This window comes from Manacus vitellinus, unplaced genomic scaffold (genome assembly GCF_001715985.3).
Source record: "Manacus vitellinus isolate BGI_N305 unplaced genomic scaffold, ASM171598v3 scaffold_40_pilon, whole genome shotgun sequence".
Taxonomy (NCBI): Eukaryota; Metazoa; Chordata; class Aves; order Passeriformes; family Pipridae; genus Manacus; species Manacus vitellinus.
The window spans coordinates 5709532-5853059 of record NW_021940541.1 but is presented as its reverse complement, the minus strand read 5'-3'; the positions used below and the strand labels follow the sequence as shown (position 1 = coordinate 5853059).

The following is a 143528-nucleotide window of genomic DNA, read 5'->3' as shown; positions in this document are numbered from 1 at the left end:
TTTTCAAGAACTGATGTGTATGAGATATTTGAGCATTTCATTCCTTTGTTATATTTCAATAGAGGAGATATTTCTTCTTCCACATTCCCAGTTTAATCAGAAGGCTGAATATAGGTATTTGGGGATTCCACTATTATTTATTTTTCCCTATTAGGAAGTGAGTCACGAGTTAGTGACAATACTGTCTCCAGTCAGAGGGAGTCAGAGCTTATGGATGCCAAGGACTCATCTGCTAATGATGACTTTTAAGTGCAGCCATTCTCTGAACCTTACCCTGTTGCTTTTGGCTTTTATTATTTTTCTCCCCAGCAAACTGAAAAGGGCATTTCACTCTTTGTCAGCGAGCACACATCCTGAGAGGTCCTGAGAGCTTTTTCATCCCAGTAAATGGAGGGGGTGTCGCAGACGGTCAGCATTGCTCAGCTCTCCCTCCATCAGATACATCACAGAAGCATCTGTTGGCAGAAGCACTCACGAAATTACCCATCAATATCTCTGCATTTCAGCTGTCACACACTCACTGCACTGATAGAAAGTCACGTGTGTGGGCCAGGCTGGGATGGCTTTACTGGAAAGATGGCTAAAAAGTCATTTCTCTTCCCTGGGAGACAGGGAGTGCTTAGAATATTCTGCTTCATGCCAATGCCACAGAGCCAGATCTTTAAGTCCTGTTCAGTTTTAACATCCCTCTCAAGATGTATACCAAGTGCTGCCTTAAGATCCTACTTATTAGAATTGAATGTAAAAAAATCAACTCCTAGGTTTTATTTGTTGCTCAGGAGCTTTACTTCAGTGCTATAGTCCTTTTTGTTATGGCATTGCTCTGATATGAAGTCATTTATTCTCTCTTCAGTTCTACAAATTAATTATTTTTTAAGAGCAGAATGAACTTTATGCTAAAAGATGTTTGCCTTCTGCATTAAAAGGTGTAACTGACACTAATACTAGGGGAAAATTATGTTGGTTTTCCCTTAATAACTGTATGCAAAGCCAGATGAGATTGGCTGGATTTTTAGGAAAATGTATCTTAATCCCTTGATCTGACAGTGGCCTGGCAGTCAGATCAGGAAAAGAAAGTCACTGGGCTCTTTTTCCCATCTCTGTGAGGTGGGAAATACACATCCTACTGCAGGGGTGGAAAATGAACAAATAAGTCTGCTGGGCAGCGTGACAATCACACACACATTCTTTTCCTGAGAAATGGCACACGGTCAGGATATTCTTGGTTTCTGGTGATAGGAGTATCCCAGGCTCTGCCTGAGTCTCCCCTGGATCTCACACGTGTGTTTACAGGAGTGCTGTGTTACTGGATTGTGGAGGGGTTCATTTTGTGCAGTGTGTTCATCAGAGCTGCCACTCCGAGCCCTAAACAAAACTGGAGCCTTGCCATCCTGCTGCTGTGGAAAAAACAGGAATAAAATGTTTATGAGCAAATAGTTTGAAGTCTGAGGCAATGAGAAAATAACCAGTGGAGGAGAGGGGTAGAATCTGTCCAAGCATCTATAGGTCTGTGCTTTATGGGTATATGGGCATGCTTTGTTTGCACAGAGGAGGAGCAGATGCATTGTAAATATCATCTCTTTCCTATTTTTTATTTATTTTTTAATGTTCTTATAATTCAGTGGCTTGAAACCATGGCAGAGCAAGGTGTACATTGTCCTCTCTTCTTTTCAAATCTCAGGGCACTCCTTACCATTCTTGTTTTGGACCAGAGTTTCTTCCTCACCCTCCCTGGCCCCCAAACAGGGAATGGAATTGCATTTCCCCAGTTATAGGCTACAGGCACTTCCAGATCCTGGAGAGCTTCCCCAGAATTAACAAATCCATGTGTGTCTTGGGGCTACAGAGCTAATTGCCACTTTCTAAAGCTTCACTTCCCCTTGTAAAGAGCGAGGCTGTGGTCAGGCTGTAAAATAGCAGCTTGAACAAACATGTTTGAAGCTTCTGATGTGCACAAGAGTTACCTGTAGAAACACACTTGAGGAAGACACAGGTTTACAAAAATCAGGGTCATTTATTTGGGATCCTTTCTCAACTCTAAACCAGCAAGGTTGGCACTGGCGACCCCTCAGCCCTGAACAGCTTCCCCATGGTCAGTTCAAAAAAGGCAGACCTGGAGATGGACAAAACTGGTTTTATGAGTAACAAAGACATGGCATCTAGCACACATGAAAGCCATCATATATAGTAAATGCAGATATAATGTGGAGCTACAGACCAGTGAAGAAAGAGTGAAGGTATAAAAGCACGTCAGCAAACATATAAAAATGACCCCAAGTGCTTCCTAGCATGAGGAAGAAAACATCAATGTGAACATTGCCTTTCTTTGGAGGGGGGGGACTCTGGGTGATGGGGATTCACTGAAACATCCCCAAATGCCAGAATGAAACCTCTGACCGTGGGACACAGACTGAGAAAGGGAGAGTATAGCACCAGGAAACAGAGTGGAAACGAAGTGTGTATTTAGCAGTTCTCACCATGCTAATGTTAATTCCTTTCCTGTGAGTAAAATAAAAAAAAAATAGATCCTGACTAATACTGATTAGAGTCTTAAGGCTTCAGTTATTCTAACAACAAATACTTGGCCTTTTGTATATATATACACATACATTTATATATATGGTGTGCTTCCTCCTTACTGATAAAACAAGATCTTCAGTGTAAAAAAAAAAAATCATTAATTGTGTAATCATCACCTTTCAAATTAAGGCTTGGGCTGTAGCCTTGCAGCCTAGAGATGACAAAGGTTCACAGTTTAGTGTCACACACATCCCACCTAAATGATTCACATGCCCTTGAGCCTGGCCTTGGCTGCCCTCAGCCCCCTGGCTGTGAATGCACACGTTGGATCTCAGTGTGTGTGCAGTGGGGGAAGTGTGGAAACAAAAGACCCTTGAGTGGCTTCCAAGGAGGCCCTGGGACCACGCTAGGGAAGTCTTTGTGCTAAGGCAGACTAAGGGGCCTTTTCCCCCAGTGACATCTAGATGATGTGTTGAAGTTTCTCGTCTTGTGGCGATCAGAATAAAAACCAGTGTGTTCTGCTGGTAGGTGTGAGCTGGGCAATCTGCTTGTGCTCTCACACCAGATGGGTTAAGTGTTCCCCACCCTAAGGGCTGGTTTTCACAAGGTCAGGTGGCACAGGAGGAGAGGGAAGCGTGGCAGCCACGGAAAACACGTGTGTTGTGAAATGGAGATCTGTCCACACTTGCTGTCCATGGCTCTGCTGTGCCTCAGGTTCTGGCTGTTCTCACTTTCTCACCAAGTCTCCTGCAGCTAAATAGAAAGTGGCTCAGGCTGGGAGTCAAGAAGTGGTTCTCCTTCAGCAGCATCAGGTTTCCATGCTGCAGGCAGGTGAGGATTGCCAAGGCAGCTCTCTTTGGAACACCTATGAATTGGTCATGTTTTTGTAACTCCTTCTCTGATGAATCTTGTGTCAGTAGTGGAGATGATTGCAGTTGTGGGTGAGAGAGGTGGAGATGGCATCTCACACATTTGGTCCTGAGGAGACTATGTGCATCCTCTTAGGCAGCAGAATAGGACATGTGGAACTTGACCACAGTGGTGGGGTTTTCTGGGAGAGCAGGTCAGATAAGAACCAACCCCCTTCCAAAGCAGTTGAAGGGTTCCCTTTGGCTTCAACACACATTCATCTCACCTCTTCAGAGCAGGCCTCCTCTCTGAGGGCAGCCTGGTGCTCATCTTCAGGACAATCTGAAGTGCCTTAGCAAAGTGGATATTCCCTGTTACAGGTTTCTCCCATTCCTCCAGCTGAACAGAAGAGGGAAACTCCCACTGTAGTCTGTGCAGGGACAACACCAGTGCAGCTTCTTAAAGTTCTCTGAGGTCTTTACTTGGCTCAGGTCTTGTCCTGGATGGCCATAAAATTGTGATGTTTGGTTTTGGGACTTTTGCTACATCCTGCACTGCCAGACGTTGAGGCCCACAGTGACTTGTCTTCACTTACAATGTTGAATGTTAAAAGGAAATAACAACTCCTGTACTTCAGGCTTTAAAACAGCCTTTAATGCAGGAGGAGAACCTCGGGTACGTTTAATGCATTTCATCTACAAGAAGTGCTTTTAAATGATGACTACATTAAAAATGTCTCCTAAAAATAAGGTAGAGAGCACTGGATACTTATCAACAAATAAAACTGCAAATGAAAGAGGTGGCTGGTTTGAGGTTTATCTCTGAAAATTACTGAAGTGTTTACAGAAAGGTTTTGTCAGGTAATTTGCATATTCATGAGTAATTTCACCAGTCGCTGTATTTAGGTGATAATGCCTTTTCTAATACTGTAATTAAAAATTTTTGATCTAGGTTATACTTCAGTTGTTTGCTCAGGTGCACCAAAACAATTGGTGTTTTGTTTACTCGTTGTTTTAAATACAGCTATTACGTGTAAAACATTTCCATGCCTGACGAATTTCTGGAAGGATCCCCTAGTTAGTTAGACTCTTGACACTGTCCTTTGAGAACCCCACAGCTAAAGAGATGCTTAGCCCAGACCAGTGCATGCACTCACAAAACTTAGTGGAGAAAACAGAGACATTAAAGATTGGGCAGTATTGAGGCAAATGGGATTCCAATTTAGAACAAGTATAGAAAGCTGTGAAATTTCCCATGTGCAATTTCTTTTTAGAAAAGGTTTCTCCTTTCTCACATATTAGTTATTATTTCAGTGAAATATTTTACTGAGACTCAGATATTTAGCTTTCCACCTGTATCAGCTGGTGTCAAGTTATATGACTTTATGATAATGTAGAAATCTAAATGATGAAGCCAAGATGATGCATTTTGACCTTATCACATTGCAGTATTCCAGACCAGTCAAGTCTGAATTACCATTTTTAGTGAAAATGTTGACAAATTGTGTACCTTCTCATGGAACACTTGAGTTTAATGGAAGCATCATTTCCCAGTGGGAAAATATGCCATCAAACAAAATGTCAACAGCTGCTGGGCTGGAGAACATGCTAGTGGACAATGGGAGGAGAGGGGAAAAAAAAGACACGTGTCATTGACACAAACATCCACAGTTGATGAAACCAATTTCAATTTAGTCAAGTTGCTCTAGCATCACTTTGAATTACATATGCCAAGGAGAAAGCTGCAGCATCCAGCTGTGGGAATCAACAAGACAATTGCACGGCAGTCGTGAAAAGAACAGTCAGCAGAGGAATGATTTGCATTTGCTTTTCTTGACAGCTGATATTTTCCTGATAAATTGCTGCCCTTTGTTGTTCTAGTTGCTTTGAAGAATCAACCCACTCAAGGGGGTGGTAGCTGTGCCTGCATTCCTGGCTTTCCATCAGCTGGCACAGGTTGGGAAGGAAAACAGGAGACTGAGAGAGGAGGAGAAGGTTGGAGACCATGTAGTAGAGATGAAGTTGGCACAGTTATTAAAGATGTCCTGTGGACAGGGTGCTGCTCCAATGATGGTGCTGTCTAGAGCTGTGAGTGCTTAGGATCATTCCTGATCAGTGGATTCAGGGCAGATTGATGGTAGGAAAGACACTTCCATGGCTTGACATAAGGTGGTGACCATGAAAACAAGCTCAGCAGGCTGCTGAGGGAGACAGAGGGACCATGAAGATGGATATCATCTGCCTGTGGAGGGTGGGCTTGTGCCAGGGAGAAAGGAGGACGAGAGACTGTCCAGGCAATTCCCATTTAAACTCTAAACAGCATCTGCAGCTCTGCCGTGGGATTTCTGTCCTTAGCGAGCCCCAGGAAGGAGGAGGTAGAGGGAAACTTTGGCAGCAAGAGATGCAAAAGGTGCCCGTATCAAACATGCAAAATTGTTCCCCCGGGGTTTCCCTTCAGTGGGGTCATATTGTTGTTAAATGGATTGTTAAATAGGATTTAAATAGCTTATTAAATGAGGTCCCCAGCTGGGTGGCTCTTAGTGGGCAGACTGTTCCAATTATTCTGGGTTTGCCCTCTTCCTGCAGCAGCCCTGCCCTTTCTAATGCCAATAATTCAGCAAAATTCATTTTTGCGAGAATGTTATTCCAGCCTAGGATCTGGGCCAGGCCTTTATTTCTGTTAATTACAGATCAGTCATTCTTTTTCTTTCCTAAATGTTGAAAAAATGTGTTTTATGTGCAAGAATGGCTGATAAGTGATACACCCACAGGAACATTATATTTTTCTAACATCCGCCTCTGTGCTCCTTCTCTAATTTGCCTGCCACTGTCTTTGTAGAGGATCCGTCTCCTTCCCCTAACACTGTTCCCTGCCTTTTAGATATTTCCTTTTTCTTCGACTGCCCTTAATTCCTATCACTACCACATCACAGTTTATTGCTTTTTAGTGATTTATCAGTTCGTGAGTGTGAGTTTTCTCTTTATTTCAGGCATTCTTTGTAAATCTTCACTAGATCCTTAATGGTAAGACCTCCACCCCCCTTTCTACTTCATGAGTGGGCTCCTGGAGAGTAGTGGTGGTCCTGGTGGGACCGGGGCAGTGCCAACAGTGACAGACCAGGAGCACCAACAGTACCATCCAGCCCCTTTCAAGAGGTGATCCTGTTCTTAAAGCCTGGTTAGGGTGCTTTTTGTGTAGCATCTTCAGGATGTCTCCTGTTTATTTCAAAATAACGTCTTTGGTCATTGAATGAGGCTTTTATGAAAGCTGATTTTCCCCTCAGGAATGGAAGCAGGTCTGGAGGGAGCTGGGGCACTGGGTGCAGCTTGTCACACCTGAACTTTACATGTGGGAGCACCACTTTTCTCCTCAGGCTTACCAGACCAGCAGAAGTGATGTTCCTTGCCCAAGATGACTGTTTAGGAACACTGTAATAACTTGTTCTCTCCAGTCTTGTGCCTGGAACCTTTGTATGCCAACAACATTTCCCTTCAGAACAACCCCTGTAACCTCATGGTGGTAATCTCCTCATTGTCCTGCCTGAGGGGCCAAATTCCTTGGTTTTGGCAGGTTGAGCTGGTCCATCTTTGCTCTGTGTGCTCCACTTCTCCATAATCAGCCCAAAAGCTCCCCAGAGAAGGTCCACCTGCATTCACCCTGCCTGCCATTTCAGACCTGAGGCTTCGTTGGTTTTCCTGAGTCCCCTATTTGAAAACCCCCTGTTGCCTGGGAGGTCTGAAGACCTTTCCATGGGATGATGTGTTTACTGCACACGTGTGGGAGAAGGGACATCGCTGTGCTCTGCCATGAACAAGAGCAGTCACATCCACCCTGGCATGCCTGGCCAGGGAAGGGCCTGGAGCCAGCTCCTGAGCGGGCACCTCGCTGTTCTTGACAGCAGACCTCAGCACAGGCTGCCAGAAAACCACTGAGGAGTGTGAATTCTGTTTTCTGGGGAAAGAGCTCACACCTGGGGCTCGAAACACAGCTCTCCTTCCCATTCTCTTGGAGCTGTGGCCCATCACATGTCTGCCTGAACTTGCTGCTGTCCAGCAGTGCCTGTGCCAGTCACTTCTTCTCTCTCCTGGTTTATCTGTGCCGCCGAGGGGAACTGTCACAAATTCTCCACGAGGCTCTTTGAGCCTGCTGTGGGAAGTCTCCCTTGTGTCTGGTGGCAGTGAGTGTGGTGTGGAGATCAACAGAGTGTGGGAAACTACTGAGAGCTTCTCAGGGTGTCCTGGCAAGGTGGGTTAAGAGAATCCTTGGGAGTACTCAACACCAGCATATTTGATTCTGTACACAGGTACATCTTGAAGTGCTATAACTCCCTTTTCCTGAGGCAGTTATTTCTTGGCTGCACAGTGCTACACTTCACTGTTTGATTTACAGCACCAGGAGAGAATGAATCTGAATGAGTCTGAATTTCAACATCTGTCTTTTGGAGGCCTGAGAAACCCGTGTGATTCACAGAGAGGGAGGATTTTCACGATCAATACCTGCTAATCCCTGACCAGGGTCGAGGGGTCAGCTTTGCATTTTGAAACTTTATCTTCTCTGTAGTGGCTGTTCAAACGTGGCCTTCACTCTGCAGTGGGCACGTTTCATGGCACTGGCCAACGTGTCAGGAGAGAAGCTGGGGGAGCCCTGTGAGGAACCTGCTGCTCTGCCAGGAGTTGCAGTGCTTGCAATGCAAAGACAAGAGAACTGGAGTACAAAGAGTGTAACTAATCAAGTTAATTATGGGAATTATTTAAATCAACGAGGAACCCATTTTACACACCGTCCCTCCAGCTGTCACTGTCTGCAACTGTCATGTCCTTGGGAAACAGGACCTCACCTATGGCTGAGGGGTCTTTAAAGCAGAAAGAAAATGTGGAGATGGTTACAAGGGTGATGATGCTGCTCTGCTGTGAAGGCTCTGTGTCCTCCTGAGGTCTCCATAGGTGAATCTCTATAGGTGAGGTAGATTTTTCCACTACAAGGCAAGCCAGCTTTTGGGCAGCTTCTTCCCATGCAGTGGTGCACACACTGCCCTCCTTCAGGGGCTGGGCTGGCCCTGGGTTTTTAAACGTTGAAAACATTCGTCTTTTATTTCTGTTGCTGTTCAATATTATGGGAAAAGATGTTATCACAGCTAATCCGTGCGGTGTCTGTGGAATTTCTTGGCATGGGAAGGTTTATATTGCATTCATGTATTCCATGAATTGGGCACAGGTTTTGCTTCCGACAGCAGGAGTTTTTTTCAAGGGCATCCCAATAAGATGAAAGTGTGGTCGCTGACAGAAACCACAGTGTCAGACTACGGTCTTGAGGATGTTTTGAATGGCTCTGTATTTTAATTCTTGATTTCCCCTGGCATTTAGACAACCAGCAATTTATTTGAAATCCTAAGGGGAGGGAAAAAAAGTAGGAGAACTGGAGGAAATGCCTTAATTTAATTGATCGGAATATTTTGGAAATTCACATGTGGCCTATTTTTTTAAAAAAGAGGTAACTAGAGAATAGAAAAAATACTATGTAAAGTCATACTGAAGCCTTAGCATAATATTTTTCCTTGTTGTTTTGGGCCTTCTAATTATATTCCAATATGCAGAAAAGAACAAAATGATTGAAAAAAATAGTGCATAAGGGCAGTCAACCTGGGGAACTCACTGCTGCAGCTTTTGGACAGGGAGTCACATTTCTCATAGGAAGACTTTGGAAATCCTTGGTACTATCACTATTTATAAAGTTTGTGGGTTTGTGTAGGAAGAGTAAGAAAGTGAAGACGAGATCTTGTGCATGAGGATATGATCTATCCTTTGTCTCTTCCCCAGCTTCATATTAAACACTTCAGTAGGCATTTTCAAAGGTGGCTGGATGAAGTTTCAAGCAGAAACAATGACTGAATGTGATGATCGAGGCTGAGAAACCTTAACCAGCAACTTGCAGCTGCGTATGGGAGTTATCTGCAAACTGCATCAGCATTGTCTTATGTATATCAAAGCTGATCATTTCCTATATTGTTCTAACACACCTGCCCCGGTCTGTTGAGGCTGGAGGAAAACAGGAAAGGAGGAGACTCTTGGCTGTAAATGAGTATCTTGTTCCTTCCTGTGCGATGCCAAAACATTTATGAATGAGCTTTGACCCTGAGGTAGGCTGAGCTGGTGAGGAACTTCATAAGTTTCTGTCCATTCATGTTTCATTCATGTTGTTTACCTTTTGTTTAAGCAAGGGATTTTTTTTTCTTCTTTGTGGAGTATGATCTGCCTGTGACCACCAGCCCTTCTCCATGGTCCTTCCAGCCTTTGACAGCACATGAGAGGTGGACTGTGCTGGTGTCTAACGCAGAAGGTCTGAGAGGTCACGCTGAAGATTCACTCAGGCTTAAAGTGTACAGTCACTAATATTTCTAAATTCTGTAATGTGACACACCATCTGCACAGATGGGCATCACCTTCTTCAGAGGTCCCACCTAGACCTCGTGTACAGAAGCTCCAAGTACAATGTTCCACCAGGTATAACAGTCCAGCCATGATAATCACTGGCTGCATTGCTCACATACTGACAGCATTCCTTTCCCTCCAGATTTGGCATTTAGCTGTTTTAAATGCATCTCTTCAAACCTACATGATCTCTTGCTTGGGACCAGAACTTGCTGTTGATGTGCAGCCATCATTACTTTACAGCTACAACAGGGCAAAGGTGGCACATGATAAATGAAGGTAAAGCATACTGTACCAATCCACTGCAAAAAAAGCATAAAAATAAGAGTTAAGCAGCATTGTGCATGAGAGTAGGGGAAAGCTTGCACACAAATGTGAGTTCAGATAATCCTGGTTAAATGTACCCCGTGGTGTAATCAGATCGTGCTGCTGGTGTGTGTTGCTGTAATGGTATTTGCAATAAGCAGCTTTTCTCCAAAGCCTGGTGTCTCTGTGCAGAGTGCTGCACTCCCTGGCTGTGTTTCTGAGGGTGCTGGGGCGTGTCTAAACCAGGCAACTCAAGGTTGCTTCTCAGTTCTTGTGTCCCAGAGGACCCAGCAAAGCGAGGTGGGGACGCTTTGCTGCAGAGGCAGAGCCGGTGGCAGGCGAGGCTGTCGGCCCTTTGCTGACCCTGGGAATGCCTTCACATGGAGCAGAGCAAGATCCAGAGATCCCTGACCCTGGGCAGTCCAGGTTTGCTGCAGACATGCAAACAGCAGTGCCACGTCAGGGTGGCATTGTGCCCAGGCTAACTAGCAGGGGCTCTCAGCTAACCCTGCTCCTGGGGAGCCTTCCCAGGGAGCCAGCTCTGCCCCACACTACCCTACCTGCTTTGGCCACTGGCTCAAAGAGAGCTCTGCTGTGGCACTATGCTGAGCCCGATGGATATCCCCAGTTTTTCTCTCAGGAAAGGAGTGCATAAAACTGAGTATAAACCGCCCTAATTTAACCCACGGGTCCGTATTGCTTAAAATCTGCACCACAAGCAGGATGCAGGTTTTCTGAGCGCTCCTCAGAGCTCACAGGTGTGAGATGCCATACAGAGAGCTGTCTGTGACCCCCCTTTGGCACAACCCTTTCTACGTCTGACCTGCTTTTTGCAGATAACGGTGGGTTTTGTCTTGCATGAGCAGTCAGGGTGAGTTAACAGCAGAGAGCCCTGCCTGCGACAGATTTCCAATAGCCAGGACTCGGCAGCTGAATTTTTGAAATAATCCCACCGGCTTTAATCGAGAGAGGAGACTGTGAGAGGCTTGTAAATTCCTCCAGCAAAATTCCCGTTCCCGAGGCAGATCCTGCCTCCAGTACGCTTATCTCCCTCCCTCTGTGTGCAGAGCCCTTGACGTCAATGGAAGATTCGCTCTCTCGGGGAGAGCAGCAGGCTGAGGTCACGCTCCGCCCTGCAGACAGCACAGTGATGGCCCTGGCGCTGAGGAGAGAAGGCTCCATGCTTTTGCACAAAAGCAGAAAGACTCGAAACAATGGCATGCCTAGAAATATGAAAAGGTAGACTGAAGGCAGGGGAGATGTTTGGAGCTGTACCAGCAGGCTGTAGGAGGATGCGGCTCTCGGTTGCGTTTAAGGATGTGCTGCTTGGCAGCCATGAATGGCGTGGAGGCTTTTCATTCATCCATCCCCTTTCCAGGCCTGGGAAGGGACATCTGTCAGCGCTGAACCCGAGCAGCAGCACGCTGTGCTCGTAGCCCAGCACATTTAAATCAGCAGCTTAGAGGTTAAACTCCACGGCTCGGGCACCCGTGGCCTCAGTGATATTTATAGATTGCATTACACTTACTGCAGCTTTTATGAGCAAAAGGTACTCTGCCTGGTTAAATTATCAGAGGTTAAGTGTGACCAGTTGTAATTAACCTGATGATGGATGTTGCTATTTTGATTTTTTTTTTCCCTCGTATTTGAGAGGTCTGATTAAATGGGTTTAAGGACCTCTGAAGAAAATATTACATTTATTGTTATTATAAAATTCCATTTATAAAGCTGCTTTTGTTGAGGAAGTGCTTTGCAGAAATTAACATTTTACCTAGCTTAAACTTTGGAATAGCATCCAGCTCATAAATTAAATGCTGCCATTTCCCTCAAAGAACTGTTTATTTCTCCTCTGCAATAAGGGAAGTGAGTTCCTAACTCTGCGGGAAACTTATCGCTCTGCAGATGAGGTCTGGAGTTGCACAGAAATGCAGCGTAGTTCACCAAGGCCAAAAGCCAACCGAGGTGACCAAGGCCAGGAGAGGTGTCCCTGGGTGCTCCCCGTGGTGCTGTGGGGGAGGATGTCTCCTGCAGGACAGTTCCTCCTGGGGCTGGAAGTCAATCAACACGTGGCTCACGCCGTGAAGCCGGGAGCGTAAACGGGGAGTTTGTGTTGCTTTCATCCCGTCTCATGTTGCTGCCAAGGCTGTTATTATTCACCATTTACCTTCTCAAAATATTGAGCCAATTAGAAAAGCAAATCTCTCTTTTGGTGAATGCCCAAGGGTGAAGCTGTAACGACGTGTGCTCTCCGCAAGCCCTAATTGCGGGTGTCGCAGCTGCGCCCGGGACTGCCGGGCTGAGCGAAACCAAATTCCTCTCTGATATATTTTACACCTCGGCCAAGCCACACTGAGTGGCTGCTTTTGTCCAGCTTCAGAAACCGGGTGGCTGAGGCTGGTCAGCACTGGGATGGGAAAAGCAGCAACAGGGAAGGAAGGGATGGGGCTTGGAGAACATCACCCCGAGCGGATGGCAAGTGAAGGTCCTGGGTGTTGGGTCAGGCTCTGTTGCTTTACAGACTGTAAACTGCTAGTGCATTTATTGAAATGGTGGCTGTAATCCTGAGTGTGAGATGCAGAGAGAGGTTTCTGGTGTTTTTTCCTTGTTAATTATCAGACAGGTGGGTTTTGAGCATTATTAAGAATAGTTAAGACAGGACTGTATGCCATCAGTTAGATTAGATATGAATCTGAGGTTCTGGTGTTGAAATCCCATGCTTTTATTGCTTATGTTTTCTTTATTTGTGGTGAATTAAGTAACATACTCTCAAGGTTTGCATGCATGAAGGTATATATGCTGATTGTGAGATTTGAAGCATATGAAGGTTTTAGTATCAGAAGTCCAAAAAGCTGCTATACTTCCATTTACATGCCAGGATTTTTGACCCCCTGCATAATGAGAGCACAGTGCTAACTTAGTGAAGCCCTTTATTAAACTCATCTGATGGCTCAGGCTGCCTGCCATTAGTACTGTTTCATACATGGTAAGTGGTATTGCTAAGCCCTCTAAAATGAGTATAACAATCTAACCGGTGCCCAATGGGATATCCATCTTGTGTCTGACTACAAGGAATAAATTGTGCTCTCACACTGATAATTGCTTGTGCCTGGGTTCGAGGATTACAGTCCTGTGATGCTGATGATTAGAACTGGTCTCTGTCTCTGTGCACAGACGCTCCCTGTGATCCACTTCAGCGTCTGCCTCAGCTTCTCCAAATTGATTGCTCTTTGCAAAAGGAGGAAGAAACAATTCTGCAAAAGCCTTGCAGGCAGCTAGGACCTGATTTAAATTCTGTACGAGATGGGCACTGGAGAATATAACTTCTGGTGTCTTCTAGATAGTTTAAAAAGGTATTCTTGGGCATTTTTGTGGTTCTGAAAACTGGGTGGGTCATAGAAAAACAGCATTCAGAAAGAAATAGTTTCAGAAAATTCAGAGGTATTTAAAAAGAACTGTAAAAGTTCACATAAAATTAAGTCTATTCTGACTGGAAGAGACAGAGATAACGACGAATTTTTTTCTCCTTAAAATAATTTCCTTGAGCTCCTTCACAAGAATGGTGACAAAGCAACGCACGAAGTTGTGCTCTACGCTTCACTGCCTATCTTCTCACCCTCAGCTTAAAAATAACAGCTCTGTAGCACCTTCTGTTTTCTCGTGACGTCTACACACACTTCATGAATAATCTGTAGGGGGAACGCTGTGCTTGATCTCTGATTGGGATTTTCCCGTCTTACCCGGTGTTGACTTAACCCTGCTTCCAAGGAGTCAGGAGTAAAACGCCCATTGATTTGGGTGCGAGCAGATTTTGACTTTTCAGAAATGCTCAGCCATATGTGTTCTCCTTTTGGAAGTATCATGTGGTTGCATTTGGCCCATGTCGTGTTTTAGTCACTCAGAAAGAACACGCAGAGTTCCAGCCTGTCCTCACCTGCCCTCAGCACTGCAAGAGCTCAGGGCCTTAGGGAGGCTTCGAGGGCCAAAGGTTCTGCTCTTGTCCTGTTTTGGGGTTTTGCTTGTTTGTTTGTTTTTTCTTCCCAAATTTCAAGAAAACATATTTCTGTTCTAAGACAAAGGGAATACAAACATTTCTAATGTGCTGTGAAAACGAAATCTGAGGAAAAAAAATGCTTGAACTCAGCCTATATGTTTCATTTGGGAATAAATTATTTTATTCCTTGTGAAATAATGCAGTATTTTAAAAGGGGTAAAAATAGTTCGGAATCAAAAGTTGAAACACTGTTTTAACCTTATTGAAGACCTTCTGAATTTCCTTCATTTAAAAATAAAATGTCAGAAGTGACACATCTGTGAAACATTTACTTTTGGCTGATTGGTATTTTCTGAGGGGAAAAAAGTTTCACTGAAAATTTCTGTCTGGCTTTAAGGTTTCTCAGTCTTCAATGTATTTACACCCAGCAGTATCAAAGGGAAGCTTAGGAAATACTCTTGGTTCATGTTCTGTGCTAGGAGCTGATGGAGGGCAAGATGAAGGGCTTGCCTTGAGGTGGTGTGTAGCTGTAGTGAGGATGTGGACCTGCAGGCATGGTTTAGAGCCTGATGTGACATGTGAGTCTCAGCAGCTGTGAATTAGGAGCACAGCCCATTAAATCTGATGTTCTCCAAGGGTAATAGTCCCTGGCAGAGGGACTGGGTGAACAAGCCCATATCTGCTTCAGCCATCTCACCCAAGTCTGTCTGTGATCATGAGAGTTTCACAAGGTATTTACACAGCCTAACTCTTTGCCTAAAATAATGTCAGAAATCTGTGCCAGATGAAGGACTTAAAAACTAATCCTCCCTGGGTCCAAGGTTAACGTCCTTTCCTCTGGATTGTCTTTACTAGTAGCACGTCTGCTTAGTCATCTCTAAGGTGAGCTGAGCATGCTGGGGAGAGCCCTTCTCCAGCCAGGGGTATAAGCAAATTAAAAAGACACAAATGCAGTTCATCTGTGCTTTCTCCCACATTCCTTGTGTCGTGTCCTACTGTCCCGGTGTGTTCTCCACTGTAGTCAATGAGGGATTTGCACTGGACATGGCACAGCCTTTAAGCACGATTCCTGATCTGGATCTGCTGCTTAAAGGATTTTCTGTCCCCCTCGTAACCGCACGTGCCATCAAGGTTTTCCATGACTTTGTGAAAAATTAAATGCTGCCTTCATGTCAAAAGGTTGTCCTGCTTTAAAAACACTGGTTTGAGCAATATGAGTTGGAAGGGGAGTCAGCTTGAGACTTTGGAAATGTTTAAATCACCCACAAGAAATTTGTCTCAGACGTTTTTATGGTATTTCAGCTGAAGTTCCGTGAAAAGTACAAAAAATAACACTTTGACTAAAAACAAAGTCCCAAAACAAACAATGCCATAATAAATAAATGCTTGCCAAGACTCATAAAAACCTTAAACTGTGATTTAATATCCTGTCTTTCTTTTGTCTTAGTGGAAAAGGTCATATAGATGAAAGACATCTGCTGTTATATCTTGGATTTCAGGACAAGACCAAAGTCCTATTCTTGGCTTTTTTTTGTGTGACCAAATTGCCATGAATTCCTTCTATTCTGTTTTTTTAATATGTCAGCTTTTGAAGAGGATGAATAGGCCTGTGGCCAGTGATTTCAGGTGCCAGGGTGCATCCCCTGTATTTTATTCTTCAGAGGGATGCGTGGCTCCATCAGTGCTGGGTGAAGGACATCCAGGTATGACTGGGTTCATCGGTGTCACATGGAGGTTCTGGCCAGAGCCAAGGCCTGGTGGCAGCTGGTGGTGAAACTTTGGCCATGATCAAGTCAGCCAACATAGGATTTCTTCTGTATATCACAGAGGACATGTCCTAGTGAGCTAAGTAGAGCCAGAGCAGGAGGGTTGAGCGCTGGCACACAGCTCACACACAGCTTATTGTTTGGACAGTTTTTGGCCCAGTTTTGGCCTACACCAGGTCTGAAGAGGACTTAGGCACAACTTGGTGCAGGGACTTCTTGATACAGGCCAGGAACTGTTTCCAAACCCCCCTTACTCATGTATCCTAATTGATGGCCCCACGCAGCACACATGGGAGATGCCTCTACCCCCAATGGGATGCCTGCATGTCCTAGACATGATGTCTGGTTAGTCTGGTGGTGCTGGTAATGAGGGTTTCCAGCTTGCTGAAGGTGTGCAAGTATGCAGAAGAGAATTTAGAGCTCATGGAGCGGAGAGACAGAGAGCAAGTGAGAGGGAACAGGACACTGCAGTCTACCCTAGGAATAGACTGAAATGAGGGAAGAGAAGAGCAAGAGGCTCCAAGCCTCTGTTCCTAGGGTTGCTTTCAAGAGTCAGAGGGATGTGGAGGTGCAGCAGTGCAGTTTGCAACAGGTCAGAGACAGAAGGTGGCATTGAAGGCTCATGAATGCTGATAGGCAACAGGAGGTGAAAAGAGGAGAAACCTGGAACACAGAAATAAGTGGTCAATGCTTGAAATGATAGAGATGGACAGAACTGGGGAAGACAGAAAGACAAGAGATGTCAGGGAGAAAGTGGAGGAAAACACCTGGTCTGACTTGTTCTTCATTGTTCTTTCCATCTTTATGTTTTTATTGAATCTGTTTGAAACATAGTCAGTTCTGGACAACAGTGCATTTACAATCCTTGATTGTTCCTGGCAACTTTTAATGTTTTTTCAGTAATACCACCCCTTTTTGAAATATGGGCCTTCCTCAGAAAGCAATTGTGTTGATGAGTGGGAAAACTGTGACCCTCTGAAGCCTCAGGGGATGAAATCCTAACCCTTGCTGAAGGCAAAGGCAGCATCCCCAGTGACAACAACGGGATCAGGATGTCGAGGGGAGTGATTTTGGCTGCGGTACTGTGAGCTGGAAACTCTTCAGGGATGGGATCTCTGTTCATGCATTGCCTTGTACAAAGAGGTCCTGAATTTTTTGGCCTCCAGGCACTGCAGAAAAGCAAATGCTAATTGTCCTGTGAGCAGTGGAAGCAGTGAAATGTTGGTGCCATTGGGTTCTCTGGTGTCTGGTGAAGGGGGGGTGTCGGCCTTTTCTCAGCCACTCTTTTTGCTCTCTCCAGCTGCTTGTTCCCTCAACAACAGGAAGGTGATGTGCAGCCCCCTGAGCTGCCATTTGGAGTTGGTGGAGGGGATCCACACCACACCTGTATGTACATGGTGCACCCAGCAACACCCTGTGCTCCCTCTCTCCGGAGCTGGGCTGCTTAAAACACGCAGAGTAAAGAGAAATTGCAGAATGCTTTTCCCTCCAGCATCTAGCAACCCTAATTTTCTTAGGTCCTCTGGCAATATCAACTGGAAAAATTACCAAGAAGAATGGGTCTGGTTTTATTTATTTTTTTTTGTTGTTGTTTTGGGTTTGTTTTTTTTAATTAAAGCCGTGCATTTAAGCTGCATGTGATAACTTCTTTTCCCAGTTGCACATGTGGAGTGTCTCAACAGGACTGTAAAAGTCATGCTATTTTATGTGAGGGCAAAATTCATCTTTGAGCTGGAAAAGCTTTTGCTATTTTTGTTTGCAAAAGTGCTTTTAGGTCTTTAAGTAGAGGGCACTGCTGAAAAGCTAAGGGATGTGTTGGTTTTATTATTTTTATTAATATACTTTAAAAGCAACGCTGAAATATTTTGATATCTGAAGCCAAGGCAGCAAAGTGCAAACCACTTTGTCATCTACTAACGTGGAAAATGTGAAACAAAGTAGATGTACCTTCTACTGTTTTTCTTTCCCCTATCTTTGTTTCTCTACTTCTGGGAGATAAACATTTCTTTTTTTAATAATTGAGAACACTGCCTTTTTTGGCATAAAATACAAATATTTTATATTTATTTTTGCTATCACTGTAAGCACTCTTCCACATCTCCCATGTTATTCTCCCATGAAAAACTTCCTTACCAGGAAGGCTTGGAAAACAGTGCTTCTCCAGAAACACCCTGCATTTATAATTTTGTGCAGAGGGGACTCTTCAGTTAGGGTCCTTTTCTCCCCCTCTCTCAAGGGCCTTGCTGAAGGGCTTGCTGGCATGTGTGGTTCCCAAAGAAATCAGCTGAAATTGTAGGTGCTTGACATAGCTGGGCTCGAGGCTGTTGTGGTTGAGAACTAGTTCTGCTCTTGAGACACTGGTCAGGCTGTAGGGCAATCATTGCCTGCATTTCAAGAGGATTAAATATAGAAAAGCATGGAAAATAACTGAAATTCCTGCTATGGTAAGACTGACCAGTGACAGGAGCTGAGGGAATAACTTGAAGTTGTGTCAGGGGTGTTTAGGTTGGATATTGGAAAAAGGTTCTTCCCCCAGAGGCTGGTTGGGCACTGCCCAGGCTCCCCAGGGCAGTGGGCACAGCCCCAAGGCTGCCAGAGCTCCAGGAGGGTTTGGATGATGCTCTCAGGGACATGGTGTGACTCCTGGGGATGGGCCTGTGCAGGGCCAGGAGCTGGACTCTGTGATCCTTGTGGGTCCCTTCCAGCTTGATATATTCTGTGACACTAGGATTCTGTGAAAGGTGAACCTTCAGCTTGGAAAAAAACCCGTGTCTTCGTGCATATGGGCCACTTGTATGTTTGCTGGAGGTTGTTAACTCAAATCATTCCACTGAGGGTGGAAAGCACCACCAGGACAATCCAGCTTCCCCCTGCTGGCACCCCGTGCTCCCTGTTGCTGTGGGAGAGGCTGAACAAGGCTCTGTGCTGGGCAAGGTCCATGCATGCCCACGGGCAGCTGGCGAGCCTGTGCCCAGAAGCGGAGGGCAGCCGGAGCTCTGGGCTTCCTCCTCCTCTTGTTCCTCCATATCTCTCCCATGAGCACTGTTTTCAGCTGGGGTCCTGTTTGTGTTGTCGTCTTAAAACATCATTTGGAATGTTACCTTCAGCCAGCTGAAATTATTTCCTTTTTTGCCCCCTTACAGAGAGGGTTTATAAATATTGAGTTACGCAGGAAGCAAATTCTCCCGTTATCAGATTGTTCTGCAGTCACTTTTCTTTTCCTCAAAAGCATAATGGTGACCTTTATCAGTGCTCAGTCATTTGTTTCCTATTAAACACAAGTGATTAAGATACTGTTTGGCTTACTGGGAAGAGTTGCTGACCTGTTTTGTCTGTAAATGTATCTTTAAATTAGGAGACACCTGAAACTGGTAGGAAGTGGGCATTAACTGGCTTCAAGTTCCATAAGCACAGCTTGCAGTTTCCCAGTGGGATGTGGTAAATAGCCATCACCAAGATAATATTAATTACATTATCTCCCAGAGTGGTCCCCAGAGGTGCTAAAATAGTACATGTGCCACCTGGGCTTAGATGCTTAGACATGAAGATCAGCGTTTGCTGCGTCATGGGGGGAGCTGGATGAGATAAGGAGGCTTGGATTTTCTGGGTAGTTGCTTGGGGTTTTGCTCTCGTGAGTTTAAAAATCAGAATACCATCTAAAGCAATGGCTGGATTTCTTTTTTCTTCCCTGACACCTTAAAAGGAATGATAGTAACAACCCAAAATATGGATTTCATAAAACACCTGGACAGAAATGGTTTCTTCCAGCAGAGACTGTGTCTGCCTTGTAGATTTGTTCAGCTCTTGTCTGTCTGGTGGATGCCAGGTGGGCACATGCCCACATGCAGATCAGACCATGCTCACATTTTTTAGCCCCACAGACCCAGCAGCCTTTGTCCCCTGGGCATTGATGAGTGGTAGAAGCGAGAAGCAAACAAATATCCTGTTCAGTGGTGGCTTGTCCCTAACTTCTCCTTTGTTAATGAAGCTCAGCAGGCTGGATCCATGTGGGATGGAAGTGCATTGGCCTCGGAGGTGGAATTGACTCTGACCTGATAACCAGACTTTTCCGTCTGGGCTGGAAAAACATGAACCTGGTGGTTTGTTAGGGACATGCTGGCAGACACTTAAAGACAGCAATGCTCAAGGCACCATTATAATTAGCTCAGTCAGAGACTGAGCACATAGATTTGCTTGAAAACCAGCGTGTCTGTTCCCTGGTCATCATGACCTCTGTGGAAAACACTGCTGAAAGAATACTTACACTTTAGTCTCCTAATGCAATGTTACACGTCCTTGTTGTCAGAGTTATATATTACCACTATTAATTAAAGGTATCAGCATGTCCCATAAGGAGGGGAGTGACTTATGACATAAGAAGTGACTTTATGGTTCTCAGAAACTGACTGGTAGGTTGATACTGTATTTTTTAGTATTCAAAAAGTACTTTTTCCTTGTTTACAAAACTTAAATTAGACACCAGAGGGGTTCACATATATTTGGATGAATGGGAAAGATGTACCCTTCAGTCTCTTTCACAACAGCTCAAAACTAACATAAACACCTTAAAACAAAGGGAAGCTTTCATCCTTGTTCCTACAGCTACACATGAAAATCTGAATTGAAGTGAGATTGAGCAACAAGCAGAAAGTAAATAAGCAGACCTGATTCTTGACTGTGGAAGGAGTTGTTTCAGTAGAAAAGAATTAGCCAGCGTCACAAAATGTCACTAACTGGATGAAAGTGGTCCCCTTGTATTTCCTGGTTTCGTTACTCTTCCCATTGTGGCACCTTCCACTCAGAGATGCGTTGCTGAACCGGGGTTGTACAGGACAATAACAGAGGGATGCTTTCTGGGGAGGGGAAATGTAAAGAAAAATTTTGCTTCTGTAATATGTTCTGGTTTGGGGGTGTTTTTGTTTGGCTGGGCTTTTGTTTGTTTGGGGAGTTTTTGTTTTGGTTTTGGTGTTTGTTTTTTTTTTCCTATTGCATTCAGGTTTTCTTCCAAATGGGAGGAAACAAGCTCAGGTTGATTTTTATGGTGCAATTCACACTCTTCCAATTTTATTTTATTTTTTTATGCTTGTATATTCAAAGATCTGGATCTGAGGGTTTTTTTTTTTAAATATAAACCAACAATCTTTGTTTCCAAAGCGAGAATAATCTGTGGCTGCTTGGCCAGGCCCAGAGGGTTCTGGTTTGTGCTGGAGTCAGCAGCAGTTTGCTACGGTGACTTCGTTTGACCTGACAGGCTGGGACTGGCAACAGTCTCAGCTCCAGCCATCAAAACATTCCTTTGTAGCCAAGTGTCCTTCTGCTTTCTCTGAAATATCTGGTGTCAGTTGTAACAAGAGGGGAAACAGACGTTCGTCACCATTAATTCGCTGGACAATTAAGCCGCTGATCTCTGACCTCCTGCCATTGTTGGCTTTCAGGGCCAGGGTAAAGACCCCGCAGATATCTGTTCTCTGTCATTCCCTGCGAGCTGTCCTAGTATTTTATTTACTCAAAGGCTTAGCTTTTGCCCACCACCAGCCAAATGTATATGCTTTGTAATAAAAATGGCTAATAAGCCGTCCCAGGCAGTGACATTAATCTCTGAGTGACGATAACAGCAAGCAAAGGGAACAACTGGCTGTCAGGGGAGCATGGGAGCAGGAATTATACATTTATTTAGATTTATGTACATATTAGAAGTGTCTGTCCCTGGCTGCAGCTGCTTTTGGTGCTTTGGGCTACACTGGGCATCCAGGCCAGAGGCAGGGGCTTTCCAATGCGAGGTGGGGGATTGGCTCATGGTGCTGTTTTCTTTCTTCATCTTCCAAGCTATGACAGTACCCAGCTTTTGCTCTCTCCTGGAGACCCTGGTGGCAGGATCACTGTTCTTGCTGGCCTGTTTCCACACTGCTCCCAGGGGGCTGATGGCCCAAATCAATACCTTGTTTTAATTCTGGCCCTAGGGCTGCGGCGAGAGCCAGTGGAAGTGCAGGACTTTGTGAGCAATGAGGAAATAGTTAATCCATCCCTGGCACAGAGCTCTGTTTTGTGTTTATTAAGAGGTGCCAGCTCTGGGGTCGTGGTGGGTGGGTGGGAGGCGAGGCAGAGCGGGCCAGCTGCTTGCATGATCTGACGCTTACGCCATGCGGCCTTCGAGCCTCATTTTTCAGTCGCTGCTTTTGAAGCACTTCATTAGCTAACCAGAGGAACCCTCTGCCTTTGCTTTACAACAAGTTTCCTTGTTTTTTGTCTTCTACCTCCTGATTTTTTTTTTTTTTTTTTTTACTTCTTTTTGTGTTGAGTCCTTCAACTGGTAGCTATAGTAACACCCGTGAATGAGTGACTGTAGTGCACCGTCACAGCCCACTCCCCTCAGCAGAGCTCTGCCAGGCTGTCACACACCTGCAGTGGCTTGGCACCCTCTCTTATAGGGCTTTCTCTGAACAACAGACACAGTCTTAGTTAGCTTGGGAGCCAGCTCCATCCTCCTCACTATTTGCAGCTGCAGCCCACAATATATTGTGGCAGAAGGAGTGAGTCACTGGCAGAGCAATCTGTTGCAACAGATAATCACAGATTACCTCCATTAACCTGAATCCCTTCTGTAACCTTTTACAGTGATGATCCCAAATGCTGACGCATACAATACTGTTACCATCATGTCTTGGGCTGTCAGTAGTTTTTGAGGATGGTGTTTTCTATGATTTCAAGAGTGATTTATCAGGGCGTGCCAGCAACATCTACAGAAAGCAACTGTTGGTACCTTGTTGCTGGACAAGACGATGGGGCCAAAGACAGGCTTTGTAGCTAAGTAAGGGGGAAGTCCCCCCTAAAACTGACCATGTGCTTTCACATCAGTCCTGTGCAGCCTTTACACCCTTTCCCTGGCATCCATGTAGAATCTCTTCCCTCCCAGTCAAAGTCTGCACCAGCACCTTTTCCCCTCTGCCAACCTCTCACTGCAACTGGCAAATTCTTGCTGTAACCAGGCATTTCAGGGGAGCTTCATATCCCTCTCCAGGTTTCCTCTACAGCATATTTGAAGGACTTGTCATATATGTAGGGTTTAATTTATGCTTTATGTGTATGTCTCAGAATCTGATGAGTTATTGACCGTGGAGAGCAGGGAAGATGGGCCGGGTCATTATCTGCTTTTGTGGTAAAGAAAGATGTGTCTGATCCTGATCCCAGGCAGAAAGTGACCCATTCTGACAGACATTATGATACTGTACTTTTCTTCCTTGCTGACTCTGGAAGCAAAAGGGCTGAAGTGTCACAGAAGAGAAGTTCCTCTAAAACAGTGTAGCCCATACACATCTACTGAGGAGGTTCCAGCCTAGTTTTCACAATTTTTAGCTTTTTTGTATCAGCTGTCTGAGATGATATGTTGAGATCTGTTGTTGGTGTGTTGAGAAGGGAGGTTAAATCCAGCCAGGCATGATTGAAGGACACTTCTTATGGCTGTTGGGCTATCTCCCTGCTCTGTGAGACTGACTGAATGCTCCTCCAGACCACTGCAAAAATACAAGAACACCACAAGATCAAAACATACTGGGGACCTGATGACATTTCCTCAGTGCCCTTCTTCTCAAGTGCCCACATCAGCACCTTTGCAGGGCTTGTTTCACTGATGGGATTAAATGTGGGAGGAGAGACTGTGGTAATGCAGCGATTTGGTAGAATATTTGCACGTGTAGGCAGCACAAAGGGGCTGCAGAATTACTTTGTATCAGGCTCTAGAGCTGAGACCTGTGTGTTGCATTCCTAAACATCTGGAGTCTGCCAGTCTGCCTGCCAGAGAACAGGGCTGAGTACTCAGGGGCTTGAGGGATCTGCTCTTCTGCCTCCCTCACCGAGACTCTACACTATTTCTTTCTTACTTTCCTGGTGGCTGTTTTCCCAGCTCAGACATAAGCCATCAAAACTGAAAGAGTGTGCTGTGATTTATGTATGGAAAGCAAACCACATCTGTATTTCTGGGTTCTTGTCAGAGCACCTCAAAGCTTTACTGATTCTACCAGTTGGTGGAACCAACAAATCAGTCAGGCCTAATAAAACAGCCTGTCTCAAGTAATTAATTTGTCATGGCCTTTACTAGAAGTCTTTCCTTTAGCCTTGTTGGTAAGTTCATTTGTGTGGGGGCAAAAAACCAGAATAGAACATAATTCTCAGAGCTTGGCTACAGACTGATGATGGGAACACTCAAATTCTCACCTCCCATCCAACTGGATCTCCTCCCCACAGCTCAGAAGTACTCCTTATAAAACTCAAATGTCAGGAACACAGAGGCTAAGTTCTTATTTTAGAGACTGCAGAACTATTTGTGGGAGAAAAAGCCCACACAGCTCTTTGACAGGGACAGTCAGAACCCGCATCGTTCCCTGCTCTGGAGTTTTTGCATGTTTTTCCTCTGGAACTGGCACCATAGTTTTCAGGAGAGCTGAGCCCCATATATTTGCCTGTAGCAGGGCAGGTTTCCTGGTGTGTTCCTTCTGCCTGTCTCATGCTGCCCGTTGTGCACTTGTGTTGGTAAAGGTCAGAATTGCACAACATGGAGCAGCAGATCAGCAGAGCCTCCTGAGACTTGTAGCAATTTATCTCAGTGTCCAACTCGGACCCACACATCCCTACAAGGTATTTTGGGTTTAGGGACCAGCCTTAAGTATATTTGGGTTGTTTGAGGAACACCCAGGGCACCACACACACTCCTGGGCAGCCTGCACGGGCTGCAAGTGGGTGATGAGTTCATGGAATCATGGAATATGCTGGCTTGGAAGGGACCCACAAGGATCATCAATTCCAACTGCTGACCCTGCACAGGAGCACCCCAAGTTGCATTTGCAGGTTTGGGTTTGGGGGGCATCAGTTGGCAGCTTGCAAACATGTTACTAAACAGGGTAATAAATACATGGAACAGGTCATAAATTTAAAAAGGCACTGCTTAAAGAGGAGTTCCTTCCTGCAAAGATGTTATCGAGCCCTATTCAAGCAGAATTTCTGGAGCACAGGTTTGCATTCTTCCTTTGGAAGAATGGGAAGCAGGTCTCCTACAGTCAGTGTAATTCACAGCTGTGCAAATTAATTCGAGGGAACTGGTAAGGAATGTGAGAATTTAAACATTCAGATATGGGGAGGCCACGTTCTTCCTTTAATTCTCATGTACTTCGAAGCGTGTGACAGTTGGGAACATTTCTGACAAAAGAATCTTCCTTTCGGAGAATGAAGTTTTGTCAAAAATTAAAGGGTTTGCAAGAAAGTGTCTTCCTAAAAGAAGAAAAAAAAAAGATTTAATTTTTCTAACTTCTTATTGACACTATAGAAACATCACTTTAATGAAGTAAAGAGTGTCAATTTACCATACCTGCTCTGTTCCAGCGATACAATATCTTAATACTCTATTTGATGTGTTCCATGATAATGTTTTGACGTTAAAGAACTGAGATGACTCAAATGTTATCGCAAAGAAATGGTTTAATTTCTTTAAATCAGAGTTTTTGTAGAACTTTGAGATACTGACTCTCAGCTCCAGTTTGGAGGAAGGTTCCACTGAGAGCTGCAGTGTTTTCAGAAGGGTGATAACCTTGATTCTCCACAGCTCTGTTCAAAAGGTTGGTCTCCCATAGTAATCATTGATGCTGAAGTGTTGCAGTCAATTTTTTTCTGTCAGCTACACCACTGATGGACAAAATCAATGCTTCCCAGATTCAGACATCATAGCCTCTGCATGTTCCTCCAAGAGAGCTTAGAGATCCAGAAACAGCTTCCAAGGGAGCACAGTGGCTCCACATTCACTTGCTGCATGGTCTCTTCAATTCTTGTTGCCAACTACAACGTCAAATATTATCCAGGCACCTTTCAGTTTGAAGCCTCAGTTCTTCTGAACAGCCTGTTGGAATACCCAAGACATGGGAATGCATTCTAAACACACCAAAACTGCCTGGATTTGTGCCAGGAGCGTAGTTTACTTTGAGGTCAAGAATAAGAAGTTAAAATTTTGGGCTGCACTTAATTGTACTGTTTTAGATAATAGCTGGTTTTATAAGATTTACTGTTTGTTTTTTTTAATAGATTGTAAATCTTCAGTATACTTTGTATCTCCTGGATTATTTTTGTTTGTGATGTAAAAGCCAGCACTCTCTACTTGCTCACTCATCAGCTGCAGATAAACACAATACAGTTAAATACAAAGCATAAAAGAGAGAGACACCATAATAGACAAACTAGAGGTGCAGGGGAAAACTAAGTTGCACTGAGGGAAATTACATCACCAAACAAACTGCAGCAGTGAATTGTACACCCAGTATATGTGAACTGGCCCAAAAAACCCAAAGACAACTTGTTGGAGTAATCTCAAATATGCATTAAGAATCCCAGGGGAGGATGAAGGCAGAGTTGTATGGAGAATGCCACAGACTGGGATGCCTACTGGAGACTAACAGAAAAAATTAAAGGCCTGTTTTTTCAGTTTGGTTAAGATCCTTTGAATGTGCTCTGACTAGACATAAAGGTAGCTTATGTAAAGGCTTCTTTTATATTCCTAGAGTGGTACCAAAATGGCCTTGACATATGATAGTTAAGCCCTGAGGATCAATCTTCAAAGACTAATCCCTTAGTTTCCTCTGTCCCTTCAGGGCAGTGGATGTTATTAAAGCATACTATTAACAGTATTATTAACATATAAAATGTGTAGTTAAAGTTATGTTTCAGCCATTTATCGGTATTTACAGCACTACTTGATCTCTTATTTAAATCATAGGTAGACATCCCTGCAATTAAGTGTTTGTTTATGAACAGTGACTTCTGTAAGCCAATGTTAATAGGACTTTAGATGCCAGCTGTATACAAAATATTTTGCCCTCTGGTCCTCTCTCTGGTAGCCAGATTGCAAAGCCAGCCTGACTCTGCTGGGGAGAAGCTTGCATTTTTGCTTATGAAATTCCCCTCTCTGTGGTTCTGAAGGCTTAAACATGAAATACATCTGCTGTTCATTTCCAAAAAGCAATGGGATGTTTTACACAGCGGTTGTCAGGCTGAGGTATCTGTAGGAACATGCAGATGATTTATGAGCAAACACGCTGTGACAGCAGGGGAGATGGGCACAAAACTCTTATCGTGGTCTGGGACTATTTGGAGCCGTGTTCAAAAAAAGGCTGTGGGAGATAAAGGCAGATTGGCATCGATAAGAGGAGCTGTGTAACATGATTCTCTTTTGAGGGCATGTTATGGACTTTTTGTTGTGTCTTATAAAAGAGAGCCTCTCAGAGGCATTGCATCCCAGTGGATGGTGCACACCCACCTGCTTTTGAAAATCCAGCCCTCGTACTCTTCTCATTTGCCTTGGGCTGACATAGAAGGGGATCCATAAAGAGGTTCCTGAGGGTCTTGTAAGTGCTTGTTTTAAGCACAGGTTGGTCAGGAGTGTCATCTAAGATCTTGTAAGAATAAAACAGGGTTCATGGTTTGGGGTTTTTTTCTGCTTTGCCAGAGGAGGAGGGCAGGATGGAGGGAAGAGAGCAAGCATTGATTTTAATTCTTTGAAAACAAGCTGGTATTATTTGCTAGTGCAGCTGAGTGTAGGTGGCACTAATATGAAAGAAGAGTAGTGAACCTGGGAGAACTTCCATGTGAAACAGGTCTAATAAGGGTGAAACTGTTTGCCTTGGGGGCTAAATGTGTTAGACATGAAAAATGCCTAGGGGAAAACAATGGGCTGACAAGTTTTATTCATGCTGGCTCATTAGGAAGAGGCGCTGTAAGAAAATAAGCAGATTAAAATTGGTATTCTTTTCCTTCATAAATACATGGTGAAACTCTGGGACTCCCACCCACATGAGGCATGCAGGTACCCAACAGTTCAGGGCATTTACCAGGATCATGAGAACAGCCTGAATTTAAGTAACACAGATTCTTAAAAAGAAGAAGAAATTGTTTGGAAGCAATACACCTTCATGTTTTGTTAACCATATATAATTAGGTTAGGATGGGGAGGAACATTCCTGCTTTTCAAATACTTTAGAAGCAGCTTTCCAAGATCTTCCTCTGAAACTGCCTTTGGTCTGTCCTGTACTGGACAGACCTTAATGTAATATGGCAATTCCATATATACCCTATATATATATATATATATAAACACCTTGATGGGAGAGAGTGAGTAAAAGAAGCATGGTGAGGGGAAGAGAAGAAGAAACACAGATATCTTTTGAGTGGAAATGGGATGCTAACCATGATTTTTTGACTTTTAATATTTTTTGGAGTTTGTTTCACTGCTTTCACGTGCTGTGCAATCAAGGCCTTGCATTCCAAGCATACAGAGCTCCCTACTCTTGTTGGGAAGGCCTTGGATGACAGCCTGGCTACTGTTGCCAAACAGAAGACACAAGCTGTAGTCATCCTCCAGTGATTTGTGGGTAGTTTACCTAAACTGGGTTAACTAGACTGCAGTTAGTACAGTTGGAGGCATTGAAATTTTAGGCTACCTTGGGTCAGCCAGGCCTGGCAGTGTGGGATGTGATGCTGGCTTATCAACTTGAGCAAGAACAGAGCAACAGCAGGAAGCCAGCTCAGCCATGCTTAAAAGCCACCTTGCATGGTGGTGTGAGGCACAAATGCAATATGCTACAGGCATGATGCTGGAATGAATTCACCCAACAATATGTTTTATTGTGTGCTGTGAAATATCTTCAATCAGCAGAGCAGGAGCATGGCTTGGTGCTGTCCTTAGCAGGATTAAAGGGCTCAGCACCTTGGCTGCTTCAGCTTCTTCTTCAACTCCTTCCTCTTTCTCTGATTTTTCATGTAATTTTGGACAAGCCACTTAATATCTCACAGGCTCAATAATGTGCAGGTATTTTCCTGTCTCCTCTCACTGTTAGGAGAGTAAGTATATCATGAATAATGGAGGGGGAAAAAAAGTAGGCACTTTAGGCTACGGGTAGCTCCTGCTTGCAAATGTTTTACATTTGTGCCTCTGGTTATGTCTCTCTCCTTGCAGGCAGAGATCAGAGCTAGATTTGCCATGTGGCATCACAAGATGATATGAAAAAAGCCATGTATTTTTCAGTAGGTAAGATGTAGAGCAAATGCTTTTGTTTCCTGCAGGACTGGTTGACATGCTGAAGAATTAGCTTCAACCCTCAGTTTGCAAATGCTGAGTTGTTAAGTGCCTGCCAGGGAGCAGAGCTGAGATTTCCTGCTTTTGCTGGCAGCTCACCTTTCATCATCAGCAACAAACCAAGATTTTAAAGCAGTCAGACCCTCCAACCCCACATGATGGAACTCACATCTAATACATGGCCCAGCTGTCAAGTCTTACCCTGAGAAGCTGCCTTGAAGATTGCAAATCCAGGGCAGAATAGATGGTGCGAAGGCAGCAATCAAGACAACGTGTGAAAAGCTTCCCTCTGCAACCTGCACAATGACTGACCTATTCAGAGAAACCTCCCCTTTTAGCTTTTAGCTCTGCTAGACAATTTACTCTGTCTCAGCTGTCTCACTTCATTATGTCCTTCAAACCCCCCAGAATGAACGTTTGGAGCCAGCAAACCCTGCTGGCTCCGTGAGAGAAGGCGGGAGCGGAAAGGTCAGGTCGATTAAAGCACTTGATCAGAATCTTTAACATAGAGACGTCACAGGCAAAGCAGCAACGCTACTTCACGCTCAGCTAAGAGCAAATGATTCATCAGGCAGGGCTGCTTATTTTTGGAGGATGGCCACAAAAGAGGAGAGAACACGCTGGCTGTATCGATCACGGTTGTAACAGGGGACCGCAGAGCCCTTCTCGGGTTTTGATGGAAATTTAATGTCGGAAATACATCATCCGATGTAAATATATCAATATATGTTTTACGTCGAGTGGATTTTAAAAGTGTTCTGGCCCGGCTTAGCGGGATCGTTTCACCCCTGCACAGATCTCAGAGCTGTCACTTGGAGCCAAGGGCTGTTTTGCAATGGCCTGCACTGCTTGATGCTGTGCTAAGATGCAACCATTTTGTGAGGACTTCTGTGAGGGTGGCTGGAGGAGCAGGTGTGCTCTGAAATCTCCAGTGCTCGGGCCTGGAAGGTTCCACCTTCAGTGGGTGAAGATGTACCACTGTTGAGCAGAGGGACCCTAAAGGATACTTTCATCTGGCTTACTCCCACTGCCTCCTGTGTCCAGAAATGTTTGGAATTACTGTTGGAGCAGGCACTGCTGCCCAAGCAGCTGCACAGCCCCAGAGCAGAGAGCTCCTGGCTGTCCTGCTGCAGCACCCCTGTCTGTCAGATCCTTGGGAAGAGCAGAGCAGGTCCCTGCAGTGGCAGAGGCAGCAGCCAGGAATGAGGGGCACATGTTTGTACATGGAGGTGGGATGATCTACTCTAGAAGTTGACAGCCTGAGGAAGGGATACAGAAATCCAGATTCAAACCCTGTAACTGTCAAAGGGGGATCATTCATCTAACACCAGTCCAGCAGTTTCCCTCCTTGCTTTCCCCTTCCTTCCCATCCCTCCCCCAGTGCTAGATAATATGTACTTAATTCATTTGATTCCTGTGGAGCTTTGACATCAATGCACAGAACTCAGAGTTTACAAGAGTTCTTGGCAGGCTGGAGGGCCAACCGTGTCCTGGGGTGCCTCAGGCACAGCACTGCCAGAAGAGAGGGAGAAGAGGGACAAGCAGAGGTGGCAGCCTGGCACGCAGGAGCTGCTGGGCAGAGTTGCAAGAGTGGGCTTTTGGGAGATGAAAGTCAGTGAGGACCCTTTGGGTTGCTGAATCCAAGCCCTGTGGTCACTGGCAGCCAGAGCAGAGCCATGTGCCTCAGGAAGTGGTGAACAGATGATCACAGTGCTCACCCCAGCCCACAAAATGCTTCTCAGCACCTTGTGTACCTGAGACCCTCAGCGTGCAAGAGCAGGGGAGCAGGACAGCCTCTCTGATGCTGTGGCTAGAGGGATGGGAAAGGAAATTACTTTAGCAGCAGTGTTTGGGATGCACTGAAGAGGTGAGGTGGGAGCAGAATTCATTACAGACCCAGAGGGTACATCTGTGTTGCATAATACTATGTAGTGTGGAGGCAGTCACAGCTCTCTGTGCTTTGCTGGAGTCTGATTCCTGGAAAGGGTCTCAGACTTCTGATTGTCTAAACAAGCTACTTCCTTTATGGCTGGTGCAGGTATCTCTGCTCTACACTGCATACTGTAGAAATGCAATCAGTTTCTGTGATTAAGAAGTTTTAAAATAACTCAAGGCAGACTCTGTGATGGGAAAACCATTGGCCACCAAAAGCAAAGGGATAAAACTGACATGCAAAAGAAGCACTCCTATGCCAAAGGTTCTGTGTGATCAGGAACGCCCCACAAAGTGCAATACTTGGCATTTTTTTCTGAGGGTCATGTTTCCTCTGTGGTGGTCTGCTGCCTTTTGAGTCAATGCTCTCCTAATTTAGCCTGCAATGTCATGTGGGACCTAACACATCCTCAGTCTGCAACTGTGACTCTGCCAGCCCCTCTACAAAATTAACTCAGCTCTGAATTAGTCATTCGATGTGCCAGTGCATGTAAAATAGACTCAAGTGAATCAGATTTTGTGTGCAGGGACTGAACTGCAGCACAGACAGAGACTTGGAGAATCCCAGCCTGCCTCTGGGCTGTCTCATCCAGGGGGATAGTCCCAGCAAGGAGCAAAGTGAGGTTTACTGGAAGCACTACCTTTGCTGGTCAGAGCCCCCTGGGCAGCTCAGATGTGGCGCCCAGAGATGCCAGGGGTGCCTGCAGTGAGGTGTTTATGGAGAGACATGGATGAGGGAGATTCATCAGCATGGAAAGGCTGAGGGTCTCGTTCAGCCAGAGCTGGAGGAAGCCAGCTGGGTCATGCACCTTGAGAACAGTTCAGTTCAGGAGATCTGGAGGAGTGAGAAGGAGGGAAAAGAATCAATAAGAGATGTTTTCCTCATGAGACCATTATGTTAATTTTCTCCCACTGTTCTGTGGAAGCAGCAGTGGCCAGAGTGTGTAACACTAGCAGTAATTCCATGTTGGCAGTACCTGTAATGGGAGGCAGGGGGGATGGTGATAATTGAATTTTGGTCTTCAGTCTCCAGCACTTCTTTTGCCATGGAGTCAGGGCTTATCCCAAAACCAGAAGGGGAATATCCAGATTGAAAAGGTGTGGGCTGTAATTTTACAAGATTATTTGACTTGTGTGAAATGGCTGTTGGTTGGGGCAGAGGTGATGTTGGAGATGCTTGGTTCAGCACTGTCATCTGAACTGGACCTGGTGGGCCACAAACCTGGACTCCCAACTTCTAGCAATCTCATCTTCTGCCAGATGCCACCTCCTTGGTCTGGTTAAGGCCAAACAAGCTCAGATTTATCTGTATCATAGAATCATAGAATGACTGGGGTTGGAAGGGACCGTAAAGCTCATCATGTTCCAACTCCCCTGCCATGAGCAGGGACATCTTCCACTATCCCAGGTTGTTCCAAGCCCCATCCAACCTGGCCTTGGACACTTCCAGGGATCTACCTGTGTCTCATCTTTAATTATTACTGGTATCCATAAGAACTGTGACTGGGCTGGTGAACTCTGGGTGTGACTATGCCCCCTAAAGCAATCTAATCCTGACGTTTCTTTCTCTGCAGGGGGTGGAGGGAAACGCAAAGGCAAAAGCAAAAAGTGGAAGGAAATCTTGAAATTCCCTCACATTAGCCAGTGTGAAGATCTCCGAAGAACCATAGGTAAGAGCCTTTCCCTTCTTTGGAAGTATTGCATAAATAAAACTCAGTACCTACCTACCAGGACCGTTGTGGCTGTAAAAAGACATTCAGAAATGGGTCCCCCCATCACATCCTGCATTCCCTTCTAATAAGGAGCTCTTTATCAGGGAGGAAATGAGACTTGATGATTGTAGTTGAAGGTCAGTATTAATTATAGTCTGGATATGATGTTTGAAGCAACAGGCACTACCTCTACCAGGCTCAGCAGCACCATCCTCTATTCAAACCACAACCATGACACTGCTTTATGTAGGTTTTTATACGACATATACAAATTTTTTTTACTTAATTTGTTTTATCTGTGTGGGCCAAACACTGCAGATTTGGAAGAGAGCTTACAATGGCCATTTTTGTAGCACTGCCCTTCTCCTGCTCATACCTGCCAAATTTTAGCATTTTTTTGGCTACTGCCTTGGCAAACAGGGCTAGCAGCTATCTCCTTCTGCATTCTCCTCTGGAAAGCCCAGCATTACTGGTCTCACCACAAAAGGTTAACTTCAGCATTTGAGGCTTCTTTTCTCCCCTACACATCAAATCCAGCCACTGGCAAGGAATGAATGAAAGGCAAGAATCTGTAACAACTGAGATAACAGGCAGCATAATTTGTCTAACTTGGGTGAACTCCTGGGGTCTGAGTGACAGTGCCCTGGCACTATTTACCTTAGAAATTCACAGCGTGTTTATGCAGAGAAAATATGTGGAATGTTTTGAAAGTCTTTTCATGGTCTCCTTCAGTAAAATTTTCTCCTCTCATCTTCTGCTGCAGAGCTAAAAGGAGGTAAAGAAAAGAGGGGAGGCAGTGGAAGAGGGTGTAGGTTTTCCCCAGTTTATGGTCACTTGACAAACACACAAACCCTGACCAATTTCTGAAGGTACAGAACCTGCTGAAAGCAAATCTGACTTAATATATTGTAATCTGCAAAAGGAATTCTCCCTGTTGTTCTACCAGCCTTGGTTTCTGCAGGGGGAAAATGGCTCCAGATAAAATGCTGCTCTTTACGAAGGTGTAGTATCCTAAAAAGAGTGGTCTCAAAAAAGTTAAGTCTGCCAATTATTTCAGTTTCTGAAATGCTATTTCTGGCTTTTTTTTTTCTCTTTTGTGTGTGTGTGTGTGTGTGTGTGTGTGTGTGCTTTGTCCTAAATGCAATTTGGTTTGAATTTTTTGCATGAATGATTTGGTGAAGTAACCGACCCTTGTGTGATCTCTGGATGGATTTGGCTTCGTGACAATGATTACCTGTTGACTGGGAATTTTAGCAGCTGACTTTTCCACAGTGGGAAATAAGGTCCAAATCCTTGTTCTGTGACTCTGATTTTTATTGAGTGGCTTTCCTGCTGAGCTGGATGTGATTACACAGGGAATGAGGCACTGCTAAGCCTCAGTGAGGTCATCTGCCCTTGCTGGCTCTACCATTTTCAGCTGATCCAGCTGAGGTTGAAACATCCCAGACAAACAGTTGTCTGAACTTCTCCTTGCTCACACAGGGTACCTGACACACCTTGGATGGGTCTATAGCATTAAGTGGTTTGCATGTGTGTGGTTGGTCTGAGGTGCTCAGGATGGATCTGTTCATGTGCAGATCCCTCGCTCTGGGCACCCAGGAACAATTTCTGGTGGTTGCAGTCTAGCCTTAAACTGCTTCTTTTACTGCCTCTGCTAAGGAAGAACCATTTCCCTGTCTTTAACCCTTCATTTTCTGCAAGTCATTTAAAAGGATCTCAGGGTTTCAGATCTCAGGTGTTTCCAGAGGTGATTTTATCAGGGAATGTACTGAAAAATCTTTCTTGGACCATCAGCTGAACTGCTCTGTGACTTGCAGGGAATTCAGCTTTTTGGTGTGTCTGCCCATCAGACCCTCCCCTAACAATTTCTTAACCCACTAGTCAGTGCTAATAATGAAACAGAGACCCCCAAAAGGCTTTTTCCTCCAAGGCCAGGTTGGATGGGGCTTTTAGAGGAAGGTCCCTGCCCACAGCAGGGGGATTGGAACTAGGTGATCTTTCCAACCTTCCAATCCAAACCATGATTCTATGATTCTAAACTTTGTACAAGGAAAAGGCTGCAGCCTAATTCAGTTTGTTTAGAGACCAAGACAAATATGGGCAGGTTCTGCTCCTCACAGACCTCTTTGCTGCCTGTTCACCTCCCAGCACTTTTGGTCAGACAGAGTCTTGCCACTTTGGTTAAAAAGAAAATCACACCGAGTCTTGGAGTGTTGCATGAGCTGGAGCTCCAGGCTGTTGAGGTTTTGTTGTACTCCTCTTTTTTGGATGCTTCCCAAGAGCCTGCAGGGAAAGGCTTGAGGCAGGGGTGGGATGGACTTTTTGGTTCAGGCTGAGCATGGGCTGCACAGTGTAGTTTAATGCAACCCTAAGCAATGGGTGGAAAATGCTGCTGTTGTGATTGTGGCAGTGCAGCCTGCATGTGTGTGTAGCTGCCCACATCTGGGTGTAAAAACGTGTGTGCGTTTGCACCCCGCTAAGGTGTACTGAAAAGAGTCTGTGTCTTAAAAAAAATAGTGTAGTGTGAAAAGAAATCTGGGAAAAACAGGAAGGCTGAAATAAACCAAGGGTCTGCGACCTGTGTTGACACAATTATGAGTCAGTTCATACCTTTTGGTTACCTCTGTGTTTACAGGAGACTCTGTGTTTGACTATCCATCATCTGGTGTCTTACTGAAAGACTTGCTTAGTAAAGCCCTTTTTTCCCCTCCTTCTTGTGAACAGAAATAAAAATCAAAACACCTGAGAGAAACACTGCTTTTTGATAAATAAACAAACACTGGAAACATCTTTATTAAAAGTGCCATTTAGCCAAGGAGCTATTTTTTTGGATTACACTTAAAAGCAACCTCTTTTCTCCTTTCTTTTTTGTCCAAAGTATGCAACACCTTTTGCAGGGAAGTTCAGTGGCCTTCATTGTGTGCTAATTAAACAGGCATGGGGAGCAGGGATGCTACACTGATACCTTTACTGGGCTGAGTGAGGCTTGTATACCATGAATGGCTGATATATGTTTCCATTTGCAGCCCTCTTCCTGGCTGTATTTAATTGTATTAAAACAGTCAGCCCTTTCCAGGTGGGAAAATTTCCATATTGGCATTAGAAGCCTTTTCAAGCAGCGAAAACTGATGTTTGAGACACTACTTACCATGACTCATGGTGGGGTTCTGCTGCCTTTAAAGCTCATAGCTGATAGCTCAGCAAAAGAGGGATGTTTCAGGGGAAGAGAAAAAATATCAAGGAGCAGCTTTAAAAACTCCTACATTTGACTCTGCACGAAGAGGTGCCTCAGGTTTGAGATACTCACTAGTTTAAAGGCCATCAGTAAGCAAAAGTGTAAGAAAAGGTTGCAATTTTAAAGGCCAGAGTGTCATTTTGATGATAAAAGATGCTGGATGTCTGTAAATACTTCTGAATGACGCAAAAGGTTCTCTTGGTTAAAAGTGTGGAATTTTTATTTATTTTGCTCAGGCCCATTCTGTGCTTTTTTCTTCTGTAAAAAAACCTGCTTGGGTGAAAGAGTTGATTATTCTGATCTTTGGCAAATCTGCTTTCACAACTGTCCAAATGCTATATAATAAATCAAGATTTTTTTTTTCCCCCCAAACTGCCACAGAATGTGTCTGTGTTTGTTGCATAGAGTGATTTGTTGCATTATTGCAGAAAACTTTTTTAACTCCTTCGGTAAATCCGTTTCTGGTTGTGTGTTGTGCTCAGATAGAAGAGAAACTCTGAGGATTTCTCGTGTTAAATATTTATATTTAGTGAAATTTCACAGTCAGAAAGTTCAGCCCCATTAATACTAATTTGTCCATTCTTGGTTTAAAAAGAGCAAATAAATCCTTCCTATGCCATTTAACCTCTTACATGGCATTAGCTTGAGCTTCCAATTCTGGCAGGTTCTTTTCAGTGTTGTTAAAAATACACATCTGTGTGAGAAACACTTTGTAGAGATGGTGAACAGAGTAAGTGGGACAAAATCAAAGCCACAGAGTTCACATGCTCTTTCTTCACATGCAACTTTTTACAAAAACCGGCTCTTTTTTTCCCCCCTCACTTTTCTCTGGGGTATTGTACTTTCTTCAGACGTGATCAAGACCTTCCCCTACAGGATTTTTTTTGGTCACTGTGGAGTTTATCTACCCAGAGGCACACTGATGGTGCAGGCTCTGCAGTGGGACTCAGACCTACGTAAAGGAGGTTTTCTGAGCTGCCAGATGGGTGCTGATGGCAACAACCAAGGAGCTGCAGTGTGGACATCAACGACAGAGAGTATTTATCAGGCTTCCTAGGAATGCTTTGCAGCCTGCACTGAGCTCCATCCTGTGGCAGAAAGGCTGCTGCTATCCCCGGGTTATCTCATTTAAAGGCAGCTTGGGCCGCCCTGCTCTGCTCCACGGTGCTGGGATATCTTTCAGGAATTCCCATCAGCAGTTTTTGGGCTCCTTGGCTTCAGGGGTTTGCCAGCACTGCAGGGATAAACACACGGGTGAGGGGTTTTGGTAAAGCCAAGTGTGATTTTCCAGGCTTGCTGGTGAGGGAATGTTGATTGAGGGATCATGTGCCTCTGTGGGACCCTGCCCCGCTCCGTCTGGGAACAGGGACAGACCCAGGGCTGTGTCTGCTGGGACAGGGAATGGGGATAGGATTGGGAATGGAGATGTGGCGGCAAAATACAGCTCCACATGCAGATCCCAGAGCCTGAGACTATGTGGTGGTGTCACATATAAGGTTCAGGCACTGAAAGTGGGAAAGAGAAGTCATCAAAGACCAGGCTGATCAAAACCACGAAGCAGTAGCCCATTTTCTCTCCACTGACTCCTTCCCTCCTGATGTTTACAGTGATTAAAAAGCAAGGTTGGGAAATGTAATCCTGAAGCCAACAAATAGATCAAAGGAAGGAATTGCAGCTTGCCTTCCACTGTAAATAACCAAGCTCAGGTGGTTAAAACTTCTGTGATTGTTTTGTAGTATTGGTCTGAATACTACACCAAAGGCTGGTCTCAAGTTTTTGGCTAAAACTAGAGTTTAATTTTTGAGAATTTTTTTTTTTTTGTGGAAAGCATCATCTTTCCTTGGAAAAAAAACCCCACATTTTTATTGGAAATAGTTTTTCAACAAGTAGTCAGGATTCCATGGCATGACATAACAGCAGGGGGAATTGTGTCCTGTTTTCTTTCCAAATATACATACTGTATAATTGTTACACTGTTAATTGAGATATGTCTGTAGGGAAATTCATATCATTTAAGGCCCAAGCTGATAAATGGGCTCACGAAGAATTATCCATCTACACAGGGTGTCCCTTTAATCTGCATCAGCCCCAGGGTCACCAGGACCCACGGGCTGGTTGTGGCAGGGCAGTGTGGATAATCCCATAGATGGTGGAGCAGTTCCTAAAGAAAACCTCCCTGGATGAGTTATCCTCTGTGGTGGTTGTCTGCAGGGCGAGCACAGAAAGAGCAGAGAGAGAGGAACCCAAGAAGGACTGAAAACAAAGTTGGAAGGACTGCTGAGAGCTGTGGAGAGGATTTATTGCTCTGGAAAAAGTTATGCAGATTTTTTTTGGATAAAGTTAATGCAGAAAAAACCCTCGAACTGATTCATTTCTAAAGAAGAGAGAAAGTCCTTCCCCTTGACAGTGCCCATTCCATACACTTCTTTTCTCCTCGCTTTATCTTTCCCTTCCTGCTGCAGCAGGCAGAACTTTCCCCTCTCTTCCTTGAGCCAGAAGGTCTCTGTTGCTCCTTGGAAGCACAGTTTATGTAATCTTTCCAGCATAGACCTTGCCTTCAGGGTTGCCCTGCAGTTTCTTGGATGTGACGTCCTGTCCCATATCATGAATACATCTAAATTAAATTAGATACTCTTCAGGGGCAGGAACTGGCCACATGATAGAAACTGGTCCAGCACATGAAATGATATGGCTGACGTCAAAACCATACTGTTTGTTTACAAACCCACAGTTGGTTCAGCTCCTTTCTTTAAAATCTTTCAGATTCAACTGTAATTCCATCATAAACATAGGTTTCCAGTGCTCTAATGTGGACAAACAGAGCAATGTTTGGTGCCCTTGCAAGATTGGCTGCATCCAGTTTATAGCGATGGGTGGAATTGAGAAGGGTTGGGGTTTTTTTCCTGCCTTTTTTTTTTTTTTAATGCCATCACAGAAAATATGTGAAAAACAAGCTGTTTTATGCATCTAGTGAGACTCAAGACTAACACTGGGAGAACAGGCTTCTTGCAGGCTGCTTGTGCTTGACAGCTTCCAGGCCGGGAAGGGGACGCAGGGGAAATGAGTTGAAATGATCTCAGTCCACGTTCTATTTACAGAATTTATTTCACAAGACTTAATCCATTAAGTATTACCTTGGCAGGGTCAACCCAGAAAGAAACCAAGAAAGATGTTGCTATTCTCCCATAAAGAACGGGCAGCAAATCCACATCTCCCTACCCAACAGCTAGCCCGCCCTCGTCACCGTTCAATAGAAAGCCTCCTAAGGAACAAATATTGTCACTAAACCTCTATATTTGTGTTTTGTGGCAGAGACAAACTAGCCTTTGCAAATTGAGAAGGAAAAAAAAAAAATGCCACGACACACTTGGAATTACTTTCCGTACAGTGATACGCAGGAAAGGAATTAGAGGAGAATGTATCCTTTAAAAGGATCCATTTCATCTCTCGTTGAAAATAGAAGTAGATATTGTGAGCTGCAGGGTTTTTCATTATCTTATTAGGTAACATGAGTCATTAAGCCTAATTAATACTTATGCAGTGATTTGGAATTGTAAAATGCTATAGAATTGCTCACGGGTCCTGTTAAATGGTAGAACTTGGTTGTTAGGGAAATTTATTTTGAAAGCAATTTAACATTTGCTGGATGTGGGGAATGAGAGGTAGGGCTGCATTTATGGTGAAAACTTGCTCTTCTCTCTGCTGGACTCACTTGTAACTTTGCTCCTGGTAGTGATGGGGAGGTGGTGGCTCTGCTCAGCTCTGCTGGAGTCAGTGAGAAAGTTTCCCTTAAATTAAGTTGCACAGGAGCCCTCTTATACTGGAAAGAGGGAACTGCAGGGAGGGAAAAGGGAGAGAAAAGATCTTTCAGACCTACATTATAGGGATGCTGTGAAGTGAACAGCCTGAAATCCTCACCTTTGGGGATGCACTCAGGCTTTTAGGGAGGGATGGGATTAACCTCAGCTAATGCTTCTTGAGGAAAAGAACTCATTTGGTAGTTGGGAGAGGAAGCATTATTCTGACTTGGCTTCTGCTGGTTATTACAGAGGCCTCCAGGATTGTGGCTGGGCTTTGCTTTGGGCTTTGCTGGGAACAGTCATGCTGCAAGTATGGCAGGCTGAAAATGCTGCAGGTCAGGCTACAGGAACATAAGAGACTGAGCCCTTGATGGAGACATTTTGTAACAAAACAGCTTTTTTTGTAAAGAAGTGGAGCTGTTATTCTGGTTAAAACTGGAAACCTAATTTTTGTCTCTTTTATTTCCTCCTTCCTTTTTTTTTCATGGAAGAGGGGCAGGAGAAAAAGAAGCATCCTATTCTTTACTTAAAACCAGAAAATAAGTGGTAATCTTAATTTATATGGAAGTCACCCAAAGACCATAAAATATTTGGAGTGAAGCAAAATTCACATTTTTTGTCTGTCTGTCTGTCTATCTATCTATCTATCTATCTCTGTTCTGAATATCTGCAAAATATAAAAGTAATCTTATACCTCTTTTTTCAACTTTGTCTTGGTAGCACTGCTTTTACTGAAGCACTCTTTGCCACAAAGTGTAATTCTTTAGCATGAGGTGCAGTTTTTGCTTTAGTTATGAAGGTCCTTGATCAGTGCACTTCAGTTCTACTGGTTTGTTATCTTTTCTTGACAGTACAAACATAAATAAATGAGTATAAATTCAATATTTCACTTTTAAGTATAACTTAGGGCACTGCAAATTATTTTATGGGTCAGCAGGGTTGGGATTCTTACTCCTTGTAAATCTGTGTCTGAGGTGAGACCCCAGATAAAGTGTCTTAGTGGGACTAAGGCCCATTGTTGTCCTTGTGCTGGTGATTTCTGGCTTTCAAGGGGAAGAGAGGTTGTGTGCTTTTAGGATGATCCCACACCTAACTTTTAGTTCTGGTTTTAAGGCAAAGTGTGAGGGAACTCACCTGGGAATGTGATTTTTTGGTGCTTTGGCTGAATCCTTGAAGTCATTGAGAAATTCCATTTATTTTTCAGGAAATCACTATATGCTGCTTTGAAAACACTTTGGAGGTGATAATCGGAATTATTTCTGTGTTCTGTAGATCAGAAATCAGGGCATGGCCATGAATTCTGTTAAATATTGCTATTAAAATAGAACCCCCACTCGACAGGATCAAAGCAGGAGCTATGAGGCCACTTCTGAATAGAGCTCCTGGTTATGCCAGTACTATTATTTACTTACTAATCACATTTTTTACCATGCTAAACTAGTGCCAGGGAATTCTAAGACAAGTAAAATAAAATATTCTGTACCTTAAACTGCTGTCTTTTAGCAGAATAATGGAAGGGATGAGTGAAAGCACAGTGTAGGGAAGGGAAAGAAAATCATAGAGCAGGATGGTATAATCTAAACTATGAAAAGTCTCCCAAGTTTGGCAGGGATTTTGTTGAAGAACTCACTGGTAAATCTCAGTGCAAAAATGGTTCAACAAATAGTCTGAACTCTTATAATCCTTAAAAAAATACGTTATGGACCAAGACATTGAAGTCACAATTAAATTTGCACATTAAGAAAAACAAGAAGGTTTTACCATTCCAGAAGAATTCCTGATTAATTTCAGAAGATGGGAACTCTCTATGGTATTCAATGACCCACAAAAAAAATAAAAGCTCAGCAGGTAGCTAGGAAATACTTTGTACCTGCCAGATTTCCCCATCCTCCAGCCCTGCACCAGCATCACATTTGTACAGTGGCACATTGAAGGTCTCTTGACGTCACACTGATTTTCTGAGCTCTCGCTTGGACAAGTTAGGCCAGTGTTGACAGATTGGTGGGGGCTGTTCTCAAGAGCAACAGGACCTGGCTCCACTACATACAAGTATTTGCAATGTTGAAACAGCCCTCTATAAGTAAGTGCTTTCAGGCTTTCATAACTCCTGCTTCAAAATATTTTTGGCATTTGTAAACACGGCTTATGGAGAAACACGGTTTTGAGCACAGGAAGAATTTGGTGTAAGTCACTTCGGGGCTATTCTGATCAGTCCAAACAAACAACATTCAGCACTCGAGTACCATGTCCATCACATCTGACCTTTTGGTGTAGGTAGGGTTTGTCCCATGAGCAGTGACTTCAGCACGCTGAGCTTCGAGAGGGGTCTAAGAAGTAAGTAGGGACATCCTGCAGAGGTACAATCCTGACTTTAAAATGCCAAAGAGATAAATGTATGGTGAGGAACTTACCAAATAGCATAAAATATTTATGATTCAATGTGGCAGAGTACGTTTGTGCTGATCAGCTCTCCAGCAGCTAAAGCCAACTGGCAGCCACGCCACTTCAAGCGAGATCCTTTCCAGATCTCTTTGGCTGAACCTGCTAAGCCTGAGCACGAGTAATGAGGTGGGATATTTCTGGGAAGGACCTCTGTGCTGGTGACAGGTTGGGGTCCATGTGGGAGGGAACTAACCTGTCCCTGGGGAGGGAACAGGCCAGCACTGTTGGCTCCTGGAGGCCTCTGTGTGCCCCAGGTCTGTGCCCAAGGAGGATGGAGAATGGAAGACGGGAGAGTGGGTGAGCTGGGGGGAGCAACTGTAGGTAAATAAAAACACATCCCCTTTGCATGGTCAGTGGGAGCATTCCTGAGGCTTGTTCTGCCTGTGAGAGGAGAAAAGACCCAGCATGAAAAGAGCAGCTGTTAAGCAGCCCAAGTGGTGGGAGTGGACCTCATGACTGTCCTTAGCTCCACGGAGGCTTTCTTCCTCCAAGGTAGGGACTCACCCCTTCAGAGGCTGCTTTCATCCCTGCCCAGGAGACTGTGGGTGTCTGTGGGGCGCCATAACCTCATTATCTTCTATGGGGAAAAAAAAACAACTTCTAAAAATATTGTCTATGCCAGTATTGTCTATGCCAGTGTGACTATGAATCAGTGGTCAGAGCTGCAAGGGAGAATTACAGCCTTTTCTCCCTGTTCCTTGCCATGGACAACCCCTGGTCCTGTGACTAGGACTGATGTCTTTTTTAGAATCTACTTCAAAGCCCCCTCGGGGGCCAGAGCCTTTCTTATGAGTTAAAAATCAACTTGTTTAGGTAAGATCTTAAGGAGTGGAAGGAGGCAATGCAAAGTTTCAAGCTCGGCAGAGGAGCTGCCAACGCAGAGGTCACACAAGGTTGTGGTTACTCCCACTGTGCTCTGCCATGGGCTCTGTGCATTAGCACAGACTGGGATTACAGCAGAGCCAGCACAGAGAGAGGGAAGACATGGATCCACCCTCTAGCCATGTGGTTTTCACAAGTTTTCTGGCACTGGCTTCTGTTCCAAATCCTAAAGGAGCTCTGATGGAGACCTGCCGTCCTGGTTCAAAAAGGGGGATAGGATTTTATTCTCAACAACACCACTGAACTACGTGGCAAGTAACCATCACCCACAACCAATTACCAGTAAAGCACCTATAGACTGCTTGAAATTTGTAAAGAGCTCCATAAGTGCTCACTGTAATTCACAGCATGGGTAGGATAATCCTTTCCTTTCTCTTTGTTCATATCATATGAAATCAATTGCAAACTTGTCCTTCTTCATCCCCAAGGAGAGATTATGGTTTTTTTTTCCTAAGCCCCAGTGTTTTTCCCTTGTTCATTGCAGGGGGGTTGGACTAGATGACCTTTAAAGGTCCCTTCCAACCCAAACTACTCTGTGATTCTATGATTTTAGCCTTCTGTCTCACTCATTGCTGGAGTGTGATGATGCTAAATCACATCTCCCCAAAAGCCTTTATCTTTTGTGTAAATTAGCTGATAGCTTCCTTCTACTGATGCAAGCCAAAACAATGCTCAAGTTGGCAGAATTATGTGGAATTCTGCCTCATCTGTTTTTTGCCTCCCATCAACAAACTAGTATTTCCCTAACAAGTCCTCAGATCTGGCAGTTTTCCAGGGTTTCCCTTTTTGGTAGACAGCAATAAGGAAGGGAATCTCATCTTGCTGCCAACTCACCCACTTCCAGCATGTATTGGGGAGGGATCAGAAGCCCTTTCCTTTGACTGCCACAGAGAGAGAAAGCACTGGGAGTTCAGCTGGAGGCTCTGCCTGTGAGATGTGGGTCATCAAGTCTTGAATTAGAGAGCAAATAAAACACTCCTTTGCTTTTCTTCCTCACTTTTTTACCCTCCATTTAAGCAAATTTAAGTCCTGGTGACAGTTAATGCACAGATAACCCTTGAAAGGGAGATGATGTGTCTCCCAGGCAGGTGCAGTCTGACTTGCCTCTCTCTGCTCTGGTCCCTCCCAGGGTGGAGGCACAATGGCAAGAGAGAGACTATTTCAGTGCCCATGATCTCTTGCTCTTGGCTGGCTCTGCCAGCCTGGGTGCCAGTTGTGGTGGTGGGTTTTGCATAGCTGTGGGTTTGATACCAGTTTAGCTGCCAGCTGGCAGTGTGAGCTGTGTAACTTTCAACTCCACAAATGCCATGCCAGCATCTGTTTCTCATCCTACAGCGTTTTAAATAATGCAGATTTCCAGCTGTCTTCCCCTTCCTTCCCAGTTTCAGGGCACAGTTTGCTGGTTTCATGTGCTGCTCTGAGGTGCATTTCCAGGCTATGCAGTTTGTGTGCAAGGCAAAGCTGCTCTGGGGGCTGCAAGATGTGATGTGAACTGTCCATACCCTCATCCTCCAGCACAGTCCTGCATCGAAGCAGAAGAAATCCTCAGCTGTGAGGAGTCCTACAGCTCGTGGAATGTGTTAATTAAACAAGCATCTCTGGAAGAGGTAAAGTGGTGGAGGTCCTCTGCAGATAACTTGGCAGCTTCCTAATACAGTATTCACTGCTTCAAGTCTCTCAGGGGAAAAAAACCCCAGCTTGAAAGAGGGGTTTTTAAAGCCCTACTTTCCAGTAGGAATGTAATTGAAGAATGCAGTGAGGACTGTGGAAGCACGCTCCTCACAAACAGAGCAAAGATTAAATTCCAGTGCTTTGTTTGGGGCAAATTGCTGGCCTTTGTCTTCAGCATTAAAGCCATCTGAAGAAAATCATTCCTAGCATACAGCAAGACAGTTGCTTTTGCTGGATTCTTTCCTGCATACAACGTAATAGTTTAATGTGAATGCAGTGGGGAACAAGGAAAATGGAAAGCATGATTCATTTTGAGTGGCATGATGTAAGAGGTGATTTCTTTTAAGGAGATAGAAGGCAGAGGGATCAGCATTAAATATTTTAAGTGGGCTCTTGGAGCAATCCCATAATGGAATTCCCCACATCCCCCTCCTATTATGACCATAAGTTCTGTTTCCTGCTAGTTCTCTTTTTGTATTTATAGGCTTTAAACCTAAATCAGAACAATTTTACGAACCAAGTTATAAAAATCCTTTATCCTGTGTCCCACAAAGTCATAAGTGTTTGTTTCTTCAGCTCAGTAATAGTTCCCCATTCTGCTTTCTGGGCAGATTTACTCAATATCACTGCAATTTCTACCCACAGTCAATGTCTCAAGGCACCAACTCTTCCTGCCGGGTTACAACTAAGCATTTCCTACAGTATCCTTATAATTTCTCAAATTTCTCCTCCCCCTTTGGTGCCTGGGAAAGTAGATGGACCCTACAGCATGACCTGGGGGGTCATGAAATCCAGGCTGTTAGAGCTGAAGTGGGGAAGCACATTCCAGAGGAGACAGCCCTTGCACCAGGAGTGTTTGCAGCTCAGGCTGCTCTCCAGCCCACACAACACCCAGCTGATCCTGAGCTCTTCAAGTGATTGCAAGTGGCACAGCCTGGGGCAGGGAGGCAGCAGATGTCTGGGATTTAGGGTGTTGTGGCTCAGTGTTTTCCACTGGAGCTGGGACTCAGCTGCTGGCTGATGACAGTCCTGGGCACCCTGAGCAGTGCAGTGTAGGGCTGGGCACCCAGGAAGACAAATCCATTGAAAAGTGTCCTGCTGCTCTCAGTCGTTTGAAAGGGGAGTGGGGAGCTGGCAGAGGCACGAACCACTGCAGAGAGGTCCATATTCAAATGTCAAGCCCGCAGTTTCTCCATCAGTCATAAGGAGAAAACCACTTGGCAAATCCAACCCGTCCCTGAACCTGAGTGACAGAACAGCCTCCTTCAGTTTGGCTTCTCATAAATGCTGACTTTTTCATTGTGTTGAAGTAAATCAGTTTTACTCCTCACCCCAGGCTTATAAGCTCAGTTATGTCCCTGCATCCTATTGGATTGGCATGTCACTGAGCTGCCCTAGAGTGTACCCAGTGCTGTCCAGAGCTGATGTCCTGTCAAAGCTCTGCGTGTGAGATAGAGCTGGGAATGGTGTGGATCTCCCATGGAAGTCCTTGGGGTCAGAGAATGGGTGCTTGGCATTGCTCTGCAGCTTCTGTTGCTGAAGAAGGGGAAGGCCATGTGGTCAATGTGCTGTAATAAATATAGCTGACCTATCTGAGAGAACTGCTGTGGGCTAATAGTTGTCTGTGGCCTGGAGGAGGTTATCAGTCAACACAAGGAATGTAGACTCTGGGTCGTATTCAGCCCTGTAATCAAACAGATCAGGCTTAAAGAGTCTGAGAACAACAGAGCTATGATCATGGTAAAAGATCATGCTCTAATTCAAGGCAAGGAAAAGTAAATGCAGAAACTAATCTGTCTGGCAGCACGAGGCTGGGATGAACATTAATGCCACCGTGAAACACGTGGCAAAACAAAAGGCAAAACCAAAGCACAAAACCAGCACCAGAGCAGGCTCTCTGGCTTTGTCCTGCTGGAAGTTCTCCTGATCTCTTGGCTGGGTCATCAGAAGCTGCCTGCCCAGGGCCCTTGCCAAGCAGCCCGTGACCTCCAGGTGTGATTGCAGGTGGTTTAATGCAGCGGGCAGGGGAACAGCCTGAGAAGAGTGGCAGCACAGGTTCATTAGGAAGTAGCAAGAGCAAATAATGTTTCTGAAGGGCTTCACCCAAACTAGATGAATGTGCTGTGGTGTCTCACGTTGTTGCCCATTGCAGCTGGGATAGCCTTGTAGGCCTTTGTTATTTCAAACTGTACGTGCACTGTCATTTCATGGTGCTGATCTCTGCTACTTTAAAACAGAATGCTTAGAAAATAGCTCTTGCTTGGACCTCCTGGTCTCTAATTTGCAGCAAGTGAAATTTGTGCCCCCATTAATTTTAGAGAAAGGTTGTTTTAAGGCATTGTTTCAGGCATTTTTTTATTATTGATGACCTACTGTAGCTCTTTGAAACTACTGCTACTATCCAGAACTCAACTGCCAACTACTCATGGACACAGATTTGTGGGACCCAGAAATTAAGCCAATTCCTTCAGTACAGCTGGACTGATGCAGAGCTGTGAGAGATGATGTGATACCAGACACAAGAAGTAAAAAGTGGTCTCTGTCTTATGTGTGGGCAGTAACAGAGTTTGTTAATCACTGAGTCCTCACCTTCCCCATTTTTCCCCCTTTTTTTTTTTTCTGAGGAACCCAGATGTATTCCAACTGAACTGTGGATACCTACATGGAAATTTTAAAGCCCTAGCCTTGCTTACTGAGCTTTTCAAAGTCGCTGGGCCTCTCTGAGGACATGCTGAAAGACATAGTCTGTGTCAGGTGATTTCAGTTATTTAATCAGAAAGTTATGTGAAGGTTGGAGTGAAAAATACAGGAAAATCTGATAAGAAAGCAGGGAAGATAACAAGTTAAAATGTCTCACGAGAATGCTGAATTGTGACAAAAAAAAGAAGCAAACCTTTTCAATTAGATGAATTCTCTGATTTGGAGAACTCCACAGTATCACAGTTCCCATTGAAATCTATGGACTCTGTATGAGTTCCTTGCAACATCTGTAAAACTTTTCACAGTGATGGATGAAGAGGGGAATTATCTGACTAATGTATTACAGTACCTGCAGTGAGGCTGTGCCAAGGGCAGGACCAGGACAGAATGGATGAAATGCCAGTGATCAACACAAATAGCTGAGGAAAAGGGAGGTTCTGGGTCTGTTCAGTGCAAATATCATTTGTGAGAGACACAGGCAGAATATTCCACACAAGAGCCAGGTCTGGCCACTTTTACTGATCTAATCAGTTTTGATTGATGAGAGTAACCAAAACTTGTTTTCTTAATTGTGCTGGAAATTTTATGTCTTCCTTCTGTCATGTCTTTGATGACTTCCTGCCAGTATTTGCACAAGCTACTGTCACTGAACAGTGTGGAGTGATTCTGGGGAAAGTAAGGCAGGTCAGACATGTTGACTGCCTGCTTCAAAAGTGGTTTGGCCACTCCTAAAAAAAAAGAAGAAAAAAATTCTCCTGGTCTTTGGCAGAGGGTAAGGTGACAACCTTCCAAACACCCAAATTTCCTTTTGTTTAAAGTCTGATATCCCAAAAATGGGGAGGCTGTGGTCACATTATGAGCGAGTTCATCTGAGAGCACGATGATACACTGAGGGGGAGCTGGCCAACAGGACAGGGTGGAAGAGAGACTTCTTGCAGACACTTGGTTTTGTTTTTCCTGGGACATTTACCTGGGACACTCCAAGGCAAAAGATGTTTGCTGTCATCCACAACAGATGTTCTCCAAGTGCTCTACCTCATTTGGCACTTACAGCAAGGGTTGACTCAACACTTGATGTTGCCCAGGACTGTAAATTCTGGTCTATGTAGTTTGTTGTGAGGAGGATTATCAGATGAGATCTTTTGCTTTAGCTTGTGTCTGCTCTGCTTGGACACTGCAGCTTGTATGGCATTTCTTATTTAGAGTAGGATGTTAAATGTAGTGTCCTGGCTAAACTCCAGCCTGGGTGTTTATATTCTTCTCAATTAAATGGCACTCTTGATCATTACATGAGAGGAAATGGTGGTGCTTGTCCTTTGCTAGTAATGTATATACCCTTCAGACCTGCTTTATGGAGAGGCACATCTGCTCTCCTCTGAGGACCACGGAGTCATGATTCTCATTAATAATTATAACATACACTAGACCAGACCTTGTGGATTCTTTTTCTTCTTTTTTTTTTCTTTGTAATCTCAAGGTTTATTTTCTTACTCTTGCAGTATTGTTGCTTTTTTCTACACTGTTAGTGTCCCTGAATTATCACGTGATGTATCTCCAGCACGTTGCTGCGCCGCAGCTCCACGCAATGGGTGAAGGATAAAAAAACCCCAGACCTTTTGAATCAGGGTAGTTTCTCAAATGCATATTTCTTCAAGAGGCTTGTTTAGTCTGTTCCTGTTTTGCCAGAATGTGTGTTTTTAGGAGTCTCCTCCTTCACCCGTTTAAGTCATGACTCTCTTTTGCTGCATCAATGGTAGCGGTTGAACCTGAGCAGACTTGGAAGGTGTCTCTGACTGGTGTCCAAAAGCAATGAATATTTATTCGTATTCTCTAAACCTTTCCACTCCCTGGGTAGGACTGCCTTGTTTTTCTGTGTTTATTCAGTGCCTAGCACCATGTTCCCCTCCATATGTTCTTGGTCCTGTGCCATGATTAGGCATTAGCGCAGTAAAATAATCTTTATTAGTAATTATGCTACAAATTAATAACAGGAAGAGTGAATGAGGAGATATGACTTTGCTTTCTCTGTGTTGCTTCTCTGGGAGAAGGTATCTATTCCAGCAAGGCAATTCTGCAGGGGTGGAGCAGAGATGCACTCCTGTCTTCTCTTTAAGACTTGTATCAGAGGCACAGCCAGAGGTTTCCCCTCTTTGCAAGCCGAAACCAGGTATTTATTTAGTTTTTAAAAGTATTGGTTAAAATATCTTATCTTCTGGGTGCAAAGAGTGGTAGAAATTACTGAGCTGTAGGGCTATGTCAGGTGTACTGACCTATTGAAAAGGAGCAAGATTCCAGGTTTTGCCTAAAAAAGATGTGTGCCATAGAGTGGAGAAGCAGTTATAGATCTCATTAAGGCCAAGTACATTTATTTTATTTTTACCTGAAGCATAATTAATTCAAGAAGCTTGTTCCACACATTATACTTTTAGATAGTCCTGGGCCCAGGTGAGAAAGAGAAAAACTGGTCATTTCCTCGTTGTTGCAGCCAACAGAACAAGAACAATGGTTTCCAGGGGGTAACTGGTGGCTCCAGCCTTCTTACATAATGCAGCTGGAGGCTGGAGTTCACACATGAAGAACATGTCTTTGTGTGTGTTCTGAAAATAGCACAACAGAAATGCTGTGTTGTAACTTGCATAACTTGTAGCTCTGTTCCCCAGCAGTCCAGTGCACACTGTCACCAGTAGGATCCAAGACCACAGTTGTGACAGCAAATTCACATGTGAACTGGACATGCCCAACCAACCTCAAGCTGCCTTCAGATCCCTTGTCTGGGAACAGTGGAACTGTCTTTTCACACGGGGTTGGTCCCATCCAGAGGGTCAAAGCTGTGCTAGGGATGATGCTGCTCATGCACAGGCAGTAAAATGATCTTGCCATGCAAGTGCTGCTTCCTGAGTTCTCTTCTTGACTTCATCTCCACAGATGAGATCAGTGGAAAGGAAGATGGGGAGGGAATAGCATGGAGATTGCAAAACATGCTGGGAGAAATGTACTTTTCCATGCATGTCTTGCTTGCTGGGCTGCACATTCCTCTTTCCCTGATGACAGTATTATGTGCTGGGTTTTGCTGGTAGCTAGGCAGCTACCCAAAGCAACAAATCCAGGTGCCAATGAAACTTTCCATTGACTGAAGTGGGTTCAAGGGCAGCAGTAACAACTCACAATTCAGTCTCTTCTGAGGCCACAACACAAGGTCCCATACAATATTTTTAACTGCAAATTATTCCAAAATCTCTCTCAAAATATAATCTGTGCTTCATGCTGCGTATCTGTACCGAGGATTTAGAAGAAAAATGGGTTATTAGTACCTAATTTACATTTTATGTTTTATGCTTCCTGGCAAGTTAAGCCTGTGGTCAATGGTTCGGCCCCAAATGGCCTTTCATTACTCAGGCTGTCCAGACATTCATAACCTTATGAGTCCTTACCAAAGAGGCTCATGTTGGTGCCAGAAATATTGAGAGAGGAGAGCGCTCATGTGGAATATGTATAATGTAAGAACCAAATGGAATTCAAGGCAAGTAAGGTAATATTAATCCCTGATAAGCCGACAGAGATGCTTGATTATTAAAAATCATAAAGTTGAACAAAACATTGCGTGAAGCTTATGCAGTCTCTCTTCTTTATCCTCATCTTCTGCTGGTTTATGTTTATCTATTTAGGCTGAAAAAAAGCCTCTGGAAAAGAAAGTTGCTTGTGTTTTGATTCCCATATAACCCTCAAAGATAGCATCCTCTGAGTTTTCCAGTCAAGCCTTCAGCATTCAGTGAGACTACTCGCAGGTCAAGGCCCTAAAACATCAGCAGACAGGGCAGAACTGGCCCTGTAACACATAATAAATAACAACGGCGCGTCTGCGGAGCCAAACCTTCTGAGTAAGGGTTGCTGTTACCAGTGGGCTGGGTAGCACCATCCATGACTAAAGTTGCCTAATATTGCACATTATAAGATTAAGATTTTGCCAGAGTTATGTAGACTGAAATTTTCCATGCTGGATGTTTTCTGTGCTACGTTTTTTCTTTTCCTTTTAATTCGTTTTTTTTTTTTAATTAAAAATAACAGGCTGAAGGTGGGAGCCAGGATTGATCAGAAAGGCAAAGAAGCAGCATCATTCCACTGAAGGAATGAGCACTGGTGAATTAACACCACCATAGCTATTCCTTAAATATCCAGGCTAAGTGTGAGACAGTTTATTCCCCTTTCAGAGGTCGGTTGCATTGCACATGGCTGAGGGAGTTCACAAAGGCTGACAGGATTTTGCTGCAACCCCTGTACCTGTCCATCCTCTCAGTCACAAGTGAAAGAGGCCATTTGGGAGCGTTTCAGGGAGGGATCCCACCTTGAGGACCTCTCAGTGCTTTTCCTTCCAGTGAAGGAAACAAGCCCCTTCAGGCTGAGATGCAAAGTCTTTGCAGGTGTCTCCCAAAGGTTGTCCACTTGGAGAGCTCTTGCAGAGCTGCTGGTGTGCAGTAAATCCCTATCCCACTTGTACTGCTGCATATCCCACCTTTCCTGTGCAGGACAAGTCCTGGGATCAGATGGATGGGGGATTTGGGACCCATTATCTGGAAAGATTGAGATTTACTGTAGAAGTGGAGGGGACTTGCTGGTCTTAGGGGAACTAGAATGGAGCAGCAGTACTGCTGGGAAAGAGGGCAAAAAGTTAGGGAGGAAGGTGAAAGAAAAAACCTGGGGAGTCACAGTCCACAGAGACCCTGGAACTGAGGAGGATCAGCTAACACAATTCACAGCTCCTCTCCCAGCAGCACGAATGGATACCCTGACATCCCTGCTTCAGCTCTGCCAGTACAGGCATCAGTATGAGAGTCATCATGATGGAGTTTCTGTTTCAAAGAAAACTTAGGAAAAAGCTCAGGAAAAGCTGTGATGAAAGGACATTTTTCAAGTTCAGTATTCCCAGCCTGTTGTGCAAGCTCTTCCTAATGAACAAAACCTTTTCTTGATCCACAGCAATTTTTTTTTCTTCAGTTTTCCAGTTCCTTAAAAGCTTAGGAAATTAAACATGCAAAAATATGTGTTAAAACAACGAGCACCTAAAATAAATTTTGAATTAAGGCTGCCTGTGCAGCTTAAATTCATGTTTCTGTAAATATCAAATGTTTAATATTCTTCCCCAGGAGCCCTAATGCAGTCAGTTCAAAAGCCTGTGTTAGCCTGGGATTGGAACTGGGTTTTCTAATAAAGGAGGATAGAATGACTGACTCATTTATTGCATGAGGTAAAAGGTGTGTGATAAATTTAAATGGGGATTTGCAGCATCAAAGAAAATGGTCTCGTAGCCAAAGTGATTGAATAACACACTAGGGAACTGGACAGGGATAGATCTTATGAGATGACAGACAAGTCACTTGAAATTAGTTTTTCACAGTTGGCCTCTAGTTGTGCTTTTTTTCATTTTTCTTGAGTAGTTGTAGTTGCCTTGAGATTTTTGGGTCCTGGTTACAAACATCTGCAACTGAAACAAACAGAAGGTTGGCCTTGGGCAGAGAGAATGGCACGTAGTTAAATGCACAGCAAATCAAGCCACCCCAATTGGTGGATACTTTTTACCTCTATCTTTATATGTTAAAGTCCCCAGCCTGTAAAACTGGACTCTGTGTGCCAGAGGTGGGGTGCAAATAGATCCATGTGAAGTATTCAGAGGCTACAGTGGAGAATGTCACAGCAAGGTCCACGGGGAAATGAATCCCTGTGTTCAGAGCAGGCCTGCCTGGGGGAAGAAAATACAGTGCAGGGCCACACATTGAAGCAGAGCAGAGAATGAAGTCCTGAATAGCTGCTCATTAAGTAAGCACTGTCCGTCCTGGGCTTTGAATGAGGGGAGGGTCCAGGGGGAAAAGCAGTTTGCAGTGATGTAATTAAGGACTGCACCAGAACGCACACGCAGTCAGGACTGGCATTCAGGCTGCACCAGCCTGCAACTTTAATTTAGGTTTTTCCTGGGTTTTGAGGCTTAACTTTGCAACCTCAATCACGTTCCTTCAATAATTTAGGGTGCGTCGACGCAACGCCACGGCTGAATTCTTCCTTGTGGGATATGATGTCTCATAAAAAACATATTCTGTGCTCAAAAGTGAATGTGTTGCATTACTTCCTGTTTGCTCCCCATGCTGCTACGGATAATTGCTTCTTTCCTGCGGCTGGAATGAAGACTGTTGAAGTCCAATGGCCTCAACCATGGGCTGCTTATTCCATGTGGCATGTAAGCAGCAGGGATTTCCTTGTCCCTGGCTAGAGACCTGCATACTTTACCTCTTCCATGCAAGTAGGATGGAATTAATCAGTGTTGGTTTTCTCAGCAAGCAATGAAATTTCAACCACTGCAGTGTCGGAGGAGGAAGACTCCTCAAAGGGGACCAGGAGAAAATGCATGAATGAGAAGTTCCTGCCAAGACATGAACACTACGCTTGAGTGTGTCTGAGACGTTGGGCGCAGAGAGTAAATAAGCCCCATGACAGGTCTAGCCTAAATACCCAGCACTTCCATGGCAAGTAGCCCATACTTTCACCGCCCTTGGCATGGAGACGAGGATAATATTTTTGCAAGGATGAACTTCCCTGGAACAATGTCTCTAATGTTTCAGTGTCGTTGCAAGCACGCTTTCCTTTCAGATCAGCCATGTGGCTCTTCTTTTCCGTGCCTTTTCCCTTCACAGAAGTACGTTTTATGTGTCTGCTGAAGAGGAAATCCCTGTCTTCTGTACGGTTCCTGGGCTGAGGACCCAGAAGACAGTGCACCTCAGTCCTGGGGATGTAGCTGTTAACCCGTAGCTGATGGTTCTCTTCCAGCCAAGCTCACTGGACTTAGTGTTCTCCTATCTCACTTTTATAGGAGAACCTTCACATCTCTAAGGGGAGAATTGCACATGGCAGTCCTGACTTCCATACTTTGAGAACTCCTCCCAGCTGTTGGACTGATTAATGAAGTAACAGGAGCAGTCTAGCTATGGGACATATGATGTTGTTGGTGAAGCCACAGCTTGCTCTAAACACCTGAGCACCAAAAAGCCATATACGGCATCTACCCTCTCCAATGTGGAGGTCAGCAGGAAGGCACGAGCACAGAGGCTGCTCTACTTGGCAGAATTGAAAGGGCAGATCTAAGTGGCTGCCCCATAAGTGATCCTTTTTGCCATGTCTGAGCACCTCTCCACATTTATGGACACACAGCTGATGCTTCACACGGAGAAGGCAGCGTCACCCAGCTGTTAAGGGGCAGTGGGAGCTGTTGCAGAGTTCTTAGTTTTAGCCTCATCCACCCCACCTCCCTGTACATTCTTGACCAGAATAACTTGAGGAGGGGTTTCTCAAAGGACTAATGGCATCCAGTTGTGATGCTGCTCTTACCACACCAGAGCTGCTCCTTGCCACGTGTCACTCTGGTATAGAAGTTTATGAGATAACCACATTTAATTTCAATAGGTTTTTTAATACTCTGCTTATTTTCTAAAGCAGTGTGTGCAGATATGCTGTTGATATGCTTGAGTGAAGCAGTGTCTTAGTGGATCAGCAGCTCTCTGGAAGGGTGCTGGGAACACTTCAGACAAGCATTAGGATCTCATTTTTTGATGTTTTTCTTTGGATCTAGCATGTAATGCAAGGGGATGTTGAAGTATCCTCTTCCAAGTGAGAAGAAAAATGTCTAATTTTTTTTTTTCAACATCTAAATACCATATCACTATCACCATATCACTATGAGGTAGGCAACCCTAGCTGGAGTTCCTCTTAATTTTGTCTTCTGTGTGCTGAAATTCTTTTAGTAATTTTGGAGGTGATAGACTGGGCTTCTTGTTTTGCAGATCTGAACACCATTATTTTGTGTTCTTGAATACTTGTGGCTGTCTGTTGAAATGTAGGAAACAAAATGTTACAGGGGAAAAAAAAACAATTCAAGGGTAAGATGGTTTTCATATGACAGTGTGAAACTAAACTGAGAAATAACAGGGGGGAAAAAAGAGATAAACTGGAAAAATGCAAGCATTAGAATAACCTTTAAAACTGCAAAAGTTCTCAGGTAATTTCCCTATGACAACCTAGTTTTCATAAGAATAAACTGGAAGTTCACTCAAAAATTGCCTTTTTTTTGGTAGACCTAAGTACAACTGTTCATGGTTTTTGTGTCTGGGCACAACCTGCCACACTCTCTGCATCCATTGCAATAATTTGGTATGAAATGGTTCTTGGTACTGCAGACTTCTGTCAAGGAGGAAAAAAATACTTTCCATTGGCAATACCCTTTTGTACAAGTTCCTTTCAGTGCATTTGGGTTTCTAAATGACTTTAAAATCTCTTTTGCACTCCTCCTATCAATTTTACTCAGCAGCTCAGCTCCTTCACGCCCACTCAGAGGGGGCTGTCACTCAGCAGGCAGTGAAATCAGCCTGTCAATATAAACCAAGGCAAAATCAGTGTCTGTATTATAACAAATAAACCACTTGTGGTTGAGCAAAATATCCAGTTAAGTGGTAATTTAGCAGTGTTGTCAGAGGTCAGTGATACCCTTAAAGTTGGTGCGGGTCGATTATATTTTCCAGTGTATTATTTTCTGTGATTATTAAGGTTGGTGGTTGAGCTTATTTTGCAATTTTTTAAAAGCTGGAATTGACAAACACTTATAAAATAAGTGGAGTTTTACCAGCGTGGAGTTTTGTTGTACTTGAGGTTTGGGGTTTCAAAACACCAGGAGAAAAAATGGAACAAAAAGGAACAAACAAAGAAAAAAAAAAAAAAACCAAGAAAATTTAGCAATGAAGTAACAACTAATAGCATCTGGTATTTTGTTAGAGGAATCACTAATAAAAGGGCTGAGATGCTTAGTACTTGCAGTGAGCATTGAACAGCATGCAGAGTAAGTAATCCCCGTGAATAGTTTTATTATGTGCCTGGGAGTAACGTGTTCTGCTTAAATATGCACTCACAGAGTGAGTGCTGGTGGCTCTGTGCATTCTGCCATCCTACTGACCTGGTAAAAGTGTAGTCTTGACAGCTGCTTCTACCTGGGCTAGTTTAGAAGTCAAAGAGTAGTTTTGCAGAAGTCTTTTCGCCTTGAGAAAGCGATTCACAAGATGTCTCCGTTGGTTTCCTGGAACCGAGGTGTTTATTTTGTGCTATGTACAACAGCAACAGCTCTGTAGATTTCATAACCTTAAACATTCAAATCGCAACTTCTACTGAAATTTTCTTTCAGCGAGTGTTACCCAGAATTTCACCAGGCAGGAGTCTAAATAACAGCACTAGACAGAAAATAAGTTTGGTGCTTCAGTTTAAATCTTTCAGGCTGGATGTGAAAGTTCCAAACGAAAAAATGTCAGTAGCTACTGTCTTTGAGAGCAAATCATCCGGTTCTGTCGTTCCCATCCAAAGCAGAACAAAATGAGAACAACCAAGTGTTTGTTCCCCGAATTTCCCAGGGCGTTTCTGAGGTGAGCTTTCACATTGCTTTGAGGGTTTGTTTTTTTTTCCATTCCTCTGGCCTTGCCACAGAGACATTGTTGAAAGTCGTTGGAGAAGATAAAGTCCTTGTCCAGCCGGGGTGGTGGTCGGGGTTATGCTGTGGGCAGCCCTTCCCCTGGGGCTGCACGAGCACCACATTAAAGTGCTGGGAAATTGTGGTGGTGGAGCATCTTCTGTGATCAGTGTGGAGTAGTTTGGAAGCCCACCATGCCCTGGATACCTTTGTGACTGGCCACGAAGGCACCGTGCCCAGGAAACCTCACCTGCTGAAGCTGCTCTTGACCCTGCAGGATCTGCAGTTTGCCTTTGAACAGAGGGCTGGGGCAGTGACCCATATGGAAAGGATGCTGTTGCCTGAACCAGTAACTTTTAGAAGATACCATAAGTGTTCGGGGAGGGCTGGAATAACTCAGCAGAGTAACTCAGATTTCGTTGGGATGAGAATTTATCTTCCACTGGTGAATAGCCTGTCTCAGGGCAGAGCATTCTCTCTTTGCCATCTGGCTGTGCTCCTGGCACAGGGCTGGGTGACCAAATGTCTCCTCTGAGAGAGCTGAGGGTCCCTCCCAGGCTCTGGACCCCACTCATGTTTTTCTATGTGGTGACAGCGTTGAGCTCACAGGATCTGGTTTGATCCTCCTGCTACTGCTGCCACAGAAAGGGTGGGTGGGTTGTTATCCCTCCTGCCAAAATCTTTGTCCAAAATCAGCAGAGCCACATACGCCTTCTGGTTCAAGTGCAAACATATTTATGCAACTGTTTGTGGGATTTGACTTTCAAATAGATTTCCATGGGCAAGCTTCAATACAGCTGCTTTCAGAAAACAAATCAGAAGATCCATATATATCACCAAACTGTATTTAACTGTGAATCTGTTACAATATCTCCAAACATTTTTTCCATATCGGTCCAACTCTAAGGTTTAGACTGTTTCCATCTTCAGTGTAATGCTGCTGTGATGTGTGGAGTTTATCCCTGTAGCCTAATAACATGAAAAGAGTGGAAATAAGGAAAGTTATACAAAGCAAACGCTGTCTGCATCTGAATAATTGCATTAGATGTTCGATGATCAGGAGATTAAATTATGTTTGTTTAAAAAAAAAAACGGCTGACAAGCAGAGAAAATTAAGTTGGCAGGACTTAAAACCAGTTTGGGGTAGTTCCATTGTCTCAAGTAAGCTTGATTGCATTTGTATTTTTAATTAATTAAACTTGGATAGTTAGTGCCAAAGCAATGCTTGCTGTAACAGCATAGATGAGGGTCTCCAAGTATTTTGTAGAAAATCCTAAATTCAAAGGGAAAAAAATCAACCAAGGCCAAAAAATGTGTTCTCCCCAAGGACTTCCTATGTTAGGTCTTGAGCTTTCTGCAGCAATGAAGGCCTGGTTTGAACTGCAGACGTAGAATAAGGAATCTAAAAAGCCATTATCTTGTCATAAGTCATAACAATTTCCATATTTTATTAAAAATAAGGAAAACAGATGAAATATTTATGGTGAGAGAGAGAGTGTGCTTTTTGCCCCCAGCAAGAGAACTTCATCACAGCCCTTGGCTTCAGAATCCCCGTCCAGCACCTGCAGGGCTCTGGGCCTGCCAAGGTAAACACTCTCCAAGACAGAGGCTACGCCATCATTTTTAATCTCTGTGAAGTGCCAGGTGAAGTTCTGGAGCAGTACAGTGGTTAATGTATAAAAAGACTCTGCTGTGCTCTCTTGGACTGGATTTCCACTCCGGGAGTTTGGATTTCAAGTAAATAGCAAGGAGCCACGGGGCTGTCCAGCAGCACTCTGGGCTCACACACTCTGATGTACTTGTTCTGGCCACGCTGCTTTGAGGGAGGGCAGTGCCTTTAGCCCCATTTTATAAATACAATGTGCCACTGAGATCTGCAGGGCACAGAATATTGGTTGTACTGGTAACTGAATTCCCACGGGAGCCGAGATGCTTGATCAGGCTTTTAGAACATGACTGACTGCCACAGTTCCTAGGAATTTGTGAATGAGCTGAAATGTGGCGGTTTTATTCCTGTCTTGTGTTCTCTGACCATCTGGCTTGCCTCACTTCTTAAATGCATTGCTGGAGACAGGGCAAGTGGAGAGTCCTCAGCATCTCGACAACAGGTTTCCATCTTAAAACAAACCTCCCCAACCCAACAACAACAAAAAAATCAACAACAACAAAAAAAACCCAAAGCAAACAACCCCCAAACCCCAGAAAACAACTGACAAGAAGGACAGGAAACTTCTCTGTTGTTGCTTCAACCCATTCCTGCAGTGTTCCCAAGTAGGCACCATGAAAAAGAGATCCCTCACTATGTTACTGTACTTGGCCAGGTTCTACAGTTTAAACAGAAATATCCATGTTTCTTCATCAGAAATGGTCCTGTATTGGCAGTTTCTCAAAGAGAATTGCAGTTTTTCACTGCAAGTACATGGGTTCCCAGCAAGGTTCATGAAGTCCTGACTGGCCATGACACCTCCAGGGCTGAAAACCATCGAAAAATAGGAAGAATAAGAAGGTAATAAGTGAGTCTATGGAAGTGTTAACACGGCCCATCTTTGGGTCTTGCTTTTGAACACAAGGATTATCTTTTGTATTGAAGCACATTTATTAGAGATGGAAAACTGCCCTTTGTAGAATGCAAGAGCTGATGTTCCAGCTTTCCAGACTATTCTGAAATACAAGAGCAACACAGACACTGTTAATAATGCAATCAAAGCAATTTAAATCCTTTTAAAGCATCCACAAAGGGTCCTTTGATAAGAAGCAACTTTCATCAGCCTGAAAGACTAGGCAGTTTAGTATGTGCTGTTGATTAAGTTTATACGTAGAAAGTGGTAATTCCACTTTTGGCTGGAGAAGAGCAGCAGTAAATTATAAGACATCTTTATAAGCACCACTGTTAGACTTGCTGGTTTTAAATGAAAAATGCATTTATATTAATATAGCTCTAAATGGGGTTATTCAGTGTTTAAAGATGCAATTTGTTTTCCATTAGTACTCTGACTGGACACAAAGCAATTCTGCAAATTCTGCTTTGGTGTTCCTTTTTTGACAAAAAGAAGGAAATTGCTACAAGTGCACAGTGTATGATGGGCTGTGGGAATCTGTTTAGTTCAGTTGTGCTGCATATTTTTTAATCTTGCTTTTAGTTCTTGCCTTTGCCCTCCATTTCATTGTGTACCCCTGTAAGGGAGCTTACATGAAGAAGGCAGAGATGGGCAAAAAACCCCAGAAGTGGTTTTAGATTTGGGCTGAGCTGGTTAGGATCTCTTTTAGCACATTCCCCCTGAGTTGATTGAGGAGGGAGGCGTAAATTCTGGGACATCTCTAGCTGAGGTTTCCATCCATCCCAGGAATGGTGGGAACCATTTTGACAGGCATCAGGCCCTTGGAAAAAGAGAGTTTTCCTTTTGGTGTGCCAGCAGTCTTGGGAACTGACTGCTGGCCCCTCAGGCTCTGATGCTGCTTCTGTTGTCCAGCCTGAATTCGTACTCAAATGCTTTCTTCTTCCATTAATTTGGTGTGGCTTCTGTTGTTCTACACCAAAGCAGGTGAGAGGAAGAGAGCAGCAGACAAATAATAGACTTGGAACAACATCTAGAGGACTTTGATTCACCTTAAAGAAAGAAAATAGTGAGGGGGAAGATGAGTTCTTGTCTTGGGTCATTGAGCATGAGCAGGAAGTGAACAATTAAGTCTTCCTAGATCCTCTTTGGGGTTTCCAGATGTTAAAGAGGATTTGTTTGGTTTGCTTGTGGGGTTTTGTTGTTGTTTTTTCTTTTAGGCAGCAGAATTACTTTGCACTTGGATCTTAGTTTTCTTCCAGGCTGATTTAATGCCAAAGATAGCAGAGAAGGATGGAGAGACCAAATGTTCCTGTGCAGCAGCATGGTGCCTTGTCTTCTTGGCCATTCTCCATGCATTTCTTTGAAATATCTTCTCTTGGGATTCCAGTGTGTTGGAAAATAAAATGCTACTTAATAGATAGTACAGAAGTACAATCATTGGCCACACCAGCAATGGCTAAAAAGCCAAAAAGATGTTCCTGGCTCCTGTAGACCAGAAAAGTGAGATTTAAACTGAGCTCATCCCTCCCCACAGACGTGTACAGGAGGGAGCCTCACCAGCTGACTGCAGGGGTTGGATTAGCAGCCCTTCAGAATGAGTTGCAGAAGTGCAACTTTTTATAGCAGTCTCACTTAGATACCTGCAGTTTACACTGAATATCAAAAAAGACTGGTTTTCAGCCAAGAGTCATCACCCAGTTTTGTAGCTCAGCACTAACCCATCAAGACCCACAGGTATACTGCAGATGTGAAAGAGGAGGGGGGACCTGGTCTCTCTGCAGACCACTGTTTATCTCCAAATTGGCTAAGGTGGTATTTTGAGCCAGCCAGAAAATGCAAGGTATTTAAATGGGGAATTAAGACAAAAAAATCTTCACAAGGCACAGGGTGGTTTTTATCTAATTCAAATATTAGATTTTCCCCCCTTTTAATTGAAAGTCAGGGATTTTGTCATCGGCAGCTTTCGTTACCTTGTGTGGTGTTTTTCACTTCATCAATGGTATATTTGATCAGTATGAAATTTTATTAATAGGATTATTTGTCCTAGGCATGTGCTCAGATCTTTTTCTGAATCTTTCCAAGGTGTCTGTTGGGGAACAGATCTGGCCATAGGTGTGAATGGTGTTGGAGTATTCTGGGCAGGTGTAACTATTTTGGTATGTTCTCAGTGCTGGGTGCTCTAAGAAATTAGTATTTCAATACATAAGCTATGAGGTGAAGGGGGAAATGAATCATTAGAATTTAGAATAAACACCATTTATCTTTATTTATCTTATGAATGTTTATGACGGCATTTTGTGTAATACTTTTTCTATATTAATCTGTGTTGTTACTCAGTCAGAAAGATAAAGAACTCACTTGCATGTGCACATTGTTTGCCAGGGATATTTTCTAAATAAAGAGTTTGGCGTCAGTGAGAAGTGTCTGCTTTCCCAGGGCTTTGACCCACCCAGCTTTTCACCCATGTTTTGGGTGACTTTGCAGGTGTTAAACAGGATTCCACTGAAGCAGGAGGGTCTGACTACCAAAGATATCGCTCTCAGAGCTGTTTTAGTTACACTTCATCATCTTAAGCATATGGTTTCACTTCCAAGTGTTTAACATTTCCATTTCCTCAGGAAATCATTCCTTCTATTTTTTAAACTTTTGAAACTGGATGGATATTTTTGCTGGCAGGCAGACCCGAGAGCGACACAGCGACCAGCCCCAGCCCCAGAGAGCCCCTGGCTGTGGTACCCACCAGCCTCCCCATCCTTCCCCTCCTGCAGCAGCTCCTGAGCACGGCTGGGGGTGCTTCAGCCAGGTCCCTGGGGTGCAGCACGCTGTTAAAACACTCCTGCTTTCCTTACCCTAGTAAAACTACCCACTCCTTTTTTCAGCTTTAGCTGGGAGAGATGTTTTTCTTTCTCTGTCCACTCTGGGCCCATGCATCCCAAGAATTAGTTGAGCACAGACTGCTTTAGCTGATTTAGTGAGGCCAACAGCGAGATCGGGGCCTAAGAAAATAGTTTGTGTCACCTCCAAGGAATGAAAGCATTTTCATCCCGTGTTTGTTGTCTGTGTTGGTATATCCAGCAGTCACATGCACATGACGGAGGAGTGATGGCTCCAGGGGACTGCTCTGGCTGTTGTGTTTTCAGGGATTATTTCTGGTATTTCCTTTTTCCTCACGGCGAACGGGTCACCCCCTCACGTGCTGGCCAAGTTCTGTGCCATAGGAGGAAGTCTGTGCTCTCATCTTCTTTATGGTGCATTTACCCACATATGTCATAGTGTTTAGCTGCTGGTTTTCTTTTCCTGCTGTGCTGTGAAGTGCAGTTATGGATGTGCAATTTGCACGCTCATCTGGCTGGTATCACTGGCCCTTTTGTGAGAGGATCATCCTCTGCTGCAGTGAGTGTCACCATGTCAAACAACTCTGATAAACTGACTGCATTCTGTACAACGAGCGCTGTCGCTGTGTATCAAATAGTGCTGTACAAGAGAAAATGTAGAGCAAAGCAGCTGATTAAAGTGTCTGTTCCTTTCTGTTTTACTCCTGTTACAAATACAGACAGTCACAGTCTTTGCTCTGCTTGTTTAGCAGGAGGAAGCTTGCTGTGGGCTGGGGCTCCTGGAGGCATTGAGTCCTGCCATGAGCAGGCAGGGCCTATATTTTATTCTTACCCTCTCAAGAGTTAGTCAAGGGAGCAGAAAGCATCATCAGGCAGATGTAGTTAAACCTCCAGACCTCCCAGGAGAGCTCACCTGAGCTGCTCAGGCTCTGGCTTTGTGCTGGCCCCTGGGGCACTGTGAGTTGCTGTTTGGATCTGCTGACTCTTCCCTAACTGTGTCTGCACACCCCTTCACCTTCTCACTAGAAATGCTGCTCAGTCAAGCAGCACAAGCTTGCACCACTCCCAAGGACACTCCCAAGGCTCCTCCACACCCCAGCAAGCCCACTGGCTTTCTTGCCACATGGATCTGTGTCATGATGTTCCGAGCTGAAGGCTCCAGCTCGTGCAAACAAACCAGTGCCACAGGGTTGCTGCTGATAGCTAGACAGACTGGAAGTCAAGGTAGGATTTGCACTGATTTCAGTCCAGTTTTACTTGCAAGAGAGTATCAAAGCATTGCAGCCTTCTGGATAGACTGAGTGATATCCTGATCCAAAATGGACTGGCAATGCCAGCTAAAAAAATGATGCTGGTACGTTGTCCCAAATTGCTTTAGAAGACCAGACCAGAGCAGGACCACCCTGAATTAAAAGCACAGTTCAGCTGGTCCCAACTCATGTCTCCAGTGGCCACCCTCTAAGTGCTTCAGGGGCCAGTTCCTGAGGTACAGCCACACCTGCACCCTGGTGCAGCACTGGGCAACTCCCTCCTTCCTCTCACGAGAGGAGGCCTTGGGTGCTCCTACCCTCCTGTCCCACAGACCAGCAAGTCCAACATCTCGTACAGCGTTTTGTGATCAGGACAGATGTACTCAGAGGGTGGTGAAGCCCTGGACCAGGTTGCCCAGGGAAGCTGTGGATGCCTCATCCCTGGAAGTGTTCCAGGCCAGGTTAGATGGAGCTCCAAGCAACCTGGTCTGGTGGAAGGGGTTGCTGCCCATGGCAAGGGTATGGAACTAGGTGATCTTTAGGATCCCTTCCAACCCAAACTATTCCATGATTCTATGATGTCCTGGTTTTGCAGAACATGATCCCCAGGGACCTGTGATAAGTGAGCCCTTTGGCTGGGTGCCTCCATGGCAAAGGTGAGCTCCATCACAGACATGTGCCTGCATCCCTGGAGTGCACAGAGCTGAAGGGCAAAGGGGGAATAAAAGACATTGCAGGAGCCACTCCAGGCCTGAGAGAGAAGTAACCAAGGCACTGACAACTTGTGTGGGTTTCGTATGTCTGTTTGCAGGGCTGTGTTATGTGTTTAGAAGCTGGTTGTTTCCATAATAACAGCAAGTGCCATATGGCAGCGAGGAGGGTGGTGAGAAGAACGCCTAAGGAAACACAGTATGTTGTTTGACATGTGTGTACTTCTAGAGGAATAACGTGTCTCAAGCAAGTAGTGCTGTTCCAAGCAGGCTGGGGGAATTTTCTGCTCTCACCAGAAAAATATCCAAAGCCCTCAGCATTTGTCCTGGTGCAATGCCAGTTAATGACGCCTGCCCTTCGTCCTTGTTTTCCTGCAGATAGTCCTTGTGATGGGCAAAGGACCTCTTGCTTTACTGCAAGTGATGGTTCTGGATGCACCAGCACAGGGGAATGGCATTTAAACATGGAGTTTAGGAGGAAATACTGTTCTATAAGGAGTGCTGTGTGGACCTGAAACGAGCCAGATGCCATATGCTCCATCCATTCCTTAACACTCAGCAAGTAAATAGCAGAAATTTTAAAACCTTTGAAAATGCATAGTTTATACTATAATTGTTTAGTACAGAGTGAGCAGAGCATCTCCAGAGATTAGGGGCACTTTAGTGCGTATCTAGAAAGCATCCAGGAAAGTCTCCACAAATTAAATTTTCCTGCCCTTTAATGTATGACTCACATTTCAAGGTCTTGTAATTTGCTCCCCACGTTCTCACAAACATCACCAGTACCTTTGAATACATTTCCACCGCAGGAAAATATGGAATTATTTTTTCATAAGACCTGAATGGCTTTTGCCTTTTGCCAAAATGAGTTCCACAAAATTCAGTCCCTCTTATTTGAGTCTTAAAGCCATTAATTATGTTTGTATTTGGATACCTGAAATGTGGTGGCGGGGAGAAGGATGTTGTTCTGATTTGAGGTCGTAGTTCTGCACTCATTTGCAATTCTCTAAACTCCTGAACAGTCCAGAAGACAAAGCTCTTCTCATTTTCATGCTTCTCTTCTTCTCTTTATTGCCTCTAGAGAGAGATTACTGCAGCATATGTGAAAAACAGCCGATCGGAAGGCTTCTCTTTCGGCAGTTCTGTGAAACTCGACCCGAGCTCGAGTGCTGCATTAGGTTCCTTGACTCGGTGGTAAGTCAATTCTTGTGATATTTCGGGGTGCTTCCCAACGCTTTCCTGACAGAGGAGACTCCTCTGACCCGTAGGAATCCCTTTTTTGTGGGCTATGAGGGCTGGCCCCATCAGCAGCCCAGCATCACTGGCAGTAGAGGGGCAGTGCTGCCCGCGGGGTTGGTGCCAGCCTGGAGGGACACCAGAGCAGGATGAGGACAGGCACCCCCCCAGTGCTGGTGTGGCCTCCCTTCATGTCAACTCCTGAGCTGCTGTGAGTAATGTCTTCTGATGTGGGTGAAGCCTGAAGTGCTGGGAGGCACTGGGAGGAAAGGGAAGGTGATGAATGGACTGACAAGAGAGGAATGTGATAATGCTAATATCTCTTACCAAGGCTTTTCATCTGTAGACTTCAGGGTGATTTACAAAGGATGTCCTGAAAATTACCTTGTTTTTTCAAATAGGAGAGCAGAGGCACAAGGTATAGAAGTGACTTGATTGAGATCACTGGGGAACAAATCTCCATTTTCCATCCCAGTGAGCCACTGAGCAATGCCCCCAGCCCCGGGGGGACCTGACACTCTTTCCCAGTCTGGCAGCACTTGGCCATGTGCACTGCCAGCTGTTCACAATGGAAAAGTCTCCCAGTGACTTTCTTGCTGGGAACCTGTGAAAGGGGAGGTGTTGATCAGCCAAAAAGCTAAATCATAGCAGAGAGGAAGATGAACTTGTCACTGCTGAGTGTGAGTGTCCATGGGGCTTCACTCCCTGGTTAACACTGACAGGGAAAAGCAAAACAGTGCATACCAACAGGATAAAATTGGTGTGTTTGTACTGTGGTGGTGAAGGTATTCTGAAGTATAGGGAGATGTGAGGATTGCACTTAAGTTGTAAAAGTAACAGTCTGGAAGGGGACATGTGGTCTCTTAAGGTTTATGTCAGTACTGCAGTAACTACAGCAAATCCACAGCGTCACAGAAAGTGTTGGATAAAGTCCTATTCCAATCAGTTTTAGCCAGTCATGACTTCTACCTGTTATTCCTAGCACTGGCTGTGATTTTCTCCAGTGAAAGGTGTAACCATCAAGGTACACGAAACATCTGACAAACGCTCTGTGCAGCTGTGCTCAAGGCCAGCAGGCAGCAGGGTGCTTCAGGTACCCTGGATGTGTTTGTCCTGCACCAAGCCAGCATGAGACACCACCCATTCATCTGGGGGAAGGCACCCCACAGAAATGGCACACAGGGTGTAACACCTGCAGCCCCGAGGGGGTGGGTGATGGCCATCCCTCTAGGAAGCTGCAGAAATCCTTGGGGAGACAGTCACAAAAGGCTACTTGTAAGTGGTCACCCTCAGTTTGGGGAGGGTTGGCAGGGCTCTGCTCTTTTCTCACGCCACCTCTCAGCAGCAGGCACCACATTTTGGTTCCAGCAGCGCCCAGGGGCTGCAGAGAACAAGCCCCTGTTGTGTGAGCCCTGCATACACACTCGGGGCATCCACTGACAGCAGCAATAACATCTGGGCACAAGCAAACATCTCTGTCGGCCCCGCTGCCCCCCGAGCCCCGCGTGATCCCCTGCGCTGCAGCGCTGCCCGCAGCCTCTCCCACAGCCTCTCCCGCCTCTCCCCGTCTGCCCGGCCACCCTCGGGCTCTGGGAATTGAGGGCACTGTGTCATTTTGTTCTCCCAAAGCCCTGTGGAGCACTGACAAGCACTGAAACTCCGTGTCCTCTCCTCACCCGTGCAGCACAGGCAACACTGGTCCTGCAAAAGCTGGCGGTGGGACTGGATTTGTTTTAAAGGTTTGTCTCCAAGCAAAGCCAGACTGATATTCCCAAATCCTTTTGCAAGGGGGGTGCTTTGCACCCACTCCCATGTTGCTTTTTCAGACTGGAGCTGCCCTGTATACCTTTACTGGGCTGGTGGTCTGTTCCCAGTTAGGCTCAGACTGGCAGTAGGATTTTGAGGATTTGATGAACAAAATGCCTGGCTGTGTGGAGGTCTGAATATTTATCTTTCTCTCTTCTTTTTAACACTAATTAACAGCAGTCTCCTTTGTTTATTGATTTCGGATTCTGTACAGGCTTGCTCCCAGCCCACGAAAATCCCTGCATTAGGCAATGTTAAGGTCAAACAACACAGCCCACGGCCATTAAATTGGATGAGTGCTACTGAAATTTGCCCAGCAGGGTCACACTGTGTTGAGTGAGCAGTGGGATTCAGGCCAAGCCCTGTGTTAGGCAAAAAACTCCTGTAATGAGACCAGAAGTTTGACTTTACAGTCCTATTCTGAGACCACCAGGAATGTGAAACCTTTTGGGGACCACCTGCTGTAACAAACTCCAAGCAGGAAAAATCAAGAGCCTTAATTTTTTTTTGTCTTAGTTATTTTTTCTGACATGAGATGCAAAACTTAGCTTTTGTGTAATAACAAACAAAAAGAAAAAATAAGAGGGGATAATATTTTTAGCTGTTCATGAGAGATTCACAGAGCTTCTTGCACATAGAGAGATAGGACCACCTCTCTTTTTCAGAGCCCATCTAAGTGACTTTACCAGGGTCACACAGTAAGGCACTGGCAAAAGCCAGTAATTGATGTCTCCCCATTTTTAATACATTTTTTTTTTAACCCATGCACTCAACTGCCTGCAAAGAAAGGAATGATCAGGACTTATGGGAAGAAACCAGAAGCTGAGTCAGACACTTAACAACCCACCAACATCCTTATGGAAGACTAAGTTTTGCAAGCTCTCTTACACCTGTGCTTCCAAAGGCTGGTAAAACCAACCAGACCTTGCAGACCAGAATCCATAAAGAGACAAAAAAAAAATCCCTCTTGGCTGGACATTTATGTGAGCTGTTGTGTGAAATAACTAACCTGGTCTGATGTAGTCTCCTGAAAATCTAATTATGGCAGCGTCTGGGGTTTTTTGTCTGTGCAGTACAGCAGTGGTTAGGCTGCTTTCTGAAGAAAAAGGGTTTGTCTTGTTCAATTCTGTGTGCGTGTGGGTGTGTAGCTGTCAGTTCCCTCTGAAACCTGTGAATACCCTGGCCACTTTCAACCAGTAATTGTGATGAAAGTGCTCAGATGCACAAAGTTTCTACCTGCTTTCTGAGGAGAGTGGGTAATAACTTACAACCAGCTGTAGCACAGACTATGACGATACGTGGTCTGTAAGCAGGAGGCCCTGACATTAGATGATGAGAGATCAAAACTAAGAGATAATATATTGAGTAAGAAGTACTGATGGCTGCAATTTGTGCCTCTAAACTCATCTGTGTGCCTGTAACCACAAAGATCCCATGGATAGCTCACCAAACCCTCATGTCGCCATTCAGATGAAGGAACTACATGAACATAAACTCCTATTGTTAAACAGAGATGGTTTAAGACTAAATCAGCTCCTCTGTAAGCCCTTCACAAGGAATTCACGCACAGCCCTGAAGCACACTTTGCTCTGCTTACAAATATTTTAGCGACATTGTACAACTTTGGAGCTGTTGAAAGACAGCCATGAAAATAAAGTGCGAGTGGATATGTTTCCTGTGCTGAAAGGCAGATCAGTGAGCAGGGAATGTGCTAGCAAGACATGTTTCCTTCTCTGCAGCCAGTGCTTCCAGGACAAGAGAGCAGCAGTTCAGTTCGGCAAGGACTTCTTGCTCCTGTCCCCTCCTCAACAGCACATTCCCAGGGTGCCAGCTCCTGACATTTCCCTCTCCTCTCCTGTGATTTTTATGTGCTATTATAATGGAGACTTTAGCTTCTGGACTCCCTTTCCTGCTTCATCTACTCACATGCATAATTTATTTTTTTTTTTCCGGGGGAGGGCTTTTAACATTTTAATGCAGACCAGATTTAGATTGACTAGAGGAGAACGTGGCCCATTTTGGTGAAGGAGAAAATAACCTGACATTGTTTTCTCTCTAACCTGACCAATGTTATTTCTTTGCACTGAAGTCACACAGAAATACATCCTCTGGAGGAAAATGGCCCCTGCTCATGATATCTGGGCTCAGGGGTTGGGGTGACAGGCACATCTCCTCAGGTGGACTTTTCAGCTGAACGCTTCACTAGACATTGCACTTATCTGGGGTGAAAGGACGAGTGAGCATCCATTTAATGCCATTTATAAAAACCCTGTCTTGCTGTTAGGGAAATTTCATTTGGTTAAGTCCCTTACATGGTGTATAAACCATCTGTGTATGTGTGTCTTAAAGCTGTTCAAGGCTTTTTCCATCAGAAATGCCAGTTTGTTGATATCAACAAACTCATTAACTCAAAACGTGTTTTTAAACAGTCAAAAGGGCTCTTTTTGCCCAGCCTTTAAGTATGAAAAATGTGGCTTCGAGTTCACTTTTCGTTTAGAAATGCGAGTTATTATGAATCCCAGCTGTCTGGGGTTTGCCTTCCAATTTTTAGTCACAGATTTTAAATCTCCAGCAGAGGCAAGTGCAAGGACAGCCATGGAGGACAGAGCAATAACAGGGCAGAGCCTGGAGTCCAAGGAGGGAGTGAGCAGGAGCAGAGAGACCTTCTGGGGATAACAGAGGAGGGAGCTGAGAAAGTGGAGGTGTAAAATTGGGACTGAAATGCCAGTAGCCTCCTGTAGGTGCTCAGAAGGTGACTTCACTGCCCCTGACTTGACCAAGAAGCCGAAACTGCTCTGGTGGGAGTATCTATTCCCATCTCCATCTCCTGGTGGGTACAAGGGACAACTCCTGTGGCTGTGCCACGCTGCTGCAGGCAACCATCAGCTACCTGCTGTGGGAGAGTGTCCTCCCAGATCTGCAGAGACATCTCTTTGGCTCTGTTTGTCAATTTGCACATATTTTTGAGCCACACAGTTTCCAGATCTCAAGCAATATTAAGATGAAAATAAAATACAAGATAAATTGGTGTGCCAGCATTAAAGCTGCTGATGTGAGTGCCTGTGGGGTCCCTGTGCCATTGCCCTGGAAGCTCTCCAGCCATCACAGGCAGCCTCCAAACCTCTTGCTCAGCTGTCCCTGAGGCCATGGCCCCATCCCACAGCCAGCCACAGGCTAGATGTTTCTCCCTTTCCCAGCTGAACTGCATTTTCCCATCCAATCCCACTCAGCCCATCCCAAGACCAGCTGCTTCAAAGGGAAGGACACTTCACACCCCGATGCCCCCGTTCAGCTTCTAGGGGAGAAGGAGCCACCAAAGTAAGTACTACCTCAAAAAAAAACAGCAGCCAAAAGAAAAGTTAGCAGCAAACAGCAGCCAGCCCACATCCTCTGGCCATTTGGACTGAAGGATCTGCCCCTGCCCACAGAAGGAGCCTTCCCTGAGCCCGTCCCATGGAGTCAGGGTGATCGTAAATCCTCCTCTCGTTTATGAGCCATGAATAGGGCCCTGTCTGACCTAACTGGGGCATGGAGAAGCTATTAGACTTCAGAGCAGGAGCCTTGAAACACATGCCTGGATTCATCAAAGGAATAATGGAAAATATTTTGTTCCACATGGATTTTAAGTAACACTGTTATTTCTAGCAATTAGGGATTTGCAAACTGTAGCTGTGCTTTTGAGTATTGTGGAAGAAAGGGATGTATCTTGTGATTTAAGCACAGGACTCAGAGTTGAGGACCTTGATGGCTTCCCAGGGAGGTGGCAGGGGGAGCATGGGGGCATCCCTGTCTGTCTCCTGTAATAACAGTTCATGGCTGAAAATATACCAGTATCTGTTGCTGAATAGCTTGAAAGTGGCACTGAAGGGAGAAATAATAATGAACTTAGAAACAAAATGAAACAGGCTTCTAGTACAGAACTGCAGTGAAATCAACACTGTTCACAGTTGGAGCTTATGGTTCCTTCTCACATCCTCACTTGTCTGTCACTTCCCACCTTCCACCACTGTGTCACATTTTCTGGGAATGTCAAATGCAAGTATAATTAAACTTTCCTTTTATTCCTTCCTAACTATCTTGAGACAGAATGAGACACTCTGTATATGTGTGTGTATGTGTGTGCATTTAGCTCTACATATGTTGTATCCCATCAGGAATTGTATTTCAAAACACTGATCCAATCCCTGCAGAATTTTTTTCTTCTGGACTGTCCTGATTTGTTTCCCATTGTACAATTTGGGTGGGATGTAAATGTTATAGGTTATCTGTGGCAAAAAGGATATCAAATTTTTTGACATCTCCCTGGTGCACTTCAAATAGCAGATGATGACTTACAATCAGGTTTTATTTGTTAAGAAGCCAATATGTTACCAGGATCCAGAGTTTAAAACCAAATGAAGGAGAGAGAAGTTGTCATTATTGGATAAATTGTAAATAGCATTGAGTGGAGGACTCAGAAGATCTCCTAGATGGCTTCCATGCTGAGGCAGTGCCAGGAAGTTTTCCTTTCTTTGCAGTCTTCTGCATAGACAGTTACATTTAAGTACAAATGTTTTCTTTCATTAAAATGCATTATTTCTGTTTTCTTTTACATGAGAAGCATCTAGTGTGTCTGTGAATCTAACCATAAACTGTAAGGTCCAAATAAGAGGCAACTTTCAGCTTTAAAAAAATCTGGTTTTTTGTTTCACTTGCTATTCCTCTATTCCCTAGCAAGGAATCATGGAGGAAAATGCTGTTAAGATGCTGTAAACATTTGAGAGTGTCTGTGCTCTAAGAGCTGAAATGACCCATACTCAGATACCATCTAAAAGGACAGGAAATAGGATGAAAGATTTTTTTTTTTTAAACCCTGATATTAAGTTTTATGAGGACGTAAACAGTTTCATCCCCAAAATGGTCACTAAAAGAGAAGTACTGTACTTGTGAGTTTTAGTTTTTGGTGTATTTTTCATCACTAATACAGGTTTGTCTTTTATTTGTGGTCATTGTCATTTCCCAGACAAAATCAGGTCGTAATTCCAGATTGTTCAAGCAACCTGCTCTGTGTGTGTGTGTGTAAATATGCAGCTTCAGACTGGAGCTGCAAGAGCCAGCTGAGCACTGGCTAGATAGATGGGGAATAGCATTATTACTACATTGTGGTTTCCATGTCATTCCTGGGTTTGCTTAGCTGGGGTATCCATTACAGCCTGCCTTCAGATTTATTGCACCCAGCTCAGAGCAGTACATACATCTTCCAGTGGGCAAGAGTTCTGAAATTTGTTCTTCCAAGTGTTTGCCAGTTCAGTCTGATTTACCTTCTTTTTTTTTTTTTTTTTTTTTTAAACTTCCTCCTCATTTATCATTGCAGACAGCTTGTATTGGACCAGGTTATTTAATTGGTTTGGCAGGATTTTCTGGGATCCTCTTTTTAATACAGCCATGAAAGCTGTTAGGCTCTCTTCTTTTCCTTTTTTTTTTTTTCTTGAAAATACTTGAATCCAAAGGCTAAAGCTTTATATTCTGGGCAGTGCCAAGCAGGAATGTCATTAAGAACTTGTTGTCATTTAGCCACTGGGGTCCCATGCAGCACGTGCTTCCTTCGACTGCCTGCCATGGATCCAAAGCTTGAACTGAAGTGATTAATGTCTTGGCAGTGCACAAATAGTACTTCTTTTGTTTGTTCTGTAAATATGGTCCTGAAACTCATCAAAAGTCAGTAGTGCTACAATCCATAGGATAGGCAGAATTTTAAAATGTAGGCAAACTTTGTGTGTGAGATTCTCCTTTTTTTAATGCACTAAGGAAGCCAAAGAGAATTTGGCTCATAGTGTCTATTCCTCTAAATGGCCTCTCTTGTTTACTCTTGATCCTGAAAAATCTGCCTTCTGAAGGGAATGGGTCAAGGATCACTGAAAGTGATGGGCAAGTGTCTGTCTGCTTTGCACAAGTGTTGCTGGACCAAGGGGAAGACGTAAAACATGGGAGAGACACATTCAACCCAAAAGACTATACATTGAAGGAGTTCGCTTGGCACTTGAAATACCACTGTGACAAGAGTAACAAACATTCACTTTCTCTACTACTCAGAGAAATAATTTTACCTTCTGTGCCCACCTTCCTTTTGAGCAAAACCAAATGAAGTTGACGTCTCTTGTCACTGAACGCTTTCTGAAAGCTGGTTTGGCAAGGCTATGAAATATAAATGGATTAAATTGTATTGGTGTTAATTAAGAGAGACAGCCTCAGAAAATGCACCACTAGGATTTGGTCAAAATAAAGTGGCAGGATTTTAATAAGGCTGTGTATAGAGGTTTTACTTCCACCAGAAAATGATATTTATCCTTTGGATTTTTCATACAGAGTGTTCTGTTAAGGCCACATCCAAAATGAAGTTATAATGGTGAAATATGAGTGCAAATATTGACTTTTATTTTTTATATGTCTGTTCCAGGCGGAATATGAAATTGCTCCAGATGAAAAGCTGGGAGAGAAAGGAAAGGAAATCATGATGAAATACCTCACCCCAGAGGTAAGGGGCAGCCAAAGTGGCATTACTGAAGGAATGCTGCAAGGCACACCTTTGCTAAACAAGGTTGTTATAGGCTTTGTAAGCCAGACTTCTAAAATTTATGGTGGCAATCTCCAGTGAATAAACCTGTGAGTCTTATACAAATAGTCAGAGACAAAAAAGAATTATAATGCAATCCAGAGATTGACTTCTAAGGACGAAATTGAGCTTACCAGGGGCTTAATTCATCTGTGGACAAGCAGGGGACTTCTCTAGTTTCCTAGTGTGGGAAGCTCTGTGGTGTAATGCAAGAGATCTCAGTGCTACCAACAGATGCCCCAATTATTTCCTGTCCAGCTCAGGAGTGGTGGTGGCATTTCATGTACTGTTGAGTAGAAAGGACTGGCAAAACACGGTCTTTCGTAACCCTGTATTTTGGTACAGAAGTTCCCACTCCTCCCCCAGCACCGTTTTCCCCGGGGCATCCAGAGACGTGCAGGACTGGCAGGAGGCAGCAGGGTTTGGAGCTGGGAGGTGCTGCGGTGGTTCCGAGTGTTGCCTCCCGGGGCTGTGGGCAGGACAGGAGCTCGTGGGAGCAGCTGTGTCCACAGGGTGGCACTCCAAACAGAGAGACAGATCCGCTGCTGGGATTTGGGACAGGCTGCACCGGGACTGGCTCTGTTTTGGGGCGGTTACCATCATTTCCTGACCGCCTTTCACCTTTGCAACAAAAGTCGCTGCCAGGGAGCAGTAAACATCCGACTTCAAACACAAGAGCAATCCTAGGATTTTTCCTAAGTTGCTTTCGTAAGAGTAATCAAAGATGCACGACTGCTGCTTCAACTGTTTTACAAGAGAAATATGTTTGACCTTCAGGAGAATTAATGGCATTTTTGGCAGATGTCTTTCTCGAGTGTTTAAGTGGTACAATGTGTTTTGGAGGTGCAGGGGCAGAGCAGACCACTCTTTTTCCAGTCAGTCATTTTCCTACAATAAATTTCGATGCATACTTTCGGTTATCTCGGGCTGCACTTTGGGATCTGGTTTCATTTACTGAGCCTGGCTGGTTCCATGTGCAGCCATTGAGCACTGCCAGTACGAGTTCCTGCTGCCCATTCATTAGGGGCATGAAGTTCCACTGCTTTTTAAATCCACCAGAGTGACCTTTTGTTTTAAAATCTCTGTCAGAGGAGGAACGAGGGACAAATACTGGGGAAAAATATTTCCCACTGCTCCAGTTCCCATCTGGAAACGGGGAAAGGCATTTTGCTGATAGCAGAGCTAGTGAAGTGAGAGAAGGATAGCACTGCTTCTCTTCAGCCAGTGATGGTGAGGGTTTCCAGATGCCACAGCCCCTCACTGCTGTCCCATGGCACTCCTGCCATTCCTAGTGCAGCCAGAAGCACGTGGAATAGCTTAGTGAATGTGCAGTGAAGACCAATCTGAGAACAGTTGCTTCTTCATCCAGAAAAAATGGTTACTGGATGGTAAATTGTGTTACAGGAAGGAAAAATACTGGGGCTCCAGAGCTGGAGTTTCCATTCTCTGCCTGTACTTCTTATTTGACTTGTACCTGGTTTTTTCAGTATGTAAAATTGGCACAGCATATTTACAGTCAGTCCTGGAACTTTCCTGGTACTTGCAAGTTGCCTTAACAGCTTTGGGCAGAAGGAAACTAGATGACTTCCAGTGGTCCTTTCCAACATGCTCCTTTATGTGCAATCTAAACCTGCCTCCCTGGTGGTGGTGCTTCAATGTCTGCATTGGTCTTGCTGCACTTTTTTTCCTTAGTGAGAAACTTCTGCATCTTCCCAGAGCAACATGTAAGCCCTGCAGGGCAGAAAATACTTCCTACAGGTGAGGTTGACTGTCCCATAACAGTGGGTTGAATCCTAGATTTTCTGACAGGTTTCCCACACAACAAATGCTTAAAAAACTAGAGCAAGGCCTGGATTAATCTAATATTGTTTTGGATACCTGACTAAGGTACTCAAGTTAGGAGTGCAGATTACTTACTGCCCTTTCTTGCAAGACAGAGAAATAAGTATCTCCAAAGGACACATTTCAAGCCAGTAGAAGTCAGTGATTCAAAGCCAGGGTAGATGCTTGCAGTCCAAAGGAATTAATCTGGACCCAAATACCCTAATGGAATATCATCCTGGCCAGCAAAGAAACCTTATTTTCATTAGGATCTGCATTTCTCCATTTAGTTATCAGTCTCTTGAAAGGCACAAATTGCCACTGATTCCACAGGCTTCTGCTTTCAGCTGAACACTTCTTTTAAGTGGGTGTATGTCTGTGCTTCAAAGAACCTGATTGTCTTAATATAAAAATAGTGTGACATACAGCTTGACTGATAGAATAAAATTATAGGTTTAGTTCTTGGACAGATAATTTAGTCTTAGAATGTGAAGAGTATTTTTCTCAGAGTGCAGGATCAGAAGCAAAATGAAAACAAAAAGTAGACTTTGTGCTCTTTAGTATTTATAGATGACTTTTAGTTCTTTCTAAGGTTTTTAAATGTCATACATATTTAACATACAATGTGTCAGTGTATCATCATTCTAAAGTGTGTTCCTTTGCATAGGAAACATGAACTTTATTTGATAGAACATGTACTACTTGCACAGCAGAAAGGACAAGAAGGTCCTTTCCCAGGTGAATAGACATCCCACCAGTACCTACAGCCCATGGCACTCATGGAGCCACACTGCACCATCACCCGACTCCAGCCACTGGGAGCAGTGAATTCCCACCTGGAGAGCTCTGGGTGAGAACATCCAGCATCAGCCCCGAGGCCACTAAACAAACCCAACACTTGCCAAGATGGTAGAGTGGGTGGTGCTTTTTCAAGTGATCACAATTCAGGCTCCTCACAGCCCTGGCATCCTGAACTGCTCCCACGTGCTCGCTGGGGAGCTGCCAAGAGGCCAGAAATGTTTTGTCCCAGCTGACACCAGGGATGGCACAAGCAGGCTGGGCTTCCACCGTCTCCCTGACCTACAGGCAACAGCCATGACAAATACTGAGCATGTTCTGGCACCTGGAAGGGAACATGGGTGGTTCAGGCCTCCAAAGAGGTGGCACAGAGGGACAACCTCCCTAAGGATGTGGCAGAGTCCTCATCACTGGAGCTTTCCAAGATGCCATTGGACAGGGCACTACATAATCTCATCTAGGCCCCCTTTCCCGTGACAGGTTGTACCAGACAACATTCAAGGGTCCCTTCCACCCTGAGCTGTTCTACAATTGTGGGTGCTCAGGTCCTCACCTAGGAAGACATTGGTATTCCCTCTCTCTTGCCTGGAGTTCTCTGACACAGTCATATCCCCCAGCCCATTCTGGAGTGTTTGATGGCAGGGAAATGTGAGGAGCACATGTGATCTTCATGCTGAGGATGCCTAAATATAAGCATTCTTATGGCTTCCTTAGCAGCTTCACTTGAGTGGTGAGCAGGAGAGTGAGAACCCACAGAAGAGTTGTCCTGTAGCTGGACACACCCTTGAAACCTTCTCTGCAGAACTGCTCTTTCTCCATGCACAGGAGCAGCTCAGTGGCTGCCACACCAGCAAGGTCAAGGTTTTTTGACTGGAGTCTTGCTTCTTTAAGCAATTTGCTTTATGCTTTAACAATTGCCATGAAAAAGGCACTTAAAGCTGCCTTCTTGACTTAATAAGCCCATAAGGCAAAAGTCCAACCCACAGGAAGTCTAAAATTTCTGAGGTTGTGAAATATGATGGTAAAACTGCTAAAATGAATTGGTCACAAATATTTCTTCCCTGTTTTTTCCTAATCTCAGCAGTTGAGTGGAAAAGGTTTAGGTTCCAGGTCTGTCTGTAAATGACCTCAGTGCTCCACTGAAAAGTTGAGTTAAACTGAACCCAACCTGGCTTCATTACCTGGCTGCTTCTTGTACTGGAAGAGCAAAGAGATATATTTAGCTTTGTCCTGCTTTTAAATTATAGCTTTGCATCTCCATGCAGCATTTTTGCCTTCCTGCCTGACAGCTGCCACGCCTTACTCTACTAAATCACTAGCCCACTATTTGCTTTTTCACTGTAAATCACCTTGAGAGACTTGGAGAGACACTATATAAAACTAAATTGATTTGAAATGGCTCTTAAGACAGTCTCCATATGCCATTATAGTTTATATTTGGACTCAGCTGGGTACTAAAAACGTTACTGAACAGGATGTCTAATGTGTATTGTTATCCCCATTAAAATACTTCACAGAATATGAAGAACAGCAACAGCATTAGTTTTCTTATCTGAATTCCTGTCCGGTCTCCTTTCCTCCAGGAAATGCACAGAATAAAGGCCACGTTTGCACTTTCTTTGCTGAAAGAGGTTAGCTGGGCACAGCAATAACCTCCTTACTCCAGTCTAAGGCTAGCAATGGGTATTTTGATAAGCAAAAATATGTCTTTGTTTTTATGAACAATTATAGGATAAGGAAGGGAGGGAAAGGTCCCCTGAAAGGGACACTGGCTGATCAGCAGTGCCTGGCCTGGCTAAAACATGCTCTTCACTCAAATCAGTTCTTTATGGAGAAGAAAACATCTATGTAATATGGGTGAGGTGAAATCAAAATGACATATGAACCCTTCTGCTGGGCAAAGCCACGCAGCTGAGTCGGGCTCCTGCTCCCAGACACCCTCTCTCAGCTCTGTGCATCACCAGAGGATTGGTTTTGCACACCACTGCTTTAATCTTGACAACAAGGATCTTTGCCTTTTGTTGCTTTCTCCTTGAGATTTCTTTCCCCCTTCTTATTTTCACCACCAAAATAAATGCAAACTTCAGCAGTTGTGCTTTTGGGTGAGTCATCTTGGCCGATCACTAAATCCTTGCATCTCCCAGAAGGAAAGTATCACATCTTAATGATTCTGGCTGAAACCTGGAAGGGCAGGTCATACCGTACCAAGAATTGGATTCAAGTACTGAGACCTTTTCCTCTAACTGTTTAGTTTTACTAAAAGCCTTCTAGGGAACACGTTATAATTAGTTTTTGGAATGGCCAAAACAAAAGCTGAATGTCACTCCGAGGGGAAGCACTGAAAGATAGAAACATTAAGCTTCTGTAAAGCAATCTGCAGAGTTTAATACGAGACAGAAGCTTTGTGTTTTGAAAGGTGAGCCTTCAGGGACTGTTTTCTACCTCGTTACCTTTCTCCTACAAATTCAGCTTATATCACTTATATCCAGAGAGTCTGTCCCCCTGTAAGCTTATTATCTTGCTGATAAAAGGCCAGCACAATATCGCTTTTTGCTGGCTATAAACCCTAAAGACTTTGTCCAAGAGTTATCTCCACAGATAGTTTTCAAATTTTTCTAAACCCTGTGCATTTCATTAATGCCCCAGTTGGAGTAGGCAATGAATGAAGTGCCTGTCTGAACACAGTGTGTTACGTGGACTCGGGATGGGCTAGAATTATTTACTTGCTCAAAGCTTTATTCACTGTGTCCTTTGGGTTCCTATCAGGAGACTTTTCAGGATGCTAAATACTTAAGTAGAGATCCTGGCACGGCTTGAGCCAGGGAGAATTTTGCCATTTAATTAATTACCCTGGGACTTCACCCTTTGCCTCGATGGATTTCTCATCTCCCCTTTCTATTGACTTCACTACTCTAGGAGCAGCATTTCAGGCAGGGATGATAGCATTACTGAGGCCTGTGCTTTGCAGCTCACATAATCAATACGTAATCCAGTCTCCAGAGAAATCAATGCATAATTTTGTTGTTGTTGCCGAGACAGCACGATCAATATCTCCACTGATCACTGTGTCTTCTTAGTCCAGCAAAGTACCTTCTCACTGTGCTTTCTGAATAAGCTCATCTTTCCCAAGTTCAATTCTGGGAAAGTGTCTGAGCAGCAGAACGGCAACCTTGTTACTCACATTAATGCTTTCTAGTCAGAATTTGTTTAATAAGCGTTTGTCACTGGGGCTAGGCTGTAATACAGTGTGGCAGAGGAATCTGAAAAATCACAGGGCTGCCTTGATTAGGAGTCCCTTTGCTGTGGTCTCAGGCAAAAAGGCATTTTCTCACGGTTTGCTCAAGTCCTGTTTCCTCATCCTTTACCCACTGTTTATAATACAAATGTTAGTTAACTAAACACTTACTGAGGGCTTCTGTCTCTTGCAATGGTGCCAAACTGCAGAAGAGCCTGTGGAAACAGCACGGAGCCTGCCCTGTCCCGAGGATGCTGCCCAGGTCCCTGGGAGTCCGGTGTCCTGTTTTCAGGCTCACAGAGGGCTGCATTTGCAATGCATTTGCTCAGACTGGTTGAAAGTTTAGACCAGAGTCATTAAGTCCCCTGGGTTTATGCTAATCAGTGCTATTAGTCGAAGCTCTGCTTTTCCTTGTTGCTTTGGAGAGGTTACACTCTCTGGTTCACGTGCTTCTTAACTGTTTGTCATTTGTGGTCAGGAAAAGCACTGGGATGCTTTGGCCATTGGGCAGAAGCCTTCTGGCTTCCCTGTGTTTGCTGGAATTACTCTGACTTGACCCTTTAGAAAATGGAAACTTGCTTCTGCTAATTGATGTCAACCACACAAGTAAACCTGGCTTACAGCTGTGTGCTGAGGCAGGGCAGGCCCCCCAGGCTGCTCCAGCTCCACTCCCAGACCTGCCAGGGCATCTAAAAGGACACTGCAAATAAACCAGGGCATCCAAGAGGACACTGCAAATGAAGAGCCGTCTGCTCAGGATTATCTGGGAACAGGAAGGATGTACTTGTCTGCCCTTGGCTAATGAATATACTCATAGTTTCCTCCTCTCCATTTCAGGGGTCATCTGTTCCCTATCCCCTCTGCATACCCCTCACAACTTACCCTTTAGTTTGTAGGGATTACCCAGTGGCCAGGGCAGTTAATTCCAACAGCCTTTTAGGACCATTCAGCTTCCCCAGAAACAGACTCTTCTGCCTGAAAACTTTACCCACTTGGGAAAAAAAAGGAATCAGCCTTTTCCAGCTGTCTGGAACACTGGCTTGCAGAAAATCCAGGAATCTGCAGGAGATGGCTTTTGTGTGTTTGCACAGAATGACATTAAAATAGACCTCTGGTGAGTCCAGCCTCTTAAGCTCCCAGCACACATATTGCAGCCTTGGAGGCATCTGGATTGGAGAGATGACGTGGCTCTTTCTGCCCACTGGCTACAGGGACCTGGGAAGGCTCCGAGTGTCTCAGCTTTTAGATGATAAAGTGTGATGAGGTGAATTCCGTGCTGGTGTAATGCAGAAAACATTAAATTACTTTGCATGGCATATCCACACAGGTTTCTGTGCATAATTTCTCAATGCTACGGAGCCCTTTGAAGACCTGACCTCCCCAGCCCTTCCATCCCTGCCTGTGACTTGCAGCAACTTTCCCTGGTTGGTTCAGTTTCAGATTTCTTAAGCTAAAAACATAATGGGTCAACAAATGTCTCCTGAGCTCAGGATCCATTGTGCTAAACTCAGAAGCAGTAACGGGGAACCACATGCTTGATCCCAACAAAGAAGAGAATGAAGAGGCACATGATGAGAATGGAAGTAAAACACAGCTTATTTCTCACCTGATTCCCTTGTAACAGGAAATTAGAATTCTGGAAAAACCTCTGTAGGCTTCAGGATCTGAGTAGCCTCACAACAACAGGGCCAGGCAAATTCAGATGAGATACCTGAGGCTGACACCTTTGACTGGGATGATGCAACTAGAAGAATCACTAAGCTGATAATGTTAGTGTGCTGTTTTAACCTGGGACCAGGTATCATGGGGTTACCATAGGGAGTACTTTCAATTTCACAGAAAACAAATGTATTTCCATTCCTTAAAATGTCACTAGATAACTGCAAAAAATAATATTTAAAAACCAAGTCTTTTGATTACAAATTGGATTAGACATAACCAGCATATTTAAGTTGTGGATATGTGGCACTTCCAAGCTGTTCATGTGTAATATTTTTTCCCGGTACCGCCACAACACTTACAAAAGTCACTTTTACCTGCATGCCAAGCCTCAGCTTGTATGTTAATTTATTATTTTTTGATCAAGTCAGACTCTGACCTGAGTCAAAAATCAAGCATATAGCGATTTTATTATCGTGGCACAGATGCTGTTTGTCCAACAAGCAAAACTGAGGAAGAGTGGAATATGCCACTGCAAACAGCATGTCATCCCCTACAATAAATGTCTTCCCCCTCGGTCATTTGCAGATGGCTGTTGCCATATGACTGTTAATGGGCCGTGTGACCCAGGTGATTAGGGAATGCCCTGTTTCCAGCAGTGATTTTGTTTGCTTTCCTGGGTGTTTCCAGTCTTTCCCCTGCGTGGGCCACTGGTTCCTGCCTGATGTTTGTTTAATTCGCTTCCTAATTCTTCTCCAGACCATCCTGGGTTATCTTTTGGATTTTCGTTTCTTCATTCAAGCGTTTCCTCGGGATTTGACCATTTGCTAATGGGAAAAGGCAAAGGCAAATTCTGCAGAATCCCCCCACAGCTGGTGGCAGGACAGCCTGGATGAGGCTTCGTGCATGAGCTGCCTCCATGCAAAGCAAACAGCTCGTGGGCTTCAGTCCAGGGAGTGCTTGCAAGGGAAGGGTTACTCATGTTTACAGGCTTGTAAGTCTCAGAGGAGTGAATTCAAGCAGGGATCTGTTTGTTTTCCTGCAGGAAAGCCATTCAGTAATGTTGAGGTTGTAAATGAGTGTTTATAGATTTAGGGATTTTTTTTTTAATGGAACAAATGACATTTGGTTTACCAGAGGAAGCCAAGTTATGACTGTTGCAATATAAGCTTGCTTGCTAATGTTTAGGCTATCCATCAGTGCAGGAGCATGTTAAAAGGTAGAAAGATTCTGATAAGAGGCTGAACACTGGATGCTCTCCAAACCTATTAAGCACACGTGATGAGAGAAAAAAACTTCCTGGGAACAGAAGCTTTCAGAATGGTCCTGTCATCTTTGTTGCTACTAATAGTGACAATACTGTTGTTTTCCCAGAAAGCTTTATCAAACATCTGGCTGCTTGTAGTAATGCACTATAGCCATGGCTCCTCTGGGTTGGTAAAAAAAGTGGTTATGTGACACTTCCAAGGGTTGTGAGTAGCCCAACTTTGGGGCAGGTAGAAAATCCTGCTTCTTTTACTCTGTTTCTAAAGCCACCCTCCTCATCCTGCTGTCAGCTACTGGTACAGGTTATTTCATCTACTTTCATCCCTTAATCTGTGTGCAAAGTGCTTTTAAGGCAGAAAAAAAAAGCAACAAGTAAAACACAGTTTCCCTTCGCCCGCTTTAAAGCAAATTTATATGAACCCATTTCAGCTGGCTGGTTTATGAGCACCCCTCCACCAATAAACCTATTGTCTACAGAAAGGAGGAAAAATGTGTTTCTTTGGCAAAGAAACCTCTATAAGCAGGTTTCTAAAGAATTATTTAAAAAGTATGTGTGGGAAAGGACTGGGGTTCAAAGATACTGAAAAATATCCTGCCAAGCACTTCTTGTGAGGCCCAATTTTTCACTAATTGAAGTCAAAAGCATATCTTCTGTGCTGACCAGTTTAGATCCTTAAAATGAGCTGTACCAAAAAAACCACGGCTGGTTGGGATTGTGGTAAGTGTTTCTATTTAATTGAAGAGTATGAAGTCTGCAGCTGATTCACTGGACTTGCAAAAGAAGATGATGAAGCAACTAAATTTTGTCTCGTGGGACAATTTGTTATTTCAAAATTATTTTCTATGGGGCTTTGAGTGTTTAAGCTCTGATCACCTATAGGAGCCAGGAAGAATTTTCTCCTTCTTGATCTAAGCAGTCTTTTCTCTTATTTTGTTGCTCCAAAACTCATGTTGTGGTTATACCCCCCAAATTTCTCTGAATCAAATAAGTCGAGATTCCAAGGAAACCACACTTTGGATTGAAGAGCTTTCTGTAGGAAACATGTTGACTCACACCATTTGCATGGCTGTTGCCACTATCAGGAACAGAAACGTGGTTTCCAGAAAGGAGCAGCTACAAAAATGTCTGATGAGAAGAGAAAAAACAAGGTATAGCCAGATAGCTATAGGCCCTGGACTAACAGGAGATCCCTGAAAAATATTTCATATACTTCCCATGCACTTATCAGAAAGGAAACCTTGGTGGTTGCAGAGTTTCTCCAAGGAAGGGCACAGTTCTAGACTGCAACTTGTACCCCAGCACCAAAGAGGAAGGAAATCTAGAGAGGAAACTTGTCCTTTTCCTACTGGTGGGTTTGATGAGGCACAAGAGGCACCCTAGGGAGTCCAGATCAAGTGAGTGGGCCTGAAGCTCCATCAGATCTCCTGCAAGAACTGAGGTGTTGAGCAAGGCCTTCTGTGATGGATCAGCACAACCCCTCCAGGCAGAGGAACGTGCTCAGCTGTTTGCTCAGGGCTCTGTTGTCTCCAGTCATTGTGTTTTTCTGTGTGTCAACCTGTGTTTTGATAGTTTAGTAGAATATGAGGGAAAACAGATTTGTCATGACTCCAGATCAGCTTGCAGCTGCCAAACAAACCCCAGAGTTCAGAGGCACTGCTGATTCCCTTCACTGATCTGCCAGCAAGGGATCCTGCCCTCAGTGCTGAAAATACCATGTGGTCAGAGAACAGGACCAGGTTCAACATCTTCCCTGCCACTGACCCACTCTGTAATCGTGGATGGGGCATTTCATGTCTTTGTCTTCTCCTCCCACTCTCAGGGCTGGTGAGATCAGTTGGCTTTGGAAGCTCTAACTCTCATGACCTGTGTACATAGTGCCTGGCATTACAGGCCCCCACACTTAGGTATCATGTCTACACACTGTCATAATGGATAAATTGCTACTAATAACACAGCTGCCTTCCATGCTCCCTGTCCACCTCACTGCCAATTCCTACATCTGTCATCTCAAAGCAAATATCCTGAAATTATGAAGCCTTTTGCTTTACTGGTTTGCCTCATACAGACCCAAATGACTGTGGTAGGGGAAAAAAAAAGTAAAAAGAAAATGCAGAAGTTGATGACTTAAAGTGTTGCAGCTGCTCCTGATGTAGAATTGGCTGTTTACTACAAACAGAGCTAAAACTGAACAGATAAGATCAGACACAGGGCAAGGCAAAAGAATGTTCCGACATATTTGTGCGTAACACCAAAAAGCATCAGGAGGCTGCATGTGCTGTGACAGCTGTCCTTTCTCTCACCAGGGACTTCCCAAAATCTACAACCAAGACACTCCATCTCCTCCTCCCCTACTTCCCTCTGCATTTCTCAGTTGGGCTTGGTGATCCTGCAGGTCTTTCCCAACCTAGAGCACTCTTGGATTCTCACTGTCAGCCCCTTCGTGCTTCCCCTCTGTCAGTCCCCAGCTGCACGGTCAGAACTTCCCAGGCTGTCAATGGCACTGGATCTCAGCTGGCGTTGGCCTGCCCCTGACCCCCCAAAGTGGGGAGCTGAGGTGACATCAGGCACCCAGAGTGGCTCCAGATGTCTCCCTGCAGTGGGGAGAGCAGAGCCCACGCTGTGCCCTGCACTGGTGTCTTCCCTGCTCTCAGGGCAGCAGTGCAGACCCCAGTGGAGACACCACAGGCCAGTTCTCGGGGTGAATCTCCTGCCACAAGGAGCAGATAAGCCTCGGAGGTGCAAAGATGCACAATTTTGTGGCCTCTGTTTTGCCTTCCGTTTTCTTTCCCCTTTGAAAATGTGCATTATCTGAGCACATGAACTTGTCTCTCCCTGATTTTGTGCCTACCAGCATGACTTGCATACATCTACCCAGTCTCCCTTTTCCTAGTAACCTCTCTGCTTACTGTCCTCCTTATGACTCCTTATGAGGGTTTGCCTCAAAGGGCTGAGGACAGTCACCCCTGACAGTCACAGCATTGCTGCCTGTCCTGGTAGCTGCTCCCCCTGCCAGCTGAGCCTTCCTCCAGCATCTGGGGAACGATGTGACTCTGCAAAAGCAGCAGCAGAAACGGCATTGCATTGTCAGCCTGCCCAGCCTGGACACAAACCATTGCTCCCCAGAGCTGCTCTCGGGTCACGGCCGTGTGAGTGCAGATCAAATGCAGAAACACCACAGCTGGAGAAAGGCAGAACCTCCAGGTTTTTGTGTGCGAGCTCTTCCCATCCCATCATGCACCGTCTCACACGAAAGTTCATTTTAGCCTGTTTCTTTCATAGTTTTGAGGGCTCTACTAGTAGCAAATCTGGAGATTTGTAGATAGATTATATGTGGAACGTTGCTGTCAACATCTGAAAATACACACATCATTAAGACAAATGCTTGGAACCAGAGACAGCTCGAGAAAAGTTATGCCCTTGAACTTTTGTCCATTGATGAAACATTTTTAATTGTTTTAAGCTAGTTTGTTGTGGAATGTTTTCATAACCTGAAACATAACATATGCTGCACATTATTTATTTTACGCAAGTGACTTTTAAAATAACTCCTCGTGTTTCAGTGTCGTGGCTGCATGCCTGAAACTTGCCAGGAAGGCAATTGTGTTTATGACAAAAGTTTGCATGAGGTCTGTTCAGTCTAAAGAGTGCCGTGTCCTTCTGGTTCATATGGCTTTTGTAGTGATGAACAGTTGTGCTTTAAGGTACTGTGATGACTCACATCCACTCTGGCAAGAGTTGGTAGAAAATGAAAGCCTGGATTTCTAGGTTTCTGTTCCTTATTCACTAATTGCAAGCTACAGTTGGACTGGTTTGTGGAATCTGAGCACCTCCAGCTTTCGTGTATCTCAGTGAGGCTTCTTTGATTTCATTTAGAGATGATGATCAGCCCTTCTGCGAAACACATCTCTCAACCTCCCGTTCACTGCTCTGTAAAATATTGTGAGATTGCCACCTAGCTCATGAAGACTTAATCAGGCAATGAAGCTTTAATATTTGCTGGTTCTTAGATGAAAGGATCTGTGCAAGGATAAAGAATTACCCCGTTCTCTTTCTTGCAAAGGCAGTCTGACTGAACTCGAAGCTCTCCCTTTTTCTGATCAGAAGTTCAGGGTTCTGCAGGCTCTTCCATTTATTGCTTTAGGAGACAGTGACGATGGAGACAAGTGTCCTTGAAGCAGGACTGATCATTTGCAAAGAAGATACTTATTCCCTTGCTCAGAGCTTCGGGTTTCCTTTGGTGAGCACTCAGCACACAAACTCCCTTCCTCAGCTGTTCTCAGGGCCATGCCATGTGCCTGTGTTTTATGGAGCCCAGTGTTTTGCAAAATCATTTATACAAAGGACTGGGAGAGGGCTCAAGAGCCTCTTGCACTGAACAGAGATCAAATACACTTAGATGATCAACAGATGTCTGAGTGCCCTTGGAGGTCTTTCAGACCTCTGAGAACAGATTCCACAGTATTCATATGCCTGTTCTTCTGCTTCCCTGTGTGAAAATTTTTCTAAAAAAGCCTTCATATCCAATTAAGTGGATTTCTTCACATCATTCCCCCAGTGTAGAGCAGAATATGCAGAATAATTGATCCCTGCCCTCTTTATTAAAACCATTTTTATATTAAAAGACCTTTGTCATGTTTCACCCTTGCTTTTCCAGACTAAACAGATTTAATTCCCCAATGCTTTCCTTTGGGGCTTTTTTTCCCCAGACATAGTTCTCGACTCTCCAGGCACTTGGTGCTCTTGTCAGCTGTCTGTAGTTTTCTGAAATGGTGAGTGAGTGTCTTTAGCTGGGGTCTCAACACATCCCTCTCAGTTCCCTTTGTCATTTGGGCACTTTTTCCATGGAAACAGCAGCATTACACACAATAAACCAACTCTGCTCATGCAGGTTTGTGCTGTATGTGCAGAAGTAACTCAGAAGTAACTGAGCACCCTTTTCTTTTTTTCTCAGATAACCACTAATGCAATTCCTAGTTACATTCTTTTCTTAAAAATTAAGCAAGAGGCATCATAAAACCAAGATGTTGCTTTGCCAGCAAAATATTTATACAAAGGTTTTCAGTTTCTGGTCATAAAGGGGAAGATACAGGAGGTAGGAGATTTTGGTTAAAACCTGGTGAAAGTACTGTGGACTTCTGGAATCTTATTACATTGTGTGGTCAAAGAAGATAACGTGATGAGAGAAATTTTTGTTGTAGGATCAATTTAAGCACTTCTTGTGCTGCCAGAGTCTGGCCATTAATCTGGTTTAGGTTCCATCAGCTTTACCCTGGTGTTACTTTGTTGAGTTGACTGGCATAATTTCTGATTTATGTTACTGTAAAGGAGTTCAAGAATCGCTTTCCTTGCCTTCAGGAAACAGAATAGCCATTAGAGAAAATATGGGACTGTACTTGTTAAAACTCCCCAGTGTTTTGTTTTGAATGCAAGAAAATGTAACTGGTTTCTGCAGGTGTTTCTGAAGAGTTAGCAGAATATTCTTTGTCACAAACTCAGAGGTAATGGTCTTAATCGTGGTGTATTGCTCTCCTAGCTGCCACAGGACATTTAATATGTTGGAAAAGGTGTCTCTGTTCCCCTGTAAAAGCTGAATTTGCTTTTACAGCCATTGCCCATAATGCAGCAGGAGAATGGTGTTAATAACCGTTTCACTGGGGCTGCAGAAATCTTCTGCACCTCTCCAGGGAAGAAGCAATTTTTTCATCTGTAAATGGCCAGAGTGTTACCTTTGGAAGCTTTCACTCTTGGGATCCAAATGCTTCCTTGCACTCATAACCTGTGCTGCCTAATTGTTCTCCAGGGGAGCAAAAGTCAGTTGGTGGGTTGGGTTTTGGCTTGTAATTGTTTCTGGCTTTGTTTGAACATTTGAAGGCTGTAGGTATGCACAGTACTCACACAGGGAAAATGGCATCCATGGCTGTTTAAGGGGAGCAGTGGGAACTATGAAGTCTCAAGGAAAATCTCAGGAAGGATCATACAAAGGCTCCCTAGAACCGTGTGCAGGATTAGAAAGGGTTGGGTGTGCTTCTCTCATGCACGTGGTGCCCTGAACACAAGGAGGGGTTGCAGAATGACATAAAATGTTTTGCTGGGCCTGCAGAACCTTTGGAAATTATCAGCCTCTGGAAAAAAAAAAAAGGTGAGTTTTTTTTGGTTATAGAAAATGAAATGGTCTAATAAAGTGTTTGCACTACACTGTAAGGCTTTAGTCCATGTCCAGGATGTCAGTGTGTTATGTCTTTGCCTACCTTGATATTGTTAGCTGGCCCTCAATTTGTTCAGAGGAAGCAAAGATTCAAAGGTCAGCAATGACTGGTTTTGAAAAACCAGTGGTGAATGTATCTCCCACAAACTTGGAGAGAGGAATCACAGTTTGTGTCATTCTTAAATAATTCCCACATTGTCTGACCATTTCTTTTTCTTGTTCTTCCCCCTGTTCCCTCCAAGAATTTAATTTCTTATTATGAATAAGAGTTAGCTGATGCTTATAATTTTTTTTTTAAATGTACTTTGATCTCAGAAGAAGTTTGATGGATTTAGTACTCTAGTAATGCATCCTGGGCATGATCTTCAACACTAACCTCAAGGCAACTTACCTTTCATTGGGAAATGAATTCCCATAGGGACATGAAGTTGCCTGGTATGAGTAAGAATCAGGTCACTTGGTCTAGATGACTAATTATGCAGTGTAGTACTTAGCTTTTGGATTCCAGCTTTGACCTATAAATGTAGAACAAGTTCTAGATTTAGGTACTAGTAACTTTAGTTACAGGTTCTAGTGTCAGTTTTCCTGAAGTGCTGCTCCATTCACCTCAGACAACCTTCCTGATTCACAGCAGTACAAACACTGTGGAGTTCAGTGGTGTTTCTGGACCATGTAAATCAGAGAGATGTTCATCTTGAACTGGATTCACTCAGGCACATACCAGCTTTGGGCTGCAAATGTTACCCACTGAGTACAAAAACTGTACATGAAAGGTATTAATTCATCTATCTCTATCCAAAATCACCTGAAATACTGCTAATCATTAGGCTTTGGTTTATATCTCAGTATTGCTTTAAAAGGCTTTTTTTTTAAAATCTGCTTCCCTTCTTCTTTCCCCCCAACAGATTCAATGCTTTAGGACTGGAAAATGGGACTTCTGAGTTTTTTTCCTAGTTCTTTCACTGCTTCACTCTTGCCTCTACTTACTCTCTTGAACTAAAACTGGGGCTTAGATTTCATCATGGGCATCTATAGTTAAGGATTTCTGTAAGTTTTCTGGTTTACTGAGACTTGTTCTACAGTTCTCAGTTCCTGTCAGCCTCAGTGGTCAATCAAGCTGAGAATGTCTGGCTTTGTCTCAGTCTCCTCAACTTCTGGATGATAACATGGGGGCTTAGCTGCCTCTCAAGAAACTATGAAATTTCTTAATTATTAGTAATCTACTCTGTCTGTGATTAAAAATAGTTGTTCCCTAGATATCTTTTGCTGAGGAAATGGAGGAATATATTGAGGAAATGAGGAAACATTCGGGTGAGGTCAAAGGTATCCCCAGCACGTTCTGCAGATGGTCTGTCAAGGCTGAACAGTGAGGCTGCATTACACAGCATGCACAGACAGTCCTCTAAACCACATTCCTATTTGAAAACATTCAAGTGGAACAAACTTACTTTTTCATGTCACAAGCAGGATCAGATTCACATTTCAGCAGCGGGAAGGAAAAGATAAAAGACTTAATTCAGCTTTCCCCATGCTGGGGATTTTCTGTGGCTCCACCTCTGCCCCTTCCTCTGTCCTTATTCCCAGTGTTTTTGAACTCTGCCTGCACTGTGTTTCAGTGCTTGCCAAGACATCTCCAACTAAGGATGAGTTAATGAGAACATCTGGCCAGGAATGAGTGATGATGCTCTGTGACCCACCCACTCAGCACATCTGGTGGTCATGGCCACGGATGGGGAACCTTACAGAGTGTTAAGGCTTCTGCAGGGAAAGAGGATTTTGTCATCTATGGTGGATTTATTGTAAATACCTGAATTAAATTGTTTATATAAAGGGACTTTCATGTAAATGGGAGAATTGCCTATAAATAGGTGCACATACACACACAAATATACACTTTTTAATACAATTACAGTGTGCATTCAATGAGTAAGAATGTAGACTGCCTAAAAACTGTCTTTTTAGATAATTAATCCCAAACATCTTAAACTGGTTAACCATCAAGGCATACTGCAAGAGACCTCTCTTTGGCAAGGGCTTTTTGAAGGGGCTGAATGTACATTGTCTCCAAAGGGAGGAGAGGATGAAAAGAGTTTATGTGCTTGGTTGGCAAAGTTCCTCTTTGAAAATATCATTTTAAAGCTGCTGAATTATTCTTTTTCCTTTTAAGGGTGAACCAAGGTGTTCATCCAGACACTTTTGTGAACATCTTCATATATATATATATACGTATATATATATATACGCACACACACGCACACCAGTGCTCTGCTCTTGTTTTGCTTTGCTGGATTTTTCAGACAGCACAGTGAATTGCCCATGAAGTGAAAACACTGGGCAAGTTCTCTTTTGTTTAATAGAATGGCCTGTACACAGTTCAGGCCAGCACATTTTTCATGGGATGCAAGGGAGCAGTTCAAAGAATTGGCAAGGAGTGTGTCCTGCATATTCATGAGGCTGGGCAAGGAGGTGAAGGTACAGGAGAAGGCAGAAAAGCAGTGTGGGGATAGGGTGGAATGTGGAGGAGTTGCCACGGTATCCTATTTTACTGCTGTTTGACGTAAAGCTCCTTTGCTTTTACACAACCGCTGGAATCGAATGGAAGCGGCTCAGGGCATAAATAATGAATGTGCCATTTACACGTTAAGAGAGGAGAATCTGCACCTCATCACTGACTTAACGTGCCCCTCTCTTCTCTCTCCAGTCTCCAGCCTACGTTGCCGAAGTCAGTCAAGACCTTGTCCAGCAGACAGAGGAGAAACTCGAAAACAGCCCCTGCAAAGAGCTGTTCTCCCACTGTACAAAGTAAGTATAACTCGATCCCCAAAGATCACAGGGCTGCAGCCAGCAGCTCGTGAGGAATGTGTCAGGTGGGGAGAAACACTGCAGTTCGAACCTGAGGCAGGTATCTTTGGCTTCTACTCCTGATCCTGGAGGCATAGCTGACAAGGAGTGAAGTCATTTCATCTGAACAAAATGCAACAAATATTTCCATGCCATTATATACACTACACACAGGCCCTTACTGTTTCAGGTATTTGACAGTGTTCTAGCCAAGTAAACCAGCCATGGATTTCATGCTGTGTGAAAAGAGCTACGATGATAATGTATCCAAAGAAAACATCTCTGTTTCAAAGTGAATAAAAATTAAGTGGCTATACGGTCCATTTAGACAGAGGAATGTGCAGACTTGCTCCGCATGGCTTTTCCAGAAAATCTTCACCAGGAGAATGGGACTTTTTTAATGCTTTCTGTCTGCCCTTGGCGTTCCAACCAACGGGCATTATTTCCCCCTTTGTCTGGGAAAAGGCTTATCAGTTCCTGCAGCGGGGAGGCGATTGGGGCCATTATGTGCTAAAGCTCCAGGTATGCGATCTGCCTTTGCAAACGCTGGCCAGTAGCTCATAACCCAACGAAAATATGAAAAGGAGGGATCATCACACGCCGGCCCATGTGGTTTCTGGCCGAGCGCGGTTTGTTTTCCCTGGATGATGTAATGGGGATTTGTAACATTCGCTCCGCTGTCATTCATTGTTTTGACTCATTTCATTGACCTTTTCTGTTTTCAGTTATTCTTTGCGTTGGTAGGAGCTGTGGGTTATTTCTGGCCCTCTCTTAGAGCGTGGCGGGTGCCGTGTAGAGATGCTCTGCAGCTCATACCGCTGGTGTGTGCCAGTCCCAGCGACAAAGGCAGAGCTGTGCTCCACACAACCCCCCCTGATGCCTGCTCCCAGTCCTCCAATCGCTTTGAAAGCTGACAGTTCCCTCTAAAATGCACTTCGTTGTTGCCAAAGAGGGGGAACTCAAAAGCAAACAACTGCTGAAAGGCAGCTATTGTTCTTCTAAAATACGTGGGGCTTTTAATTAACTGAATGGAAGAGGCGAGCATTGGACACCACTTAATGCAGGCCCGCATTCACCCACGGCCATTCCTTCATCTCTAAAGCAGATAAATGAGCCAGGTTTGAAGCCCTGGTAATAAATATGCTGGTCATTTCACACGGACTGAAATGAGGTCAAAAGGAACTTTTAAAAACTTGCTGTTGGTATTTACTGGTATTGAATAACGTTAATTTTGAAAGAGTTCAGACCAAAGAAGGGAGGCATACATACAAATATGAAGCCTGCTGTCCTGTAGGAGTAGGGACAGGGATGAGTGTCGTTCACATCTTCATAAATAAAAATCAGTCTGCAAGAAAAATTCATGTGTAACTCTAACTCCTGCTTTGACCTTTAATATTTTGACTGTCTGCTCCTGCCTCCATTTAAAACTGCACATCTAAGACTTACTTTTTATTTTATTTTGTAAGCTTGAATCCATTAGGGGAACTGTATTATCTGTGTCCAGTCAAAGCTAATGAAGACAAAAATTTGACTTGTTGAGTGTGTGCAATTACCTGCCTGCTCCAAACTAAGGGTGCAAGAATTAAAAAAAAAAAAATTAAGAGCTGAGAAATTCCAAAAATAGTAGCTCAGGAACAGGGGAGACACATTATTCATGATGACTTGTCTGCTCAGGTCTAGAACTGCCTCAGGGTAAGACATAGACTATCCATTCCCAAACTAGAGTAGTCCTTCAGAGAGGCTTTCCTCCTTCCAGCAAAATCTGGAAATGTGTCTGTATACCCTTAGACATGGACACAAAAGTGTCTGTATACACCAAGACAGAAATACTCCTGTTTTAATGGGCATTTTTCACCCCAAACCAACTTTTGTCCTGCCAGTGCTGCTGGCAGAGGTGGGTAAGCAAGGCAAGGACCAACAGCAGCAGGTGAACAGCCCCCTGGCAAACAGTGCAACCACCTTCATTTCAGTCAGCTGGCTCAGCTCAGCCCCTCTTTGCTTAGTTCTGAACCCTTGGCCTCTCTTATGGGATGCCTGATGGTCTCTGGCTGCCTGTCACAAGCAACAGACTTTGTTCTCACGTTTGCAGACTGGCCTTTTTATTCCTTTATTCCTTTTCATTATGCAAAAGATTTTGCACCCACTGCATGAGCCCCAAAATGCTTGTTCTTTGTCCAGAAACAAATCCATATCCCTGTTCAGACTTTTCTTTCTTCTGTTTTGCTCTACAAAGTACATAGCTGTTGGGAAAACCCCTTTGACTTCAGTCACATGTACTCCTTCTTCTGTGTAGCAGGAATTGAAATTGATATTTTTACTCAGAATGGTGCCTCTGAGGGAGCCTCTTTGGCAGAGATGGGCTTCAGCCAGAAATTCTCTATCCAGATATAAACGTCCCCCAAGGTTTAGGAGCTCAGTTCCTGAGGGAGTAGTGTTAATTGAGTAACAGAAGTAAAGACATTTGTTGTCTAGTGGCTAACAACCTCTGGAAAAGTTCATTGAAGCCAATGGGAGTTGCCCTATTAATTTTCAGTGTATATTACTGCTCAGCTTGTATAAGGCCTCCTGTTATGAAATACATCAAACATATCACTTTGTTGCAAGATTGAAACTGGGAGTAAAATAAAGTGAAAAATAAAGTGAAAGTAAAATAATCCTAGCAGATGAGAAGTCTGGATTTTTTTTCCTCTTGTTTTGTTTCTCTTTTGCCTCCAAGTTCAGGATTATAAAATGCTTATATATCCTTTTCATCTGAGATAGATCTGTCCTTGACCACCTCAGTGGGGAACCATTCCAAGAATACCTAAGCAGCATGTACTTCGATAGGTTTCTTCAGTGGAAGTGGCTGGAAAGGTAAGTTGTCACAAGATTTATTTCTTTTTAAATGAAAATAAATAAAAATGTTTATTTTTACTTTCCATGCAAAGTACATAGAATATGCTCAAAAATCTGATATGTTTGCTTCTACAGCTCGAGTGTTTGGCCCTTTAATGGTATCAGGTACATTAGGTGTATTAGGTATGATTAATGTTCATTCAGCAACTTCCGTTGTCTTTTCTGAATATGGTGACTTTTTCTCTGCACCAGTTGTCACTGTTATTACATCACTCTAAACAGAGAGGGTCCTCAAACCATATGTATTTGCTCGACATTTCTGAGCACGTTTAATAACCAAGCAGCCTTAGTGGGTATTAATTTGCGAGGAAAGGGGGTCCTGCCTTTTCCCTGTCAGGGAGGGCTGTAGCAGACGTTCACTGCTGGGTAACAGTGACCTTGAGCTGAGAGGAGACCCAGTTTCCACAAATGGGATTAATTATGGCGGATGCGTTAGGGCAGGAGCCACCAGCGGTGTGTGTCAGCGGGAGGCCTCGGAGATCAAAGGAGCTGGGCCAGTTCCTCTCCCTGGAAAGCTGCAGAGCTGCTGCACAGGAGGGGTGGGCAGAGGGGCCCTTTTGTGCCAGGACATGCTCCACGTGCCATCTTCGCAGAGCCCAGCATTTATTCTTCCATTTCAATTAAAAAAAAACCATGGGAAGATTCGTCTCTGGCCAGGCTATTTCCTGCCTGTTTTCACCTCTGGGATAAGGAATTTTCTGAAATGCTTTGAGGATTTTTTTTTTTTTCCCATTCCCCCAACAACTAGGACAAGCCATTGGATATGCCTGGCTTAAGAAGCTGGGAGAACTGCTTTTAGGTTAGCACAGAGATGTTAGCAGCATGGAGTGATCACCAGCTCCTTCTGACAGCCTACTGGCTCTAACGGAGCAGTCACACAGTCCATTTATTCCAGGGACATTGCTGAACATGTAGTTATCACTGCTAATTGTTGCTTTTAACCCCAACAGCATTTGCAGCAGCCTCGCAGAAGCCTGAAAATAGCATCTTTTCCTCTTCTAGCTTTGACCTTCTCCATTATTTTTCTTCTTCCACTTCGAAAAACAATAATGGACGTTAATGAAACTATTCACTTTAACATTTATTCCTCATTGTCATCAACCTCATCATCCCTGTGGTGGGAACAGCCACATTACTGTGCTCCCTCTGCAGGCTGGCCACCTGCCAGAGGGGAACAAGGATGGGAGGAATATCCATTTCCACTGCTAAGATAGCTGTAAAACTTTGGAGATGGAGTGGTGGATACAAAATCGGATCTCTACGAATCTAGAATTCTTCTCTGTCATGTTATAAAACCTCTGTGGTAGCAAAGTAAAAGTTAGATGTGGGTCTGGAGCCATTCTGGTGGAGCAGATTTTGTGGGAAGCCTGTGAGATTGCACAGAGATCATGTCTCGTGGTTGTTAGGGAGCACTCTGCCCTCAGAGACAGACTTATTTAACCCTTAATTTGATTTTTGCTCCCTTCTTGCCTGTGACACTCACTCCCCCAGGAGGCAGGTAGCCCAGGGGGGACGGGCTGGCTTGGAGCTTGGCTTCCTCTTCTCCCACATAAATCTACCTCTCCTGTTCCCAGGATTGTTTCTTTCCTTGGTTCACATCAGTTTCATGTTTTGTTTAAGACACCAGAAATATTTTCTAGTGGATCTCTTTTTCTCATCTTGCACACCAAACAAAGCCATGTGTTACACCATCCTATATATCATGGGAATTAATATCTTGTTGGAAGCTTTCAGGCCCCCTCTTTGCTTAACAAAAGCCAAAGCTGTATAATGGAGATTCAGAACCCTCCTTGGTCTTAAGATGCTAGCAGAAATTATCCTGATGACTCACTAATGTGTTGTATTTTATTACAGCTTAATATGTTGGAATTGAAAAGTTCAAGCCATACATAGTATTGAAGTAATGTAATTACATAATTATATATTATATTATATTATATGATTACCCTGAGATAATGTGATTATGTAATATCTATCTATTTTGCTTTTCAAAAGTATGCTCTGAAATAAATAAATCACTGAGAGTGCATTAAATGTAGCGTGCCTTTTATTTATTTATTTATTTATTTATTTATTTATTTCCTTTTCTTCCAGGCAACCAGTAACGAAAAACACGTTTCGGCAGTACAGGGTACTGGGGAAGGGCGGCTTTGGGGAGGTGAGTGATTCTGAAACTTTCTGTTAAAGAGTGTTTCTTACTTATTAGGCGCTGCAGGTACAGGAGCCTGATGCGACAGAGGCTGATTTTCATTAATTGCTGACAGTTTTACTTAACCCCTCGGGACACTGTAATCCGAAAAGAACACTTCTGAGGGTTATTTTGTGTTTGGATGTTACACTCACATTTGAATGAGGGTCCACACCCTTAATTGTGTTTTACTGGTGGCTGGAGGTCGCTGGAGAGGCAGGGGAGGTGCAGGCGGGCTGTGGCCGAGCAGATCACAATCTGCACAGACAAAAGGAGGTGGGATAGGGAAGCAGGCGGAGGAAAGTGAAATAATTAAACCAGTATTACACAGCAGGTTTGGAAACAGTAGTCGGTTCCCCCTGCTGCCCCCGCCCAAGCCTTATTCGCTAAGCCTCGGTCTCTCGCCTTAAAAGGACTAAATCAGAAGAGATTGTGAGGAGCAAAGTGCAGCCCAGACACAGCGTTTGCTTCGAATTACCCAGCAATTGTTCTCTCTAATTCGCAGGTCTGCGCCTGCCAAGTGCGGGCGACGGGGAAGATGTACGCCTGCAAGAGATTAGAGAAGAAGAGGATCAAGAAGAGGAAAGGCGAATCCATGGCGCTAAACGAGAAGCAGATCTTAGAAAAAGTCAATAGTCAGTTTGTAGTGAGTATTGAGCTCGGCTCCCCGCTCACCTCCTGAGCACTGCCCTGGTTGAATCCGGTGCCTCCTCCATCTCCCGCTCCTGGGAAGGTGCCCTTTGCTTTGCACCTCAGTCCTGCCCCCTGCACCTTCGCCGGGTCTCATTTTGGTCTCTGGTGCGTGAGAAATGCGCCGACCAAGGAGCCTGTGCCTGCCATGGGAACGTGATGCGTTTGGCAGCCTTGACTTGCATCACAGCTGCATCAGCCTGAGCTATTTTTATCCAGCGTGATTACCTGAATTCCCAGGGTCTGGGAGAGAGGAGCTCGGGAGAGACTAAAGCAGGTTCAACCTGAATAGATCAGAAGAGACTGGCTTGTAGAAGCATCTAAGCAGTGAAGTGGAGCTGGTCTGCCTGATGTAGGGCTTTCCTGGGTCACACCAGCTCTTGTGCCTCTTTTAAAACCTCCCTTAGTTAAAAAAAAAAAAAAAAAGAAAAAAGAGAAAGGTGTAATCTCAGCATCTGCCGTGTTCCTTACACTTATTTCAGGAAACACTGTGTATACAACAGATATTTACTTTACAAGATGTTTACTTACCTCTGGCAGAAACCAAGAACAATGGCACGTTTTTAAAAGTGATGGCTAGCTTTTGACTTCTCTGATTTTTCCTGGGGCACTCACAAGAGCCTCAAAGAAATAACACTGACCTTCATGTCTCAGTGATGGTCCATTGGATCCTCCAGGACTGGTCTGTTTGGGCCTTCCAGGGAACCTACTGAGATGCAAAACAGGGCAGCAGGAGGTGTAGTTTCCCTTCATTACTAAGGTCCCTCTTACATCAAAAAATCTGCCTGGAATTAGTATGCTTGTCCAGCCTGTGAGGCTATCTGAGCCTTGAGGGTTTCTGATGATAAATAGGCTGGATTGAACAAATTAATCTACAGGCTCCTAACATCTGATTTTTCTGTGCCTTTAAATTGTGTGTTTGCCGTTAGATAAGTCCCATATCGAATTCAGTCAATGCATTTTTTAACTTTTCTAGAAAAAAATTCTTTAATGAAAAGCCAGCTCCTCCTTCTTAGCAGCTAACTGAACTGTCACAACTGTGCCTCAAATGTTTTTCTAGGTCAATTTAGCCTATGCCTATGAAACAAAGGACGCCCTGTGTTTAGTTCTGACCATAATGAACGGAGGTGACCTGAAGTTTCACATCTACAACATGGGAAACCCAGGCTTTGAGGAGGAAAGAGCTTTGTTTTATGCAGCAGAGATTCTTTGTGGCTTGGAAGACCTACACAGAGAAAATACTGTGTACAGGTAAGCACTCTCTCTAGAGCCTTAGGAAGTCTTTTCTGGGTAGGAAGGTACTGCCTGCATCCTCCCTGTGCAGCTTGGGTGCCTGAGTGCTCTGGCTGAAATTTCGCAGAGCCCTGTATAAATACAGTGTGATTCAGTAATCATGGAAGGAAGCAGTTCCTCCACTAAGTACATCCTGTCTAAATTAGACAGAACTATCACAAAGCTCCCCAAACCCTACCTCGGCGTGCACTGGGTGACATAAGAAAATGATGAAAGTTCCTCTGAAGAAATGTCATTAAGGAATCTAGTTCCTAGTTGGCACGAAATGGAGATCATTCTACCCAAGCCTCCTTCTAATTACTTACATTATGTTGCACGAGGGGCTGCAGCACGTCAGACGTGGAAAAACCCTCCTTCCTGGATTTTTCCCAAGGGGGTGTCTGAGGCACAGGGCGTGGATTTACACCCTGGTGTGATTAGCTAGACTGGATCGTGGTGGCCACAGCGTGCCAGCCGTGGAAGGAGGCTGCTGCTGGCAGCATCCCACCCGCCGGGGTGCATCCAGCGGGCACGACTCTGCCCGGCGCCGGCGCGGGCAGCCAGCCCCGAGGAGGACACACTGCAGCTTCTCAGCTTCCACTTTGGCTTCCAGCTCTGAGCAAGCACTTTTCCAGGGCACCACGGGGCTTTACTCGCTGGATGAGCGGGCTGATTGCAGATGGAGTTCTTGTGACTCCACGAGGATTTATTTTTTTAATCAACGACCAGTGTAGTTGTAAACAACAGTTAATGTTTGTCTTCATCATCCCAGCTTGTGAAATCATTATGGCTGGCAGTCACAGCAGAAGAGGGCCTGTAAATTGATGAAAGGACTTCCAAGGACAATGATTAATAGGCAATAATATGTTATTTTTGAAAACCAAGCCATGCTTTAAATCACTTGATGTGCCCACGTGCAATATGCACGATGCACGTGCTTGTATGGATAGAAATTACAATATTGTTGTTCCTTGGAGGAGATCTCTAGCAAACTGCCACTTGGTTGCCTCACTGTGCCTCAGCTCTTGCTAGCTGGCATATGGAGGGCAGACAGATAACATGCTGATTTAGTTGGTGCTGGCCCAAGAAGGAGATTTTTTTTTTCCCAAGGAGCAAAATGGAACCAAGTGTGTAATGTCAGTTGAAAAATCAAATTGTGAGTGAAGTGTCTGACTTCCCTTTTCTTTGAAAAACACCCTACCACATTTAAAAGAAAAAATTAGGAGGCAGTACAGTGTTTCTTTTAAAAGTACCAGATTACAAGCATATTTTATTGAATAAAATGACTGGTACATTCACTACATGGCTGATATAATGCCATATATAATGTCATTTTCTAATAGAACAGATCTGGCCACCTAAAAAAGTACGTACTCTGAGAGAAATGGCATCCTACTTCTTTAAGCAGTTGTTTTCATGTTACTCTTACAAGAGCTGCTAGTTTACACCTCAGAAGACACATTCATTTTGGTGATGAATGATATTGTATCCTTGCAGGTGACATTTTCTAGCAGTACTTTAGGAGCCTCTGCAGAGACCCCTAATTTGTAATACCACAGCGTGTTTTGGGACCCGTGAGAAGGGCTCTATAGGTCAATAAAATACAGCAGCTAAATGCTGCCGCTTTCTCAGGGCGAATAATTCGTCACAAAACACTTATTCCTCAGACTTAATTTCACTTCCTGTAAACAAAATGCTCGTGAGTAAATCACAGCGTTGGAAAACACATCCCCATCTCCTGGGCCGTGATGAGGCACATGTGACCCGAGAGAACAGCCAGGCTCAGAGGCAGAGTTATCTGATCCAGAATTCCCTTGGCAAACGTGGCTCTTGTGCTACATTTCTCAACTGCATCATGTGGGTGAAGGTCAACGGGTCGATTGTTCGTGGAAAGCAAACATAGAAAAGCTGCTGGTTCTCCTTGAATTATTTTTAGGTATATAAATATGTATGTATATGAAAATTTTTTTAGGGTTTTTAGATGTATATACATGCATATAGGTAAATAATTTTTATGTGTGCTATAACCATGTCTGGAAGCTCCAGTCAGCATCAAGATCACATTGTCCTAGGCATTTTGCACAAATTTAGGGTAGAGCCTTGTCCACTGTGATTAATTGAGTTCTTTAGGCTTTCCCATACAGCCAAACAATGTACCATTGCCTTCAGAGCATGGGCACAGTGCCAGCAGTTTATGTTTCAGTATGTTTGGGCAAGGCTACTTTACATGTGGGAAGTCATGCCATTGGAAAGGAGCCTTACATGTCACTGTGTCCACCAGGGACTTTTATTTCTCCTTGACATTCCAGTCTTGAGCAGCTGGAAGCGTTGGCCGTGCCAAGGGAGCCAGCCTGGATCCTGGGGAACCAGGAGTCTGAAAACAGGAGTGACAACTGATGTCTGGGGGGGAGGAAAGCTTGCTCTAGTTGCCCTAAATCACAGAATACTGTAGGGACCCAACTGCTGTTCTCAGAGTTCTCCTGGAGTCTCTCATTTTCTCATTCAAAGACAGCATGCAGGATCCTTGTAAGTGGTGCTAAGTTACAGTTTTAAGTGGGACTAGTAACTGCTGGAGCAGAAGATTAAGTTACTGATGAAGGCTGAGTTCTTCAACTAAATAGTTCTTACAGGATTTGAGATAAATTTTTAAAAATAAATAGGAGATGCCCTTGACTGTGTTGCTCCAGCACTGGAAACCTTCTGTTGATAGACAGGGAGAGCTCACAGTGGTATGTTAAATAAAATCACAGCTTCTCCTCAGCATTCAGCTGCCTTTCACATATTTCAGTATTGTTGATTTGAAAAATAGGCTTGGTACCACTGGGCACCCAGTGAGGTTTATCTTGAGAGGTCAAGAGGGTCTGAAGCAAGCAAGAAGAGGAGATTATTCACAGTGCCGTGTTCCTGCTTGAAATAATAAATAAAAACAAGGCAAGTTTTGCAATTTTAATCTTGGCATTGTCAGAACTATAAAATACCCCTCTCCATTCGCAGGAAAATTCATGACACCGGAGCTTGAGGCACAGGGGGGGCTCCTGCCCAGGCTCTGTGCAATGTCCTGTTTCCCTGGTGCAAGGGTTTCCCCTGTGCACCCCCTCTCTTGGCTCTTTGAAAGCAGTGCCTCTTGCTGGGAAGCTAACAGGATCGAGCTGGTTCACAGATGCAAGGAGGCCTTACAAAGAGAAGAGGCCAAACACTGCTTGGATTTGCACCAGACTGAGCACTGTGTTTAGATAAAAGCCAGGGCACGGTGTGGTGAATGCCAGGAGTGCTGTTCTCCCTGACTCACCCACCCCAGCCCTCCTGGGACACTCCCTGCCCATCTCCCTTCCCTCTCACACCTCTGGTCCCACCTCCCAGGCACGAGCAGGAAGGGAAGGAGCCTGTCTGGCTCCCACCTCAACAGCAGCCCTAGAAGGGCAGCAGTGGCTGCAAAGTTGTGCTGGGCTGCACAGGTTTGGAAAGCAGCCGTGGCCAAGAGAGGGGGCTGGAGCGTGGCTGGCCTGGGCAGCGTCTAGAAGGAACAGCTGGTGGAGTGGGTTTCGTGCAGACAAACCTTTCAGAAGAATGATCTGCCAAGGCTCTGCTAAATATATGAAAACTGAGATTACTTATTTCAGAAGTTTATAACTTGGCCAGATTTGGGATTTTTATTTTTTTTTTCACAGGAGCAGTAAAAGGCACATCTTTGACATCAGAGTGACCACCTTGCCAATTTTCGTGGCGTTACTCCAAACCACATAGGCACTAGAGTTTCACAAATGTTTGTATGAAGAGTCTTAATCTGGGCAAAGCATTCCCCCCCTGCCCCTCTTTTTCCAAACGTGGTGAAATTATTACACGTGTGTGCAAGTGCCTGGACACACATTCACATGTTTGGTCTGAGTCAGATGCCAGGCATGGAAAACTCGAGCCCAACAGATTGCTACTTCCATTTTCATGTGCAAATAAAGCATTTTAAAATTTAAAATATTTTTCTTTTTGACAAAAGATTTTACAACAGAAAATGTTAACAGAGATTTAACAACACACAGGACTACAGGGTTTGGTTTACAGGGCTTACAGCACTAGATGGATGAGTCCATTACGGAGCAGATTAGGAACTAAAAGCTTGGCTTAGTGAAAAATTCTAACTCCAGTTTAGAAAAAGACATATGGTTTCAGTCTCTCTGTGAAGTGAGTTGTAAAAGGTTGCATTGGTTTCAGGAGTTCCTCGCTGTTTGGGTTGACACTCAATTGGTTTATTACTAGTAATAAATGCACTCGCACAGTTGTATGGTTATGTTATCAAAACCAGCTTCGTACCAATGACTGCTATCCTTCATTTTCAGAGATCTGAAGCCAGAAAATATCCTGCTGGATGATTATGGTAAGTCTCAGAGGTTTACAGAGATGCTTTCCCAGTAAAGCAGATTAAGTTAGTTTTAGGATATATATTGCACAAAGACAAATAATGCTCTGAAGTGATTAAGGGGCTCAGCATACACTAATATTGCCGTGCAGGGGAGGCTGAGCTGCTGGAGCTCCTGCACAGATGGAGCGGAGCAGCCGGGGCTGTGCTCGAGCTCAGCAGGGTCTGTGCTTCGCTGGGGCTCTCTGCCTTCTTTGCATTGTTTTTCTGTCCTTCTTGCTGCAAGGCTGATGCAATACAAAGGAAGTTCTGATTTCTAAATCTGTGCTTCTCACTCTGTTTTCAAAAGTGTTTTCATCCTTTGCTGAGCTGAGTCTCGTTCTGTGCAAACCCAGGTACCCGTTTGCTGCTGAAGGCAGCGATAATCGAATCTCATGCTGACTTACAGACCAGATGTAGCCCCTTCAGCCATCAGAGGGTTACAGAATTATGTCAGCCCATCCATTCTCTCTGATCAGTTCAAGACACTTCCCCACAGCATGCTTCTCATTGCCTTTTTTCCTTGGTTTTAAAATGTCTAACACAATCCAATCCCGTCCGTAACCTCACTTTAATTTCATTGAATTGTAGTGCCCTTTATAATTCCTCTTTTCCATAATAATTCCTCTTTTCCTTAATAATTCCTCTTTTCCTTATCAATGAAACTGTTCCAATTCAGTGATTCAGAACACTCTTCTCTTAAAAAGTCTGAGCAGTAAATTGCAAGAGTATTGTAGCAATGACCACAGCTGGGGGGGTTGGACTAATTTGGGTCATGTTGTTATATCTGCTTTTTGGTTTTTTGTTTCTATTTTCCTTCCAGGCCATATCAGAATATCTGATTTGGGTCTAGCTGTTAAAATCCCTGAGGGTGAATCAATCCGTGGAAGAGTAGGGACAGTAGGGTATATGGGTAAGTCTTCTACAGCTCATCTTTTATATAATTACTTGACTTCTCGTGATATTTCTGCCATGTAAGCTTGAGAAAAAGAATAAAAAATATTCACATTAGGCTGGGTCCAGTTCCTTGCAGCAACCCACACAGAAATCATGGCAGGGGAAATCAGAAGGATGAACCACAGCAGCTCTCAGTGAGTCTGGTCTATAACCTTAAATCAGCAAAGAAAATGAAAAGGGGAGACAACAACTGGGATTCTGGTGATTTAAGCATAGGTTTATTTTAGGAGGGTTATGTGCTAAAAGAAAAGTTTCTTTCTAGTTGCTACTTTAAATAATAGTAAGTGATAAAATGATAGTTTGTGATAAAATGGGTAAGTCCACACCTATGGTCATCTTGACCAGAGTCATCTTGAGTCTTCCATTCTGTGCAGGGGAGGTTGCACAAAAGAAGAGTAGAGATTTGTGCACTGGTAAAATGAAAACACTCTCCCTGGTTCAACTAGATCTGTTTTCTAAATTCAATGTAATTATTTTCATGCATTCTCTGGGTGGGCATATTTCTTGGAGTAAAAATTTGCTTGTGCTTATTTGACTAAATAGAAACTAGCTGATGTGAGCCACTGTTACACCATGGGGAGACTTTAATGAAAGCAAGCAAATCAGTTGTCATGTCTAAATTTTGTTATCCCAGTGTAAGTTTGCGTGCACACTGAGGCTCTGTGCTTGTGGGCACGTGTGTGTGTGTGTGTTTGCACCCCTGCATGGCAGTGAAGGGGCCTGCAAGGCAGCGACTGTACGCCCAAAGCATCGTGTGGTTGCAACACAAAATAAATGGGTTGTTCTTTTTAAAGTGGGAGAGAAAAAAAAATAAGTTACCAATTGACCAAAAAGACAGAATTTGCTTTTGAAGAAATGTCACGGCCGTTCACAGGATGTGTGTTTGCATTTCATTTCTTCCCTAAATGGAGAAGTCTGGAGGGACTCTTAAGTTTAGGTCTCTGCTTAATATTTAGCTTCAACTTCTTTCTGGGTTTTTTTGGTTGGTTTTTTTTTTTTTCCCTAATTGGACTGAGTTGGTAGAGAAGTCAGAAGGCAGCATGCACAAGGCATGTAGCATGTAGAGAAAACAGCATGGCATGTAGCATGCTGCATTCTCTGTAATGCAATCAGTGGAAATCAGGAGGTATTTTTGTATTTTACCCACCATCGTCTGTGCATGTGTGTTCAGTCACCAAAATGAAAGTTCTAGACGTTTGTTTTGCCTATCTAAATATCAAGCATCTCCACAAGACGTATCACTCTCCTCCACAGCTCCAGAAGTGTTGAACAACCAGAGATACACGCTCAGCCCTGACTACTGGGGGCTAGGCTGTCTCATTTATGAAATGATTGCTGGGCAATCACCATTTCGTGGAAGGAAGGAGAAGGTGAAGAGGGAAGAAGTGGACAGGAGGGTGCTGGAGACAGAAGAGGTGTACTCCCACAAGTTTTCTGAGGAGGCCAAGTCCATCTGTAAAATGGTAAGGGGCTGGAAGGCCCGCTGTGGCAGCGCCGTTAACAAGCTGTGTGTGACACGGTCTGAGCAGAAACACTATCCCACAGAGGGGCTGCAGAAACAAGGACTAACCAAGCTCATCTGCTGAGGGGGTGACTGCATTCTCTGTTGATTCTAATTGTGTTTGTTTGGGCTTGCTTCTCCATGAGATTCATCACGGTCGTCTGGAGCCCTTTCCAAAGTTTTAAGGCCAAGGGAGCGGTATCTATTCTCGTGAGACTTTGAATGTTAGTTTGCAGTCAGGAATGCATTTCTGTCTTTTATAACATTGTAGAAAAAATAAAAAGGACTTGATGATGCAAGACTCTGGTTGTCTCCTGCAAGGAACTGAAAACCCCAGGCTTCCATTGTCTTTGGTGAGAGCTGGGGGTAAGCAGGACAAGGATTATGCAATGAAATTATTGAGACACTCAAATGTCCCAGCCCATCTTACTGAGTTTGTTAGCAGCTTTTCCCCTGGGGTGCAGGGTATCCAGCTTTTCTTAATACTGTTGAGCTGTTCTTCAAAATGTTTTCTCACTCTTTCAGCTGGGAGTCATTTTTGTAGCACAATAGCCATGTCTGACAATGGAAATCCTCAAACCCTCCGAGAAATCTCAAAGCTGTGTCTGAATTCATCAGTGTCTTGTTGACATCCATCTTTAGAAGGCGGAATTGTAGTTTGGAAAGGGCTGTGGCCTTTCTCTTGATGTTGTTTGCTAACGAGTGAAGTCTCCTTTGGAGGCAATGACATATCTGTGTATGCTGGTAGAGGGAGAATGAGGGGAAAGAAAGGTCAACAAATAGGTAGTGAGAGTTTCACCAATGTCTTGTGCAACAGGCAAGCAAACAGGTCGATGACATTCTGGTTGGCTGGCTTCAGGAAGAGACACTGAAGTCTCCTTGCAAATAATAATGGTAGCATTGCCAAGTATGGTGCCTGGAAGTTATTAACTCACAGTGCACCAACTCACTGCTGAATCCCTGGGTGGTAACTAGCTGACATCACTCTTGATAGATATTCTAGGCCATTCACTGCCCTTAATTGGAGATTCAGAGCCCCCAGTGAAGCTGACACGGGAAACTTTAGGACAGTCACAGACTCTTACAAACCATCTCATGTGCTCAAACAGCCTTCTCTTCTCAGGTAGCATCTTAACTGTCTCCAGGTGAGGAGTAGAGTCTGCTGGAGTGGCAGAGGGTTTGTGCATATCCTGCTGTTAGTATGGAATAGAAATGTAGTGGGCAAAAATTATATCCTGTTGCTTATTCCCTAGTTATTTGCAGGCATGAGGCACAGAATCAGAACAGTTTGGGTTGGGAGGGACCTTTAAAGATCATCTAGCCCAAGCCCCCTTTTCTGGCTGACGCATTGTAGAAGCCCTCCTTGTTACTCTTTGTGTCTCTTGCACAACAGAATGAAAGTATACGTTGAAAATAAGCAAGCCCAGAAGAACTTAAAGTGGAGAAGAATTAAATGCAGCATTGATGGGATAGTGCTGTAGATGAGCTACCACTCCAGGGGAGCAGACAGTCGTTACACTGTAGTGGTCATTGTCATCTTCAAGCCATGGAGGCTTTGGTTTCACAGAGGTGGGACCTTGGGAGGTCATCTAGTTCATTCCCTTGCCTCAGGGAAGCATGGACTGTATATAAATCATCCTGAAAACTTGATCATTAGCTGCTTCCCTGTCCAATCACGTGGCATGTTTATTTAGGTGGTTTCTGCAAACTATTAATGGATCCAAAGATAACCCTTCCCTTTTTGAGCACTAATGCCTCAAGGCAGGAAGTGCCTTAGTTCTGGTACCGAGTGTGATGGCATTTGTGGTTTTACATCCAAAAGTGATTTATTTTATCAAGATTTTTTATTTTAAAAATCCGTTATTCAAATGCATTTTCTCAAATTCTTTTTGCTCTTTGTGCTGAAAAGCAGGACTTTGTTAGTTTGTACCAGCATCTTAACAAGGACACAAAAAAGTAACAATTAATTACCCCTCATGTCTGCAAAATGAAACATGAAGTTTCAGTACATGAATCTAACTTGAGCCTTCACAAAGATCTGACACAACAAGGCTTTCCCACAGCGGACTCTTCAGGGTAGGAGTGGGGAACAACATGTTTCTCACCATGTCTCCTAACCTTCTCTTCAAAGCTTGCTCCATGAGCTCATAGCGTCGCCATCAGGAGATATATTGTCTTTATTCATTTGCTCATATGAAAGCCCTCTAGTGTCACTCCATGTCAACCTTCCCCTGCAGGATGTTTGTGCCCTTTTGCATTTTTGCAGGCACATATCATAGCTCCCATTAATCATCATCCATCCCATATTTCCATGTTTCATTTTGTAAGCAATTTCCCATAAATCAGACCTCATTTTGGACTGAAACAGAGATGAATAATAAATAATTAGGAACAGGGGCAGCTGGCTTTCTGGGAAGCTCCCCAACCCATAGTTCCCATATAACATAACTGCTTCATGGTGTGTTTTTTCTGTGAAAAAACTCCAGTCTTTCTAGGAAATGCTCCCTGTTTGTTGTTGTTATGACTTGTACTTCATTGATGTACATGCATGTCTTCTCTGACAAGTGCAGTCATGCATCCAGAGATGTGACTTGAAGTGCATTCAAGTCAGCAGAATTGGATGGGCCCATATTTCTCTGTTCTTCTGACAGTGTCCTGCTTCTCTATGTTTCCCACAAAGTGTCTTCCCTCATGCCTTTTATTCCTGCAGCTCCCTTTTTACTCCACAAAAGGGATCTCTGGTTGGAGGGTGTAGAGAAGACAGAGCCAAACTCTTGGTTTGCTGCCCAGTAACGGGACAGGAGGCAATGGGCACAAACTGAAACACAGGGGGGTCCCTCTGAACATTGGGAAACACTTTTCCACAGTGAATGTAGTCAAGTACTGGAACAGGTTTCCCAGAGAGGCTGTGTGGTCTCCACACCTGGAGTTATCCAAATCCCAGCTGGACAAGGTCTGGAACAACTTGCTCTAAGTGGCTCTGCTTTGAGTAGAGGGGTTGGACTAGGCAATCTCCAGACATGGCTGTTCCACCATTCTAATCTCCATTCCTTTCCCAAGGTGCCTCCCCAACCAACTAAAAGGTGATGGGTTCTTTTTTCCCCTAAAAGCAATTTTTTTCTCAACCTCACCACCAGAAAATGTCATCCCACAGCTACTCCTGCCTGCTTTCATCCTTCCTCTCTGCTCTCATCCCTAGAAACCAACTTGTTCACACATAATGACACCTTCAAGTTTGCCAGTGCTGCCCGAGGATAACTGATCTCCATCTGTCTTGGGAGGAACCTCGTACACGTCAGGGTGCTCTTCAAATGATTATTGTTGCTATTGAGAATAACAACAGCAACAATAATAATAAATCTTCTCTAGTAGGTCTTTGCAATGAGCTTAATTGTCACCCACGCCTGAGAGTGTTTTATCTCTTCAGCTGGCCAGATGAGGCTGTGATTTCATAAGCAGGATGATGTACAGCCATTCATGTCATTCTGGCATCTTCAGTTCCCACTCCACTCTCTTCTCTCATTTAGTAACTGAGAGGGGACCATAGTACTGCCTTTCTATTCTCTAAAAATTGCTGAAAAGAGTATGCTTACCTCTGTGTCAGGGTTGAAATTTATCTAGGTGATTCCTTAAACTATTTGATCAGCTGGGTCAATGGAAATGGTTTTACCCTTGTCTCTTTTCATGAGCAGCAATTTTTTGTTTCCCCTTACTCCTATAATTTTAGGACTAACATCCTAGGACTTGGAATTGTTTATTACATGGTATGATCTGGATATGAACTGATTGATCACAAGAAGATAAAGCAGTGCTTTGGGGGCTGCTGGCTTTTTTTAGCAATCCTCACAACAGTTGTTTCTTTTTGAAAAGGAAACAAAACAAAGTCATGGAAAAAGTCTCAGACATAGCAGAGTTTGAATCCCCAGTGGGGATCAAATGAGCGACATGAAAGTATCAGAAAGCTCTTTATATCAAGATCTTGATGTAACTTCACTGCTGCTACTCAGGACTCTCTTTGAAAATCCTGTTCTAGTCATGCTTTGCCCATAACTCTGTAGACTAAACCCTAAATGTCCAGTGTCATCTGGAGCATTTGCTACCAGAACATAAAGCTCTGCTGCTTGGTATCAACTTCATGCATGGTTGGGTGGCCTAAGACGTCTTCAGATTTGAAACTCTGTGAATTATCTGCAGGCTTTGGCTGTAAAATTACTCTGAAATTATGTTTAATGGGGTCACTTGCACTGCTGTCCCAGGAGGGCTTGTCACCAGCCTGATGTAGTTGCTTTTGTTCTGCTCTCTGTTCATATTAAATAAACCCTTTGAAGCTGAATTAAACAAAAGTGTAGAGGTGGCTCAAAACATACAGTTGTTATCTCCATTTTCTTTTCCAGGTCAGATTCCCAAATGGGATGCATGTTTCAGGCTCTTGCAAAGGTTTACTATTGCAGAAAGCTTCTGGGGCTGCAGGAAATGGTAAAAGACTCATTATTCCTCAGACAAAGGAAGGGTTTTTTCCTTCTGGAAAATGTTATAGTCCATGCTATCTCTTGATATCCACAACAGAAGCCAGAAAAATTGTCTGGTTTCACCTGTTGCCATCTCTAGAGCTGGTTGAATCTACAGCTTATCAAATTCCATGAATTTCTTACATTTTTCTCCATTGGGACTCTCCTCAAGAGGCAGGCAGGAGTTTGCAGGAGAATCCTCTCCTTTCTGTGGTCTTTCAGTCCCAGCCTATTCCCACTGGCCTGTTCCCTTTTGTGTCTTTCAGCCTGCAGTGTGTCCAACCACCCACAGCCAACTGCATTCATGCTCCAGAGACTCCCTTCTCACATCTGAAATTGCTGAACACTCCCTTGTTTATCACAGAGAAGCCCAGGAGTACCCAGGCAGCCTTTTTCTATCCTCAGCTACCCTATCCTCTGACCACACACTCCAAACAACTTACAGCCTGACAAGGGTAAATTCACAGATTAGTTTGGTCTTCCCGCTTAATCCAGAGTCCAGACTACATAGACAGGATGTAACCCCCTTTCATCCCTTCACAGCTCACTTGAGAGCAGAAACTGCGGGGATCTCCTTTGTCATCTACAGGCAATTCCAGCCTACCCCTTCCTACTACCTCTTGCTCCTCAGCTGCGCTGTCCCTGAAAGCTTCAAAGTATCATTTCCAAAAGTATATCAGAGCCAGGGGCCGTAAAAATGGTCTTTCTGCCTTCAGATTCTTCTTTCCACCTGTCAGGAAAGCCCTATCAGCATGAGAATAGAAGATCAAAAGTACTTTTGCCTCCTCCACCCAACCACAACAGAGCAAGCCGGATTCTGACTGGAAATTCCAGAGCTATCTTCTTCACATAGGCTAGAACATGTGACTGTTGGGATTTAACAAAACAAATAAACAAACAAACAAAAACCAATACAGAAATACTCGCAACAAAAAACCTTGCCTCAGGACTGAGGGAGCTCAAAGTCTTGTGCAACAATGAGCACTGGGGAGGCCACCCCTGGAGTGCTGTGTCCAGTTCTGGGCCCTCAGCTCAGGAAGGCCCTGGAGGGGCTGGAGCAGGTCCAGAGGAGAGCAACAAGGCTGGGGAAGGGACTGGAGCACAAGTGCTGTGAGGAGAGGCTGAGGGAGCTGGGGGGGCTCAGCCTGGAGAAGAGGAGGCTCAGGGGGGACCTCCTCACTCTCTGCAACTCCCTGACAGGAGGGGGGAGCCAGGGGGGGTTGGTCTCTTTTCCCAGGCAATGATCAGCAAGACAAGAGGGCTGGGTCTTCAGCTGTGCCAGGGGAGGTTTAGGTTGGATATTAGGAAGGAATTCTTTCCAGAGAGGGTGCTCAGCCATTGGAATGGGCTGCCCAGGGAAGTGGAGGATTCTCCGTCCCTGGAGGTTTTTAGGATGAGACTGGATGTGGCATCAGTGCCATGGGCTGGGAACCACGGTGGGATTGGATCAAGGGCTGGACTTGATGATCTCGGAGGTCCCTTCCAACCCAGCTGATTCTGTGATTCTATGAATTGGAAAGCAAAACCGCCGCAGCTGGGACGGTCCAGGACGAGCCTCCCGCGGGCGGGCAGTGCCCTCGGCTCGCTGGGGCTTTCAGTGCCATTCCCGGAGCGCAGCCCACCCGGGCAGGGGCGAGCGGTGCTTCCCGGCTCGGCTCCGGGCAAGCAGAGCCGGGGGTGGGGGGGAGCCCTGGCCCCGGGAGATGCTCCCGGGATGCTCCCGGGACCGGCCCGCGCGCTCGCGCTCCTCTGCTGCCTCCCGGCGGCACCGGCACGACAGACACCCCTCCTGTCAGTGCCGGGTCACTGGCAGCGCCACGGAGAGGTTTGTGATGAAGGGATCTTAAAGAACACCTAGTGCAACCCCCTGCCGTGGGCAGGGACACCTTCCACCAGCCCGGGTTGCTCCGAGCCCCGTCCAGCCTGTCCTTGGACACTTCCAGGGATGGGGCAGCCACAGCTTCTCTGGGCAACGTGTTCTCTTGCAGTGCCTTTAGGTACTGGATGGGGCTTTAGGGTCTCCCTGGAGCATTTTCCACTGGTGTGGAAAATGTAGAGCACCCAGCAAAGCCAGCCTTGCCCGTTTGCAGTGCATGTTTAGTTTGCTGCTGAGCTAAGGCATGAGTTGCCCATCTCTTGAGTAGGCAGCTGAAATCTCTGGCAGATGATGGTGATTTTGGAGCTGTATTTTCCCATCTTTATCTGAGCATAATGCAGGCTTCCTTGAAGATGAATGGAAGGGAAAACAGGGAAACAAAACTGTGAACCTTCACTTTTCAGCAGATTGCCTTTCAAGTCAGTGGTACATTTAGACAGGTCCCTGTCCCAGGTGATGGTCTTTTTGAACCAGTCACTTGCACAATGAGCTCTACCTCTCTTCAACTGTTTAGTTGTGATCTCTTAGCCTGCTTGATCCTATGCATATGGTTTAAAAGTAGAGGCACTTTTGTGATGATTTGGCTATATGTTGTCTGCTCATCCACCAACTAGTTTGTGCCAGAATTATTGAACTCTTTCCTTGCAGATCAATTAGTCCATCCATACAAAAGAAAAAAAAAATGAGAAAAAACACATGAGACTTATGAATGTGCATCTATATAAGTTATTAAGGAATGTCAGATCTTTTCTTGAGAGTGTTCACTGAAAGTAAGCAGAAGCAACAGTCTCTATTTTGACTGTAAATACTTTACAGCAGGTGATTTTCAAATGGTTTTACCAGCATGTGGAACAGGGCAGTCCTAATCCATTTAACTTCAGCCTTTAAGTAGCAGCAATTCCACCTCCCCTCTGTGCTTCCCTCTGGGCACGTTCAAAACCAACTGGAGATAAAAATATCTCTGTGGAGCTCTTGCTTTTCTGACATCCTCACCACTCCTCTTGGCACGTTTCAGCTCCTCACCAAAGACGTGAAGCAGCGGCTGGGATGTCAGGGGGAAGGTGCAGCAGAAGTGAAGAGGCACCCCTTCTTCAAGAGCATGAATTTCAAGCGGTTAGAAGCAGGAATGCTGGATCCTCCCTTTGTCCCTGATGTAAGTACGATGGGAAGAACCCCCAGTGGCCTCTTTCTAGAGATTTGTTTCTAAAATAACTTCTCTCTCTCAGGGCTGTTACCACTGTCTGCATGGGAAGGTGTGAGAAGTGGTAGGGCTGGAGTGGGGGTGCTGGGAGGAAGAGCAGAGGGAGCTGTGTAGGTGTGTGTGTGCAGGGTGGGTGAACCTCCACACAGGATGGTCACCTGGGCCTTCACTCATTCCCAATCATTTTACCACAGCATTCCATGTGACACTGGAGGCACTGGAAACCTTTGTATTCCCTTACCCATGGTGGTGGTGTGAGGATCAGTGTGCTCAGGACCAGGTGGTGCTTGGCACCACCAGCAGTGAGAGCCACATGTATGCACACAGATTTATAGATATACATGCTGAGTGAAACCAGAACTACAAAGTCCAAAGCTCTGTGGAGCCAGGGGATTGACTTGGTCATTATGACATCAGGTGTCACCTCCAGCAGAGAAGGTGACTTGGACCTGAGAGAGCATTTTGAACTTTTTAGTGTTCATGGGGCATGAAACCCAACGTTGAGTCCTTACTCAGGTTTGCACCCCAGACTCACACATACTCAAAGTCTTTGTTGCATTGGTAACAACAAAGCTTTTTCCACCCTTTTGTGGTATTAATTTCTACCCCAGTGCACAGAGTTATCTGATGATTTTCCTCCCGCAGGGCTCTCTTTCTGGCTAGATCTTCTATCCTTAAAGTTCCCATATGGTTCTAAGTAAACACTGCCATTTTAATCTATTAAGGAAAGTAACATCTTGGCAGCTCTCATTCACGTTGCTGCAAACTCAACCAAACCAAAGTGGTTTGAATGCTACGAGAGTTTACTTTAGCTGCTCTGGTTTTGCTTTACATTTTACTATGTGGCCTAGTTACTCCTGCCAATTAGCCCATGGTGTTACGACCTGCTTTAGTGGGAAGAAACAGGAGACAAGCTACTATTTCTTTCTGATGTAGAAAATTAGAAAATTCTGGGCTCAAATTTGGGATCTGCCAGAGTGTGTTAAAAGCTTAGCTGAGGCACGAAAGGCCCAGAAGGCACCTCTTAGAGACACATTTGCTAAAGCAAAGGCACATAAATTTTTATGGCTATTTATCGGGAACTCAAGAGCTGCCCCTAATTTGATTTGTTTGCCAATTCATCCGTAGATTTCCCAGTCTTTACTGAAGTCAGCTGAATCACCCAAAGCTATATAGCCAATGGCAGAGGTTGGAATCCAACCTGTGTCTCTCCATCCTCTTCTAGATTACTCTGTGTCCACAAAATTGCTGTGGATCACAGCCATCTGGAATGCAGAAGGATGCAGCCTTCAGCACACAGGACCTCTGTCAACTCTGTTTGTTTGGCCACAGTGCTCAGATAAAGTGCTGCACTGTTGGAGCCCTGGGCAGTCATGGTACCATCTGTAGGCAGTAGGATTCAACACGTGCTGCAGTTGAGCAGGTCAGGCTGGTCCCACCAGCCACCCCTCGATTATCCCTGCACATCAGAGGGTAGCTGGGAACTCTCTGGGCACACAGGTGACCACACTGAGGGTGACAGGGAGCCAGTGATGACCATTTCTGCTCTCTGTGGCTGACTGCTGGAATAGGAGCTAAAAACCACGTCACTGCAAAGAGCTCTGTCTCTGTCATCCCAGAAAGCTAAGTAGTTCAAAAAGGCAAAGCCATTTGACTGTTTCTTTGAACAAATGCAGACAAGTTAGAAGAGTTAATAGAGGTGCTTCTGGACAGCTTCCAGCAGCAGAGCTATTAATAAAAACAATGGAAAAATGCCAAACCTCCTCTGTTTTCTTTAGCAATTAGTGTACATTCCTTTAAATTTTTAAGCTGCAAACCCCACAGCTATCTGACCAGGAGGGCACTTCTGTTTGAGGCCTCTTTTCAGAGCTGTCTCATAAACATTCTGGTTTTCTGTTGTTTCCACTCTAAAAGAAAAGACCGGTGAAGGATTTGATTTTTGTTTTCTTGCTTTCTCTGTTCTTTTCCTCTCACCTCTTAACCAGATGGTACATGGATGACTAAAACCTACTTTGACTGATGCTTTAAGGACTTCGAAATAGGAATCTTAAGGTGCTTAAAGTGAAGTCAGCCTTTGATGATGAACAGGCAGGCAGAACAAGTCTAGAGAAAGGGGATGCAGACACACACTTGTTGTTAGACATTCTCACTTGACTGAAAATGTGAATGAAAGCACATGATCCGACTTAGAAACATTTTTTCTCTTGTTGTTTCTCTTTTCTTTGCTGCTGACAGCCCAGAGCAGTGTACTGCAAGGATGTGTTGGACATCGAGCAGTTCTCCACAGTGAAAGGAGTTAACCTGGACCAAACAGATGATGATTTCTATTCCAAGTTTTCCACAGGATCAGTGTCTATCCCATGGCAAAATGAGGTAAGGGTGTATCATAGTAAAATTACTCCAATGAAAGCCCAAATGCAGATGGTTTAAGAGGAGCAGTATGTTTCCAGTAATATATGGCTACTGGAGAACCTACCAGACTCTAATGCTTTCATGAGTTACAAATGGCCCCTTTCAAGTTCTGTAATGTACCACAGGTGTCAGGTCCAGGTGACTGTATCTGTTGGCTCTGGATCTTTGTGTAAATTGGCCAGGATCCTACTGTACTTCCTTCTCCTGGATTTCTGCAGAGGTGTTTCAGCAACAGCTCTCGGGAGCTTTTCTGGGATAGTTGGAAGTCTTAGAAGAAGGCTCCTCCACTGGTGATCCTGATGTCACCCATTGCCTTGTACCTGCAGTGGGTCCCAGCTGCAGCATTGACTCTGGACCTTGAACTGCTCTGAGGTTCCCAGATCTGAGTCTTTCTTTCTGTTTGCTGTCAAAACACAGCCAACAGTAGATTTCATAATCCAACTCTGTATCAAACAGCAGATCCACTTGGGCAGAGGGGTGCTAATAACTGGGGTTTTGTAAGTGTGCCTGCCTTTACCCAAAATATTCTCCACAATGCTAAAGAAAAGAACAGGAAGTTTCACAGGGCAGTTTTTGACAAGAGTGATGTGCAAAGGTGCAGAGCAGACTCAGCCTCTCCTTTTCACACATCCTGTTTGCCTTCCATGGACACCAGCAGGAACCAACTGTTAACCCTCCCAACATATTGGTGACTTTGAACAACCCAGTGCTACTGGAATTTGGTTAATTCAGTTGTATCATCTCTTTTTTCTTTTCTTTCTCCTTGTGTTCCACTAGATGATAGAAACAGAGTGCTTCAAGGAGCTGAATGTGTTTGGACCAAATGGTACTATTTCACCAGACCTAAACAAAAGCTACCCCCCAGAGCCACCCAAGAAAGGATTGCTACAGAGAATATTTAAGCGACAGGTGAGATCTTTTATGGCTAAGACAAGGGAACTCCCACAGGTGCCCAGTGTCACAGCCATGTTCTGCTGGTATTTTTGTTAGGAGGAAGGCAGAGTGTCTCAGAGAGGGCTGGCTGTCACAGTTACCTGGTAATTCCCTGGCTAATCCTGCATGTCCCAGGTTTTCCATTTACCTCTTGTGATTTATATTTTTTTTTACTGCCAGAAGTTCCAGTGTTGTTCATGAGTTTTGTTTCCAGCAGTTGAAGTTCCTTGTGAAAATCCTTGATTTATATGTTTAAAAAAAAAAAAGGAAAAGAAAATGCAAATTTTGAGGGAGGTGGTCATGGCAGGAAACCAAGACAGTAAAAAGAGAGCAGACCAGATCATGCATGATGTACAGGTTTCATGAGGCCCCATGGCACCACTTGCAAATCTCAATAGCATTGTTAGACTGATCTGTTTCTGTAGAGTTAAAACCATGCCTGAGCATTGGCAGGTATCCTCTGTATTAGCCAGATTTAGCAGATACTGACATTTTGCAGTGAATTGATTTGACTCCTGGAGCTCGAGTGAGTCTTCTTTGCTTCATTCCTCAAGAACTGCCATGGTCCTGCTGACCTAGAGGGAATACAGGTAAGAAAGTAAAGAATATTTTGCATCCAAAGATCTTCAAACAAAAAAACCTTGCAGTCCAGTCAGTACCTTATCACCGTAAAATGAGCAATGTTGGACTAAAAATAAAAGCATGGCATATTTTGCAAATCTAATTGCCGTTGTCTTCCTCTCTCTACAGCATCAGAACAATTCAAAGAGCTCTCCAAATTCAAAGGCCAGTTTAAATCACCACATAAATTCAAATCACGTGAGTTCAAACTCCACTGGAAGCAGCTAGTTCCAGCTCAGTTTTGTGAAACAACGTGTTGCATCCTTCCACTATAATCTCTGGAGCTTCTGTGGATGAGAGAGCCTCCACCATTGAGTGAAAATAAAAGGGATCTCCCAAAATGGAGATTTTCTATCCATTCCTTCCAGTGGAGCCTCGCATTTTAAGAAGAATTTTCCACTCAGGTCTGTTTTTGGAGGTGGCACTCAAGACTGTGTGAATCACATTTGTCTATTTAGAACATTGCAATAGAAATTCAATGAACATGACTACTTGCACGTATTTAAATAGCATCATACTAGAACTGAATTTTGTCTTTATTATTTTTAAAGAAAAGTTTTGTAAATTTCTCTATTGTCTCAGTTTACATTTTGTACATTTGTATTTAAATGAAAGTCAGACTTTGGAGGTGTATATTTTCCAAGCAGCAGCTGTAAAGCCATGTGTTTTAAGACATTTTTTTAAAAGAAACAAAATGTGACTCAAGACTTCCAGAGCCTCAAATGAGAAATCATTCTTTTTAGCAATTCTAGAAAATTCTTCATAAATCACTTTATCAGTCTGGGGTTTAATGACATGCATTTTTATGGAACAGTTTATTCTTAATTATTTTACATCTGTATATTTGGTTTACAGCAACACTGCATACATTTCTCCTCTTCATTAGTTTGTAATGTCTCGCATTAAATGCTAACAGACAAGATTTTGGTGCATTCAAGAATGCTACTTGCCATGCTGAAGGTTTGTGATGTCATGGGACCAGCCCAGCTGAGATTTGCACTTCCTTCTGTTGTTGTTTCATCAAGTACTTTTTAGTTAGAAAAGGAGCCCTATTTGAAGCTCTTCTCCTTCACTAGTTTTTGTGCTGTTTCTAATGACAGATAGAACAAAACTGAGTGAGAGGTGACCTGGAAAGCAAATGTCCATTTATTTTTCAAACCTGCACCTGCTGAAATGAGAGCAAAACTCAAAGTATTCTCTGTGCTGCAGTCAAATTCCAAGGCCTTTCCACAGTTGCTCATATCAAACAGGTAGCAAGAGAGAAGTTCAACAGTCTGGTTTGTGCTGACCCTGGGATTTGTGATGACTTAGAGCTGAGCTGTGGAGGTTCAGAGTGGCAGCAGCAGAACCTACAGGCTGTGTCTGCACTTAGAGTCCTCCCATGTGTCATGCAAGCACCCCATGACTCCTCCCCTCAGTTAGATCCTCAGCTGAATAAAATATCAGTTCTGAAATAGTACCTCCCTCCTCATCCTTTGTCCAGGATCCTTTAACCATTGACAAAAACTGCTATAAACAGGACCAGTCAGGATCAGCAGCAGAACCTCAGGCATCAGAATTGTGCTCTTCTCAAGTATACCCCTATCTATTATTGGTAAGAACACCAGAGCAAAAATATGGTTACTTCCCTTCAACAAGAATTGGAAGACCTTTGTCCCCCCAGCTGCAGGCAGTGTGTTCTGTAAAGCATGTTGGTTCCCCGTGCTCTTTGCTGTGTTGGCTGCACTGTACTGATGATTTTACACCTTTGGGTCATCAGGAACATCTGAAGCCGGCCTGATGTGTCTAAAACCCTGTTAGCTTGTAGTGCAGCTATCCCAGGGTACAAGGAAGTTCCAGTGGAACTTTTAATAGTCAAAATTCCTTAGACTGTCAGGTGTATGTTCTATGTGTCCAGTGCTGAGGGGGAAGAAGATGCAGGTTAGTAGTGGCAAGTCTCTGAGTGAGAAAGACACTGGAATTCATAGTAAAGCAACTTGAGGTCATGAGGGAGAGAGAAATGACAGGGGCAGGACTTGCACAAAGCAACTGGCAGAGAAAAGTTGAGAAAGGGAGATGAGGCTTGAGCCACTCTGCCATGGCAGATGATGGCATTGCAGGTCTTACAGAAGATGCAAGATTTTAGGCAGGTAGTAATAGATGAGAATTATAACCAATTTTAGCTCTCTGAACCAGCTATAAATCAAATCTGTAATGGTTTCAGCTTCCTGATGAAGACTAACATTTTCTTTCTTTACCATCTAATAACAACAAAACCCTTACTGAAAGCTGGTGAACCAATTGCACATACAGGTTGGAGCTGGCCTTATACATCTTAGCTGCCACCAGCATTGTCTAGTGGTGGATGACTTCTGAGTGACAGCAGTGAAGGACAGCGTTTGTGCCTTGTCCTGCTCTCCTTTCAGCTGGCACAGTTCCTCACTCTGCACCTCTAGGACTCTACCAGTGGAGACACAGGGACAGTGCAAAGTCCTGGAAGGATGAGAGCTGCATTCATTGACTGCTGATGCTTAGAGGACACTGTGGTAGGATTAGATATCCTGAATCCTCAAGGTGTGCACCCAAAGGCCTAGGATGGACTCCCTCTGGGTTCCACCTCCTTGGGAGCAGTGAGTGAGGAAGAGCAGAGACACAAAACAAGATAATTGAGGGAGATTTCGTGCTGCATCCCTTAACTGTGTCCATCCTGAATGACAAACTATAAACAGTATTATGATACTGGGGCAGCAGAACTGTTGTACTTTTTCAGTGCCCAGCAACGAAAGACTTAATATTGTACATCTCTAGTGCTGATGAACAGTCCTAGAGATCTCCCTGACAGGGTTTGCCTACAACAAAACCCACAGGATTTCTTTCTTATAGCCTTTTTTTTTTTTTAATTATTCAGCTCACCTTGCACTCAAGACTGGAGTAGGACCACAGTCCTCTCACTTCCACTATGTGACCACGTGCCATTTGGTTTGATGGATTTTCTCTGCCTCCGTTTCAATTACAATACAAATTCTTTCCAAAAAAATGCATATATTCAGATCTAGTTGCTTGTTTTAAATAGACAGATAAGCAAACTTAGCTCTTTTTAAGAATCAGAAATTATGCAATCTGATCCTGAATTGTGCAAACATGTTTTTTTTATTTTTAAATCTTTACTGAGCAGTCAGATGAACACTAATTGGTTTACAGGCTTTTGTAAGTCAGGTGTTTGCTATCCATTTTCTACAGCGTCTCAAGGTTCACTTGAGTCTTGTAGCATTTTTTCCCACTCTCTGTTGGATGGGAGGCTTTTTTTAAACCAAGGGATAATGAAGGAAAAAATAACAAACTCTTGAGTGTGCACCCTTGACCTGGATTATCTAAAAAGAGATTTTTCACAAGCATGGCCATGACTCAGATGTTGTTTCTGAACAAAAAGCTGCTTGTGAAGTTCAGAAAGGTGTGAAGATAATCAAGCCAAGCAGGTACTGGAGATCAAGCTGAGCGTTAGGAAACTGCAGAATTCAATATCACAGTGTCCATCTGGCCCTACTGATTAGAGACTCCTGGTAACTGGCAGTTCAGAGGCAGAACAGCTCTCTGTAAAAACAGTTTAATACCATCTCAATTTGCAGTCATCCCAGAAACTGTGGCTGAGAGTGCCATCAGCAGTGGGAATCAAGCTTGGCTGACCCAGTAAAGCATCTGATTTGAAGATGCTGATTCTTAAGGTCATTCTCCCAGACCTCAGGATCCAGCTTGAATTCTTTGCTTCAGCTGTCAAAGCCTCACATTTCAAGTCCAAACTGCTGCATGTTCTTCCTTGGTTTATCATATATTGGTCACAGTTTCCTCAGTCACCTGAGAACTGCTCACACCAGGCCATATTACACATCCAGCCTGGCCTGGGGCTCAGAGACAGGGTTGTCTCTCTGAGGGTCAGAGGGAACAGTTTGATGAGGCAAGTGAGAACCCCCTCAGCCTGCATGAACAGCCATCACACAGGTCTCTGTTCCCATGTGTCTCAGCCTCAGTCAGGAGTTCCCTGCACAGGCTTTTCTGGAAGAGCAATAAATGCCCCTCCTTATAGCACAGCTGCTTCTTCTCACCAATCCCCCTGGAACAGGAGGCTGCAGGAACTGGCTTCATTGTGGACAAGATATGTGTGTTTTAACCTCTCTCCACGTTTAGTTGTGCTCATTCTCTTTGTTCAGTTGGTATTTGTAATGCTCAAGTTGCTCAGTGTAGAGGAGATCATTCATCAGGCATTTCTAAGCATTTCCCTTACAGTCTTTGGAAAGACTGGATTTTTCTTTCAAGGAACATCTTTGGGTTAGTCTGTCCCTTGGCATGTAGTCCATCTTCCTTCATGTGTGTAGCACGAAGCACAAAGTGGCCTGCAGGAGCTTTAGAAGTCCAGACTTAAAGGTTCTCCTGCCCAAGGAAGGTCCTAGTCTGGGTCAGGCTGTGGGGAGGTACATTTGGCAGTGAGGTTTGGGAGAATCTGTTCAACGGCTCCATGAAAAACAGGAGATTCCAGAGTTGTCTATCTCATGCCTTTCACAAATATGCCCTGACACTGAAAATGCTACTAATTATTTAGAGTAAAAAAAATGACTAACACCCTCATGCTAAAGCTGAGAGAAAGTCTGCATAAGTTTAAAACAATTCTTCTCTTTTGTGTGCTGGGCAGGATACAGTGTCTTTTGCACTAAATAATATTACAGTGCTGGCTGGTAATAATTGTCTGTCCTTAACTGAAAAGAAAAAAAAAAGATAAATAAATTGCTTTAGAGAATTTTAAAGTTATTTCCTTTAAGGAGAATAAAAAATTTCATCAGTGAAGGTGAAAGCCAACAACATGCTACAGTATTATACACTCACCTCTCCCAAACATCACTATGATAACACAAATGCAAGCTGCTGCTGTTGGTTCAGCTAAGCTGGGGTACTGACAAATGGGCTTCATGAAAGAAACAATTTTAAACAGATTGCTGCCTATTCACTATAATGAATATTACTGCTGGCACATACTCTTCTCCTTGGTTTATGTACTGGAGCCAGGAGTGATGGTTTGGGTTCCAATTCTGCCCGTGTTTTTCTTCACTGCCCTGGGCAAACCTCTGGGCAGTTTTGTTTTCCCACTCTTAAATATGGAGGGATGCTCTCTGTCTGTCAATTGAAAGCACTTTGGAGTCTGTGCAGAAACCAGATCAATATCAACTCTTTGTATTATTATTTCAGTGAAATAGGCTTAGTATAGCTGCTCTTATTTACATGACTGGGGAGATGACTTTTCTAAATTAGGGCTCTTTTATTATTGGTTTGCCTTAGTTCCTTAGAGACACTGAAAGAGAAAGCACTGCACTTCTGTGAGACATCTCCAACAGACCATGAGGTGACAGTGCAAATGTTAAAAGTATTAATTTCTTACTTAAAAGCTGGCCAGTAATGATAGCATTCCCATGAACACGTCCTCTTTTTTTAGGTAGGAGATAAATAGTTAACAAGGAAGGGAACAAAATAACATTCATTGGTTCAACTTTTTTGGCCGAGCCTGCAAAGGATTCCCTGCATTGCCAGTTGAGTGAGGATTCTCTGCATTAGCAGTTGAGTGAGGGGCTGTGTGAAGTCCCAGAGGTGCATCTGTGGCCAGCACTGGGTCAGCTCTGCCCAGCCATGGAAACAAAAGAGGCAACATCCCTGGGATTGGAGGGCTCCGAAGGGGAGCTCCTGGAGAAGATTCACTGCCAGAGAAGGAACACCTCAGGTGGTGGTTGGATGGCAAGTGTTCTCCTGCCTCATCACCCCACCCACAGCTGTCAGATACGTTGATTAGCAAGCTCAAACGAGTTGTTTCATGTGTGTTGGATGCGGTCTCCCTTAACTGCATTTCTTTTAAACACTGGACACTCTTCTAAAAGACTGAACATTTTAGCCTTTTGAAGGTGAAAGTTGTAAAAACTTTGTTTTGTGTTTCTGAGCAATGTAGATAGACCTAAAGATTTCATGAACTATCATGTGGTTGCCCATATCCGACTAATAATTAAATTGTAAAATTGCAGTTTCATATTAGGGTTAGTCTTTTCACCTGCTTTAAAAATTAAAAATCATATTTGGTATATAAACACACACAGAATATCCTGATTCAATTTCAAGAGCATATCCAGGATTAAATGTTTTTAAGCACTTCTAATACTGTAGTCTATAAGAGGAGCAGACACTTCTAAAGCAATGTTAAAAGTTGTCTTTCATAACTGAGTCAACAGATCATTTTTGTAATAAATTAAAGCAAGTGTTCTCAATTAGAAGAGCTAGTGGCTGTCGGTATTGTACAAAAAAAATCATTCTAATATCCAAAGGGTTGGGGTGGGGAGGGTCTGTTTGGTTTTGTTTCTCTTTCCAGGGAGATCTTTAACATTGTTTGATGAAGCTAGTTTCATTTTGAGATTGTTACTGAAGATAAAGGCTTCTTTGTTCTATGGCTGCTTGGATTCTTCGTACATAATGTCCTAGTAATGTCACAGTGCTGCTGTATCTAGATCAAACCACTGTTTTGATTGGGGTTTTTGGCTTTGTTTTTTTTTTTTTTCTTTTTGTTTGGGTTTTTTTTTAATAAATTCCTTAATTTAAATACATGAAAATTATATGTTTTGCTTTAATGAAGCACGTAATCAAACGGAGACTCCTGAAGTCCTTGGGATCCTGAAGATGATTACTGAGAGGGTGGGATGCAGTCCATACCTTGCTGGATGCTTTCGTGGCTTCATATGTTTTGTATTTTCTGTCCCATCACATCTTCAGGAGGACTGAGGAAACCAAAAGCCAAACTGAGGTTATATCTCCCTTTGTGAAGGTTCAGATTCTCATTTGAAAGCAGGTTACGTTTCCCCTGGCACCTCCTTCCTCTGCCTTCCATCCTCACCTCCCCAGCCTCTCTCTGCTCTCTCAGCCAACACAACTCTTTACAGCCTTAAAGGTAAGTTCAAGGAGAGGATGACAAACTCACCAGTAGGGACACGGGCCTGAGAAGACATGAAATATGTTTTAAAGTAAGGTGAGCACTGATTTATGAGGCCCTACAGAGGACTTTGCTCCAGTCTGGCAGAGAGAATATGCTTACAGAAGGAAAACAACATCCAGCCAAGTGTGCTGTTCAGTATTCCCCACAGAAAGATCTAAAACAGAGATAAAGAGTGGCTGCAAAATCTCCAGGAGGGAAGTGATGCACTGCTTTTGTTGTTAAGAGGAGAAAGAAGAATTTTTCGGGGAGGCATAAAGCATATTTTTATGAGACTGCTAATGGCAAGCAGTGTCTGCATCGAGTTTCTTGAAAGAACATTGTGAAAATAGATTATCTGCATGAAAGAAGCAGCTGCATCCAACAGCTAGTCAGTGAAACCTAAGGTAATAGACTGTATAAATTCAGGTTGTGCACATTCTCACTTTCCAAACAAACCCAGGCCATTTTTCACAAGATTTTAACAATCTGAGAGGAGATGAAATTTTATTCCTTCTCTTAACAGTTCTTGGCGGGGTTTTTTTCTCTCTGTAACTTCATGTCTTTTCTGTAACATCTAGATATGTTCCCTCCTGGGAGATGTAATCTTCCTTAGACTTTTCCACTACCTCTGACATGAGATGGGCAACTTCTCAGAGGGAAGTCATGACACAGTTTTGAAGGAAATCCAATTTAAAAAGCATGTCAACTTTTTTTAATTCCCTAGGGTGTTTTACAGATGAAAAATACCATAAATGGGCCTGACTCTGCAATTTAAGGTCTATGGGGTTCTTTTGAGTGAGTAAACAGTACAAGTTGCTGCCAAGTCAAAGCCTAATTTTTTGCATTTTGTGATTCTATTTCACTTTTGGTATTCAGTAAAAGTAAAAAATAAAATTAAAATAGGGCCTGTTAAAAGCTGGTGCTCTGCCTTGCCCTGAGCAGAGAAGAGTGACTGCCCAGAGGCTGAGCAGCTTGAATAGCCCATTTACAGATACTTGGGTAAATCACAGGATCATAGACTCATTAAGGTTGGAAAAGACTTCCAAAATCATCAAGTCCAGCCTTTGGCCAAACACCACCCTGTCAACTGAACCAGAGCACTGGGTGCCACCTCCAGGGATGGTGACTCCACCAGCTCCCTGGGCAGCCTGTCCCAATGCCTGACCACCCTTTCAGTGAGGAAAGTACCTGGTTTTCTGGGGTTTATTTTAATTATGGTCTATCACTGCTAATTTTTTTCTTAACTCAGGAAAAGTTTTCTCCTTCACTATTAGCAAATGTGAGTGGCACCCTAAGAATGCAAGTCTCCACATACCTCTGTTTATATGGCAGAGGTCTGCAGAGAGACTCAAGATGCTCCAGACCTGCTAATCTGGGGTCACTGCAGTGTGATAACCATTAAAATATCAGGAGCAGGAAGGCAGGCAGTTTGCCTTTTTTTTTTTTCCAAAAAGCTTGTAGATTGGAAATTATTTGCAAAACTAAACTTCAAAAGCACACGTTCAGGGGTGCTAAGCCACATGTTTAAGGAATGAAAGAATTAAGGTTGCCTGTGTTCCATTAATATTGTTCCCTTCTCCTTATGCACTGTTATTATTATGCCCTCTCATAATACTCTGTTATTACTATGCATTCACTCCTAGAGGAGAAACTAACCCCTGGCAAACTTACAATGAGAACCAGATGCATCCCCTCAATGGCATCTCCTAACACATTGTGGCTTTCAGACTTTCATTTAAATCTAAAAAAGAAAAATATTTTCCTGCAGGGAAAAATCTCACCTAATTGGCTGCTCCCTCCATTTGCAGCAGGAAGGCATTTGGGAATTCTGAAAAATTCATTTGGCCTAAGTGTGCAGTGCTTTCTCCCACACACCAAGGGCTGAGAGCTCTCAGGATCCCATCTCGGTTGCCTTGGGTCATCTTGATCCCAGGACTGGGGAATGACTCTTATATGTTTCATTTCCATTTTAGGGGGGAAACTCTTGGCTGTTTCCTGAGGGAACTGGCAGGAGGGGTGTGAGAGGTTCCTTAATCTGCCCTCTCCTTTCTGCGTGTTCATCCACACACTCTGAAAGACAGAAAGGTGTGGCCCAAGAGCTGAGGAGACAGTGCAGAAGAAATATTTCTGCAAATAGGTGTTGGGAAGAAGGAAAATATGACCTGCAGAAGGGACAAGGCACACCTTGGGGCAAGTTTCACAAGGACTGAAGAAATGGGAGGAACAAGGAGGGAAAAGTGATGGAGAGGAGTCAGCACTGGAAGGGATTAGGTCTAGCCAGGGGCATGGCTTAATTGTTAAATCACAATAAGTCTGAAAGGAAAGAGACAAGACATCAACTCAAACCAACACTGTAATGAATTTATTGCCAATGATACCACAGGCAGTAGTAGATCTTTCTGGAAGCTTAAAATCATTGCCCCACTTTGGGTCTGGTATTCAGTCAGGGCACTGTGGAATTAAACACTGACATTTCCCACAATGAAAAGCTTCAGCTGCAGCTGACATTGTATACTTACACAACCACGATAAATACTGATCCCATAAACAATTTGAAGCTCAGATTACATTAGGAATTTGCTGTGTTGTTCTCATATTTACAATAGGAAAGTAGGAAGGAGCCTTCTTTCATGTTTAATTCCATCATTCTGACTCAAATCTAGCATTTTTTTCCTCTTTGCCCTTGTAGTGGCTTTTAACTCGAAGGTTTCTGAGTCTGCAAATGAAACCATAATAGCTGATCATATTTAAAAGTAAATCTTCTCTCTGTGTTTGCTTCTTCACGTGTCAAGCTCTTACAGTGATCCACCTGGAGATTACATGTGGCAACGAGTGAAAATCAATAATTTCTCATCAACTATTTTGTCTGTGTCGTAAATAAGAGATAATAAGACCATAAATTAGTTGGGCCACAGTGATAAAACCGAGAGGCTTAAAACAAGCAGAGTAACTAGGCAGAACACAACATTCTTTCTTCAGATTAACTAACACAAACTCACAATAGGAAACAAGCTACTCCTCTGACACTTATCACTTTTTTCGAGGCCATGTAAGCATTTAAGTAATATATGCACATATTTAGAACTCTGCTATGAGTCACACCTATGGGGCAATTATGCTGACTCTCTGCAGAAAATAGTTGAAAACAAATCTATGTATGTGATGTAAATCAAGAACACAAAATGAGAGACTATTTCCTCCCCCAAACAAGCATCTTTCTGTGCCAGAGGGGGCTGACGTGTCTGAACTAAAGTCGGGATGGTGCTGAACAGGAACAATTTTTCCTGGGAAAGCCGTAACCAGCCCTGGTGTCATTTCTTCTGCACGAATACTTCTAGGGGAGCAGTGATGTGCATTGTCAAAACGTCCAAACAGTCACTCTTACAGAGCTTCAGGACATTCTGGATTTTGTCCTGCCCGTTGCACTGGCTCCCTTTCTGGCTGTGCTGGTGTGCTGGCACACAGGCCCCCTCCCTGTCCTGCCCCGCCACCAGCACGGCGCTGCAGCTGCTCCTGCGCCGGGATCCCCTCTGCGGGCTCTCATCACCAAATGCTTTTGCTGTCCTGTTGGATCTCTTACTTCCATAGCTCCCCAGCTCCAGCAGCCTCTCGTTGAAGTACTCCTGCAGTGGTTTGTCGTGGAAGGCAGTGCTGGCTGTCAGGGGCCCTTCCAAGGAGCCTCTCCGGGAGCTCCCCAAGCCATGGGCTAACGAAGGTCTCCTGGAAAAATCGGTCAGCTGGGATGAGGAGTTCTTTCCTCTTTCCAAATCCTGGAAAAGTTGGTTGAAGGCTGGAATTCCCACGTAATTTCTTGATAGCTATTTTATATGGGGGGAGGGAGGGGGAGAGAAAAAAGCAGGATTGGGGGCAGGAGAGAGAAAGAAATCTGAATTAAAATATACTGGCTTAAGCGGAAAAGGAGTCTAAGGTGTGTGATTCCATACAGTGAAGAGCTGTTAGAGAACATTTGAGCTTCTTAATCCAAATTCTCTGAGGACCATGCATTTTGGTCTGGATCCCTCTCTGAAACACAAGTGCATTGGGCTGAGCTTAATTAATGCTGAGCTTAATGAATGCTGAGCATTTTTACCTCCTACCAGCTCTGGTGTACTGCCACAATTTTCTGTAGCCTCTGTGAAAACCTAACTTTCTGAAAGAATCTCTCACCTATCTGTATCAACAGAATTTTAGGTTTATCTTTTTAAAATCCCCTTAGCCTGTAGCTGCTCTTTCCCAAGGTAAAAACAGATCCCACTTCTAAGAGGATTTTTTTTTTCCCCCTTTTCCTTAATCCCAGGTAAATCTGTGCTGAACTTCAGTGTATTTTTACAAGAATTGTAATTTTCACATACAATTTATTTCTACATCTTAAAACTTCAAACTTTATTATTGTGGCACCACATCATAGCATAGATGTGCATAAACTTTTCTGCTCCTTTCCTGTTGCAGGCCAAATTCACACCTGAGTTATTTGAATAGTCAAAGAAAGACCTGATCCAGTCCCCACTGGATGTCTTTAGGCTGATTTCAGGGGAACATCCATGCTGTGAGTCCTTTTTTAGACTGCTGGAAATTCACCATGTAAAAGGTTGACTCTCCATGTCCACAGTTTAATGTCCCCTGGGTTTTCCAAGTCACTGCTCTGCCATTCCCACCTTTCTCACAGGTATTCCAAGACACCCTGGCCTGTCTCAAGCTACCAGGAGGGACAGCTGGTTTCTGTACAGCAAGTCAGAGCAGAGCATGGCTTTTTCTCTGAAAACCTTAGCAGTTTGTCTTGAAGGAAGAGCTGGTTTACATTATATTACTGTTTCTAATCAATAAAAAGAAAGACTATACTGTATGTGGATGACAGCCACAGCGGGATCGTGGAACATTTTGCAATCATTTATTATGCCTGACAATGCCTTTGGTATATAAAAAAAGCCATCACTCATGCAGTTTTTGACAATCTCTAATTAAGGCTGGATACTCTCTAAGGGTCCAGCCACAAATCTGGATTCAGAGCCCAGCAATGTCTCAGCAGGGCACTCCATCATCAGCCTTTGACATGTTGCCTACTAGTAATGAATGAAAAACATTGAGCTCAAATGAGAAATAGTGGATTGGACATGCCATGTAAACTGAAAAGCAATCGAGTTTTTGATCTCTCACTCTTCCATCACACTTCATTCTGGAAGGGACCCAGCAAATCAAATGCCCCTGCCTAGAGTGGTTGTACTTTTGGAAGAAGTTAGGTAATTGGAGAACACTAAAACTTGACTAAAAAGCAGTCTTCCTAACTTTTTAAAAACATTTAAAAAATAAAATCAACCTAAAATGATAACCAACTTTAAAATGTAGCAGAATAAAACTCATTCAAGTCAAGTTTTTCTATATCAAACCACAGTGTAAACCTTATTATCGTATCAAATATCAGCTTGCCAGGACACTGGGGAATTATTCCTCTAACAGAAGAATAGGTAGCATTTATCACATATTGTAAAGAGAGGTTTTGCATACAAACCTTAATATCCTGGAAGCCTGGATATTCTGGGATGATGGGCAAGGCACACTTGCTAACAGTGTTTGAGTGCCTTTTTTGCACCATCCTGTGAGAGCAACTGCAGCTCCTGGAGAGGTGGGATTGTCCCAGCTCAGGTGGATTGTCAGTGGCACGGAGTGGTTTGCAGTGTTTTATGTAGCAGGTTCTCAGGCACAGCACCGAGGCAGGTCCCTCCATTTCAGCACGGTTCAGAGGAGTCTGGGAGCGATGTGTGCTCCAGAAAAACTCTCTCTCCTGGTTTTCCTCTAATGTCTTGCACTAGTGAGTCCCCTGACAGGCTGCAGTGCTGGGTGGCAGCAGGCACAGCAGGCACAGCAGGCACAGCTGGCACAGCTGGCACAGCTGGCACTCAAACAGCTCTGGCAGTGCAGCTCTTGCTCATCAGCTCGGGTTCATCAGATCACGGGCAGGCGACGCCTTCGCTGAGGTCTGAAACCCTCCAACCATTAATGCTGCTTTTATCCCCTGAGAGCTCCTCGCAGACGGTCGGTAAATCTTCCCCACGGACGCAAAGGGTTCAGGTGAGGGGGGAATTTGCAGGGATTACTCGCTCTCCCACCGTCATCCCAGACAGTCTGATGTGGCTGCTGACGCGGCAGCAATTAGAGCAGATCAACAACCTGCATGCAGGAGTCGTCACCGAGCCTATTTGGAGCAGGCAGATCTCTGCCCTTCTGACTGGGCATCCCTGACACCAAAACATCAAGGGCTTTAGCTCAGCAAGGCAAAAGGGGAGTTAAGTCAACACAGTGAGGCAACAGGGCAGGACTTTCCTGCCCTGACAGTGTAGAAAGCTGCAATAAAATATTCCTCCCTGTGCCACTGGGCTTCCTCAGTGTGGTTGGAGATGAGGTGCAGCCCTGGAGGTCGGAGGAGATCTGAACTGCCTTGCTGTGTGTGGGGCTGTGTCGGGAGAGGGATGCACTGCCCTCAAACAGCCTGGCACCGGTGTAGATTTGGCAAGAGACCGTGGGGACAGCAAGACTCCTTTCAGGCAAAGCTATGAAAATGTTCACAGCAAGAAGCAGTAGCTGCCCTGAACAGCTCACACTCGACACATCACAGATGAGGGGCAGGCAGGGAAGCAGCTCCGCTGTTTTGATTTGGAGATGCATTGGTGGTATCACGTGCTAGAAACAGATAAATGTGTGTAGTTGCAACAGTTGACACCCATGAACTTTGGCAGCACAGGGCTCTTTATTGTCCCCAGTGACTGGTGACATGTCCTGCCATTTGCAGGGCAGCACCTCCATTCACTGCCCCACTGTGGCCAGTTTGCATGCAGAGCTTTGGCCCTGAGTGATGAGCTGCTTCTTCTCCATCACATGCTGTGAAGTAATTACTGTTCTCACTGATGCCTGTGGAAAGAATACAGAGAGGATTTGCAATCCCCTCAACCTCCAGGGCTTCTGCTAATTCAAGGTATTCATAAATGTTTGCCCACTCTGAATACATGCAAGTATTTGTGGATGTCCTGGACGAGCTAGAGATCCTTATGGATCCAGGGTATCCAGAAACGCTTGCATGGACATATTCAGAGCTCTGACTGTGAGCTGAAGAGCTTTGGATCTTATCCATGAGACCATCAGCTGGATTCAGGTTAGTGCTTTAGACTCTGGCAGATGGCAGCTTGGCAGGCTCAGGGCAGAGGTCACAAGAGCAACACCCACCCGGCTGCTGGACCACAGCAGGTCAGGCACGAGCAAAGAGCCCACGTGAACACTTACACCCAGGTCAGGTGTGAGCAAAGAGCCCACGTAGACACTTACACCCAGGTGAGGTGTGAGCAAAGAGCCCACATAAACACTTACACCCAGGTCAGGCGTGAGCAAAGAGCCCACGTGAACACTTACACCCAGGTCAGGTGTGAGCAAAGAGCCCACGTAGACACTTACACCCAGCCCTCCACTATCCACGTGCAAAGGTGCAACAGCCCTTTTTACCAGCTCTGGCTCTGGCATTTTTTAATTTGAGGGTAAAACAACTCTCAGGCAGAGAGCAAAACTCACATTGAGAGTTGCCATTTCGGCTATGCCCCAGCAGTGTCTCATGGATCAGGGTCTGTGTCCACAGCTCTGTGTGAGCCACACACAGATTCAGATATGAGGCTGATGGCAACAATTTGCATGGAGAGATGTCACGATGTTTACAAAGTAATAGAGCTATGAGTCATCCCTGATGCAGCCCTGATTATTTGCATTGCTGGTGTATACACAACGGTACCTTCATACAGAAATACAATGTGGCCTTGCTAGAGGGACCTAAGAAAAATCTAAAAAGCATTCAAAAGATTTCTTGGCATCAATTTTTCCACTAAAACACTTCCCTTGTCCTATTTGACAGGGAAGAAAAAAAAAAAGTCTTTATTTTTTTACTACTCCTCTTTAAAAATCTTTCAGATACTCTCTGAGCCGCAGTTGTTCTGGGGATGTGTTCCAGGCAAACCTGGACTGCACCAGAAAGTCTCTGTGGACAAGCAGGAGGTGGGTCTTGTCTGTGAGTCTTCAGGCCAAGTCACAACCTCCAGGTCTAAATGGTTCAGGCACACAGAGACAGGTAATGTGCACTCTGAGAGGTGGCAGAACGTGCCTTACCCTGCAGCAGCAGGAATCAAACTGATTTCACTGGCGACAGAGAGCTTTATTGTTTCACAGACCAGGGTATTTATGGTGCTGCCCACAGCTGGGATCTGACTCAGAGAAATAAGAGCAGTGTGAAATCCCTGCCATTGGCACAGCTGCTTTTGGGGATGTGAGTTATTGTAAGTGCAGAGGCTTTGCAGGGGACCTGCAGGTGTTCTGTTATCGGCCACACTGTAAAGAGTTCCCTCTTTCCATCTGAATTTGCAGCCTGAAAAACCTCTCACTATCAGAAATCGTTCCCCCTTCTCCCTCGAAAGCATTTTTCTGGTGGAAGTGAGACACCAGCAGCTTTTAAACTGTAACTGCTCGTTGTGCCTCGTGAATATGTGAGTGCTGCACACAACGTGTGACTTCCACGGAGCTGCAAAAAAAAGCCCCATGTTCCTGTTTTAATGGGAGGTTCTGATTCTACTCCCACGGTCTGAAACTGGGGTTCATGGAGTTTGTCCTTCTTTAATCCCGTGTTCCTTCTTGTACCAAAAGGTTACTGCACACAGTGGGGCCAAGGCAACTCTCTTCAGCAAAGCTCTCCTGTTTAATATGAAACTTTATATGATCCTTTCAACCTCTAGTGAAAAGAAACATGACTTTCAGCAGCGGGTAGGCTTCACTAGTTACCCCCCTTACATACCTTTCAATTCTTTTAAAAATAACTTTATTTTTTTTAATGGAGAGTCACATTATGATACCACTCCTCGTGTCAGAAAAGGCACTGGGGATGTGCACAATCTGCATCAAAATGCAGAAAGATGCTCTCGTGTAAGACTGGGAGCATAAGCAAATGAAACATTCACAACAAGAGCAAAATTAATTGCACAGCAAATCTCTTCTTATGTGCTGTTGAAGGGATGACACTGCTACAGTGCACTGCCCTGTACTATAAACATTCCAGAGCCTGCCAGGGGACCAGCAACAGTCCTGCTGCAGCTGCCCAGAGCTCAGCAAAACCTCTCTGAGCTGCCACATTGGTGCCTCCAAGTGCTTCCCTTCAGCCATCAGTCCTGGACCAAGAGCACTCCAGCATTACGTGATGTAGAGCTTTTAAATTATAAGGAATTTTTGTTAAACTGTGAAAACTGCTGGTTTATAACACAGTCCCAAATCCCTGGAGGGCCAGAGCCGGGTGGGATTGCAGGGAAGCCAAGCAGTGCTAGGAGGTGGGAGGGGTGAGAGATGAACACACACCAGCTCCATCACTACTGACCACGGGGGCAGAGTGTGCCATGAAAAGGGAAGGCATGAGCAGTTCCTGGCCCAGACATGAGTGCCTAAGGGTGGGAGCAGAAGTAGAATTGCAAAAGGCTGAGTCAAAATTTTGCCTTCTGAAGTTACTCACTTCCTCATTTAGAAAAAGGCCTTGTTCTGCCTCTAAAAAGAAACCTGGGCTGTATCACTGCCTCTACACCCTGACTTCCCCCAAATCTGGAGGTATGCACTGTGTGTCTATTGCAATTATCTCTTTTCCACTTGCAAAAAAGAGCAGTGTGCGTGTGTGAGGGGTGAATCTATACCCCATTTTAGTTTGCAGCCAAAACCCTGATCTCACTCACACTCTTTTGACCTCAGACCAAGTTTCATGCATCTCTTTTCCTTTCTTAGATGGTTAATACTCTTAAAAGAAGAAACAGATGGCACCCATTTGCAGATGTCAAATGCTTGCCTCACATGGCATCTTTACTATTGGATTTCCACCAGAGGCTCATGGCCCAGATAGTTAGATTTCAATCATAATCACCAGCTTTAAATCTCAAGCAAACATTCACTGACTGGGTCGAGCCACAATTACACTTACATCTCTCTCAGTGCTTCTGATTCTTTTTTAAATTGATTACAGATTGGAGTACAGGAAAGGGATTAGAGATGCTTAGAGATCAGGAAGAAGAATATTAGAAGTGGATGTCAAATAAGAGATGGAAAAACAATAAAAAATGCAACTCCTGCACTCCTGGGAGGGGAAGGGTGACCTAAGAGCAGAACCAAAAGAGGAGAAGACCCACATGTCTCAGTACATGTGAAGCTAATTTGGGAGCGATGCTGTGTGTGTTTGTGATGAATACTCTGATTTACACTCCCCTACCCTTCTGCACAAACTTTCCCACGTGAGCATCCCGAGTGGAGCAGACAGGAGTGACCCTTTGTGTCACAGAATGAAGCAGCTGTGAAGCTGTGAGGTTTGCCACTGCTCTCCCCAGAGCAAGGCTCTCGGGGCTTTTCTTTCTTTGTTTCTTTTCCTGTTTCTGAACACAGGTTTCTGAGCTTCCTGGCTGAGCAACTGAGAGCACACAGAACGTGCTGTTCCCTCTGGGAGAGCAGTGTTCAGCATGGGATGTCCCTGTCTCTGCCTGCAGCTGCTCTGTGCTAAGAATGAAGACACCTGGACCTGTTGAGCCCCGTGGCAGTTTTGTAGCACATTTACAACATGGCACATCTCCAAGAAAAGTGCTCTGTAAGGTGTGAAAGCAGCCTCCTCCCTCTGTGAGGGATTAATTCTGGAAACTAAAGAGGGACACTTAATGACAGTGCTGACACTGCCAGGTGTTTCAGACACATTCAGCCAAAGTGCTTATTCCACAGGCCCAAAGTGCCTCATCTATCCACCTTCATCCCACAGCAGCTTCTAAAGCACAGGAAGGCATTAGCAAATCCCCAGCTGAGTAAAGTCCAGGGTGCAGGGAAAACATGGCAAAAGTCAAGTTAAATGTCATACCCGAGGTGACTGCTTGTCACAGGCACAGATCTGGTCCCATTTGCTCCACCAGATACACTCATTTTGTCTGTGTTCAGTGCCTGAGCTGTGCTGAGCTGCAAGCTGTGCAGATGAACCACACTGAAGCACAGTGTCAGCAAGGGGCCTTCCCAGGCTCATTCAGTTCCCCCACAGGCTCAGGAGCATCACTTTTCTGTCCCTCTGCCCTCATCAGGTGGTGCTTGTTGGGGACAAACTGAGCTGCAAAAGCATGAGAGCAGTGAAGAGTCCTCAGGTTCATCAGCTGCCACCAACTGCTGTCAGCAGCACAGAGCCAAAGGAATGGGAAGGTACAGACCCCCTCCTGGGATCCCTGTATCTTCAGCTGGGGTAACTTCTCCTCATTTTGGGACATTCATAATAACCCCTCAAACCCAGGTGATTTCACGTCTGCCCTGCTCACAGGTGTTCTGATTCTCTATCTGCTTTTCCTCTTGGTGGCATTTGCTTGGTTTCCCTGTCACTTGCACACTGTGCTTGCTATCAGGTCTGGATACAAACTCATCAGCTCGGTTTCCATCGCCTTCTCCGTCTTCCCTCCAGGCTCTGCTTCTTGTTTCCTCTCTTCTTGCACAAACTGCCTCCCCACCCTGGTTTCTGCTGCTCTCACAAGCCCTCTGTCTAGCACACCTTAACCACAGCTGACCAATTTCTGCACCTGTGGAAATGATGGCAAAGAAGCTGACAGCACATGAGCTCAGCTTTAACTCTCCACCTCAGTGTGGAGGTGCCTGCAGAAGTTGCTGGTGTGAAGAGGAGAGCAAAGAGAGGTGAGTACTGACCTATGAGTCACACCATGACAACAGGTCGATATTCTGCCCTTGTCCCCGTGCAGTGAGTGCCGGGTGCTCTGATCATCTGATCATCTCTGCCAGGGCCTCCTCGCCCTCACAGGAAAGAAGTTCTGCCAAATATCCAATCTAACCCTGCCCTCTCTCTGTTTGAAGCCATTGCCCCTTACCCTGTCACTACATGCCCTGTCCAAAGTCCCTATCCAGCCCCTTTAGGTGCTGGAAGGGGCTCTAAAGTCTCCCCAGAGGTTTCTGTTCTCGACTAATAACCCCAATTCCCTCAGCCTTCCCTCACAGCAGAGGTGCCCCAGCCCCCTGAGCATCTCTGTAGCCTCCCCTGGACTCCAACAGGTCCATGTCCATGAGGACACCAGAGCTCCATCCTGCAGCAGGGTGAGGAGAGCATTTAGAAAAAGGTTACCTCTGGCCCCAGCAGCAGTTTTAGGTGCTGATTAAGCCTCTGAAATTCCCAGCATTAATTTCGTTGCGGAGATTGTATCTCTGGCTTCTGTCAGTTCAAACAGGCATCTAAGACAGGTCCCCAAAAAGCAAATCTATTAGTGGTGTTAATTTAATGAACCTGCAGCAGATGCAAAAGCTGTGACCTGACCAAATCACTTTTAAATTAATGCTGTTATCTGTAGAAATAAATGGGGTTGGAACCTCGGTGGAACATGTGTTTGCAAAGCACCCCTAGATGAGCCATGGCAGATGTACTTTTGCCATAGCTCCATCTACATCAGGAATAAACTGAAACCTTGTTTTGCAGTCTCACTGGCAAAAACTAAAATCAAACAATGGTTTTGTTTTTAAAGCAGCTCTCTTCTCGTTACCAGCCCCAAGGATCTGACCCATCCTCCCACCAGCTTTCTCCTACGTGCCCCTGTTAGTGCCCCACGTTGCCCTGTGCCTGTTTTGTAAGCCTGAGGATGGCTACCAAAATCCACACTGCTGGCTGCTGCAGAGGTGCACCAGAACTGTGTAATACATCCAAGTGCTAGGGAAAAAAAAATAATCATGGAACACTTTATGGAACAACTTACATGTTGTAACAAGTTAACATGCTTTTCAAAGGAAACCAGTGGTGCTCAACATACTATGTGCTGTGATTTTGCCTTTTTTGAGCTCAGTAACCATTACTTTTCTTTCCCATCACTGTCTTTTTTCCTGTGTTGAAAATTGGTGATTTTATAAGGTGTTTAGGGGGGCTTGTGATCCATCAGCCCTCCAGAGGTACAACCACCCCTGCCCACTGTACTTACAAGCTTTAAAGGAGAATATGAAGGGGAGGAAAAAAGGAATAATCCTGGTGTGGGTTATACCTGCACAAAATGGAAGGCTGAAGGAGCAACGTGAAGACCACAAAGAGCAAAGGAAGGGTGGGTGTGATGTCTGCACATCCTCTGGGAAGCAGGTGCTTCACTCTGCTGTAGTCCAGATGCCAATAAATCTTCCAACCTGGTGAAGCAAGATGTGCCTTAAAGCAAAATGCTGCTTAATATGAGATTGCTGCCACACCAGTGAAATTAAAATTGTCAGGACACGCGCATCTCATGATTTTGGAGACCTTAGTTCCCAGCTGAACCCACCCACAGGCAAATTAAGAAACAGCAGTGAGGTGAATAATGGTTTTCAAGGTGTAGCTTGAAACTCCCCTCCCCTACCACACTTGGCCCCACCAGTCATTTCACATGGGACAAAACTGGAATTACCCTGAATGCAGACTAATGCTCTTCTTCATCTGTGTCACTTTGGTCACTGCCATAGCTATCTCAATTTTTATTTAGCACACCAAAATATACTATTTTGGTATATAGACTGATTTTCCACCCTCTCTTCCTACCCAGTTTGAGAGCTTAGTTGGGATTTCAGTTATGCACACAAGGACAGCTGACCCTTAACACCATTACCTTGAACAGGGGCTACTCTTGGTAGCACTCAGCTGTGCAGCTTTCCCTTCCACCCACATCCAGTGGGGGTCAGTGGTGTCCTTGGGCATCCCTCTTTGAAAGTGCTGAGCCCTGGAAAGCCTCAGCACTTCCCAGTTCTCTTTTTTTTTTTCTAACTTGAAGCCTCTCTTCTGAAGTGGGGGCAAAAATGAAAGAAGAAGAAACAAAAAAAGACTGATTCAGGTTTTGGCAGCTCTCCTGTCACAGAAGAACATTCCACACTTGCACATGAAAGGGAATTTTTAGCAAACCAGAGCAAAGAGTCAAAATAACAAACACAGACACTTACCAAAAGAATTGCCACACTCAGTGGTTTTTCTGACTGCTGCTACTGGCTCAGCGAGAGGCTGGGTCGTTGCCTAATCTTGAGCTCAGAAAAAGACAGTCCATCTTTAAGTTTACAGTGTTATTGGCCCAACTACAGAGGATGGGATTTCCCTTAAGCCTTTGCCCGAGGCCTAATGGCGACTCCAAAAATAACAAGCAGCCCTGAGGTTGGAAATTTTGGTTCAGAGAGAGATTTCGTTCCTGTTCCGTAAATGATACACAAATATTCGTCTGAGTGGATGGAAAATGCTTAAAAAGCTACATAACGCAGCGAACAGGACCAATCCTGAAATGGGAATAATTGACTTAATTCCCTGCAGCACTGCTGTCTCTCCCAGCCATCTGGTAGCTGGGATGCCAGTGATAATCTGCGGAGCAGCTTGGGCTGTGGAACCTTCGGAAAGCAGAGATCACAAAGAGTTCACTCATTTCTCTGCAGCAGAAAAGGAAGTGGGTGGGGAAAAGGGATGAAAGGATAAAACACCCAGCTCGCAGTCTGCTGGCTTCAGGATAAAAGCTTTGCTCTAAAAAAGCCCTGGTAATGCCATACTTCCTCAAGGAGAAGTGGTGCCTAAGATGTGGAGTGAGCAGCAGTCGGAGATGTTCTGTGAGCCCAATTATCTTCATTATGTGGTAGATGGTCATTTTAGTGTCCAAGAGGTCTCCTCTAGGCCTGAGGATTTTCCAAGAAGCCTGGTCAGGATGTTAAGGATAGTTTTTAACAGTGGCTGACTGAACACTGCAAGAAAAGCACCAGAGGTGGATTTCCCATTCATTCAGGGAGTGATTGGCACCAAAACTCTGCCCCTGGGGTTTCACCACATGCTGAGCTTCTCAGTCTCAGTGAAAGCTGTGGCAGTGTTACCTTCTGTCCTTCAGTTTTTGGGGTTTCATATCATTTGGTATCTCTTTGCAGACTAAGGGGCATCAAGCTTGTCCTCTACACTCTTCACTGTCAGATCCATCTCTGTGGCACTTCAGGCATGCAAAAAGGACGTGTTTATGTCGTGGGTGCTGTGGATGTGAAAGAATGTCTAAACCTAGCATTCAAACTGTGGAAAAACTGTGAAATCAGTAAATACAGAACAGGAACTGAGAAAAATTTGTGTTCAGCTGTTTCCCTACTGTAGCTTGGAAAAAGAACCTGAATGGTTTTAACTTGCCTCCAAGTTAGTGTGCTTTTTGTAATTCTGGGAGAGCTTTGGTGCTGGGATTGTTAGCATAACTTGTTCAAATATTCCAAGTTCCCACCTCCTCTTACTCATGACATGGAAAAACACTCGAAATCTATCTAATCAAATGCTCACAAGCAGCCATATCCCACGGGCAGCTCAGATAGGCCTGATGAAAACCACATTTGCTGACAGCTTTAGCTCAGCTCCTGCCAGCTGAACTGCAGCCTGGCACATCATCCTGTCGAAGCCCCGCTGCCCACCACGATGTCCCCCGGGATGAGGGGTCTGGCCGGGCAGCAGAGCTCACAGACAATCCTGGGATTCCTTTGGGGAAACACGCACCGAGAGGCTGCCGCAGCCGTGCTCTGGGGCGGAAACGAACTGCCGGATTCCGCTCCAAATTGGGATGGCAAAGCAAACAAAGAGCAGGGGGCAACGCTCCCCCTGCCCTGCACTGCTCTTCTCAGCCAACCTTTCTTGCTGGTTTGCCGATTTTTCTGTAAGGTGAGACAGGATTTACAGAGCCCGAGAGTAACCCGGGGATGCAGGCAGGTCACGGGGGGATGCAGGCAGGTAACGGGGGGATGCAGGCAGGCAGGATGCGGATTTTTAGGTGGGTCACCTCTGGCAAAGCCGAGGCAGGAGGTCGGTGCGGCAGAAGGAGCGTGTGAGAGCGGCGGCACTCAGCAGAAGGGTCGCCAAGCCCCTCGCCTTTCGCAGGAGTCTTCCCCCGAGCCCAGTGCCGCGTTATTCTGCCGAGAGCCGGGAGAGGGTGCTCTTAAATTTGGCGATCGTTCCATTCCTCTCCATGGGCTGCCTTTCCCTGCTTGCTCCCCCACCCTCCCCAGCCCCTCCGAACCGGGCGCTCTTTAACTCCTGGCTGCAGCGGATTTGCGCTTTGATCGAGATATAATAGCCCTGATGAAAAGCATCTTTCACTTCATTATAGCCAAGCTCCTAAACTGGAGGGATCGGAATTGGGGCTGCAGCTGCTGAGCACTTGTGTGGCAGCAAAGTCCCACAGATTCTTGGGGTAAAGGATGCCCCAGAGCTCGTTTTGAGCTGGGGCTCTGCCAAAAAGCCCTCGGCCATGAGCTGTGTGGGATGTAAAACAAGAGGAACTGCCTCTGGGACGGGGAAATTATCACTGTCACGTAAACAACCCTTTTGTTTTGGCAGGGGCAGACATTTGTTACAACTAGGTGACTTTGTAAGACTTTCTGCCCTGTTTTAGGATGAAAATAGTTATAAACAATTTATAAAAGGGAGAATATATTGCTTTTCAGCTTTGAACCAGCCATGGAACCATAGGACCTCTCTGCATCACAGACCTAGTTAGTTTTTAACCCAGATGCAAATGCTACCCATTTAAAATAAGTCTGAATTTTCAATAAAATACAAGCACTGTTATCCAAACCTGAACTTTCAGGTATTTTTCTCTCCTTCCCTCACTCTGATTTTTCAACCCCTCCTTCCCCACATCAATGGGTTTGCAAGTGCCATGGAAGAAACGCAGCAGGAACAAAGAAATGGCAGATACAGAGGGTACAAGAAGCATCTTTCACTGCTCAGGGGACTTTCTGCAACTTGTTCAGGCAAGGGCTGGCTCAGAAGTGAGCCCCACTGTGTCATCCCGTCCTCCAGGAGAAAAACACACCAGGACAGGCTGTGAACAACTGTGCTAACGGGGGCTGAGAGCAGAAAACGGGATAACTATGGGTTATGAAGTGATCTTGGCCCAAACTGTGTTCAAAACACAAACCAGCTGTCAGCACACGGATATGGTGTATTGGTAGAGTATTTTAATTTTTTTAGCTGAGAAACACAAAACAAGGTAGAGTTCAAGGCATGCAATCAGGCACTAAACTTCTCCAGCTTGTTTTTTTTGTGCTCATACCTTCAGTGTAAGTTCTATGAAGAGCAGCAGATCCTATCTTTAATCTCTACACAAAGCAACTGAGCACCCACTTACAGCCTGAGGTTTTATGCAACGCTTACAGTTGTTCCTGGAAAGCAGGATTTACTTGTAGGGAAGCAGTTCTTTTTCTATCTGTGTGTTTTGTTCTATGCCACATAGAGCAAATGTCATCTATTTCCCAAAGTAAGTTTGGCCAGTGACAAAATCAACAGAAGTAAAATAACTTTCTCCACACAGATACAAGTTGCAATTACAGACATCTGCTTGCTAGGTTTTAATTTGGTTACTGTTTACTGAAAAATACAGATAATCTAATGAATAGGAAAAGGTCTTTGATTTCTGTACCTTGCAAGTCTACTTCTTGATGTTCTAAAAAAGAAAATAAAACAAAACCAGATACCACAAACAAGCCAGCCAATGGGGCAATCCACTTTTTACCTCTGAGGTAAAAGAGCAATTCAAAGATTAAGCATTTTGTGGATTTAGGCATATTAGAATCATAACAGGTATTGAAATAAACATCACAGGTATTGAGATGCTGCTAAAAATACATTTCCATTTGAGTAACTTTAGTCTGGCAATAGTGTAAAGCACCTTGGTGTCTACTCATATGGGGCACTTGCTTTTAACAAGCAAAGACAGCACCTGGTAGGCAGCACAGTGCCAAGGAAAATGTTGTTTATAAGCAGCTACAAACAAATATTTTCTCTCTTTAATGCCCTACCTTTGTTCATACAGCTCCTGGTTTTATTCTTTATATTTATTTTAAGACATGATAGTCAAAGACTCTTCTCCCTTTTTCATGCATTTTTTAAATCAATATGATTAAAAATGAATCTGCTGTGCATCCATGTGATGAATGTGGTAAGAGCTCATTCTGCATTTTTCCCATGAAGATCCCCCTCCTGAAGTTTTCAATACCACTAAAACTTCTGCAGCAAATACTGGGGAGAGACAAATCCCAACTCCTAAGCTGGTTAAACTGCTCACTCTCAAGGAATTCAAAGCTATCAGAAGTTCCATCCTGTGCTGTGCAGGCACTAAGAGATCGTTATTACAGTGGATTTTCAGAAGAGGTAATCCTGAAATTACAAAGAGTTGGCAAGTCCAGAACTGGATGGTCCCATTTCCTAGGACCCCTCAGAAAAAAAAAAAAAAATAAAAAAAATAGCTTCATGCACGTGTTTAATTCATCCCTATTTGATAAAACATTGAAATACAGCTTAAACATGAGGTCAAATGCCACAGAAAGTGCCTGAAGAAATATGACTTCACCACCAAATCTTTTGAGAGCATAAAAGGAAAAATAACTCAGTGCATAAGAATTACACCTTACAACAAGCATATGGAGGCACTGACCTCTCCTTTGATTTCCTACAAACGAGCAGGGCATGTAGCTCTGGGGGAAGAATCAGAACTTCCATTCCCACTTGTACATCTAACTAGGGAAAAGCCCAAGGAAACAACTTTCTTTGTACATCACCTGAAAGAGTGGCTCAGAGTTAAAGAGGAATAATCAAGTCTAGAAAGTGAGTTTGCATTCTCAATAATGGCAGCCTAGATTTAGCTTAGAACACTGATGGTGACAGTAACATGCAAAACATATCTGGCCTTTCTGACAAAAAAAGAAGTATAAAATGTTTAAAAGCTAACTGTGCATTGAGATTAGCCAGCACATAAACAAAAGTTCAAGACAAGTGGTGCAAAAAAAATGAGAAAGTAAATAATGAGAGAAACAGCTAAACTACAGACTGAGAGGTTTGTAAATAGAGTGAGTGGTTAATACACTTTCCCAACTTAAACTGCAATTCAATAACACTGAAAATGAAATAATTAAAAAAAAAATATTTGAACACCTGAAAAACTGTGCCCCAAGATGTGCTTTGCAGCTCTGACACATTCCCAGGACAACATGGGAGCTCATGGGGAGTGTCTTCTTTTACCCACCCTGACATTTCATCTTTCATGGCACCAGGCAGAAATAAATTCCCCTTCCTCTCAAGTTGGTGTGAGAATGGCTGAACCCCAATGCCAACCCCCTGTTCCACTGCAGCTCTCCAAAAAGTCACAATTAGGGGAAAAAAAAAAAACCCTGAAATACTTTTCTGGAGCAAACAAAAGAAGGCAGGGTGACTTCAGTGGAGAGATTTTAGTAAAACAAAACCAGATTTGGTTTGTTGGTCCTTTGCCAAAGTGCTCTTGCTGCAAAGAGCAGGATTGTCCTGGAGACCTGGGAGAGACCAGATGCTTCCCAGCACTGATGTTCCACTGACATGCAGGACATGCCCCAGGGAAGGTTTGCTGGAATCAGTGTGCCCTAGTGGGATATTTACTGTCACGTTTCCTAATGGCAGTCTGAAGTTCTGCAGAGACT

At 44.3% G+C, this 143528-nt stretch overlaps 2 protein-coding genes across 5 annotated transcripts in view; one reads left to right on the top strand and one right to left on the bottom strand.

Annotated features, from left to right (window-relative positions):
- The first annotated feature begins 32496 nt into the window (after positions 1–32496).
- GRK5 (G protein-coupled receptor kinase 5) lies at positions 32497–118547 on the top strand. Of its 3 annotated transcripts, XM_029962020.1 has the most exons (15): positions 65272–65378; positions 73663–73740; positions 91505–91605; positions 94405–94497; positions 96634–96697; positions 97233–97373; positions 98478–98668; positions 103021–103058; positions 103903–103992; positions 105291–105499; positions 112937–113074; positions 115358–115495; positions 116312–116443; positions 116967–117057; positions 117218–117332. In XM_029962020.1, exons 2-14 carry the CDS (start codon positions 73717–73719, stop codon positions 116967–116969), a joined length of 1362 nt encoding a protein of 453 aa, XP_029817880.1. In that variant the 5' UTR covers positions 65272–65378; positions 73663–73716; the 3' UTR covers positions 116970–117057; positions 117218–117332. The 3 variants fall into 3 exon arrangements, with proteins under 3 accessions (XP_017933991.1, XP_029817880.1, XP_025751537.1); XM_018078502.2 differs by lacking the exons at positions 65272–65378; positions 116967–117057 and adding an exon at positions 32497–32570 and having other exon boundaries at positions 117218–118547; XM_025895752.2 differs by lacking the exons at positions 65272–65378; positions 73663–73740; positions 116967–117057 and having other exon boundaries at positions 94401–94497; positions 117218–118547.
- Positions 118548–141016: 22469 nt separating this feature from the next.
- The window catches only part of RGS10 (regulator of G protein signaling 10), a 19643-nt gene continuing 17131 nt past the window's right edge, over positions 141017–143528 (bottom strand). For both annotated transcript variants that reach the window (XM_018078523.1, XM_018078522.1), the window contains exon 5: positions 141017–143528. This exon is cut by the window's right edge and continues 861 nt beyond it. The gene's annotated coding sequence lies outside the window, so the exon portion shown is untranslated.

Coding starts and splice junctions, on each gene's coding strand:
- GRK5 (XM_018078502.2), top strand. CDS start 73,717: ATGATGAAATACCTCACCCCAGAG. Junction 96,698..97,232: donor GGAAGGGCGGCTTTGGGGAG/GTGAGTGATTCT, acceptor TCTAATTCGCAG/GTCTGCGCCTGCCAAGTGCG. Junction 103,993..105,290: donor AGGGACAGTAGGGTATATGG/GTAAGTCTTCTA, acceptor TCTCCTCCACAG/CTCCAGAAGTGTTGAACAAC.